The sequence below is a fragment of the Anguilla anguilla genome, chromosome 17, assembly GCF_013347855.1.
Source record: "Anguilla anguilla isolate fAngAng1 chromosome 17, fAngAng1.pri, whole genome shotgun sequence".
NCBI lineage: Eukaryota > Metazoa > Chordata > Actinopteri > Anguilliformes > Anguillidae > Anguilla > Anguilla anguilla.
Window position 1 is genome coordinate 14,981,170 of NC_049217.1, and position 121,896 is coordinate 15,103,065.

The 121,896-nt window shown below is 44.5% G+C and overlaps 9 protein-coding genes and 1 pseudogene across 20 annotated transcripts; 1 reads left to right on the plus strand and 9 right to left on the minus strand.

Annotated features, from left to right (window-relative positions):
* Window positions 1–820: 820 nt before the first annotated feature.
* On the minus strand, window positions 821–4,554 carry cdk21 (cyclin-dependent kinase 21). Of its 4 annotated transcripts, XM_035398857.1 has the most exons (9): window positions 4,388–4,554; window positions 3,831–3,947; window positions 3,396–3,638; window positions 3,060–3,192; window positions 2,619–2,786; window positions 2,204–2,313; window positions 1,684–1,734; window positions 1,466–1,598; window positions 821–1,264 (listed from the first exon to the last, which is right to left on the minus strand). In XM_035398857.1, the coding sequence occupies exons 3-9, from the start codon at window positions 3,626–3,628 to the stop codon at window positions 1,187–1,189; spliced, it is 906 nt and encodes a 301-aa protein (XP_035254748.1). In that variant the 5' UTR covers window positions 3,629–3,638; window positions 3,831–3,947; window positions 4,388–4,554; the 3' UTR covers window positions 821–1,186. The 4 variants fall into 4 exon arrangements, with proteins under 4 accessions (XP_035254748.1, XP_035254749.1, XP_035254751.1 ...); XM_035398858.1 differs by lacking the exon at window positions 4,388–4,554 and having other exon boundaries at window positions 821–1,261; window positions 3,831–4,334; XM_035398860.1 differs by lacking the exons at window positions 1,466–1,598; window positions 4,388–4,554 and having other exon boundaries at window positions 821–1,261; window positions 3,831–4,333.
* A 2,031-nt stretch (window positions 4,555–6,585) lies between these two features.
* LOC118217066 (all-trans-retinol 13,14-reductase-like) lies at window positions 6,586–17,174 on the minus strand. Its single transcript, XM_035398855.1, has 11 exons — window positions 16,872–17,174; window positions 16,028–16,210; window positions 15,190–15,431; window positions 12,970–13,171; window positions 12,302–12,499; window positions 11,578–11,697; window positions 10,992–11,130; window positions 8,192–8,301; window positions 7,661–7,827; window positions 7,128–7,287; window positions 6,586–6,859 (listed from the first exon to the last, which is right to left on the minus strand). The coding sequence occupies exons 1-11, from the start codon at window positions 17,029–17,031 to the stop codon at window positions 6,714–6,716; spliced, it is 1,827 nt and encodes a 608-aa protein (XP_035254746.1). The 5' UTR covers window positions 17,032–17,174; the 3' UTR covers window positions 6,586–6,713.
* Window positions 17,175–17,470: 296 nt separating this feature from the next.
* LOC118217071 (cyclin-dependent kinase 4-like) lies at window positions 17,471–21,209 on the minus strand. 2 transcript variants are annotated; one of them, XM_035398864.1, is made up of 8 exons: window positions 21,042–21,209; window positions 20,485–20,601; window positions 20,050–20,292; window positions 19,714–19,846; window positions 19,273–19,440; window positions 18,862–18,971; window positions 18,345–18,395; window positions 17,471–18,244 (listed from the first exon to the last, which is right to left on the minus strand). In XM_035398864.1, exons 3-8 carry the CDS (start codon window positions 20,280–20,282, stop codon window positions 18,178–18,180), a joined length of 762 nt encoding a protein of 253 aa, XP_035254755.1. In that variant the 5' UTR covers window positions 20,283–20,292; window positions 20,485–20,601; window positions 21,042–21,209; the 3' UTR covers window positions 17,471–18,177. The 2 variants fall into 2 exon arrangements, with proteins under 2 accessions (XP_035254755.1, XP_035254756.1); XM_035398865.1 differs by lacking the exon at window positions 21,042–21,209 and having other exon boundaries at window positions 17,471–18,241; window positions 20,485–20,987.
* Window positions 21,210–21,875: 666 nt separating this feature from the next.
* Window positions 21,876–33,829, minus strand: LOC118217067 (annotated as a pseudogene).
* Window positions 33,830–34,122: 293 nt separating this feature from the next.
* LOC118217070 (cyclin-dependent kinase 4-like) lies at window positions 34,123–38,547 on the minus strand. 2 transcript variants are annotated; one of them, XM_035398863.1, is made up of 7 exons: window positions 37,138–38,547; window positions 36,703–36,945; window positions 36,367–36,499; window positions 35,926–36,093; window positions 35,515–35,624; window positions 34,997–35,047; window positions 34,123–34,893 (listed from the first exon to the last, which is right to left on the minus strand). In XM_035398863.1, exons 2-7 carry the CDS (start codon window positions 36,933–36,935, stop codon window positions 34,830–34,832), a joined length of 759 nt encoding a protein of 252 aa, XP_035254754.1. In that variant the 5' UTR covers window positions 36,936–36,945; window positions 37,138–38,547; the 3' UTR covers window positions 34,123–34,829. The 2 variants fall into 2 exon arrangements, with proteins under 2 accessions (XP_035254754.1, XP_035254753.1); XM_035398862.1 differs by having other exon boundaries at window positions 34,123–34,896.
* A 967-nt stretch (window positions 38,548–39,514) lies between these two features.
* LOC118217068 (all-trans-retinol 13,14-reductase-like) lies at window positions 39,515–48,379 on the minus strand. Its single transcript, XM_035398856.1, has 11 exons — window positions 48,073–48,379; window positions 47,253–47,435; window positions 46,417–46,658; window positions 45,348–45,549; window positions 44,566–44,763; window positions 43,799–43,918; window positions 42,982–43,120; window positions 41,057–41,166; window positions 40,526–40,692; window positions 39,993–40,152; window positions 39,515–39,719 (listed from the first exon to the last, which is right to left on the minus strand). Exons 1-11 carry the CDS (start codon window positions 48,230–48,232, stop codon window positions 39,574–39,576), a joined length of 1,827 nt encoding a protein of 608 aa, XP_035254747.1. The 5' UTR covers window positions 48,233–48,379; the 3' UTR covers window positions 39,515–39,573.
* Window positions 48,380–48,879: 500 nt separating this feature from the next.
* On the minus strand, window positions 48,880–58,653 carry LOC118217065. 3 transcript variants are annotated; one of them, XM_035398854.1, is made up of 9 exons: window positions 58,525–58,653; window positions 56,983–57,629; window positions 56,229–56,428; window positions 54,956–55,155; window positions 54,278–54,377; window positions 53,179–53,532; window positions 51,942–52,098; window positions 50,983–51,110; window positions 48,880–50,586 (listed from the first exon to the last, which is right to left on the minus strand). In XM_035398854.1, exons 2-9 carry the CDS (start codon window positions 57,533–57,535, stop codon window positions 50,227–50,229), a joined length of 2,052 nt encoding a protein of 683 aa, XP_035254745.1. In that variant the 5' UTR covers window positions 57,536–57,629; window positions 58,525–58,653; the 3' UTR covers window positions 48,880–50,226. The 3 variants fall into 3 exon arrangements, with proteins under 3 accessions (XP_035254745.1, XP_035254742.1, XP_035254743.1); XM_035398851.1 differs by having other exon boundaries at window positions 58,513–58,653; XM_035398852.1 differs by lacking the exon at window positions 58,525–58,653 and adding an exon at window positions 58,179–58,421.
* Window positions 58,654–59,312: 659 nt separating this feature from the next.
* On the minus strand, window positions 59,313–79,884 carry LOC118216395 (glycylpeptide N-tetradecanoyltransferase 1-like). Its single transcript, XM_035397496.1, has 12 exons — window positions 79,696–79,884; window positions 76,245–76,353; window positions 75,849–75,993; window positions 75,308–75,426; window positions 75,121–75,212; window positions 68,857–68,973; window positions 67,748–67,918; window positions 67,083–67,191; window positions 65,538–65,708; window positions 64,795–64,962; window positions 62,245–62,382; window positions 59,313–61,393 (listed from the first exon to the last, which is right to left on the minus strand). Exons 1-12 carry the CDS (start codon window positions 79,845–79,847, stop codon window positions 61,373–61,375), a joined length of 1,512 nt encoding a protein of 503 aa, XP_035253387.1. The 5' UTR covers window positions 79,848–79,884; the 3' UTR covers window positions 59,313–61,372.
* A 639-nt stretch (window positions 79,885–80,523) lies between these two features.
* On the minus strand, window positions 80,524–100,121 carry LOC118216394 (band 3 anion exchange protein-like). Of its 5 annotated transcripts, XM_035397492.1 has the most exons (23): window positions 100,008–100,072; window positions 98,959–98,987; window positions 97,849–97,942; window positions 97,466–97,524; window positions 96,784–96,843; window positions 96,543–96,655; window positions 94,801–94,847; window positions 94,062–94,242; window positions 92,434–92,569; window positions 91,874–91,946; window positions 91,334–91,376; window positions 91,013–91,197; window positions 90,242–90,449; window positions 89,398–89,592; window positions 88,557–88,705; window positions 87,375–87,569; window positions 85,886–86,131; window positions 85,367–85,456; window positions 84,898–85,064; window positions 83,475–83,716; window positions 82,653–82,822; window positions 81,957–82,130; window positions 80,524–81,549 (listed from the first exon to the last, which is right to left on the minus strand). In XM_035397492.1, exons 3-23 carry the CDS (start codon window positions 97,873–97,875, stop codon window positions 81,472–81,474), a joined length of 2,838 nt encoding a protein of 945 aa, XP_035253383.1. In that variant the 5' UTR covers window positions 97,876–97,942; window positions 98,959–98,987; window positions 100,008–100,072; the 3' UTR covers window positions 80,524–81,471. The 5 variants fall into 5 exon arrangements, with proteins under 5 accessions (XP_035253383.1, XP_035253384.1, XP_035253382.1 ...); XM_035397493.1 differs by lacking the exon at window positions 98,959–98,987 and having other exon boundaries at window positions 96,555–96,655; window positions 100,008–100,121; XM_035397491.1 differs by lacking the exon at window positions 98,959–98,987 and having other exon boundaries at window positions 100,008–100,121.
* Window positions 100,122–110,045: 9,924 nt separating this feature from the next.
* Window positions 110,046–121,645, plus strand: LOC118217407 (kelch-like protein 10). Its single transcript, XM_035399376.1, has 6 exons — window positions 110,046–110,156; window positions 116,491–116,652; window positions 118,119–118,608; window positions 119,356–119,973; window positions 120,404–120,553; window positions 121,299–121,645. The coding sequence occupies exons 2-6, from the start codon at window positions 116,528–116,530 to the stop codon at window positions 121,611–121,613; spliced, it is 1,698 nt and encodes a 565-aa protein (XP_035255267.1). The 5' UTR covers window positions 110,046–110,156; window positions 116,491–116,527; the 3' UTR covers window positions 121,614–121,645.
* The last annotated feature ends 251 nt before the right edge of the window (window positions 121,646–121,896 follow it).

Sequence of the window (121,896 nt, forward strand, 5' to 3'; positions counted from 1 at the left end):
GCGTTTCCTTCGGTTCACTGAGGCCGACCTTAATAACGTGCCAAACGCTCTGAGTTTTTGTTTTGATTTGCAAATATGTTTAGTTCACGGGACGTCTGTGTACTTCCTTTTCGGTATCCTACCTCATGCGAAAACCAAGAGAATCGTAACAGATGGAAATCCAACACTCCAATGGCTTGCTCTGTGCATCCTTGCGTGAACTGCATAGGTCACGGTGCAAGCCAATCAAACCATCCAGGTACACAAACAGAACACGAAGCGATACGTGAACAAACATGCAAAACGCATCCTTTATTTTATTCAAAAACACTGTTGAGTGCCCCGTGCAACAGCCTTTAAAACCAACTCTCCAACAAACCAGAGCTGCTCGCGCAATTGTGTAAAATGTAAATAAAATAAGGTATTTCAAAATATTTTCATACATACGCGTTTACATAACCGTATATGAAAATAGGTATAAAGACGATTTATATTAGTAGCCGAATTACACAACAAAAAGTGCTTCATTGTAAAAACGCATTTTTTGTTTTGTTTCTTTTATTAAAAGCCCATCCAACAACAATACAAGACAGATATGAACAGTACAAACCCCTTAGCAGTCACCACAAACACACACCATGCACTCAAAACACAATGTGCTGGTGAATAAAAAACATTAATTTCATGAATATTTTGTAATGGTCACAACCTGCAGCAGCGTGGAATTTGACGTCATTATTACAATGTCCGTCCGTCTGGTTAATAATACCTGAGGTGATATCTTAAAGCAGCGCATCGTTACTGTATGAATATCTGCAAGTGGGGGTGGGGGGACGGGGGGGGGGGGGGGTTGGTGCAATTTGAATAATTTTCTTTCAGATGTCAAGAACTACAAATTCTACAAATGAGAAGGAAATGGACACTGAGCATTTGTTATGCATGATGGCTCAGACTCAGTCAGCTGTTCCTCTCCCAGGATACCGCTATTTTCGCCGTGCGGTTTCGGGCTCTCTCATTTCACATTATAAGATGCACCTTACGACACAAGGAATCCAAAGGAACTGGGAAAATCAGCACCCGCTCAATAATGGGTATTCAGTCAGCTGGGAAATCAAAGTTCAATTTCAGCAGAAAAACGTATTCTGTAGAGCTTGGCCCAGACCGGGGCACCGAACCCCCAGACTTCCGCCTCAGGCTCCGCCCCCCTTCAGGGTCCAGTCAGGAAAGAGTGGGCCAGCGCCCTGGAGGCTGAGATCCGCTTGGCGGGGTTGAACGCCAGACACTGCTGCGGGAAACACAAAAGGAGAACGTCAACTCGCCCTTCCTCCCAGACCGGTCAAACCGGTCAAAACGCAAGCCAGACGTTCCGACAAGAAAAAGCGAAATTTACAAAAGTACACTTCGCTGCAAACCGCGATATATATGGATCATACATACGTACATGCGGCGAGTCAGAAATGTTTAAAGTGTAACTATCTCAGCCTACGGTCAGTAGGTCGTTCTCCTGCAGGCTCAGGTTTGGGAGCAGCTGGGTGGACCGCGCGCCTGTTCCCCAGGATGAGGAGTACGGCAGGGGGCTCTCTGCTGGCCAGTCCTCCTCCTCGGGCAGGCCGATGACCCTGAAAGACACGAGATAAGAAGATTACGGGGACCTGCAGCGGCCGAGCGTCGCGGGGTGGGGGGCGGGCACGGGCCGATACTCACTCAAAGATATTCTGCAGCAGCCGCGCCTCGGAGAACTCGCGGAACAAGGGCCTGCGTGGGAGCGGGAGAAAACGCTATCTCACAAAAACACAGCTATTATCTCTCATGTTAGTCTTTAACAAGGGCATGTTGGACTCATGCCGCTTACAGGTGCTACTGTATAATCAACAGATGTGTCCATGTATGTTATCATTATTTTACCATGCGAGCCAGTCTCATGACACTTTCTATTTCATGTAAATTTAATTCACAACAAAGTTTTTCCATTTCTATTCTATTCTATTCAGCTACTAAACACATGGCAGGGGCCAGTTCAGGTACCACAATGTCCTGATACTGTTCCTGTATTGTTGTGAACCACACAAGGCCATGGTAAGGAATGCTAGTCTGCTAAAGAGCTTTTAACAGTTGCCTGGCTGCAGTTCCGGGTGCTTTCACTAGATGGCGCCCTTTGCCCTACAGTGATCATGGGCCAGCGTGCCTCAGCAGTGCTGGTGTGTGTGCGGTGGCCCGTACCTACCTGAGGAGGAAGAGCTCAGCGAAGATGCAGCCTGCGCTCCACATGTCCACAGAGGGCATGTACACAGAGTGCAGGAGCACCTCTGGGGCCCTGTACCACAGCGTCGCCACCTGCGTGCACGCACACACACACACACACGCACGCATGCACACATGCACACGCACACACATACAGCATTTAGACCCACCTGGGTATACATGCAATGCACACACAAACACCCACTAAACTTAAGCTCCACTAATTTTTGTTGTAAGCAAGACCATACCAAACTAAAAACAAGCAAGCCCTTCCCTTAGCTTTGTAACTGTTAATAAAATAAGCACTTACATGGTGAAAGTGAACAGAATGCATGGGATTACTAATGACACGTGAAAGCTTGGTATAATACTACAGTTAGAAACAGTTGTGAACTTACACAGGGCGTGAGAGCTATCTGATGGCTGTAGATTCGGGCCAGCCCAAAATCGGCGATCTTCACCTCCCCTCGGCTGCTGACCAGCACGTTGTCCGGCTTCAGGTCGCGGTGCACCAGCATGTTGGTGTGGAGAAAATCCAGCCCGGTCAACAGCTGACGCATCATATCCTGCAGGAAGCAGCACACGGTCACTGATTGAATATCTATACAGGTAACATATAATTAGATGATACAAAGCAACATCCACTGGCCCACAAAGCATAGGAAACCCTGGTCAAGTTAAAATTTTGTCAAAATACAGGTTATATACTGTAATGTAGGGTGTAAAATGTTCTAAATGGGGACTGCCAGCTCATGAATTAGTAAGGTTCTATTCAGCGTTGAGTAGACAGCTGCAGTACATTCGAGCCAAGCTGGGTTTAGATTAGAGGGAAGACTCACTTTAATTTTTTCCAGACTCAATCCGCTCGGTGGGGCTGACGCAAGGAACGTTGTCAAGTCTTGATCGATGTACTCAAAAACCAACGTTAAGTCCAAGGTTCGATTCCGTAGTCCGGCCGATACGTTTAGTAACCTACCGAAAGCGAACAACAGAGTTCTTGCATGATATATTTGCATGGCCTGTTAGCACAGTTAGCGTTTGCATATAAATAGCGTTACACCTCACTGAATACTTCATGGGGTCATGAAAGCATAATCAATTAACTTAGTAGTGAGTATCAGATCAGCAGATGCTGTAGTCTACACAGGACTAGACAGGGGTAGACAGCGGCTTACTTCACAATATTTGGGTGGTTGAAGCACTCAGTTTTTCGCAACAGCGCCACCTCCCGGATCATGAACGCAGGTATGCCGCTCTCCGGGTCGTTTGGTATATTCAGCTTCTTCAGTGCGACGAGGCGTTGCTTGTCCTTCGTCTCTCTGGCTTTGTACACTTTGCCATAGGCGCCCTCTCCGATTTCAACCAATATTTCATAATCACCGATACCAGTGCAGCTGTGGACGTCCATATTTTCCCAACTGCATCGAAAAATGACGCAAGGCATGGAACAGGTCTCAGTGCTTGGCTAGGTACCCGCCAAAGCGATTTTCCGTTTCAACCACCATTTGCACAGGACACTTTAACAATGTATGGCAACTAGGAAGCTGGCAGCTGTTAAACAGCACCGATCTATCAAAATACGGCATTTCGGTCTCAAACTTAAAACTTACATTTCTTGCTTGCTTCAGAAAAACTGTTTCAGGACGGAGAAGTTAACGTTATAATGGGTAGCTGGCCAACGCCTAGTCTCTATGCAGTCATCAAGCTCATTTTTGGTAGGCCAACTACTGAATGGAACACAAGATAGGCTTTTGTTAGCTGAACAAGCTAGATAATATTTCCAGGCAGTATGCTACTAGCTAGTTAATGCCGTACTAAAATTGTGTGGTAAACAAGTCTATATTTTGACTGAACAATTTTTAGGTTTAACATTGTCAGTAATGTAAAGTACATTATCTGAAACATGTTACAGTTACTATTGTTCTCATTGCAGACCAAGATCCACTTAGACTAGATAACTTCGCCTATCCATACATTTCCAAATCATAATTAGCTATATTTCAGCAACAGTAGCTAAACTGGCCTGCATTGACCAGATTTGCTACTGTAGGCAAAACCTATTGTAACAAGGCACTTATTTATAGCCTACTAATATGCGGAATTGTGTAACGTGATCATATTGTGTATATTCACATTGCCAATAATTGAAATGAAATGAAAATAATACCTGGGTAGAAAGCGCTGTCATTAATCTCAAGCTGGGTTTTGCTCGCCATTTACATGTGAAATGTGAAGCTCAAACTTCTTATTTTAAGCAAGATGAGAGTTCCTCAAGATGGTCATTGAGGATGCGCATGTACCGTTGCCATACCGTTGCAAAGGGCTCAGCTAATCAAATTTATCTCAATTTCCATCCTATCTGACAGGGGGGTTGCATGAGTCAGGACGTCACTTTCACGTGCTATATGCGTGCAAACCGTTCTGTTCCCACGCTCTTTTTTTCTTTTTCTTGAGTCACCTCATTAAAAATGTGACACTTCAATTGCTTGATATTGTTTTGATACCTATCTAACTGTAGGCTCAAGCTGGGAAAATATAATGCAATGGTAAATTTAAAATTGAGAATCCATTTTAGCCATCACTGTATTTAACAGTCTCTGTATTTAACACCCAACTATGCACGGGAAAACCATTCTCTAAACAGAAGTCTGATTTAAATGGGGATGAGACGGTGGAGTAGCTATGGTATTGCACACTTACAGAAAACATTCTTATCTAGCCAATAACAATAAAGAAAATAATTTTTAAAATAGAAAGTTATATAGGTCTACACCACACCACATTACTATCCCAAATTACACATAATGCAGCCATTTACACAAACCTCTTTCTTGCGATTCATGAAACACACCATTTTGACCACATGAATGAATAAAAACAGAATGCTAGTGGCACATTTACCAGGAAATCTAAGGAAGAGGAGAGGCATTGAAAGGACTATCCAGTGTTGCACCAAAACCTCCACTAAAGTTTTTACACTGATTAAAAAACCCACAGCAATGTTTTATGTAGTGTTTAATAGTAATGAGGAAGTTACTTGAAAGGTATTTAAAGAAAATAAGGTCAAGCACCACAGATATCCATTCAAACTAAAAGCCTTTAACCCTATTACAATGTACATCAACTTTGGTTCCCACAAAGACAAAGCAATGAATGAGGTTTGCAATCATCCATGACTGAATTCACAAATTATCAATGCAAACAAGTATCAAAAGCAAGGTTTGATAGAAATTTTGTTTGTTCAGGTTCTCCTTTGGTATATCCAAAAAACAATTCAGGTCTAAAATAAAATGTTCTATGTTACATTCCTCCAAGACTCACAGTAAAGCTTACACAAATTACAGAAGCCAAAATCAGGTACAGTATATGGGCACACAGGATTGGGCACATAGATCACGGCATGATGATCTGACCACATGACACATTCGGGTACAAATCTACAGATTTACCAAACTGCCACTCATTGGCTCCTCCCTTCCCATCAACCAATAAGCCGTCAGCTGATGAGTAACACATTGACTGTATTAAAGCTCTGCAAGGCCCCTTCTAGAAATGTGCATAGGTAGGGCTGGGCGATATCGATTGCCATCAGATTTGCTACAATAACAATTTTTTGGGTTATTTTTGATGCAGTAGGCCTACTTTTTATTTGTCCGGTTGTATCTGTTCTAATAGCTTGCATGTTGTTGGAATATATACAGCAATGCTCAGAATGACTCTGCCCATTGAAGAGGAAATGAGGTGGTCCGAGGTAAAATACTTTTATATTTAAGCTACAAGTGAACCATCTAATTTGTCTAATTTGTAATGCCTTTATCCATTATAGACTGGACATCCTCCTGACTTTAATAGAGCATTGTTTGATGTATATAGTGACCATTACCACACAGAATTTATAAAAATTGCAAAAACAATTTTAGGCTGTATTTCCAGGCCCTATGCATAAGGGAAACACAAAAAGTACATGCATTACCTGTGCCATTACCTACAAATAACATTTATGGTTCTTATTAAAAAATGTATACAAAATATATAGATATAAATTTGAATCCAATTTATAACTTGTTTGCTCTCTTGTTATAGATTAAAAAATAAGTGCTGAATGTAACTGCCATTAGTGCAGACCTCCCAACCTTAGGAAAATATTTTGAGTACCACAATAGTCAGTGTAACGCTTAGTTCACATGCTTTCGCAGCACTTCGCTTTGCACGCACACACAAGCCTTTCTTCATAATTCTAGTTTTGACTGTTAAAGTGATCTGGCAAAATTGTATAATTTGAGCTGATTCTAAAATATCACTTGCACTGCACTGGGCTATATTATGAAATACTTTCAAGTCAAAAGTTTGAGCACACCTGCTTAAAACAATTTTTTTTCATGATTAATATTTCATTATATGGTATGTGTGCTTATCCAAACCGATAACTATAAGTGAATTGCATTCACTTATTTAATAAAAATGGAAATAATTAATTTTTAAATTATTTCAGACTACAGCTTCTTCTTGTCATTGATGCTGTGGAGGCTCTTGGCCAGGGCGATGGCGTCGAGGTGCAGGTTCCGATGGAGGAGAACTGAGCCGCAGGTGAGGGCTCCAGCCAGCGCCCCCGCGAAACCGCACGCGAAGACGTCCTGACCTGCGCCAGGCACACGCACATGTGCACACACACACCCAGGAACACGCACAACACACACACACAAGGATGGGAGAATGTGTGACTAATTGCTCACGCGAAGGTGAGCTTTCAAACAATTCAAACGCACATCGGAAGGGACAACCTGGTATTTTCAATAACTGTCTTCCGAAATTAACCTTGCTGCTAAGAAGCTCACTGTTAGTTCTAGTGATCACTAGCTAGGAGACACACCTCACACTCACCTGACAGTTAGAGAACGCACACTCACCTGTAAGGTAGAGGTTCTTCAGCGGAGTCTGGGGCCGGATGGTGGCGCTGACAGCGGGGCTGAAGCGAACCGTGCTGTGGTCGCAGCCGTAGATTTCCCCGCGCGGAGCGCCGATGTAGTGCTGGTTCGTTATGGGAGTCCCGGCGTCGATGTACTCAATCTGGAAAAGAGCAGGAGGGGCATGGCATCGAGACTGGCTGGATTCATAGTGTCATTGATTTACATTCAGTCTGGTCAGATTCATAGTGCTATAAGGTTATATACAGTCCAGTCATATTCATAGTGCCATAAGGTTATATTCAGCCTGGTCAGATTCATAGTGCCATTAGGTTATATTCAGCCTGGTCAGATTCAGTGTCATATGGTTAGATTCAGTCTGGTCATATTCATAGTGCCATGAAGTTATATTCAGTCTGGTAGGATTCATAGTGTCATTAGGTTATATTCAGTCTGGTCAGTTTCATTTATAGTGGCATTAGGTTACATTCAGTCTGGTCAGACTCAGTACTGTAAGGTATTGGGGAATTTCTAACCCTGTCCTTTATGCAGGGGAAGATCTGGACCACCATGTCGACGACAGTGTTGATGAAGGCCTCCTTCAGCTGTTTGTAGTCCATGCCCCGGTTGGTCACCTTCCCGTCCTTCCACTCCTCAAACCACTCATAACTGGCGAAGGTGACCAGGCTCAGAGTGGACTTCCCTAGAGAAGAGAACAGAGTGTCACACCGTGGCTCATTCTACCCACCGTATCTCCGGTCTCGAACCGAAGAGTGAAAACACTGGCAGGGTCTGCAGCTTGCTTCTAAAATACTATTGGCACAGCTCAGGAAACACAAGAGAAACAAATTGGGCCAAGTCTTGCAGGGCTACAGGGTCTGCTGGTTTCAGCCCATCTGTTCTGTTTAGGTGTCTGATTGGGTAAAGGACACGCCTTGTATCCAAGACCTAATTGCTTTTCGAATTGAAAGTCTATTGCAGAGAACCGGCACACTGACCGTCCAGGACTTGTGTTTCACAGCCCTGTATTGGATGTAGTGATGGAGACATGGGTCTCATAGGTTCACCTGGCTGTCTTTCCTCCCACGTCGGGTCTTTGGCTGAGGGCGAAGCGACGAATAGCAAGGGTACCTTCTTGGCCGACTCCTCCCTGTTTCCATTCATATAGGCCTCTACCCTGTAATGGAGGAAGGCCTTAATGCTCTCAGCTCTGTGGGCGGGGCAGCCTTGCCGCTCAGGCCTGAAAACGCTTTTTTATACGAGCGCTCTGACATTATAGGGTTAAACAGCCTGCCAATCTGCAGGCCTGACTCCGCCCGCCGGCTAGGCTGCCCGCTTGCTTTCCGATTACAATACTCTAATATTATACCGCCAGTCAGAAACCAAGGGCTGGTTGGCAGGTAGCAGGATTGGCATTACAATGAATGTAAAAAAAGAAGCATAAATATTAATGGTGCACAAGTTATAAAAATAAAACTTAGCTCATAAAACTGCAGTGCATCATACTGTATCTTAACAATATACTATAATAGTCCTACCTATATATTTTTCTAACGAATGTGTCTATACAATTTTACAGCTCAACTAAACAGTAAAATGTACTTCCTGCCAGTTCACAAGCCTTTTGAAGGTAAGCAACTGAAACTTTTCTTTGGCGAACAGCATACAACCACATAATCAATACTTTCTCCAGGTTGGACTGCTTTGGGAGATATTTATTATCTTAAGAACCATAAAAATTAAGCCACTCTGTCATATATAGAATCACTAGGAAACCATGTTAGATATTGTTAGACGCAACAACGCATATTTGTTTTCTGCAGGTGATGGGTTGTGCATGTTTGCGATTCGCCACTTTCCCTAGATTTATTTTGGTGGCAGACTGAGGAGGTTTTAAATCAGGGGTGGGCAATTCCGGTGTGCATGCAGGTTTTTGTTTCCGCCAATTGCCCTTGGTAAATGAGCTGATTGACTGTGTAGACCAACACTGGTTCACTTGTAAATTAGATCACAGAAAAATGTTCCAGATAGGGACACAAGAACAGTCTTCGGCTGTCATTCACGTGCTTATCGAGGAATGAAGCAAAAATTTCAGATGGCATAAATGTTAGGGCATAATTGCATAATTAAGGCCAGAAGCTGGCATTGTAGGTTATTCAAGATATTACCAAAAACAGGTAAAATGACCGTTATCCCAGGAAGAAGCAGATCAGAAGTTCGTAGTAAAAACAGGAAGATTTATTACGCAGCCAGCTACGGGAACAACTCAGCGAGAAAGTTCAAAAAGGTATTGGTGGGTAATTCGTTTTTTACAGTTTTCAGTACATTGATATTTGCATATAGTGGAATTCTATTGTTGAAAGGGAGCACTGCCTCTGATTGGTGATAAGGGGCCGTGCTTCCTTCTGATTGGACCATTCAAATCCATAATGGTCATGGGGGTGGCCCTTCGTCCGGGACTTAGAATACACAAAACTGGGACTTAGAATACACAAAACTGTCTGTTTCCCAGCAGCATGAAAACCAGAAACAGGTACGGCCCTTGTTGCCCACCTCTGTTTTAAATGATGCGTTTGTGTACGTTACAGAAAGCTGGCTGATGGCCGACCTCGGGGGCTGACTCTAAGGGTGCGCACCATACGTAACAGCAGGCATTACGAGGTGAATGGCATATTATCACTGACGGTAACGATAGGATGGGTACACTGCTTACGTCATGCAGCTGATAAAACAGTTTGACACAGCATGCGATTCGGTACTGAGTAACCCTTCACGTGTATTCTTTTTCCACGTGGAACATTACTCAATACCAGGGAACTGGAACTGGAATGGATACGTGCTGTCTGTGCAGCACTAACGCTGCATAAGGCTCTAGTAGGCCTGCACACCTTCCAGACTGCGGTTTCAGCAAGGTTTCGGACAACGATTGGACCCATCTCCTTATATCTGAATTGCTTTAATAAAATGCAACATGGTAAATGGCTTTCAGAATATACACTCACCGGCCACTTTTTTAGGTATACGTATGCTCTTTGAGGTACCGTTGCCTTTCTATCAGCTCGAACCAGTCTGGCCATTCTCCTCTGACCTCTGCCATCAACAAGGCATTTTTGCCCAGAGAACTGCCGCTCACTGGATATTTTCTCTTTTTCTTTGTAAACCCTAGATATGTTTGTGCGTGAAAATCCCAGTAGATGAGCAGTTTCTGAAATACTCAAACCAGCCCGTCTGGCACCAACAACCATGCCACATTCAAAGTCACTTAAATCACCTTTCTTCCCCTCTCTGATGCTTGGTTTGAACTTCAGCAGATTGTCCTGACCATTTCTACATGCCCAAATGCATTGAGTTGCTACCACGTGATTGGCTGATTAGAAATTTGCGTTAACAAGCAGTTGAACCAGTGTACCTAATACAAGCATTGTAAGTTGCGTTCTCCCATGCCTTCATTTTGTTTGTCTAATAGAAGGGAAGGCATTACTAATCCTGGAGTGTCAGAGATGTTTTTGTTCCATCTGAGCTTGATTTCAGAGAACGATGGATCATTAAGGGTGTGATTCTTGATATTCAGAGCCTGAATGGTGTGAGTTCCTCCAGAACATGGTCATCTGCATTCATTAAGCCTGATAATGAACAGTTATGTGGTTATAGTTTTGGATGGAGCACAAATAAAGAATCTCTCTTCAGCTCCAAAACCAGGGTTGCCTACCCCTGTTTTAATTAATGAGTGTAAGGACAGGATTAATTCAAACAGACAAGGTAAATCACAAGATTTATGGGCTTTTCCAGATCAGGCCTGCAGTATTAAAGAGCTGTGATGTAATGAGGGTGTGTTTCTGCTTTGGAGAGCTGAGAGGGTGTGCTTACTGTTCGTCCAGGTTGTTCTCGGGGAAGATCCAGTGGTTGTCAGCTTTCAGGTCCAGCTCCTCCTTGGTGCCGTTTAGCCCGAGGAATATGCTTAGTCCCCCCAGTCCATTCTTCATCATACTCAACTGCGTCTGCACAGCTGCAAGGCCACAACAAGGCATAGCGTTACGCAGTGCAGCTTTACACAGCACAGCATTACACAGCACAGCGTTACACAGCTTAGTGTTACACACCACAGTGTTACACATTGCAGTGTTACACACCATAGGCTTACACAGCACAGCATTACACATGGCAACATTACATACCTTAGTGTTACACACCATAGCATTACACACCGCAACATTACACAGCACAGTGTTACACACTACAGCGCTACACACGGCAGTGTTACACACCATAACATTACACACCACAGCGTTACACACTGCAGTGTTACTCATTGCAGCATTACACACCGCAGCATTATTCACTGCAGTGTTACACACCATAGCGTTACACACCCCATAGACATGGCAAGGCCATAACTGCTGCCCGTGGCCGTGGTGCTAGCTGCTGCCAGTTAGAATGCCGGGGGCGCACTTACCAGGAAGAGCCTGTAGTTCCTTAGGTAGCAGCTGCTGGTACGTGTTGAAGAACCCAGCGTTGGAGATGACCTTGGGGGCATGTACGTGCACTTCCTCCTGACCCTTCATCACACTTACGCCTGAAACCCAAGAGGAAAAAACAAAGTAAAACGTCATCTCCACAGCTACTTCCCCCATTTTAAGGGCTGAAGTCGCACCCTTTGTCCCATTTTTAAGGGAAAGTGCTCGCATATTGCATTATGGTATACACAACACTTACCCAAAGAACACAAAAAGTGTGTGTGTTTATACGCACGGTGTATGTGTGTGTGTGAGAGAGAGACGGAGAGAGAGTGAGCCTGATATGTGGCATGGCAGACAGGTAGAACTATCTCACCAGGCACTGAGGCTACAAGGCTAATTAATATATCCTCTCTGTCCCTCTGTGTGTGTGTGAGTGAGTGAGTGAAAGAGAAAGAGAGAGAAATTAGACTGCTCTAACCGTCACAGAGGGTAGAGCAGTCTCAGCATCTATTGTGCTGAGAAATGTCAAAATAAATCATCCCACATAATTACTCTGTAATGTTTTTAACAGAAAACAGCAAGACGCTGTCCTCTGGTATGACATACAGTAGCAAACGTTACTACGCCTGCGTAGGGAGTTTACGACCCCGGGACACTGTGGGGGACGGAGTGTCACGTCGTGGACAAACGAGCCCGTCGTGAACGATGCCGTCGCTTTACCGTACGCTTCTCCGGCCTCGTTGAACAGGATGCGGTTCACCGGAGCGCGGACCAGCACCGCCCCCCCAGCCTTCTCGATGGTGGGGATCATGTGGTAGGCGATCTCGCTGGCGCCCCCCTTGGGGTACCAGGCACCGTTCAGGTAGTGGCACACCAGGAGACTGTGCATGGAGAAGCTGGCATACTTCGGGATGTTTCCTGGAAAACACGCAACAATCGTCAGCATGAGACTGGAAACGGCAAATACTGTTACACACAGAGGGAGGCACAGAGGAGGACATGAGATATGGTGACTGGTATGGCTATTGCTATTTTTCTGAACTATTACTACTACCACTATTACTATTAATATCATTATTACTATTACTACTAATATAATTACTATGCGTTTGCCAAGGAGATGGCTTTATCCAAAGTGACTTTTTTATTGCTAAAACTGGATTTCATTTTAGTTTTAGGCCTTGATCAAGACCATAATGACAGCTGCACACCTGGGAATAGAACCAGCAACCTCTGTGTCAGTCCAATTCCCTAACCATCATAATACATGAGATTTAAATTTCTCATGACTTGCTTCTCAGCGTAATAACAAAACTTTAACATTACATTCTATTAGTGTCGCGTAGAGCAACACATAATGAGTGTGACTGAAACATGTGACATCATACCATAAGTGCCGAACATGTAACAGAAGACTGCCCTCAGGTCCTGGTTGTCCGTCAGCTCGTTCACCACTTCAGTCAGACTGCGCGAGGCGTATCTGAAGAATGGAGAGAGCCGACTGGCCAGGCCAGTGTATACCAGGAAATTGGCCAGGGGAAGTGGGAGGAGCTTCAGCAGTACCAGGAACCAAACACCACGGCCGGCTTTCTGCAAAACACGCCCACCACAGACCCACCTGAGTCAGAGCTGCCATCACTACTAACCATGCCATGCTGGCAATTAATATTAATTATGAATAAAAAGGAAGCAGGAGTTTTAGCAACAGCAATTTTCATTCAGATGTCACTTGTATCCTCACACTATGCAAGGAATGACACTCGAGCTTGTGATCTTGATAATTCACCAGGCACCTCTTTACTGGCTTAAAGGAGTACCATGGTGATTTTCACACTTTCTCGGTTTTATGTGCTATTTGCACAAGAGGCATTGAAGAAACACAATGAGTAAAGTATTAAATATGTCCGTTCTGTATTTTTGGAGAAATATGCGTTTTAAATTTATCGTCCTATTTTCAACCGGTTGAGAAAGTTGTCAATTTGGTGCGTAACGAACACAGTAATCACTCCTTTTCACGCCCCGTAAACCCATGGATAACTCGAGACCCATAGTTTGCGCCGCTGGCTTACAGGCAAGACAATGCAAATATTTGACTAACGTTAGGTTCACTTAAATTAGAGTGCCTTTTAAGGACTATTAGATTATTTCTGGTTATATTCATTTAGCTAGCTAACGTTAGGTAGTTTGCTTTCATAAGGAAATGTTATTGATAACGTTAGCTAGCTAGTTTGCTTTTGTGAGGGCGTTATAGTTGTGCTTTTATCTTAACTTGGCTAGCTAGATAGCAAAAATTATAATTGGATATAAGTCAACATCCTTACCTTAGCTATCTATGGATACTTGATATACTACTAAGCTAGCTAGCTTGTGAAAAGTCTCCCAAAAATAGCACGTATCATGGGGGTGGCTATGGTAACGGGGCACGGTCTGTCAATCATAGCTAACTGACAGTTCTCATTACCACGCCCAGACAGTTCGGGTGAACTTTTGTAGTGGGAAATTTAGGCTTAGAAAAATACGTTTTAAAGTACATTGAAATGACTGAATAATAAAAAAAATATGCACATTTGTTTTGTTGTTGCCTAAAGACAACTGGGAAGTGTCACGTTCAACCACCATGTTACTCCTTTAAAAAAAACGTGATCTGTGAAAACAAACATTTTTATTGTAGCAATTAAATGTGAAATCAATCTTTATTAACAAACAACATCCATAACCAAATCACATCAAACATTTGTAAGAAACTGTGTTTGTATAGGCTGTATAACGTAAAAGCTGATGGCATTTGTTTTCATCTGTGCAATTTCGATAAATGAGCCACCAAGTAACCAAACAATCAAAGCAATAAATTTGCACAACTTGATAAGAAATGAATACGACTCTGCCCAATAGCCTCTTGTGTTGATGACATCACAGTGTCAGCCCACACACACGACTGAAGCAAAGGCCAACAGTCCAGTGCACATGACTCAGTGAAAACGGTGTTCTCTGGCACTACGGTAAGGGGAGCGAACTGCGACCCACAGTCTGACTGTTGCACAGACTGACCGAGCCAGCACACGAGCCGGAGCTGAACATGGCTGGCCCGGCTCCAGCATGAATGTTTTTCTACCGTATCACCCGAAAACCAGGTCTGTTGCCAACGATGTCCACAGGCAGCGCTGGCGGATCAAAATGGCCGGCGACACATTCCCTGTAAATTTAATGTGGTCCAATAAAAACGCTGCACAGATTGCGTTACCATCCTGGTCAGATGTGATCACTACTGAGTGATGGTAGCGTGTGTATCTGCATTTGCCTTCTCAGTCTTCACGACCAGCACAGACAGACGTCAGTTCCTTCCACTGTTCTTTTTAGTAGGGCAGAAGCAGACTACAATCGGTTGCATTGTGTTGGGGGCACAACATGAGCGAAAAGCTAATGGAAAACAACCCGGAACATAGGCTTCCATTGTGGCAGTATAGCAACTGCCAGGGGCACATCACTGCCTCACACACCGGTCCTCTGCCTTCAAGCCATTCAGACTCCCTCAGTAATGCAACACAGTCACCCACTCGGCAGTGTTTAGAGGACAGCTGATCTGATCTGTGGCGTTTTGCAAGCAGTACCATGATGAGCTCCATGTACTTGTCGATGGCCTTCTCCTCCCCGGGAAAGCACCTCTTCAGCTCCTTCAGGAAGCGGTCCTGGCCGCTGTAGATGGGGTATACCCGTCTGTTCTCGGGGGGGCCCAGCACCACCTTGTCGAAGGGGTTTTCCAGGGGCACCCACTGCAGCTGCCCGTTGGTCAGCTGGTCAATCATGCAGCGAAAAGGCTTGTGATTAAGCAAGTCCCCGATGTAGTGGATACCTGTAGACCAACAGGGGCCTCTGTCAGCACAGTGCACATACGAGTAAAGCGGAATCATAAAACAAGTGGGGGTTCCAATGTAGTGGGAAAGTTCAAAAAGATTATTATTGGTCAGACAGGTGCAAAAAGAGTCCTAAAAATAAAGGGTCTTCAGTTTGCAAAGTGACTGCATCAACCGCTCCCCCTGTAGGTCTAGCCCTTTGTTCTAAGGTATATGATTGCGTTAGTAATTAAATGCAATCCTTGGCTGTCAGTGTGATGAGAGTTTTATCAACATATAACACAGGTTCTGGTGCCAAGGCGATTCATTTTCGCCATAATTTTTCATAGCACATTCAAATCGAACTTAGTATTCAAGAATCCTGTCTGTAAGTTATATGTGTATGCATGAAATAAACAATTCTAATAATAATGTTAAAATTAATTGAAATACAAGTTAAATCCCTGCAGGCCACATGGTGGAGACAAACTGGTGGCCCTAGCTATAGGCTACTGATTTTTTAAAAAGTAGGCAGATGAATTGAAGATGTTAAAACAAGGGAAAGGGGATGGGAGGTGTTAAGTCAGTGTGGAAAGCACGGCCACAGCGGGCTCACCAACGTCAAACTCGAAGCCTTTCTCCGTGAAGGTGTGGCAGCAGCCACCGGCGCGGTCATGTTGCTCCAGGACCAGAACTCGTTTCCCAACCTTGGCGAGAAGCACCGCAAGCCCCAACCCACCGATCCCACTACCGATCACAATGGCATCCAGGTTCTCCGGCACCTTGCTGGCTAGAAATCCTGGAAGTTAAGAGCGAGACTTCTTATTAGAGACCAGGGTGTGCCGATTTTGCAACAGTGAGCATGGTGACAGTAAGCAAACAAACAGCAAACAAATAACAAACATCCGCGACCGCACACGCGCATGCATCCGTGTGTGTGCATCCACACGCACACATCCTGACCTCTTCTTTTGGTTACTCACCTCTACCTTCGGTCATGACCTACGTCCATGCCAAATTTCAGCCTCTTGGGGCAAAAACTATGGCAGCTAGGGGGTGGGACACTTTTTGTGGACCAACCGAGCGACAGACAGAGCTAGAGCCGCGGTCGTAGCAAAAAACGCAACCTGAAATCGTTCGCTTCACCCAGTAGGAGCATACGCAGTTTCCTATCTCAGTTTGGTATTTGACATGATAGCTGCTGCACTTGAAAAAACCATAAATTGTAGTCGGCTGGGGAATATGCTGCAGAAAATCGGGTGCTAATTAACGTAGCTATAGAACCATCGATTCACAACAGTGCCCTTTAAAATAGACCCTGTGTTAGAGCATAACTTCAACATCAAAATCTAAGATTAGATATTTTCTGCAATATATTCACTCTGCAGTAATGCTGTAAAATATTTTGCAAGCTACACTCGGGGCAACCGCGTTGATAGGCACTAGATTCAGAAACTCACCTTGCTTGAGAACTTTATTTTTTTCTTTCTTATCCGTGACCAGCGGTTTCACCGGCTCTCGAGTATCAACACCAAACGGATTAGGTCCTTTCTTTCTTGTTACATATTTTAACAGAAAAACAACTAAAGCCACAGAAATGATCACCACGGAGATCCACATTGTTGCAGCAGTAGCTGACAGCGCGTAGTGCTGATAGAAATCACTTCCGCGGTCTGCCGTAAACCCCACGTACACCACCCTCCAGATGCAAGCTTCAGCCTTTGTGCCTGTACACTAGCTCGATGGTTATGTAATGGTTATGTAGTCAGACCACCTTGCACCCACAACTGCCCTGAGATGTCTGCACTCAGTCCAGTGGCAAGCAGACAAGGTCAAAGGTCAAAGGTCTTGAACCAACCACATCTCCACCGAACGAGAAAATGTGCCTTTAAAACCAACTCTTCAACAAACCAGAGCTGCTCGCGCAATTGTGTAAAATGTAAATAAAATAAGGTATTTTAAAATATTTTCATACATACGCGTTTACATAACCGTATATGAAAATAGGTATAAAGACGATTTATATTAGTAGCCGAATTACACAACAAAAAGTGCTTCATTGTAAAAACTTATTTTTTGTTTTATTTCTCCTTTTATTAAAAGCCCATCCAACAACAATACAAGACAGATATGAACAGTACAAACCCCTTAGCAGTCACCACAAACACACACCATGCACTCAAAACACAATGTGCTGGTGAATAAAAAACATTAATTTCATGAATATTTTGTAATGGTCACAACCTGCAGCAGCGTGGAATTTGACGTCATTATTACAATGTCCATCCGTCTGGTATCATTCGTTAATAATACCTGAGGTGATATCTTAAAGCAGCGCATCGTTACTGTATGAATATCTGCAAGTGGGGGTGGGGGGACGGGGGGAGCTTGGTGCAATTTGAATAATTTTCTTTCAGATGTCAAGAACTACAAAGAACTACAAATTCTACAAATGAGAAGGAAATGAACACTGAGCATTTGTTATGCATGATGGCTCAGACTCAGTCAGCTGTTCCTCTCCCAGGATACCGCTATTTTCGCCGTGCGGTTCCGGGCTCTCTCATTTCACATTATAAGATGCACCTTACGACACAAGGAATCCAAAGGAACTGGGAAAATCAGCACCTGCTCAATAATGGGTATTCAGTCAGCTGGGAAATCAAAGTTCAATTTCAGCAGAAAAACTTATTCTGTAGAGCTTGGCCCAGACCGGGGCACCGCACCCCCAGATTTCCGCCTCAGGCTCCGCCCCCCTTCAGGGTCCAGTCAGGAAAGAGTGGGCCAGCGCCCTGGAGGCCGAGATCCGCTTGGCGGGGTTGAACGCCAGACACTGCTGCGGGAAACACAAAAGGAGAACGTCAACTCGCCCTTGAACGGGGACCTGCAGCGGCCGAGCGTCGCGGGGTGGGGGGCGGGCACGGGCCGATACTCACTCAAAGATATTCTGCAGCAGCCGCGCCTCGGAGAACTCGCGGAACAAGGGCCTGCGTGGGAGCGGGAGAAAACGCTATCTCACAAAAACACAGCTATTATCTCTCATGTTAGTCTTTAACAAGGGCATGTTGGACTCATGTCGCTTACAGGTGCTACTGTATAATCAACAGATGTGTCCATGTATGTTATTATTTTACCATGCAAGCCAGTCTCATGACACTTTCCATTTCATGTAAATTTAATTCACAACAAAGTTTTTCTATTTCTATTCTATTCTATTCAGCTACTAAACACATGGCAGGGGCCAGTTCAGGTACCACAATGTCCTGATACTGTTCCTGTATTGTTGTGAACCACACAAGGCCATGGTAAGGAATGCTAGTCTGCTAAAGAGCTTTTAACAGTTGCCTGACTGCAGTTCCTGGTGCTTTCACTAGATGGCGCCCTTTGCCCTACAGTGATCATGGGCCAGCGTGCCTCAGCAGTGCTGGTGTGTGTGCAGTGGCCCGTCCCTACCTGAGGAGGAAGAGCTCAGCGAAGATGCAGCCTGCGCTCCACATGTCCACAGAGGGCATGTACACAGAGTGCAGGAGCACCTCTGGGGCCCTGTACCACAGCGTCGCCACCTGCGTGCACGCACACACACACACGCACGCATGCACACATGCACACGCACACACATACAGCATTTAGACCCACCTGGGTATACATGCAATGCACACACAAACACCCACTAAACTTAAGCTCCACTAATTTTTGTTGTAAGCAAGACCATACCAAACTAAAAACAAGCAAGCCCTTCCCTTAGCTTTGTAACTGTTAATAAAATAAGCACTTACATGGTGAAAGTGAACAGAATGCATGGGATTACTAATGACACGTGAAAGCTTGGTATAATACTACAGTTAGAAACAGTTGTGAACTTACACAGGGCGTGAGAGCTATCTGATGGCTGTAGATTCGGGCCAGCCCAAAATCGGCGATCTTCACCTCCCCTCGGCTGCTGACCAGCACGTTGTCCGGCTTCAGGTCGCGGTGCACCAGCATGTTGGTGTGGAGAAAATCCAGCCCGGTCAACAGCTGACGCATCATATCCTGCAGGAAGCAGCACACGGTCACTGATTGAATATCTATACAGGTAACATATAATTAGATGATACAAAGCAACATCCACTGGCCCACAAAGCATAGGAAACCCTGGTCAAGTTAAAATTTTGTCAAAATACAGGTTATATACTGTAATGTAGGGTGTAAAATGTTCTAAATGGGGACTGCCAGCTCATGAATTAGTAAGGTTCTATTCAGCGTTGAGTAGACAGCTGCAGTACATTCGAGCCAAGCTGGGTTTAGATTAGAGGGAAGACTCACTTTAATTTTTTCCAGACTCAATCCGCTCGGTGGGGCTGACGCAAGGAACGTTGTCAAGTCTTGATCGATGTACTCAAAAACCAACGTTAAGTCCAAGGTTCGATTCCGTAGTCCGGCCGATACGTTTAGTAACCTACCGAAAGCGAACAACAGAGTTCTTGCATGATATATTTGCATGGCCTGTTAGCACAGTTAGCGTTTGCATATAAATAGCGTTACACCTCACTGAATACTTCATGGGGTCATGAAAGCATAATCAATTAACTTAGTAGTGAGTATCAGATCAGCAGATGCTGTAGTCTACACAGGACTAGACAGGGGTAGACAGCGGCTTACTTCACAATATTTGGGTGGTTGAAGCACTCAGTTTTTCGCAACAGCGCCACCTCCCGGATCATGAACGCAGGTATGCCGCTCTCCGGGTCGTTTGGTATATTCAGCTTCTTCAGTGCGACGAGGCGTTGCTTGTCCTTCGTCTCTCTGGCTTTGTACACTTTGCCATAGGCGCCCTCTCCGATTTCAACCAATATTTCATAATCACCGATACCAGTGCAGCTGTGGACGTCCATATTTTCCCAACTGCATCGAAAAATGACGCAAGGCATGGAACAGGTCTCAGTGCTTGGCTAGGTACCCGCCAAAGCGATTTTCCGTTTCAACCACCATTTGCACAGGACACTTTAACAATGTATGGCAACTAGGAAGCTGGCAGCTGTTAAACAGCACCGATCTATCAAAATACGGCATTTCGGTCTCAAACTTAAAACTTACATTTCTTGCTTGCTTCAGAAAAACTGTTTCAGGACGGAGAAGTTAACGTTATAATGGGTAGCTGGCCAACGCCTAGTCTCTATGCAGTCATCAAGCTCATTTTTGGTAGGCCAACTACTGAATGGAACACAAGATAGGCTTTTGTTAGCTGAACAAGCTAGATAATATTTCCAGGCAGTATGCTACTAGCTAGTTAATGCCGTACTAAAATTGTGTGGTAAACAAGTCTATATTTTGACTGAACAATTTTTAGGTTTAACATTGTCAGTAATGTAAAGTACATTATCTGAAACATGTTACAGTTACTATTGTTCTCATTGCAGACCAAGATCCACTTAGACTAGATAACTTCGCCTATCCATACATTTCCAAATCATAATTAGCTATATTTCAGCAACAGTAGCTAAACTGGCCTGCATTGACCAGATTTGCTACTGTAGGCAAAACCTATTGTAACAAGGCACTTATTTATAGCCTACTAATATGCGGAATTGTGTAACGTGATCATATTGTGTATATTCACATTGCCAATAATTGAAATGAAATGAAAATAATACCTGGGTAGAAAGCGCTGTCATTAATCTCAAGCTGGGTTTTGCTCGCCATTTACATGTGAAATGTGAAGCTCAAACTTCTTATTTTAAGCAAGATGAGAGTTCCTCAAGATGGTCATTGAGGATGCGCATGTACCGTTGCCATACCGTTGCAAAGGGCTCAGCTAATCAAATTTATCTCAATTTCCATCCTATCTGACAGGGGGGTTGCATGAGTCAGGACGTCACTTTCACGTGCTATATGCGTGCAAACCGTTCTGTTCCCACGCTCTTTTTTTCTTTTTCTTGAGTCACCTCATTAAAAATGTGACACTTCAATTGCTTGATATTGTTTTGATACCTATCTAACTGTAGGCTCAAGCTGGGAAAATATAATGCAATGGTAAATTTAAAATTGAGAATCCATTTTAGCCATCACTGTATTTAACAGTCTCTGTATTTAACACCCAACTATGCACGGGAAAACCATTCTCTAAACAGAAGTCTGATTTAAATGGGGATGAGACGGTGGAGTAGCTATGGTATTGCACACTTACAGAAAACATTCTTATCTAGCCAATAACAATAAAGAAAATAATTTTTAAAAATAGAAAGTTATATAGGTCTACACCACACCACATTACTATCCCAAATTACACATAATGCAGCCATTTACACAAACCTCTTTCTTGCGATTCATGAAACACACCATTTTGACCACATGAATGAATAAAAACAGAATGCTAGTGGCACATTTACCAGGAAATCTAAGGAAGAGGAGAGGCATTGAAAGGACTATCCAGTGTTGCACCAAAACCTCCACTAAAGTTTTTACACTGATTAAAAAACCCACAGCAATGTTTTATGTAGTGTTTAATAGTAATGAGGAAGTTACTTGAAAGGTATTTAAAGAAAATAAGGTCAAGCACCACAGATATCCATTCAAACTAAAAGCCTTTAACCCTATTACAATGTACATCAACTTTGGTTCCCACAAAGACAAAGCAATGAATGAGGTTTGCAATCATCCATGACTGAATTCACAAATTATCAATGCAAACAAGTATCAAAAGCAAGGTTTGATAGAAATTTTGTTTGTTCAGGTTCTCCTTTGGTATATCCAAAAAACAATTCAGGTCTAAAATAAAATGTTCTATGTTACATTCCTCCAAGACTCACAGTAAAGCTTACACAAATTACAGAAGCCAAAATCAGGTACAGTATATGGGCACACAGGATTGGGCACATAGATCACGGCATGATGATCTGACCACATGACACATTCGGGTACAAATCTACAGATTTACCAAACTGCCACTCATTGGCTCCTCCCTTCCCATCAACCAATAAGCCGTCAGCTGATGAGTAACACATTGACTGTATTAAAGCTCTGCAAGGCCCCTTCTAGAAATGTGCATAGGTAGGGCTGGGCGATATCGATTGCCATCAGATTTGCTACAATAACAATTTTTTGGGTTATTTTTGATGCAGTAGGCCTACTTTTTATTTGTCCGGTTGTATCTGTTCTAATAGCTTGCATGTTGTTGGAATATATACAGCAATGCTCAGAATGACTCTGCCCATTGAAGAGGAAATGAGGTGGTCCGAGGTAAAATACTTTTATATTTAAGCTACAAGTGAACCATCTAATTTGTCTAATTTGTAATGCCTTTATCCATTATAGACTGGACATCCTCCTGACTTTAATAGAGCATTGTTTGATGTATATAGTGACCATTACCACACAGAATTTATAAAAATTGCAAAAACAATTTTAGGCTGTATTTCCAGGCCCTATGCATAAGGGAAACACAAAAAGTACATGCATTACCTGTGCCATTACCTACAAATAACATTTATGGTTCTTATTAAAAAATGTATACAAAATATATAGATATAAATTTGAATCCAATTTATAACTTGTTTGCTCTCTTGTTATAGATTAAAAAATAAGTGCTGAATGTAACTGCCATTAGTGCAGACCTCCCAACCTTAGGAAAATATTTTGAGTACCACAATAGTCAGTGTAACGCTTAGTTCACATGCTTTCGCAGCACTTCGCTTTGCACGCACACACAAGCCTTTCTTCATAATTCTAGTTTTGACTGTTAAAGTGATCTGGCAAAATTGTATAATTTGAGCTGATTCTAAAATATCACTTGCACTGCACTGGGCTATATTATGAAATACTTTCAAGTCAAAAGTTTGAGCACACCTGCTTAAAACAATTTTTTTCATGATTAATATTTCATTATATGGTATGTGTGCTTATCCAAACCGATAACTATAAGTGAATTGCATTCACTTATTTAATAAAAATGGAAATAATTAATTTTTAAATTATTTCAGACTACAGCTTCTTCTTGTCATTGATGCTGTGGAGGCTCTTGGCCAGGGCGATGGCGTCGAGGTGCAGGTTCCGATGGAGGAGAACTGAGCCGCAGGTGAGGGCTCCAGCCAGCGCCCCCGCGAAACCGCACGCGAAGACGTCCTGACCTGCGCCAGGCACACGCACATGTGCACACACACACCCAGGAACACGCACAACACACACACACAAGGATGGGAGAATGTGTGACTAATTGCTCACGCGAAGGTGAGCTTTCAAACAATTCAAACGCACATCGGAAGGGACAACCTGGTATTTTCAATAACTGTCTTCCGAAATTAACCTTGCTGCTAAGAAGCTCACTGTTAGTTCTAGTGATCACTAGCTAGGAGACACACCTCACACTCACCTGACAGTTAGAGAACGCACACTCACCTGTAAGGTAGAGGTTCTTCAGCGGAGTCTGGGGCCGGATGGTGGCGCTGACAGCGGGGCTGAAGCGAACCGTGCTGTGGTCGCAGCCGTAGATTTCCCCGCGCGGAGCGCCGATGTAGTGCTGGTTCGTTATGGGAGTCCCGGCGTCGATGTACTCAATCTGGAAAAGAGCAGGAGGGGCATGGCATCGAGACTGGCTGGATTCATAGTGTCATTGATTTACATTCAGTCTGGTCAGATTCATAGTGCTATAAGGTTATATACAGTCCAGTCATATTCATAGTGCCATAAGGTTATATTCAGCCTGGTCAGATTCATAGTGCCATTAGGTTATATTCAGCCTGGTCAGATTCAGTGTCATATGGTTAGATTCAGTCTGGTCATATTCATAGTGCCATGAAGTTATATTCAGTCTGGTAGGATTCATAGTGTCATTAGGTTATATTCAGTCTGGTCAGTTTCATTTATAGTGGCATTAGGTTACATTCAGTCTGGTCAGACTCAGTACTGTAAGGTATTGGGGAATTTCTAACCCTGTCCTTTATGCAGGGGAAGATCTGGACCACCATGTCGACGACAGTGTTGATGAAGGCCTCCTTCAGCTGTTTGTAGTCCATGCCCCGGTTGGTCACCTTCCCGTCCTTCCACTCCTCAAACCACTCATAACTGGCGAAGGTGACCAGGCTCAGAGTGGACTTCCCTAGAGAAGAGAACAGAGTGTCACACCGTGGCTCATTCTACCCACCGTATCTCCGGTCTCGAACCGAAGAGTGAAAACACTGGCAGGGTCTGCAGCTTGCTTCTAAAATACTATTGGCACAGCTCAGGAAACACAAGAGAAACAAATTGGGCCAAGTCTTGCAGGGCTACAGGGTCTGCTGGTTTCAGCCCATCTGTTCTGTTTAGGTGTCTGATTGGGTAAAGGACACGCCTTGTATCCAAGACCTAATTGCTTTTCGAATTGAAAGTCTATTGCAGAGAACCGGCACACTGACCGTCCAGGACTTGTGTTTCACAGCCCTGTATTGGATGTAGTGATGGAGACATGGGTCTCATAGGTTCACCTGGCTGTCTTTCCTCCCACGTCGGGTCTTTGGCTGAGGGCGAAGCGACGAATAGCAAGGGTACCTTCTTGGCCGACTCCTCCCTGTTTCCATTCATATAGGCCTCTACCCTGTAATGGAGGAAGGCCTTAATGCTCTCAGCTCTGTGGGCGGGGCAGCCTTGCCGCTCAGGCCTGAAAACGCTTTTTTATACGAGCGCTCTGACATTATAGGGTTAAACAGCCTGCCAATCTGCAGGCCTGACTCCGCCCGCCGGCTAGGCTGCCCGCTTGCTTTCCGATTACAATACTCTAATATTATACCGCCAGTCAGAAACCAAGGGCTGGTTGGCAGGTAGCAGGATTGGCATTACAATGAATGTAAAAAAAGAAGCATAAATATTAATGGTGCACAAGTTATAAAAATAAAACTTAGCTCATAAAACTGCAGTGCATCATACTGTATCTTAACAATATACTATAATAGTCCTACCTATATATTTTTCTAACGAATGTGTCTATACAATTTTACAGCTCAACTAAACAGTAAAATGTACTTCCTGCCAGTTCACAAGCCTTTTGAAGGTAAGCAACTGAAACTTTTCTTTGGCGAACAGCATACAACCACATAATCAATACTTTCTCCAGGTTGGACTGCTTTGGGAGATATTTATTATCTTAAGAACCATAAAAATTAAGCCACTCTGTCATATATAGAATCACTAGGAAACCATGTTAGATATTGTTAGACGCAACAACGCATATTTGTTTTCTGCAGGTGATGGGTTGTGCATGTTTGCGATTCGCCACTTTCCCTAGATTTATTTTGGTGGCAGACTGAGGAGGTTTTAAATCAGGGGTGGGCAATTCCGGTGTGCATGCAGGTTTTTGTTTCCGCCAATTGCCCTTGGTAAATGAGCTGATTGACTGTGTAGACCAACACTGGTTCACTTGTAAATTAGATCACAGAAAAATGTTCCAGATAGGGACACAAGAACAGTCTTCGGCTGTCATTCACGTGCTTATCGAGGAATGAAGCAAAAATTTCAGATGGCATAAATGTTAGGGCATAATTGCATAATTAAGGCCAGAAGCTGGCATTGTAGGTTATTCAAGATATTACCAAAAACAGGTAAAATGACCGTTATCCCAGGAAGAAGCAGATCAGAAGTTCGTAGTAAAAACAGGAAGATTTATTACGCAGCCAGCTACGGGAACAACTCAGCGAGAAAGTTCAAAAAGGTATTGGTGGGTAATTCGTTTTTTACAGTTTTCAGTACATTGATATTTGCATATAGTGGAATTCTATTGTTGAAAGGGAGCACTGCCTCTGATTGGTGATAAGGGGCCGTGCTTCCTTCTGATTGGACCATTCAAATCCATAATGGTCATGGGGGTGGCCCTTCGTCCGGGACTTAGAATACACAAAACTGGGACTTAGAATACACAAAACTGTCTGTTTCCCAGCAGCATGAAAACCAGAAACAGGTACGGCCCTTGTTGCCCACCTCTGTTTTAAATGATGCGTTTGTGTACGTTACAGAAAGCTGGCTGATGGCCGACCTCGGGGGCTGACTCTAAGGGTGCGCACCATACGTAACAGCAGGCATTACGAGGTGAATGGCATATTATCACTGACGGTAACGATAGGATGGGTACACTGCTTACGTCATGCAGCTGATAAAACAGTTTGACACAGCATGCGATTCGGTACTGAGTAACCCTTCACGTGTATTCTTTTTCCACGTGGAACATTACTCAATACCAGGGAACTGGAACTGGAATGGATACGTGCTGTCTGTGCAGCACTAACGCTGCATAAGGCTCTAGTAGGCCTGCACACCTTCCAGACTGCGGTTTCAGCAAGGTTTCGGACAACGATTGGACCCATCTCCTTATATCTGAATTGCTTTAATAAAATGCAACATGGTAAATGGCTTTCAGAATATACACTCACCGGCCACTTTTTTAGGTATACGTATGCTCTTTGAGGTACCGTTGCCTTTCTATCAGCTCGAACCAGTCTGGCCATTCTCCTCTGACCTCTGCCATCAACAAGGCATTTTTGCCCAGAGAACTGCCGCTCACTGGATATTTTCTCTTTTTCTTTGTAAACCCTAGATATGTTTGTGCGTGAAAATCCCAGTAGATGAGCAGTTTCTGAAATACTCAAACCAGCCCGTCTGGCACCAACAACCATGCCACATTCAAAGTCACTTAAATCACCTTTCTTCCCCTCTCTGATGCTTGGTTTGAACTTCAGCAGATTGTCCTGACCATTTCTACATGCCCAAATGCATTGAGTTGCTACCACGTGATTGGCTGATTAGAAATTTGCGTTAACAAGCAGTTGAACCAGTGTACCTAATACAAGCATTGTAAGTTGCGTTCTCCCATGCCTTCATTTTGTTTGTCTAATAGAAGGGAAGGCATTACTAATCCTGGAGTGTCAGAGATGTTTTTGTTCCATCTGAGCTTGATTTCAGAGAACGATGGATCATTAAGGGTGTGATTCTTGATATTCAGAGCCTGAATGGTGTGAGTTCCTCCAGAACATGGTCATCTGCATTCATTAAGCCTGATAATGAACAGTTATGTGGTTATAGTTTTGGATGGAGCACAAATAAAGAATCTCTCTTCAGCTCCAAAACCAGGGTTGCCTACCCCTGTTTTAATTAATGAGTGTAAGGACAGGATTAATTCAAACAGACAAGGTAAATCACAAGATTTATGGGCTTTTCCAGATCAGGCCTGCAGTATTAAAGAGCTGTGATGTAATGAGGGTGTGTTTCTGCTTTGGAGAGCTGAGAGGGTGTGCTTACTGTTCGTCCAGGTTGTTCTCGGGGAAGATCCAGTGGTTGTCAGCTTTCAGGTCCAGCTCCTCCTTGGTGCCGTTTAGCCCGAGGAATATGCTTAGTCCCCCCAGTCCATTCTTCATCATACTCAACTGCGTCTGCACAGCTGCAAGGCCACAACAAGGCATAGCGTTACGCAGTGCAGCTTTACACAGCACAGCATTACACAGCACAGCGTTACACAGCTTAGTGTTACACACCACAGTGTTACACATTGCAGTGTTACACACCATAGGCTTACACAGCACAGCATTACACATGGCAACATTACATACCTTAGTGTTACACACCATAGCATTACACACCGCAACATTACACAGCACAGTGTTACACACTACAGCGCTACACACGGCAGTGTTACACACCATAACATTACACACCACAGCGTTACACACTGCAGTGTTACTCATTGCAGCATTACACACCGCAGCATTATTCACTGCAGTGTTACACACCATAGCGTTACACACCCCATAGACATGGCAAGGCCATAACTGCTGCCCGTGGCCGTGGTGCTAGCTGCTGCCAGTTAGAATGCCGGGGGCGCACTTACCAGGAAGAGCCTGTAGTTCCTTAGGTAGCAGCTGCTGGTACGTGTTGAAGAACCCAGCGTTGGAGATGACCTTGGGGGCATGTACGTGCACTTCCTCCTGACCCTTCATCACACTTACGCCTGAAACCCAAGAGGAAAAAACAAAGTAAAACGTCATCTCCACAGCTACTTCCCCCATTTTAAGGGCTGAAGTCGCACCCTTTGTCCCATTTTTAAGGGAAAGTGCTCGCATATTGCATTATGGTATACACAACACTTACCCAAAGAACACAAAAAGTGTGTGTGTTTATACGCACGGTGTATGTGTGTGTGTGAGAGAGAGACGGAGAGAGAGTGAGCCTGATATGTGGCATGGCAGACAGGTAGAACTATCTCACCAGGCACTGAGGCTACAAGGCTAATTAATATATCCTCTCTGTCCCTCTGTGTGTGTGTGAGTGAGTGAGTGAAAGAGAAAGAGAGAGAAATTAGACTGCTCTAACCGTCACAGAGGGTAGAGCAGTCTCAGCATCTATTGTGCTGAGAAATGTCAAAATAAATCATCCCACATAATTACTCTGTAATGTTTTTAACAGAAAACAGCAAGACGCTGTCCTCTGGTATGACATACAGTAGCAAACGTTACTACGCCTGCGTAGGGAGTTTACGACCCCGGGACACTGTGGGGGACGGAGTGTCACGTCGTGGACAAACGAGCCCGTCGTGAACGATGCCGTCGCTTTACCGTACGCTTCTCCGGCCTCGTTGAACAGGATGCGGTTCACCGGAGCGCGGACCAGCACCGCCCCCCCAGCCTTCTCGATGGTGGGGATCATGTGGTAGGCGATCTCGCTGGCGCCCCCCTTGGGGTACCAGGCACCGTTCAGGTAGTGGCACACCAGGAGACTGTGCATGGAGAAGCTGGCATACTTCGGGATGTTTCCTGGAAAACACGCAACAATCGTCAGCATGAGACTGGAAACGGCAAATACTGTTACACACAGAGGGAGGCACAGAGGAGGACATGAGATATGGTGACTGGTATGGCTATTGCTATTTTTCTGAACTATTACTACTACCACTATTACTATTAATATCATTATTACTATTACTACTAATATAATTACTATGCGTTTGCCAAGGAGATGGCTTTATCCAAAGTGACTTTTTTATTGCTAAAACTGGATTTCATTTTAGTTTTAGGCCTTGATCAAGACCATAATGACAGCTGCACACCTGGGAATAGAACCAGCAACCTCTGTGTCAGTCCAATTCCCTAACCATCATAATACATGAGATTTAAATTTCTCATGACTTGCTTCTCAGCGTAATAACAAAACTTTAACATTACATTCTATTAGTGTCGCGTAGAGCAACACATAATGAGTGTGACTGAAACATGTGACATCATACCATAAGTGCCGAACATGTAACAGAAGACTGCCCTCAGGTCCTGGTTGTCCGTCAGCTCGTTCACCACTTCAGTCAGACTGCGCGAGGCGTATCTGAAGAATGGAGAGAGCCGACTGGCCAGGCCAGTGTATACCAGGAAATTGGCCAGGGGAAGTGGGAGGAGCTTCAGCAGTACCAGGAACCAAACACCACGGCCGGCTTTCTGCAAAACACGCCCACCACAGACCCACCTGAGTCAGAGCTGCCATCACTACTAACCATGCCATGCTGGCAATTAATATTAATTATGAATAAAAAGGAAGCAGGAGTTTTAGCAACAGCAATTTTCATTCAGATGTCACTTGTATCCTCACACTATGCAAGGAATGACACTCGAGCTTGTGATCTTGATAATTCACCAGGCACCTCTTTACTGGCTTAAAGGAGTACCATGGTGATTTTCACACTTTCTCGGTTTTATGTGCTATTTGCACAAGAGGCATTGAAGAAACACAATGAGTAAAGTATTAAATATGTCCGTTCTGTATTTTTGGAGAAATATGCGTTTTAAATTTATCGTCCTATTTTCAACCGGTTGAGAAAGTTGTCAATTTGGTGCGTAACGAACACAGTAATCACTCCTTTTCACGCCCCGTAAACCCATGGATAACTCGAGACCCATAGTTTGCGCCGCTGGCTTACAGGCAAGACAATGCAAATATTTGACTAACGTTAGGTTCACTTAAATTAGAGTGCCTTTTAAGGACTATTAGATTATTTCTGGTTATATTCATTTAGCTAGCTAACGTTAGGTAGTTTGCTTTCATAAGGAAATGTTATTGATAACGTTAGCTAGCTAGTTTGCTTTTGTGAGGGCGTTATAGTTGTGCTTTTATCTTAACTTGGCTAGCTAGATAGCAAAAATTATAATTGGATATAAGTCAACATCCTTACCTTAGCTATCTATGGATACTTGATATACTACTAAGCTAGCTAGCTTGTGAAAAGTCTCCCAAAAATAGCACGTATCATGGGGGTGGCTATGGTAACGGGGCACGGTCTGTCAATCATAGCTAACTGACAGTTCTCATTACCACGCCCAGACAGTTCGGGTGAACTTTTGTAGTGGGAAATTTAGGCTTAGAAAAATACGTTTTAAAGTACATTGAAATGACTGAATAATAAAAAAAATATGCACATTTGTTTTGTTGTTGCCTAAAGACAACTGGGAAGTGTCACGTTCAACCACCATGTTACTCCTTTAAAAAAACGTGATCTGTGAAAACAAACATTTTTATTGTAGCAATTAAATGTGAAATCAATCTTTATTAACAAACAACATCCATAACCAAATCACATCAAACATTTGTAAGAAACTGTGTTTGTATAGGCTGTATAACGTAAAAGCTGATGGCATTTGTTTTCATCTGTGCAATTTCGATAAATGAGCCACCAAGTAACCAAACAATCAAAGCAATAAATTTGCACAACTTGATAAGAAATGAATACGACTCTGCCCAATAGCCTCTTGTGTTGATGACATCACAGTGTCAGCCCACACACACGACTGAAGCAAAGGCCAACAGTCCAGTGCACATGACTCAGTGAAAACGGTGTTCTCTGGCACTACGGTAAGGGGAGCGAACTGCGACCCACAGTCTGACTGTTGCACAGACTGACCGAGCCAGCACACGAGCCGGAGCTGAACATGGCTGGCCCGGCTCCAGCATGAATGTTTTTCTACCGTATCACCCGAAAACCAGGTCTGTTGCCAACGATGTCCACAGGCAGCGCTGGCGGATCAAAATGGCCGGCGACACATTCCCTGTAAATTTAATGTGGTCCAATAAAAACGCTGCACAGATTGCGTTACCATCCTGGTCAGATGTGATCACTACTGAGTGATGGTAGCGTGTGTATCTGCATTTGCCTTCTCAGTCTTCACGACCAGCACAGACAGACGTCAGTTCCTTCCACTGTTCTTTTTAGTAGGGCAGAAGCAGACTACAATCGGTTGCATTGTGTTGGGGGCACAACATGAGCGAAAAGCTAATGGAAAACAACCCGGAACATAGGCTTCCATTGTGGCAGTATAGCAACTGCCAGGGGCACATCACTGCCTCACACACCGGTCCTCTGCCTTCAAGCCATTCAGACTCCCTCAGTAATGCAACACAGTCACCCACTCGGCAGTGTTTAGAGGACAGCTGATCTGATCTGTGGCGTTTTGCAAGCAGTACCATGATGAGCTCCATGTACTTGTCGATGGCCTTCTCCTCCCCGGGAAAGCACCTCTTCAGCTCCTTCAGGAAGCGGTCCTGGCCGCTGTAGATGGGGTATACCCGTCTGTTCTCGGGGGGGCCCAGCACCACCTTGTCGAAGGGGTTTTCCAGGGGCACCCACTGCAGCTGCCCGTTGGTCAGCTGGTCAATCATGCAGCGAAAAGGCTTGTGATTAAGCAAGTCCCCGATGTAGTGGATACCTGTAGACCAACAGGGGCCTCTGTCAGCACAGTGCACATACGAGTAAAGCGGAATCATAAAACAAGTGGGGGTTCCAATGTAGTGGGAAAGTTCAAAAAGATTATTATTGGTCAGACAGGTGCAAAAAGAGTCCTAAAAATAAAGGGTCTTCAGTTTGCAAAGTGACTGCATCAACCGCTCCCCCTGTAGGTCTAGCCCTTTGTTCTAAGGTATATGATTGCGTTAGTAATTAAATGCAATCCTTGGCTGTCAGTGTGATGAGAGTTTTATCAACATATAACACAGGTTCTGGTGCCAAGGCGATTCATTTTCGCCATAATTTTTCATAGCACATTCAAATCGAACTTAGTATTCAAGAATCCTGTCTGTAAGTTATATGTGTATGCATGAAATAAACAATTCTAATAATAATGTTAAAATTAATTGAAATACAAGTTAAATCCCTGCAGGCCACATGGTGGAGACAAACTGGTGGCCCTAGCTATAGGCTACTGATTTTTTAAAAAGTAGGCAGATGAATTGAAGATGTTAAAACAAGGGAAAGGGGATGGGAGGTGTTAAGTCAGTGTGGAAAGCACGGCCACAGCGGGCTCACCAACGTCAAACTCGAAGCCTTTCTCCGTGAAGGTGTGGCAGCAGCCACCGGCGCGGTCATGTTGCTCCAGGACCAGAACTCGTTTCCCAACCTTGGCGAGAAGCACCGCAAGCCCAACCCACCGATCCCACTACCGATCACAATGGCATCCAGGTTCTCCGGCACCTTGCTGGCTAGAAATCCTGGAAGTTAAGAGCGAGACTTCTTATTAGAGACCAGGGTGTGCCGATTTTGCAACAGTGAGCATGGTGACAGTAAGCAAACAAACAGCAAACAAATAACAAACATCCGCGACCGCACACGCGCATGCATCCGTGTGTGTGCATCCACACGCACACATCCTGACCTCTTCTTTTGGTTACTCACCTCTACCTTCGGTCATGACCTACGTCCATGCCAAATTTCAGCCTCTTGGGGCAAAAACTATGGCAGCTAGGGGGTGGGACACTTTTTGTGGACCAACCGAGCGACAGACAGAGCTAGAGCCGCGGTCGTAGCAAAAAACGCAACCTGAAATCGTTCGCTTCACCCAGTAGGAGCATACGCAGTTTCCTATCTCAGTTTGGTATTTGACATGATAGCTGCTGCACTTGAAAAAACCATAAATTGTAGTCGGCTGGGGAATATGCTGCAGAAAATCGGGTGCTAATTAACGTAGCTATAGAACCATCGATTCACAACAGTGCCCTTTAAAATAGACCCTGTGTTAGAGCATAACTTCAACATCAAAATCTAAGATTAGATATTTTCTGCAATATATTCACTCTGCAGTAATGCTGTAAAATATTTTGCAAGCTACACTCGGGGCAACCGCGTTGATAGGCACTAGATTCAGAAACTCACCTTGCTTGAGAACTTTATTTTTTTCTTTCTTATCCGTGACCAGCGGTTTCACCGGCTCTCGAGTATCAACACCAAACGGATTAGGTCCTTTCTTTCTTGTTACATATTTTAACAGAAAAACAACTAAAGCCACAGAAATGATCACCACGGAGATCCACATTGTTGCAGCAGTAGCTGACAGCGCGTAGTGCTGATAGAAATCACTTCCGCGGTCTGCCGTAAACCCCACGTACACCACCCTCCAGATGCAAGCTTCAGCCTTTGTGCCTGTACACTAGCTCGATGGTTATGTAATGGTTATGTAGTCAGACCACCTTGCACCCACAACTGCCCTGAGATGTCTGCACTCAGTCCAGTGGCAAGCAGACAAGGTCAAAGGTCAAAGGTCTTGAACCAACCACATCTCCACCGAACGAGAAAATGTGCCTTTAAAACCAACTCTTCAACAAACCAGAGCTGCTCGCGCAATTGTGTAAAATGTAAATAAAATAAGGTATTTTAAAATATTTTCATACATACGCGTTTACATAACCGTATATGAAAATAGGTATAAAGACGATTTATATTAGTAGCCGAATTACACAACAAAAAGTGCTTCATTGTAAAAACTTATTTTTTGTTTTATTTCTCCTTTTATTAAAAGCCCATCCAACAACAATACAAGACAGATATGAACAGTACAAACCCCTTAGCAGTCACCACAAACACACACCATGCACTCAAAACACAATGTGCTGGTGAATAAAAAACATTAATTTCATGAATATTTTGTAATGGTCACAACCTGCAGCAGCGTGGAATTTGACGTCATTATTACAATGTCCATCCGTCTGGTATCATTCGTTAATAATACCTGAGGTGATATCTTAAAGCAGCGCATCGTTACTGTATGAATATCTGCAAGTGGGGGTGGGGGGACGGGGGGAGCTTGGTGCAATTTGAATAATTTTCTTTCAGATGTCAAGAACTACAAAGAACTACAAATTCTACAAATGAGAAGGAAATGAACACTGAGCATTTGTTATGCATGATGGCTCAGACTCAGTCAGCTGTTCCTCTCCCAGGATACCGCTATTTTCGCCGTGCGGTTCCGGGCTCTCTCATTTCACATTATAAGATGCACCTTACGACACAAGGAATCCAAAGGAACTGGGAAAATCAGCACCTGCTCAATAATGGGTATTCAGTCAGCTGGGAAATCAAAGTTCAATTTCAGCAGAAAAACTTATTCTGTAGAGCTTGGCCCAGACCGGGGCACCGCACCCCCAGATTTCCGCCTCAGGCTCCGCCCCCCTTCAGGGTCCAGTCAGGAAAGAGTGGGCCAGCGCCCTGGAGGCCGAGATCCGCTTGGCGGGGTTGAACGCCAGACACTGCTGCGGGAAACACAAAAGGAGAACGTCAACTCGCCCTTGAACGGGGACCTGCAGCGGCCGAGCGTCGCGGGGTGGGGGGCGGGCACGGGCCGATACTCACTCAAAGATATTCTGCAGCAGCCGCGCCTCGGAGAACTCGCGGAACAAGGGCCTGCGTGGGAGCGGGAGGAAAACGCTATCTCACAAAAACACAGCTATTATCTCTCATGTTAGTCTTTAACAAGGGCATGTTGGACTCATGTCGCTTACAGGTGCTACTGTATAATCAACAGATGTGTCCATGTATGTTATTATTTTACCATGCAAGCCAGTCTCATGACACTTTCCATTTCATGTAAATTTAATTCACAACAAAGTTTTTCTATTTCTATTCTATTCTATTCAGCTACTAAACACATGGCAGGGGCCAGTTCAGGTACCACAATGTCCTGATACTGTTCCTGTATTGTTGTGAACCACACAAGGCCATGGTAAGGAATGCTAGTCTGCTAAAGAGCTTTTAACAGTTGCCTGACTGCAGTTCCTGGTGCTTTCACTAGATGGCGCCCTTTGCCCTACAGTGATCATGGGCCAGCGTGCCTCAGCAGTGCTGGTGTGTGTGCAGTGGCCCGTCCCTACCTGAGGAGGAAGAGCTCAGCGAAGATGCAGCCTGCGCTCCACATGTCCACAGAGGGCATGTACACAGAGTGCAGGAGCACCTCTGGGGCCCTGTACCACAGCGTCGCCACCTGCGTGCACGCACACACACACACGCACGCATGCACACATGCACACGCACACACATACAGCATTTAGACCCACCTGGGTATACATGCAATGCACACACAAACACCCACTAAACTTAAGCTCCACTAATTTTTGTTGTAAGCAAGACCATACCAAACTAAAAACAAGCAAGCCCTTCCCTTAGCTTTGTAACTGTTAATAAAATAAGCACTTACATGGTGAAAGTGAACAGAATGCATGGGATTACTAATGACACGTGAAAGCTTGGTATAATACTACAGTTAGAAACAGTTGTGAACTTACACAGGGCGTGAGAGCTATCTGATGGCTGTAGATTCGGGCCAGCCCAAAATCGGCGATCTTCACCTCCCCTCGGCTGCTGACCAGCACGTTGTCCGGCTTCAGGTCGCGGTGCACCAGCATGTTGGTGTGGAGAAAATCCAGCCCGGTCAACAGCTGACGCATCATATCCTGCAGGAAGCAGCACACGGTCACTGATTGAATATCTATACAGGTAACATATAATTAGATGATACAAAGCAACATCCACTGGCCCACAAAGCATAGGAAACCCTGGTCAAGTTAAAATTTTGTCAAAATACAGGTTATATACTGTAATGTAGGGTGTAAAATGTTCTAAATGGGGACTGCCAGCTCATGAATTAGTAAGGTTCTATTCAGCGTTGAGTAGACAGCTGCAGTACATTCGAGCCAAACTGGGTTTAGATTAGAGGGAAGACTCACTTTAATTTTTTCCAGACTCAATCCGCTCGGTGGGGCTGACGCAAGGAACGTTGTCAAGTCTTGATCGATGTACTCAAAAACCAACGTTAAGTCCAAGGTTCGATTCCGTAGTCCGGCCGATACGTTTAGTAACCTACCGAAAGCGAACAACAGAGTTCTTGCATGATATATTTGCATGGCCTGTTAGCACAGTTAGCGTTTGCATATAAATAGCGTTACACCTCACTGAATACTTCATGGGGTCATGAAAGCATAATCAATTAACTTAGTAGTGAGTATCAGATCAGCAGATGCTGTAGTCTACACAGGACTAGACAGGGGTAGACAGCGGCTTACTTCACAATATTTGGGTGGTTGAAGCACTCAGTTTTTCGCAACAGCGCCACCTCCCGGATCATGAACGCAGGTATGCCGCTCTCCGGGTCGTTTGGTATATTCAGCTTCTTCAGTGCGACGAGGCGTTGCTTGTCCTTCGTCTCTCTGGCTTTGTACACTTTGCCATAGGCGCCCTCTCCGATTTCAACCAATATTTCATAATCACCGATACCAGTGCAGCTGTGGACGTCCATATTTTCCCAACTGCATCGAAAAATGACGCAAGGCATGGAACAGGTCTCAGTGCTTGGCTAGGTACCCGCCAAAGCGATTTTCCGTTTCAACCACCATTTGCACAGGACACTTTAACAATGTATGGCAACTAGGAAGCTGGCAGCTGTTAAACAGCACCGATCTATCAAAATACGGCATTTCGGTCTCAAACTTAAAACTTACATTTCTTGCTTGCTTCAGAAAAACTGTTTCAGGACGGAGAAGTTAACGTTATAATGGGTAGCTGGCCAACGCCTAGTCTCTATGCAGTCATCAAGCTCATTTTTGGTAGGCCAACTACTGAATGGAACACAAGATAGGCTTTTGTTAGCTGAACAAGCTAGATAATATTTCCAGGCAGTATGCTACTAGCTAGTTAATGCCGTACTAAAATTGTGTGGTAAACAAGTCTATATTTTGACTGAACAATTTTTAGGTTTAACATTGTCAGTAATGTAAAGTACATTATCTGAAACATGTTACAGTTACTATTGTTCTCATTGCAGACCAAGATCCACTTAGACTAGATAACTTCGCCTATCCATACATTTCCAAATCATAATTAGCTATATTTCAGCAACAGTAGCTAAACTGGCCTGCATTGACCAGATTTGCTACTGTAGGCAAAACCTATTGTAACAAGGCACTTATTTATAGCCTACTAATATGCGGAATTGTGTAACAAGATCATATTGTGTATATTCACATTGCCAATAATTGAAATGAAATGAAAATTAATCCCTGGGTAGAAAGCGCTGTCATTAATCTCAAGCTGGGTCTTGCTCGCCATTTACATGTGAAATGTGAAGCTCAAACTTCTTATTTTAAGCAAGATGAGAGTTCCTCAAGATGGTTGTACCGTTGCCATACCGTTGCAAAGGGCTCAGCTAATCAAATTTATCTGACAGGGGGGTTGCATGAGTCAGGACGTCACTTTCACGTGCTGTATGCGTGCAAACCGTTCTGTTCCCACGCTCTTTTTTTTCTTTCTTGAGTCACCTCATTAAAAATGTGACGCTTCATCATCAATTGCTTGATATTGTTTTAATGCAACGGTAAATTTAAAATTGAGAATCCATTTAGCAATCACTGTATTGAACAGTCTCTGTATTTAACACCCAATTATGCACGGGAAACCATTCTCTAAACAGAAGTCTGATTTAAATGGGGATGAGACGGTGGAGTAGCTATGGTATTGCACACTTACAGAAAACATTCTTATCTAGCCAATAACAATAAAGAAAATAATTTTTTAAAATAGAAAGTTATATAGGTCTACACCACACCGCATTACTATCCCAAATTACACATAATGCAGCCATTTACACAAACCTCTTTCTTGCGATTCATGAAACACACCATTTTGACCACATGAATGAATAAAAACAGAATGCTAGTGGCACATTTACCAGGAAATCTAAGGAAGAGGAGAGGCATTGAAAGGACTATCCAGTGTTGCACCAGTGTAAAATGGACTGCATTTATATAGCGCTTTTATCCAAAGCGCTTTACAATTGATGCCTCTCATTCACCCATTCACACACACACACACTCACACACCAACAGTGGAAGGCTGCCATGCAAGGTACCAATCAGCTGGTTTGGAGCAGTTAGGGGTTAGGTGTCTTGCTCAGGGACACTTCGACATGCCCAGGCGGGGGATCGAAACAGCAACCCTCCGACTGCCAGACAAACGCTCTTACCTCCTGAGCTATGTCGCCCCACCAAAACCTCCACTAAAGTTTTTACATTGATTGAAAAACCCACAGCCTACTTTTTATTTTTCCAGTTGTATCTGTTCTAATAGCTTGCATGTTGTTGGAATATATACAGCAATGCTCAGAATGACTCTGCCCATTGAACAGGAAATGAGGTGGTCCGAGGTAAAATATTTATATTTAAGATACAAATGAACCATCTAATTTGTCTAATTTGTAATGCCTTTATCCATTATAGACTGGACATCCTCCTGACTTTAATAGAGCGTTGTTTGATGTATATAGTGACCATTACCAAACAGAATTTATAAAAATTGCAAAAACAATTTTAGGCTGTATTTCCAGGCCCTATGCATAAGGGAAACACAAAAAGTATCCACATGCATTACCTGTGCATTACCTACAAATAAAATTTATGGTTCTTATTAAAAAATGTATACAAAATATAAATATATATATAAATTTGAATCCAATTTATAACTTGTTTGCTCTCTTGTTATAGATTAAAGAAGGGCTGAATGTAATTAGTGCAGACCTGCCAACCTTAGGAAAATATTTTGAGTACCACAATAGTCAGTGTAACGCTTAGTTTGCATGCTTTCGCACCACTTCGCTTTGCACGCACACACAAGCCTTTCTTCATAATTCTAGTTTTGACTGTTAAAGTGATCAGGCAAAATTGTATAATTTGACCTGATTCTAAAATATCACTTGCACTGCACTGGGCTATATTATGAAATACTTTCAAGTCAAAAGTTTGAGCACACCTGCTTAAAACAATTGTTTCATGATTAATATTTCATTATATGGTATGTGTGCTTATACAAACCGATAACCATAAGTAAATTGCATTTACTTATTTAATAAAAATGGAAATAATTTATTTTTTAATTATTTCCAACTACAGGTTCTTCTTGTCATTGATGCTGTGGAGGCTCTTGGCCAGGGCGATGGTGTCGAGGTGCAAGTTCCGATGGAGGAGAGCCGAGCCGCAGATGAGGGCTCCAGCCAGCGCCCCCGCGAAACCGCACGTGAAGACGTCCTGACCTGCGCCAGGCACACGCACATGTGCACACACACACGCAGGAACACGCACAACACACACACACAAGGATGGGAGCATGTGTGACTAATTGCTCACGCGAAGGTGAGCTTTCAAACAATTCAAACGCACATTGGAAGGGACAACCTGGTATTTTCAGAAACTGTCTTCCGAAATTACATTAACCTTGCTGCTAAGAAGCTGACTGTTAGTTCTAGTGATCACTAGCTAGGAGACACACCTCACACTCACCTGACAGTTAGAGAACGCACACTCACCTGTAAGGTAGAGGTTCTTCAGCGGAGTCTGGGGCCGGATGGTGGCACTGGCAGCGGGGCTGAAGCGAACCGTGCTGTGGTCGCAGCCGTAGATTTCCCCGCGCGGAGCGCCGATGTAGTGCTGGTTCGTTATGGGAGTCCCGGCGTCGATGTACTCAATCTGGAAAAGAGCAGGAGGGGCATGGCATCGAGACTGGCTGGATTCATAGTGTCATTGAGTTACATTCAGTCTGGTCATATTCATAGTGCCATAAGGTTATATTCAGTCTGGTCAGATTCATAGTGCCATTAGGTTATATTCAGCCTGGTCAGATTCAGTGTCATATGGTTAGATTCAGTCTGGTCAGATTCATAGTGCCATTAGGTTATATTCAGTCTGGTCATATTCATAGTGCCATAAAGTTATATTCAGTCTGGTAGGATTCATAGTGTCATTAGGTTATATTCAGTCTGGTCAGTTTCATTTATAGTGGCATTAGGTTACATTCAGCCTGGTCAGACTCAGTACTGTAAGGTATTGGGGAATTTCTAACCCTGTCCTTTATGCAGGGGAAGATTTGGACCACCATGTCGACGACAGTGTTGATGAAGGCCTCCTTCAGCTGTTTGTAGTCCATGCCCCGGTTGGTCACCTTCCCGTCCTTCCACTCCTCAAACCACTCATAATTGGCGAAGGTGACCAGGCTCAGAGTGGACTTCCCTAGAGAAGAGAACAGCTTGTCACACTGTGGCTCATTCTACCCATCGTATCTCCGGTTTCGAACCGAAGGGTGAAAACACTGGCAGGGTCCGCAGCTTGCTTCTAAAATACTATTGGCACAGCTCAGGAAACACAAGAGAAACAAATTGGGCCAAGTCTTGCAGGGCCACAGGGTCTGCTGGTTTCAGCCCATCTGTTCTGTTTAGGTGTCTGATTGGGTAAAGGACACGCCTTGTATCCAAGACCTAATTGCTTTTCGAATTGAAAGTCTATTGCAGAGAACCGGCACACTGACCGTCCAGGACTTGTGTTTCACAGCCCTGTATTGGATGTAGTGATGGAGACATGGGTCTCATAGGTTCACCTGGCTGTCTTTCCTCCCACGTCGGGTCTTTGGCTGAGGGCGAAGCGACGAATAGCAAGGGTACCTTCTTGGCTGACTCCTCCCTGTTTCCATTCATATAGGTCTCTACCCTGTAATGGAGGAAGGCCTTAATGCTCTCAGCTCTGTGGGCGGGGCAGCCTTGCCGCTCAGGCCTGAAAACGCTTTTTTATATGAGCGCTCTGACATTATAGGGTTAAACAGCTTGCCAATCTGCAGGCCTGACTCCGCCCACAAAGCATATTTGTTAGACGCAACAAAGCATATTTGTTTTCTGCAGGTGTTGGGTTGTGCATGTTTGCGATTCGCCACTTTCCCTACATTTATTTTGGTGGCAGACTGAGGAGATTTTAAATCAGGGGTGGGCAATTCTGGTGTGCATGCAGGTTTTTGTTTCCGCCAGTTGCCCTTGGTAAATGAGCTGATTGACTGTGTAGACCAACACTGGTTCACGGGGGGCCCAGTGGAAATTCCCAGGAGGGGAAACCTCGAAACCGACAGGAATGGAGGCCCATATGGTCATGGGGGTGGCCCTTCCTCCGGGACTTAGAATACACAAAACTGTCTGTTTCCCAACAGCATGAAAACCAGAAACAGGTACGGCCCTTGTTGCCCACCTCTGTTTTAAATGATGCGTTTGTGTACGTTACAGAAAGCTGGCTGATGGCCGACACGCTTCACGTGTATTCTTTTTCCACGTGGAACATTACTCAATACCAGGGAACTGGAACTGGAATGGATACGTGCTGTCTGTGCAGCACTAACGCTGCATAAGGCTCTAGTAGGCCTGCACACCTTCCAGACTGCTGTTTCAGCAAGGTTTCGGACAACTGAGGGGTGTCCAGGGGGTCGTAGGTGCAAACAATCGATTGGACCCATCTCCTTATATCTGAATTGCTTTAATAAAATGCAACATGGTAAATGGCTTTCGGAATATACACTCACCGGCCACTTTTTTAGGTATACGTATGCTCTTCTGCATCTTATTTCTCAGTTATTTGAGGTACTGTTGCCTTTCTATCAGCTCGAACCAGTCTGGCCATTCTCCTCTGACCTCTGCCATCAACAAGGCATTTTTGCCCAGAGAACTGCCGCCCACTGGATATTTCCTCTTTTTCGGACCATTCTTTGTAAACCCTAGAGATGTTTGTGCATGAAAATCCCAGTAGATGAGCAGTTTCTGAAATACTCAAACCAGCCCGTCTGGCACCAACAACCATGCCACGTTCAAAGTCACTTAAATCACCTTTCTTCCCCTCTCTGATGCTTGGTTTGAACTTCAGCAGATCGTCTTGACCATTTCTACATGCCTAAATGCATTGAGTTGCTACCACGTGATTGGCTGATTAGAAATTTGCGTTAACGAACAGTTGAACCAGTGTACCTAATAAAATGGCCGATGAGTGTATATCAAGCACTGGGTGTGAACTGTGGAAGATTCTAGACTGTAGCAAACAAGCATTGTAAGTTGTGTTCTCCCATGCCTTCATTTTGTTTGTCTAATAGAAGGGAAGGCATTACTAATCCTGGAGTGTCAGAGATGTTTTTGTTCCATCTGAGCTTGATTTCAGAGAACGATGGATCATTAAGGGTGTGAGTCTTGATATTCAGAGCCTGAATGGTGTGAGTTCCTCCAGAACATGGTCATCTGCATTCATTAAGCCTAATAATGAACAGTTATGTGGTTATAGTTTTGCATGGAGCACAAATAAAGAATCTCTCTTCAGCTCCAAAACCAGGGTTGCCTACCCCTGTTTGAATGAATGAGTGTAAGGACAGGATTAATTCAAATAGACAAGGTAAATCACAAGATTTATGGGCTTTTCCAGATCAGGCCTGTAGTATTACAGAGCTGTGATGTAATGAGGGTGCGTTTCTGCTTTGGAGAGCTGAGAGGGTGTGCTTACGGTTCGTCCAGGTTGTTCTCGGAGAAGATCCAGTAGTTGTCAGCTTTCAGGTCCAGCTCCTCCTTGGTGCCATTCAGCCCGAGGAACATGCTCAGTCCCCCCAGTCCATTCTTCATCATACTCAACTGCGTCTGCACGGCTGCAAGGCCACAACAAGGCATAGCGTTACGCAGTGCAGCTTTACACAGCACAGCATTACACAGCACAGCGTTACACAGCTTAGTGTTACACATCACAGTGTTACACATTGCAGTTTTACACACCATAGGCTTACACAGCACAGCATTACACATGGCAACATTACATACCTTAGTGTTACACACCATAGCATTACACATCGCAGTGTTCCACACCATAGGCTTACACACCACAGTCTAACACACTGCAGCGTTACACACGGCAGTGTTACACACCACAGCGTTACACACCGTGCCGTTACACCTCAAAATGTTACATAGAGTGCGTAGACTTACCCAGGGTTAAAAACTACACCTCACAATGTTACACACATAGCATTAAATTGATTATAGCAGTTTCCAAATGTACTCTTTAGATGGAACTATAATCGAGAGACACAATAAATATCTAGCATAGATGACAAACACAACTTCAATGTTCATACAGATAATCTTGCTTGGAAATTTACAGGCATCCTTCCATTACTACCCTTACACCTCTAGATGCCATTTACCACTCTGCTATAAGACTCATTAATGGTGATAGACCTGACACACCCCATAGACATGGCAAGGCCATAACTGCTGCCCGTGGGCGTGGCGCTAGCTGCTGCCAGTTAGAATGCCGGGGGAGCACTTACCAGGAAGAGCCTGTAGTTCCTTAGGTAGCAGCTGCTGGTACGTGTTGAAGAACCCAGCGTTGGAGATGACCTTGGGGGCATGTACGTGCACTTCCTCCTGACCCTTCATCACACTTACGCCTGAAACCCAAGAGGAAAAAACAATTGTTTTTAAAAACTGCTGCCACTGAGTAAAACGTTATCTCCACAGCTACTTCCCCCATTTTAAGGGCTGAGGTCGCACCCTTTGTCCCATTTTTAAGGGAAAGTGCTCGCATATTGCATTATGATATACACAACACTTACCCAAAGAACACAAAAAGTGTGTGTGTTTATACGCACGGTGTATGTGTGTGTGTGTGTGTGTGCGAGAGAGAGGGAGAGAGAGTGAGCCTGATATGTGGCACGGCAGACAGCTAGAACTACCTCACCAGGCATCGAGGCTACAAGGCTAATTAATATATCCTCTCTGTCTCTGTCCCTCTGTGTGTGTGTGAGTGAGTGAGTGAGTGAAAGAGAAAGAGAGAGAAATTAGACTGCTCTAACCGTCACAGAGGGTAGAGCAGTCTCAGCATCTATTGTGCTGGGAAATGTCAAAATAAATCATCCCACATAATTACTCTGTAATGTTTTTAACAGAAAACAGCAAGACGCTGTCCTCTGGTATGACATACAGTAGCAAACGTTACTACGCCTGCGTAGGGAGTTTACGACCCCGGGACACCGTGGGGGACGGAGTGTCACGTCGCGGACAAACGAGCCCGTCGTGAACGATGCCGTCGCTTTACCGTACGCTTCTCCGGCCTCGTTGAACAGGATGCGGTTCACCGGAGCGCGGACCAGCACCGCCCCCCCAGCCTTCTCTATGGTGGGGATCATGTGGTAGGCGATCTCGCTGGCGCCCCCCTTGGGGTACCAGGCACCGTTCAGGTAGTGGCACACCAGGAGACTGTGCATGGAGAAGCTGGCATACTTCGGGATGGTTCCTGGAAAACACGCAACAATCGTCAGCATGAGACTGGAAACAGGGCAAATACCGTTACACACAGAGGGAGGCACAGAGGAGGACATGAGATATGGTGACTGGTATGGCTATTGCTATTTTTCTGAACTATTACTACTACTACTATTCCTATTTCAATTACTACCACTATTACTATTAATATTATGGTGACTGGTATGGCTATTGCTATTTTTCTGAACTATTACTACTACTACTATTCCCATTTCAATTACTACCACTATTACTATTAATATTATTATTACTATTACTACTAATATAATTACTATGCGTTTGCCAAGGAGATGGCTTTATCCATAGTGACTTTTTATTGCTAAAACTGGATTTCATTTTAGTTTTAGGCCTTGCTCAAGACCATAATGACAGCTGCACACCTGGGAATAGAACCAGCAACCTCTGTGTCAGTCCAATTCCCTAACCATCATAATACATGAGATTTAAATTTCTCATGACTTGCTTCTCAGCGTAATAACAAAACTTTAACATTACATTCCATTAGTGTCGCGTAGAGCAACACATAATGAGTGTGACTGAAACGTGACATCATACCATAAGTGTAACAGATGTAACAGAAGACTGCCCTCAGGTCCTGGTTGTCCGTCAGCTCGTTCACCACTTCAGTCAGACTGCGCGAGGCGTATCTGAAGAATGGAGAGAGCCGACTGGCCAGGCCAGTGTACACCAGGAAATTGGCCAGGGGAAATGGGAGGAGCTTCAGCAGTACCAGGAACCAAACACCACAGCTGATTTTCTGCAAAACACGCCCACCACAGACCCACCTGAGTCAGAGCTGCCATCACTGCTAACCATGCCATGCTGGCAATTAATATTAATTATGAATAAAAAGGAAGCAGGAGTTTTAGCAGTAGCAATTTCCATTCAGATGTCACTTGTACCCTCACACCATGCAAGGAATGACACTCGAGCTTGTGATCTTGATAATTCACCAGGCACCTCTTTACTGGCTTAAAAAAATGTGATCTGTGTAAACAAACATATTTTTATTGTAGCAATTAAATGTGAAATCAATCTTTATTAACAAACAACATCCATAACCAAATCACATCAAACATTTGTAAGAAACTGTGTTTGTATAGGCTGTATAACGTAAAAGCTGATGGCATTTGTTTTCATCTGTGCAATTGCAAGATGAGAAAATGTACATAGTTCTTGTAATGTTAAAAAATGCTTCTTAAAACCAATTTAACAGGTTTTCTGTCTGACAAAGTAGTCTTTTTTTAGAGCAGCTGTTCTGATCAGTGCTATCATTAAGCACAGCAGCTCTGGTCAGTATGATTTTGAGAGTAGATGTTCTGGTCAGTGAGGTTTTTAGAAGCGGCTGGTCTGGTCAATGGTATTTAATAGAGCCGCTGTTCTGGTCAATGGTATTTCTGAGATCAGCTGTACCGGTCAGCGGTATTTAATACAGCAGCTGTTCTGGACAGTGGTATTTCTGAGAGCAGCTGTACCGTTCAGCGGTATTTAAAAGAGCCGCTGTTCTGGTCAGTGGTATTTCTGACAGCAGCTGTGATGACAAGGAGTGCTTAAAGAGCGGCTGTTTTGATCGGCAGTGTTTAGAGGACAGCTGATCTGATCTGTGGCGTTTTGCAAGCAGTACCATGATGAGCTCCATGTACTTGTCGATGGCCTTCTCCTCCCCGGGAAAGCACCTCTTCAGCTCCTTCAGGAAGCGGTCCTGGCCGCTGCAGATGGGGTATACCCGTCTGTTCTCGGGGGGGCCCAGCACCACCTTGTCGAAGGGGTTTTCCAGGGGCACCCACTGCAGCTGCCCGTTGGTCAGCTGGTCAAGCATGCAGCGAAAAGGCGAGTGATCCAGCAAGTTCCCGACGTAGTGGATACCTGTAGACCAACAGGGGCCTCTGTCAGCACAGTGCACATACGAGTAAAGCGGAATCATAAAACAAATGGGGGTTCCAATGTAGTGGGAAAGTTCAAAAAGATTATTATTGGTCAGACAGGTGCAAAAAGAGTCCTAAAAATAAAGGGTCTTCAGTTTGCAAAGTGACTGCATCAACCGCTCCCCCTGTAGGTCTAGCCCTCTGTTCTAAGGTATATGATTGCGTTAGTAATTAAATGCAATCCTTGGCTGTCAGTGTGATGAGAGTTTTATCAACATATAACACAGGTTCTGGTGCCAAGGCTATTCATTTTCGCCGTAATTTTTCATAGCACATTCAATCGAACTTAGTATTCAAGAATCCTGTCTGTAAGTTATATGTGTATGCATGCAATAAACAATTCTAATAATAATGTTAAAATTAATTGAAATACAAGTTAAATCCCTGCAGGCCACATGGCGGAGACAAACTGGTGGCCCTAGCTATAGGCTACTGATTTAAAAAAAGTAGGCAGATGAATTGAAGATGTTAAAACAAGGGAAAGGGGATGGGAGGTGTTAAGTCAGTGTGGAAAGCACGGCCACAGCGGGCTCACCAACGTCAAACTCGAAGCCTTTCTCCGTGAAGGTGTGGCAGCAGCCACCGGCGCGGTCATGTTGCTCCAGGACCAGAACTCGTTTCCCAACCTTGGCGAGAAGCACCGCAAGCCCCAACCCACCGATCCCACTACCGATCACAATGGCATCCAGGTTCTCCGGCACCTTGCTGGCTAGAAATCCTGGAAATTAAGAGCGAGACTTCTTACTCATAGAGACCAGGGTATGCCGATTTTAAAACAGTGAGCATGGTGACGGTAAGCAAACAAACAGCGACCGCACACGCGCATGCATCCATGTGTGTGTGCATCCACACGCACACACCCTGACCTCTTCTTTGGTTACTCACATCTACCTTCGGTCATGACCTACGTCCATGCCAAATTTCAGCCTCTTGGGGCAAAAACTATGGCAGCTACGGGGTGGGACACTTTTTGTGGACCAACCGACCGACAGACAGAGCTAGAGCCGCGGTCGTAGCAAAAAACGCAACCTGAAATCGTTCGCTTCACCCAGTAGGAGCATACGCAGTTTCCTATCTCAGTTTGGTATTTGACATGATAGCTGCTGCACTTGAAAAAACCATAAATTGTAGTCGGCTGGGGAATATGCTGCAGAAAATCGGGTGCTAATTAACGTAGCTATAGAACCATCAACAGTGCCCTTTAAAATAGACCCTGTGTTAGAGCATAACTTCAACATCAAAATCTAAGATTAGATATTTTCTGCAATATATTCACTCTGCAGTAATGCTGTAAAATATTTTGCAAGCTACACTCGGGGCAACCGCGTTGATAGCCACTAGATTCAGAAACTCACCTTGCTTGAGAACTTTATTTTTTTCTTTCTTATCCGTGACCAGCGGTTTCACCGGCTCTCGAGTATCAACACCAAACGGATTAGGTCCTTTCTTTCTTGTGACATATTTGAACAGAAAAACAACTAAAGCCACAGAAATGATCGCCACGGAGATCCACATTGTTGCAGCAGTAGCTGACAGATGGTAGTGCTGATAGAAATAACTTCCGCCGTCTGCCGTAAACCCCACGTACCCCACCCCCTAGATGCAAGCTTCAGCCTTTGTGCCTGGACGCTAGCTGGGTGGTCATTTAATGGTTGTGTAAAGTCAGACCACACCCACAACTGCCGTGAGATGTCTACACTCCAGTGGCAAGCAGGCAGACCTTTCAACCAACCACATCTCCACCGAACGAGAAAATGTATTAAAAGAAGAATGTAACTCACAGAGGAAAGCAGACGATTATATTCCCAAGGTTACCAGAAGCAGGGAAGCTCAAAAGACTTAAGCTTGCTTAAACCGAAAAATATCAGGCTTTTATGAAATGAAGTTTAGCAGCAACATCTGTTAATTTGCTAGACGTCATTAAGCCCTCCACCCTACTAAATAGCCTTTATCTACAGCCTTAAGAAGGTATTCAGTTTTTCAACAATTTTTTATACAAACAAATTGTCCACGAAACTGCATTTGACACAGCATTTTCACTGAATCGTTTGAAATTATTCTCAAACCACATACAATATGCAAGGGATTAACACATTAAAATATGGCAACACAGATAGGGGGAAAACTATGTTCTTGAAAGTCAATTACTAAAGTTACTAGTCTCGGCTGAACAGTATGTCCCCATTTTATTGAGTTTTTTCCATTTATAAAAACAAAACCATCCATAGATAAATACAATGGGATTCATATCTAGAAATCCAAATCCACAAAAGGTTCCTCTAGACAATAGTTAAACTCTAGTACCTGTTCATACACAGAACTTTATAAATGTGTATTCATGGGTTCCCATCAGAATTTAGTCACTTATGACCAAAAATGAAAACTAAATATGACTAATATAATTTGAACAAACAGTAATTTATCATAGCTACACAACTAAATGCGCATTTAGCAGTTTTTTTCATTTATGTTTAACATATTGACAGCAACAGTATTATACTTTGCCAATGATTAATAAACAAATAAAATATTGCATTATAAAACTGCAGGTAGAACAACTGGAGTAGACATTCACAAAACCGACTAACAATGCTAGTTCAATAAATATGTAACTGTACCAAAAACAGTAAACCAAAATGTAATGGCTACAGTTGCAAGTAATATTTAACTACTGATTGTTATATTTAAAAAGAATAATAATTTAATGTACTTAAACAGTAACACTTTAGTTTTCATGGCTACGTTGCCAAATTAATAAATACATGTGGCAGTATATTTTGCTTGATGTCGTCAGTAATGTCGTTAGTAAGAAAACGTTGTAAGTTTAAGTCAAATAAAACCAAAATAAAATAAAATGTCCATTCAAGTTCAATGTAATTGGCACATTTTGATTCTTTAAAAAAACAACAAAATAAACCGCACATTGTTTGTATATGGATTCCATATAGTGCTATTGTTTGGTTTTGCTATTTTGTGCATAGTGTCCCTGCTGTTCCACAGAAGTTCAATAAATAAATGCCTCTGAGACATTACATGAAGTATCTGTAATACCACTGCTCAGTGACATCTTACTTTAACATACAGGATCAAATAATGAACCAAGGCGAGGCCTAACACTCCAGAGCATCACAGAACTGACTTTCAGTTACTAAATGACCAAACCCAATCATTTCTGTACCAGTTAAAATTACCAGGCTTATTTAAAAAACAAAAAACAAAAAGAAAAACAAACAAACCAGGGTTTCACTTCAAGGTATCCTAAAGGCCTATCTAGACTAGCAAACAGTGGAAAACTCTGCAGCTTACTGCATTACACTGACAGAAAACCTTGCAGAATATATTAAGTCATTATTCTCAAGTGCCTACAATACACTCAATGTTACAAAACATCCTCCAGCAACATGATTCGGAAGGAAGAGGCAAAGAAAGGCGACAAGAGGTGGGGTTGGGGGGTGGGGGGGACTGGTAAGTCACGAGGGGCGGGGTCAAGTCGCGCTGGCGGCTTTCTGTCAGGAAAGAGCGTGCAGCCTAGACACCAGTTCCAGCACTTTGGACCTCTTGCCACCGGGGGCACTGTGGGGCTTCTCCAGACCGTACAGGTGCTCCAGGAAGCCGTAGAGCGAGCCGAGCTGCATGGGGTAGCCCAGGCCGAAGACCCGCAGGAACTTGAAGAGCTTGTCCACGGCGGCGACCAGGCTGCCCTCCAGCAGGGGCAGGGCCACGCGCTCGGCGGGGGCCAGGATGTACAGCTGCCGGCCGGGCGTGTCCAGGGGCCCCATGCTCAGGATGTAGGGCTTGGCCTGGTCCCTCGGGGCGGGGCCCGCCGGGGGCCCCGGGTCGCAGAACAGCGACGACACCTTGGTGTCCATCTTTTTGGGGTGAAGTGACAGATCAACGAGGAGAGCAAAGGCAAACTTCCATTTTAACATTCCTGCTGATGATCCTGTATGTTTCTTACTCAGTTTACTAGCAGACAGCAATCATTTACCATACATCAGCAAGAGTGTGAACTTTAACTTATTCATCTGGAAATACTGTTTTTCCACACATTTGATACTCTGGAGCCACTAGTATTTTGATTCATTGCTGAATATTCCCTATTCCCAACTATCAGCTAATAAAAAGTTGAAAAGCTCTTGATGCACATGCTTAAATCCAGTCTCTGGTTCAGCTCTATGTAGTGGTTCGATACTGGAAACAGTGAATACTTTAAAATCCCATCCCAGCAGATGATAAAATGATTAGCGGGAGCCATGCGAACTTACTGGGACGATATCCACCAGGTAGCGGATAGCGTGTTTGATGCTGCACTTGGTGGGAAGGGACGCCCGGCCAGTGTTGGTGGGAGGCAGTAAGTGGATCAGCACCTTCAGCATGGTCAGGGTACACGCGTCTGCGGAGGCAGCACAGACATGCTAATGCTAACACTATCAGACTACAGAGAGTCCACACAGTCATGCTAATGCTAACACAATCAGGCCACAGAGAGTCCACACAGTCATGCTTATGCTAACACAATCAGGCCACAGAGAGTCCACACAGACATGCTAATGCTAACACTATCAGACTACATAGAGACAACACTGACATGCTTATGCTAACACAATCAGACTACATAGAGACAACACTGACATGCTTATGCTAACACAATCAGGCCACAGAGAGTCCACACAGTCATGCTTATGCTAACACAATCAGGCCACAGAGAGTCCACACAGTCATGCTAATGCTAACACAATCAGGCCACAGAGAGTCCACACAGTCATGCTAATGCTAACACAATCAGGCCACAGAGAGTCCACACAGTCATGCTAATGCTAACACAATCAGGCCACAGAGAGTCCACACAGTCATGCTAATGCTAACACAATCAGGCCACAGAGAGTCCACACAGTCATGCTAATGCTAACACAATCAGGCCACAGAGAGTCCACACAGTCATGCTAATGCTAACACAATCAGGCCACAGAGAGTCCACACAGTCATGCTAATGCTAACACAATCAGGCCACAGAGAGTCCACACAGTCATGCTAATGCTAACACAATCAGGCCACAGAGAGTCCACACAGTCATGCTAATGTTATCGGGCTCCACCCACCACCTGTAAGCATGAGATGACGTAATGGCATGCGGAAAAAAAAAAAAAACGGCAATCATTTCCTCCCGAGGTTTTTTTTTTTTTTGATCAGCGATCTCATTCTCCCCCAAACGTTTCGCCCTCACCTTCCTGCTGAGAGGCGGCCTGCTGCAGCAGAGCCGCGATCTCCGGGTGCTTCTCCCGCTCGGCGATCTGGCGCACCTTGGGGAGCACGCACGCCGACCACTGCGTCAGGAAGGTGTCCCCCTTCCCCGGGAACATCTTCTCGAACTCCAGGTCGATCTGGACGCAGAAACAGAATGCCACTTCTCCAAACATGCGCTGAAGCAAACACAGCCGTCAGGATTTCACCCCTCAAAACCGTTTTCCCCATATATGAGAGATAAGCCTCAGGGGCTCCAGGTTTAAAAATAGCGGGGTGGAGACGTGAGGAATTCAACAAATACATTCAGAAATATCCGCGCTCAAAGTTTTCTTTGTTAAAACAATGCTGAAAGATCCAAGCATTTTGGCACATCGTCTTCTTCAGTGCAATGCTGTTGTACACTGCCAGCAGTCTTAGATACTCAACTCTACAGGTACACCACAGGTGTACAAAAAAATGAGACGGAAACTACCAATCAAAGCCTCGGTCAAAAAATCGAAAAAAAAACGTGCATTTTAAATAGAGTGGATAGGGCAACATGCCTAAATATTTCTTTCAGCCTCATCTTAACTAAAAATTTTGAGTGTGGATCTTTCATTAATGTATTTACTAAATACTTTCAACTTAAATATGCAATTAAATACTATTTCCTTAAAAAGGTAAACATTCAAATGAATTTGAAAATATTCTATTTCCATACAATTACATCAACACCTCAATCAGTATGCAGACATTTAGCAAGATGTCTACAAGAGGGCCACCACTGACGGTAAATAAGTCAAGTATCATTAACACAAGCGCTTTCCAAACATTACTTGGTTGACACTCAGGAGAGATAGATCTCCAGACTGATGGCTGGTACAGCGGTATTGGCCAGGATGTTGCAGTTTTAGCATTGGTTGGCTGTTTGTAAACAATCAGCTACTACAGAGGATGAGGAAAAAACATTTTGGAAGGTGAGGGATGTGTTCAGCAAGAAAAACGTTTGAAAGAGCACAACCTTCAGTATTGTGCCTTTTTATACTTTCAATCCCTAATTATTCCATCTGAATGAAAACTGGTTTGTGGTTAAATTGTAAAATGTGTCCCTAATCTTGACCAACGGAATATAGGAATACAGTTTTTTTGCAAAACTTTCAGTAAATATCCCTTTTTTTTTTTTTTTTAATTAATTTTTGCACACCCCTGGCCCCGGTGTCCATGGAGACGGCTCTCACCGTGGAGGGCACGTCCAGGAAGCGCGGGTACTCGGCGAGCACGGCGTTGACGCTGGGCCGCTTGCTGCTCATCCACTTCCTGCGGGCGGCGAAGGTGCGCTCCATGCCGCTGCGGATGGTGGGCAGGTTCTTGCTGAGGGGGCGCGTCTTCTTCAGGAGCGACACCCACTTGCGCGTCTCCTCCGCCCCTTGCCCCTCCCCCGGCCCCGCCCGGGCCTTGGGCTCGGCCAGGCCCAGCTCCGCCCGCCTCCGCTTCAGCACGTACTTCTTCTTGTCGGCCTCCAGCGTCCGCCGGAAGTTCCGCAGCCGCGTCTCGATGTAGCCCGTCCGCGACATGGGGTCATACAGGTGCTCCTGCAGAGGGTCAAGGGTCAAAGGTCAAAGGCTGCAGCGCCCGAGAGCTCAGGACTCGGAGGACTCTGTCGGATCAGCGGATAACCCCTTTGCTGTGTTCTGCTGGGTCTCAAGTGCTCGTCGGGTCTGTAACTAAGACGAAAAGACTGCATCATCTGTGGCCACATCAATGTCTGCCCTCTCATTGCACTTCTTGAATCAGCCAGGACCGCTGGTTTGAATTACCGGTTGAAACCTGGGACACAGTACCTCGCAACTAGGATTGGCCGCAGCTTGCGTATGCTTTTTTGTTTTGACTAAAGTAATGGAAACGACATCGCGTATGACCCGCCTTCGGAAAGCAGTGTCCGTTCGGTTTGGTAAGGGGCACTCCCGATCTGGGATCATTTTTATCACTTAAATCCCCCTCTTTCATGCCAAACATGTATATCTTGTGCCACTTTCATGTTACATGTACCTCCTGTGCCACTTACATGTTACATGCTCCTCCATCCAGCATTTATATTGTACTTTGTATCTTGATGTTTTAGCTTGTCATGACTCCTAGTTTGGTCAGAGAGTAATGTTTACTGTGTGAACTGGACTTAATGTGTTCATGGCTATGGATAACTGTTACACACTGAGTATATTATCTTATCGGACCTGTTCTTTATAGTTGCTCCAATGACCTTCGGTGTGCACTTATCAGGCAGACTTGATAAAAGCGTCCGCCTGATAAATGTGACGTAACGTAAGGGTCACTCACGATGCCGTCGATCCCAGCCGAAGGCACGCACAGCCGGAGGGCGGGGAACAGCTTGACGATGTGCTCGGCCAGCATGGTCTTCTGGGCAGACGTGGGATAGCTGGCGGGACGGGGAGAGTTTCGTCTGACCAAACCGTTTTACCGCAAGGCCGTTTTGCAGGGCCGAGAAGCCCGCCCCGTGGCTTCTGGATCCAGCGATTCTTTTTTCATTTACAGATAGTCCACGAGTGTTTTTACGTTAAGACTGCATTTTTACCAAGCAAAGCGAGGCCAGCACTGGCAAAACAGCCTCTTGAAAGAGGTCCAATATTTTTGAATCGCAAAATGGTCAACTGCGCTGTGCGCAATGAAATTTTGTCTGCAATTACCATAAATGGATTCGACTGACAACAAGGTACCGGGTGACCATTTTAAAATGGCGGCTTCACCTGAGATTTGAGCTTTAAGCTTTCAATACTTGTGCGTGGAATATGGAGATTGGTTCCTCCGGTAAACAAGAATCAATCTCCTCACTGGCTCTTCCTTAAAAAGCACAAACGTTTTAAAAAGAACGAAACGTTTCGCGAATGTTGGCCTTTCTGTATTCGCTTTGGGGACGCGCAGTTGACAGGCATGGCGTATGGGGTGTGACATGCGGACGGACGGGTGGGGTGTCTGGGGAAGGGGGCGGGCTCTTACAATCCGAACTCCTCCATGATGAAGGACACGGCGAACTTGATGAGCTTGCGGCGGGAGAGCTCGCAGAGGCAGCCGTCGCGCTCGTATTCGCGGATCACCTCGGGGCACAGGCGCTCCAGCCACAGCCTCAGCTCCTCCACGTAGTCCTTGGGCCCGAACTCCACCTGGGGGCCCGCCTCGCCCGAGTCCCCGCCCGGGGGCTGCAGAGAGGAGGGGGGGGGGAGAGGGACACCGTCAGGATCGCCATGCCCCTCGCTCATGCTCACGCTTCCGCGGCTAATGGCTAGGGCCGAACGCAATACCGATCATTCGCTACCTTGTGGCGCACTGCCTCTTCTCGCCTTTAATTATACGGTGGCACGGTAGTGAACATCCAGACTTCGGAGGCCAAACTTCAGAGGATACGTGAAATGCATCTGGGAAGATTACCATCCATCCAACCATTATCTATACCCGCTTATTCCTGGCAAGAGGCAGGAACACACCCTGGGAAGGTCGCCAGTCTATCGCAGGGCACAAAATTACTGCTGATATCTATTGTTGGGGTGTTGATAAGACAGTCAATCAGCAGCAAGTCCTTGCGGCTTGTGTGTGATTGGCAAAAAACAGCACATGATCACACAGAAGTTGTACGACTTTGCTGCTGATTGGCTGCCTTATCAAATCCCAATAGATATCAGTGGTGGCGTTTTTTTTCCCCAGAAGCATTTCATATGACTTGTGAAGTCTGGATGCTTACTACTGCATCAGGTATAATTAAATAGAAAAACAAGATGAAAAAAAAAAACAATACACCACATGCTGGTGATGATCATTATTGAATTTGATAATTATTGTTGAGGTATTTCACGCAGCCTTACTAATTACACTGAGCAACTCTATCCACCTCACACCTCATTTCTGTTTCCATGACTACCCGCACTGTATGACTCCATCCAAACCTCTCTAAGCACATCCTGCAAAAACAGAGATGAAACAGGGGTGGGTCTGTTTCAGGTTTCAAACCACGCCCCTGGCGGACTCCTCCAAACAACAGGACATGCGATTGGCCCATTCAGCTAAAGACCAAGGTCTCCAGCCAATAGAACTGATGCTACCGCTTCACAAGAAGTGACTTCACAGCTTCCCCCAGGCGTTTGCGCGCCAACTCGTGATCTCCTCTTCAGAGGCACTAGGTCTGGTGGAGGCATTTGCATGACCACAACTACAAAAAAAAACTACAAACATGGTAGCCCCTACGTGATGTCACCTCCAGCCGCCGCGCCCGACCAACCTCGTAGGAGAGGGGGACGGCCGAGGCGTCCTCGGCCGCGGAGGAGGCCTGCGCCTCGGGCAGCTCCTTCTTCACCTCGGCGGGGCTGAAGCGGGGCAGCTGGTCCTCGGGCTCGGCGGCGTCCAGCTCGGACATCTCCTCCTCCAGCGGCACGGTGATGATGCGCAGGTCCCGCCCGTGCAGCAGGTACTCGTCCGCATCTGCCCGCGGGGAGAGAGACCAGAGGTTGCAGGTTCCATTCCCGTGTAGGACACTGCCCTCGTACCCCCCAGCTAGGTACATAACCCGCATTGCTTCAGTATGTATCCAGCTGTATAGACGGATGCTATGTAAAAAATGCTAAAAAGTAGCGCAAGCAGGATGAGAGTGTCTGCTAAATGCCTGTTATGTAATGTAACACACTGAGACACGTGGCGTATAATGTGTTAGCAAATGACTGCGCTTACGCACTATAAATACTCCTATCAGGGATGTCACCGTCCTGATTTTCCCTGAATAATCAGGGGAAAATTGATTTCTGATGATAATTTTTCAGGCCTTGATCATCTCAACCCAAGTCAAAGGACTTGGGTATGTTAGAAGCACACATATCAAGAGCCTCTGCATTCTTTGACAGCTGATAGTAGGACTGGATCTATAGCGATAAATCCAAGCAGGACAAATCGTATCGCTGCCTGTATTATAACTCCCCCATTATACAGTATCACTGCTCCTCCCATTCACAAACACGGAACCCAAAAGGGGCGGGGCTTACAGTGCGCGGTCCCACCCTCGTCTATGAGGGATATGCCCTCGCTGTGCTCCGCTTTGTACACCCTGTTCATCAGCTCCCAGTCCGTGGGCAGCCCCATGTCGTGGCCCTCCTCAAAGTCCTCCACGCCAGGCCCCCCGGAGACCATGTCGAAGGGGTCGGGAAAGCCCGCGCAGTCGCCCTGCTCCACCAGCACGGGGGGCTCGGGCACGTCGCCGTTGTTCAGGAGCTTCTGAGAGCCGCCGCCATTCCGGCTCAGCGGGCCCTTGACGGTCCTCTTGCTGAGCCCCGCGTCCATCTCGCCAATCCCGGCCCCGGCCCCGGCCCCACCCCCGCCCGGCTGCACCCTCCAGTCGCCCCCGCTGGCCTCCAGACGCAGCTTCAGGCTCGGGACGTCCTGGGCCTTCTCGGGCCCGGCCCCCTGGAGCTCGCCGAGCTGACCCCCCAGCAGGCGGACCGTCTCGCACAGGACCGTCTCCACGGCGGTGCGTACGGCCTCCTCGATGGCCCCGCCCAGCTGCGCCCGCAGGAAGCTCACGGACAGGTGGATGTCCATCTCAAGCTCGCCTGATCCTCCGCTTGCCAGCGTGACCCCTGGTCCTGCTCTTGTTGTGACCCCCAACCCCACAGACTCAAGACAGTGGAGAGTCCTGTAACACAACACAGCACAGAACAACACTACTTATTCCTTTAGCACCCTTCAAACAATGACCTTTTCACACAGCATACATCAGTCACAGGAGTTTCTGAAGAGTATTCCCAAACGATCTAATTTTACATGCTTGCATCAAAATGCAAGTTTGCAATACAGTTGCAATTAATTAATTTCCATGACACGGGATTAACTGTGCAAATATGATTTCCAATGATGCAGTAATACTTTTCAATGGTCACGCCAATAACCAAACTGACAGAGCAGCATCTGAGATTCGAATACAAAGAAACAGTACATTCGACTTAGATCAAACAACATGGGCCATCTGCCAACACAATTAAGCGGAAATGAAACCGCTAGTGATCTAGTTAGCTGAACAGACATTTTAATACCTGGCTAAAATTTCATTTAAAAAATGTAACATCTGGCTAACGTTATCAATGAAGTATCAAAGAATTTGGCAATTAGCACGACAAAGCCACACTTAACGTTAATGAACGCAAGTCAACGTTAGCTAGCCAACCAAATCTAGCAAGCCCCTTACTTCTCAAACAGAACCGTTTTACGTCTGTGGTTTGTTTGTTGACAAATGAAGTTAGCTCAGACTGGACAAATTTTTTTCAAGAATGGCAGTGCTTGGTTCTGAAAGACTCCAACAGTCAACAAAAGCCTGAGTGGGTTGTTTAGCTGGCTATGTAAGCTAACGCTAGAGAAACGACTGACAACTACTAGACAGGCAGCTAGCAGGCTGGCAAACAGCCGACAAGACGCCAGGCTTAGCTAAGTTAACAAGCAATATCAGCTAGGCGGCAGTATGCTAGCCACAAGCTACTTTGTTTACATATGAACACACAATAAATTTAGTACATTTTCCGTACCTGGTAATCTACCTTGAAACGGAGCAACGCCGAATGTCCAGAATAATGTTAGCATTAATAGATTTATGGAAAATAACGGAGGGGTTTCAATGTATAAAATCGCTGTTTCTTTACACAAACGTCCCATGAATATGGCGTCACATTGAGTCATCACCAAACGCGGAAAGAAGCTCCAACCGCAAAAATAAAAAATAAAAAACCAACTTTAGAAGTTTCGACAATATAGAACGAACAAGTTAGAATTTTTTGGAGAAAACGAACATGAACGTCTGAATCGCATTGGTATCCTTCCCAATAAATACTGTGTGGACTAAAATGAAGCAAATTACCCCCATAATTTAACCAATTTAGAACCATTACAGAACCAAATTAGGTGCATAACGTCATTTGTATGCAAATGTATTTTAAAGCATGTTTGTTCTTCTTTATCTTTAGTTTTTCTTGATATTGACAAGTTTAACAGATCCTGTGAATTGGGCACAAGCTATTATTATTATTATTATTATTATTATTATTATTATTAATATTAATAATAAATTATATTCTATCATATTCACACACCTATCATATCCAGTCATAATAGTATTTTCATTTCTGAGTCTCAAATAGGCTTACATACCTGCATATATACGTTGGCGACCTCCACTGCAGACAATTAATTTTTCTTTTATAAAACTTTGTATAATTTACAATTTATTGAGTACCTTTTAACCTTTTACAGTATACAAATGACATTTTACATCTGCTGAATCATTGAAGTCTAGGCTGACATATGGGTACAACACAACTTTGAAACTAGGGAAGGTAGGGTATCTCCAGACCCAGGTATACTCAGAATTTCCATGTGGTGTCACCTCAAAAACAATGGATCAAATAAAGACACCTGCTCTGCCAATGCTCAGTGCAATCCTTGGCTTCTTATTCTGTCCAGCGTGCTTTTGCTTTGGAGCTTGTATCTCGTTGAAACAGTGTTCATTAAATTTAATACATTTCATTCATTAAGTTAGTTAATTTATTCCCAGCGTCACAGTCTCTTCTAGTGGTCCGCATCCAATAGAACAAGCGGGATCACAATTTTTATGTGTAACAATACTACATTTTTTTCTTCTCAATGATCAAAGGGTCAAAAGTTTAACTTCAAAGGGCAGTAGGGGCATGCAGAACAATATTTGCATATAAACACTGTTTGTAACCAACATTACACATCTGACAAATTGCTGAGCAGGGAACAACTATTCGTCATTCACTACTATTTAACAAATGAATGTGCCAAAGTGTCAAGAAACTGATTTAACATCTCAGAAAATTTGGGAGTGAAATTCCCTGGTGAAGCTGAACACAATTGCAGGAGACTTGAAAAACAAGTCCCTTTACAAACGATCGTGAAGAAATGATCATTCACAGATACCAATCCCAACCTCAAACCACTTCTAAATTTTTATTTAGCATAAAAACAAAAAACCCACACATCACATCTCCCCCTTCCCTGTAAACCCACACTAGCACTTTTCCACATTAGCATTTGTCCTCAGTGTTTCCGAGGATACACAAAGACATATTCAGAGCAGCGACTCGTACTTCTGCCAAATGCCAACCACCAATACATAAACGTTTTCCCCATACTCAATTTAATAAGTAGTATTAAATCTCATCAACCATCTCTCCACACAAACCATCCCCTCCAAACCCACGACAACCCCCCTCGCCCCCCCCCCCCTTCCCACCCCCGCACTCCTCTCTCCAGGCTATTAGCTAGCCCGCTCAGCTCCAGGGCCCTTCACTGGACAAACGACCCTCAAAAGGAGGTCTTTGTCAGCTTGATTATCTGCGAGATTACAGACGCCATGACTGTGACAAAATCAGTGAAGACGGCGTGGAAAACAAAAAAAAAAAAGAAAAAATAAAGAAGCTCAAACATTTCATAGTTCAGTGAAGAGAGCTTGGCTCCTCTGACATTCACTAGCGTTGGCGCTACAGGAAGAGGACTGGCGAACGCGGAGAGAGAGAGAGAATAGTTTAAATCCGTTTAGGACAAGAAAGCAATACAATTAAATAAATTAAAAAACAAACATCTTACAGAAGCCCTTGTATTGTGTCCACTTTGGGTGTTTATTTAATTTCTCTTTTACTTGTTTAGATTTTTTTTTTCTTCTAAAACTTTCGCTGAAGAGGACAGTAAGACTGTTGTTGCAAAAGCGATCCAAACTCTGCAGGAAAAAAGCGATTTGCATGTGTGTGTATGCATGTGGACGTGCGTGCGTGCGTGTGTGGTGGATTACTGAATATGGTGTGTGTGGTTCAGTAGTTATAATCTTCAGTTTCTGATGTTATGACACGGTGTATGTGTGTATCACAGTAGTGACAAGGTCCATTTGTTGATGTCCAGGATGGAACATATAATACCTTCATTTGATGCTTGTGTGTGTGTGTGTGTGTGGAACAGTAATGAATGGGTTCACATGCTGATGTACAGTATAGAAGATATAATGGCATCATTGTGTGTGTGTGTGTGTGTGTGTGGGTATTTGGTGTGTGTGGTACAGTAGTAATAGCGTTCAGTTGCTAATATATGGCATGATGAATGTCAGTACGGTGTGTGTATAATACAAGAGTGACTCGGTTCACTTGCTGATGTACAGGATGGAAGATACAATGGCTTTAGCTCCATGCGAGGAAGGGGAAGGGGCAGCCCTCCCCCCACCCTGCCAACAGCAGCAGTGCAGGTCAAAGGTCAAAGTCAAAGGTCAAAATTAAAAATGGGCGGTGGGGTTCTCTTCCCTGAAGAGGAAAGTCCATCATTCCATTATCCAGGTGCTAAGTGCACGGCGTGGCCTCCCGATTTGGCTGTGGCAAGAGGACATCACTGCAGCACCAGGCCGACCTGAGGGCGACATCAGCAGCAAGCAGGCGCTCGGTTAGCCTCGCTCAACACTTCCATTAATTTCCATGCAAACGCGTCAGTCACCCTTCTGCAAGGGGCTCGATGTTCAGCACAGAAACAGGTCTTTACTGCCCAGCAGAGAGTTGGCCATACATTTACCATGCAATTTTCCTGAAATAATGTATTTATTACACACTACGTAACACAATGCTTAAACTAAGTGTGTTCTATATATTCAGTTTTCTGTCACTAAAGTGAGGTGTGTTGACAGTGCAGATTCAGGCTTGGATACATTGAAATGCATCAATTACTAGTACATTTTTTTCATTTCGAACCATCAAAGGGTTTTGTGATTAAGGCTGCGCTGGCTGCATTTGCCCCTCAGGGCACCAGTTGATCGGCGCTGGTTTAAAGTATCTCCCCAAATGAATGTTTTAACTGAAAGCTAGAACACTAAGTTCTAGACCACAGCTGCCGACCACAACAAGTGTACATTTTCCAGAGGGTGTTGAGACTATATATGTGATCCTTGCCAGGCCTTACGTATAAAGGAGGGGATTTTTGTGTACATGGTAGTATTCAAAACTACAATTTCTGCATGGTGAAACCAAAATGTATGAAAAAACCCTAATTAAAGCTGATAATCTGCATTTGAACCACAGGTAAATTGCTTGATTACAAATCTAAAATTGTGGAGTACAGAGATAATTCAAGGAAAAATATGACCGCATATCCAAACAATATGTTAGGCACTGAATATTTCTGCACATATTCACAAAAATTTTTTGGGGATGTGATGGTGGGGGGGGGGTGGGGGGTGGGGGGGGGGCAAAGGCCCTCATATACTGCACCTTCTCCGGGTTCATGCTGGGGCACTTCCAATTGTACAGGTAATACTGCAGATTCCCGTCCCCAATGCCAAACTTCAGCTTCTCCAGGAACGTCTTGTTCTCCATCAGGTCTAGTGCATTGAAGACGTCAAACCCTTTCTGAACGCAGAAAACAAGAGAGAAAGAGAGAAAGGGGTGAGGAGAAGCAAGCCTAACTGACTTCTTGCCAAAACCGTGGACCTGCTCTGGACAACATACCCAACGAGCCACAGAAAACGTGTTCACCAAAACCAACTCAAGCCCCTTTTTCCACTGCACAAAACCATCCGGAACCATCCGCACCCAGGATCTGAAACCTCAGTAGTTCCTGGAACGCGTTCCAGTTTCTTTTTCCACTGAACTTAGTGAACCGTGATTAGTATTGGGGAAGAAATGATGAAAAAAAGAAAACCCTTGTTTTACACGGTTTAACCATCCCTTGCATGGTATTTTGAGAAATTCTCTCTGGACTGTAAATCACTTCGTATATCACGCTCCGCTACTGTTTTCGAACACGAGGGTGAAACGGAGAGTGCAGGGAGCCTCACAGGCAGGTTCGGCAACATTCCACACACGAAGCGCGGATAACGAGCTTAGCAGCGTTTTCGGAATAATTACGCAGCAACCTTGAATCGGAAGCACCAATATCGCAGATTTTACATAAGCTAACACCCATGGGTTTACTTCTTATTTCTTACAGTTCTACAGCTGTTGTTATTACTGACATATCTAATGCAGCACAGTATGTGTCAAATGTGTTAAACGTTATGCTAGCTATGAATAAGTCCCTGCGCACCGCATTCATTCGTGTACTAGCCTACCTGCCAAAACACCGTCCGATTTACAGAATGATTACAAATAATAGCCGAGTTTTCTCTCTCCACTATCGTTTCGTGATTTAGTGGCCATTGGAACAAAATGTAACAAAAATGCTGGTATGCCCATGTTATACAATCATGTTTTACCTTCGCTGGAATAATATTTTAAGCAGCCATAGCATGTCTAAATAAATTATTTCAGTGTATTCTGTGTATAGCTTGTTGTCACGAGTCCTAGTTTGACCTAACATCACTCTGTGACCCAGCCTATGCTTACCGAGTGAACTGGACGTAATGAGTTCATGGCTATGAACAACTGTCACATAATGTGTATTGTACCTTCTCGGACCTGTGTTTTGTAGTTGTTCCAATGAACTTCCGTACGCACTTATCGTACGTCGCTTCAGATAAAAGCGCCCGCCAAATGAATGCAATGTAATGCAATACACGTGCAAACGCACTGTATCCGCTACGAACGAGCCTGTCGTTTTCCCATCAAAGCTCCTTTCGCCTTTAGCACCACGTAGCGCATGCTAATTCTGCAGAGGTTTAGTCATTCACGGCGTGCCGACAGCCAGCTCTCGAGCACAAGACAGCTCTTTGTCTCAATTACTGGACTCGGCTCACGACCTTGCCACTGGTCGCATTTATTTTCTTGTCCGTAAAAGCGACAGATGACTCAGTTTATTGTGTCAAACGTTTAGTATAAGGCGGATGACTGCTGGGAAACAGAAACTGTCGCTGCTTTCGTTTTCCATAAAATGGAAGAAAATGAGCAAAGCAAAGCAGCCTACAGATACCCTGATAAATACAAAAGCAAAGAACGGATGGTCCCTGCAACCATGCAAATTATGCTTCACAGCAAATAGCCTTTTGATATTTTTTTTCGCTGGATGACAGTTAGCTTGCGCAGAAGGACATAGTAGGATAGCATGTGTGAATTCTACAGCTGTCAGCTATTTAGTCGTTACATCCATTTTATGCTCCCTTACCAATCTGTGAAACAGAACATCTGGTAGACATAAACTTTTTTCTTTCTTCCCACCAAAAATGGAACCCATTTCTACATATTTGCTAAAATACTATGAGTATATCCAAAACATAAGGGCTGTAGATGTCCTAACATGAAAAGATTATTCTACGGGCAATTTTGAGTAAGTGTAGCTGACAGTCCGGAGATAATCTACTCGATCAATTTCTTGTCAGTCCACTTAGAGCTAATTCTCGTCAGTGCCTTGTTACAATGTAAGATTAGCCTGATCTAATTTATACCATCTCCTGTGATTAGCTTATTATCGATTGTTCAGTCTTGTTACATTGAGGATGTTCTGCTTAACAATGGCCTACTGGTTTGGTTTAATATTAGCCTGTCAGCTAAATGAGTACAGGCAACGTAATTTTCCTCTGCACCAACAAAGATCAAATGCAATGACAGAACCTGCTCAACGTGCAAATCAAAGAGAAAAATCATTTGCATCGCTGTTCATTTGAGTGTAACCTAACCTCCCTCAAACTGCAAATTCACCCCCCCCCCTCCCCACCCCCACCCCCATTTTCCCCCAGGACACACGGTGTTGTGGGTAACGGTTAATATTTGGGTGACGCGACGTGGCGGCTTTTTGTTCTTTGGCATACGCCCCGTGTCGCGTTTGGTCCGGGAGCTTGAAACGTCCGGGTGTTATCGCTTTGGGATTCCGGAACGTTCCGGTCTCACCGATTTGGCCAGGATGAGGGCGTCGCCCATCAGGTCCAGCAGGGGCGTGGTCGTGTGCACGTTGTAGAAGGAGTACGCCGCCTTCAGGCTGTGGTGCACCGGGTGGTTCATGATGGTGGAGGGCAGGGTGTAGAAGCTCAGGACGTCCGTCACCACGCCCTCCTGGTTCTGTAGCAGAAACAACACGGTTACTGTGATAAGCATGATAACAGCACACTGGATAACCAGCACAGTTACTCTGATTGACACACTATGATATCAGCACACTAGATAACCAGTACAGTTACTCTGATTAACACACTATGATATCAGCACACTAGATAACCAGTACAGTTACTATGATTAACACACTATGATATCAGCACACTGGATAACCAGTACAGTTACTCTGATTAACACACTATGATATCAGCACACTGGATAACCAGCACAGTTACTCTGATTGACACACTATGACATCAGAACTCTGGGTATCAAATAACAAAACTTATCAGTATCGGATTGGTATCAGCAGATACTGAATGTACAGTACTCGGATCGGATCGGGAGACAAAAAAATTGGATCGAGCACCCCTAATCAACACAACATGACATCAGCACTCTGTCTACCATCACAGTTGCACTGATGAACACACTAATCCATGCATGAGCCTCCACTGGCGTAGACATCAAAAGACAGCCCAGTTGTGTGAGACTGTGGTGCAGTGTTGCTAGGCACCGCCGTTGACGGACAGCTGACCCACCTCCACCAGGAAGGTGTCGATGATGTTTTCCCTGGGCAGCAGCCAGTGCTCCACCTCCTCCGGACTCAGCACGGGCGTCAGGTGGAACAGCCGCAGGTACTCCCCCAGGAGCCTGTGCACCGCCCCCACGTCCTTCTGGGTCATCGGCCGCAGGCCTGCCGTTTTGGGGGCCTGGGTGGGGGGGGGCGGACACCGTCAGAGTGGCAGAAAGAGAGAAATTATTAGAACAGAAATCTGGCACAGCACAAAAACACAGCCAGAGCACAGCTATGGCCCTTCGCAGCTTCCTGCGTGTATGAGCGCAGTGGCACAATGACACAACACAGGTTACAACACAAGCTACAACACAGGCTATAACACAGTCCTGCTGACCGACTGAACACTGTGGTCCAAGACGTATACATGCAGGATGGTTTACAGATTACAGCAAACCATCTACTGCTCAAACCCACAAAACAATGCAAATGGCACCCACAGCTCCAGCAGGGTGAAATTAACAAACAGTGCTAGCACCCCAATTACCATACAGTCCCCACACCCACCGTCACCACAACAGGCTTGATTTCCGCAGGCTCCGGTCCTGTTATTCACCACGGTTGGGTAATTATAATAAAGGAAAATTAGAGCGGTTTGGGGAGATCTGTCGGTATGTAAGAAGCTCTTTGCTATATTTCGCTAAATCAGTTCGTCATTCCGTGTGTTGATGCAGTACCGTATTTGCAATTCAGAACAGAACCGTGCCACTTTCGGTCCTGTTCATCAAAAAAAACAATGCTTCCCAATATTATTTTATTAATTCAGAATAAAAGTTTTCGTCTGAACTCGGTCGCACGCTGCGGATTAGAGATCACTGTTGACCGCGTACGCGTGCTGATTTTTTAAATAGACGCACTCGGTAGTCGCGTGCGTATACGTGCGACCAGGACAAAACGCGCAATCAAACTCTCTGTAAATCAAGCACAGCCAAAATAACGGTCATGTCTCCCAGACCGACCGTGACTCCTACAGAGTAACAGCACAGAAAAAAATAAGAGGCTACGGATCCTGCTTCGCACGCGAAGAAATCTATGCTTAACCGATAACAGAGAAGAGTCCAAACAGTTCATGTTAACTGGATTAATATAGACTGAAGTTAGATAATATTTGCTTAGTCCCGTTTGTGAGTCACAGAGGTAAGGCTACGTGCCATCTGTCACTGCTAGGACACTCCTGCCTTTCGTTGCGTTAAAGCAAAGTCCATGCGTAAAAAAAGTTTCATTTTTTTGTGTAAATACTGCAAATTTTCAAGTAAATACTCTCATCAGCGTATTTGAAAACATTTGAAGGCAGAACACACGTGGCACGCCCTTAAGTCATTTTTCTTTTTTTATGGGGTTTTTGTCCATGTGGTCTAACCGAGCAGAAGGATTTCACAAGTTAACGCAGGTGTCTCATAACTCTAAAGACAGCTTTAGTAGGTTCCATGGTGTTCGAAAGGGCACTCACTAAAACACAAGACAGCAGACTACAGTGTTACACGCCACCAGGGGGCGCCAGTGCACTGACCTCGGGCAGCCGGTACAGTTTCATGGTCCGTTGCATAGTCATGTTCCTGCTTAGGTGCGAAAACTTCACCTCGATTAACTTGCGCGGGTTCAGAGATCGGTGCCAGTACCTGTCGACACAGACAATGCCAGTTTCCACTCAGCGAAATCAAAGTGTGCCAGTCCAAACTTGTGTGTGCGCGTGGGCGCAATGCGCTTACAGGTGAAGTGTGTGTCATCGCACAACTGCGTGTGTAAGGAGGATCAGTGTGCGTGAGGGTCTGTGTGAGTGACTAACAACACACCTGCAGGTGCAGCTGTGTGTGTGTGTGAGCTTGGGTGCGTGTGAGAATGCCTGTGTGAGAATGTGTAGTGTAGCATAGTGGGCAAGGAACAGGGATTGTAACCCGAAAGGTCACAGGTTTGATTCCTGGGTAGGATGCTGTCATTGTACTCTTGAGCAGGGTACTTAACCTGCATTGCTTCAATGTAAATATATATATATATAAATACATATATATCCAGCTGTATAAGTGGATGCAATGTAAATGCTATGTAAAAAGTTGTGTAAGTCGCTCTGGATAAGAGCATCTGCCTAATGCCTGTAATGTAATGCGTAAGAATTAGAAAGAGAGACAGAGAGAGATTACACACTGCTGTGTACCTGAGGGGCAGCGTGACACGCACCTGCAAGTGCCGACGGGTTTGGGCAGGACCACGCCCGCGGTGTAAACCGCCTGGAAGATGCCCTCCAGGTTGACCCGCCGAGTGATTTCCCGGATCAGGACTGGGGCCACGCGCTTGGAGCGCAGCTTCTTGTGCACGCACAGGAAGTTTATCTCCACCATCTTCTTCTCTCTGTACGGGAGAGCAGGGCAACCGCGTTAGACACGACTGACTCTGTATGGGAGAGCAGGGGCACAGCGTTAGATACGACTGACTCTGTATGGGAGAGCAGGGCAACAAATTTAGATACGACTGACTCTGTATGGGAGAGCAGGGCAACAGCGTTAGATACGACTGACTCTGTATGGGAGAGCAGGGCAACAGCGTTAGATACGACTGACTCTGTATGGGAGAGCAGGGCAACAGCGTTGGATACGACTGACTCTGTATGGGAGAGCAGGGCAACAGCGTTAGATACGACTGACTCTGTATGGGAGAGTGTTAGATACGGGGACATTAAATAGTGTTTGGCATCTAGAATAAAACTCTGAATTATCCTTTTGCTGAAATTGAACATAAATTTTGTGTTTATTCTCATGTTCATCACAGTCAACAGTCCATTTTTACAGCAAGTCGTCCTTGAACTGCGCAGACAGGCTCAAGAGTTTATCGCCAAACTGTAAACCCGAAGCTGAAAAAATGAATTACTCTCCCGTGAGACAACACACACAAGCTGGCCGCTAAAACGCTATCACTCAGTTTTAGTACTGGCACGCAACACAAACCAACAAAGGGCTCCAGCAGCAGACAGACAAGGCATTCCCCAAGTGTAAGAGTATGTAAGACACGCAGAGCCATACTGACATGTCATACATGCAAGAGTGTGTAAGAGAGGTAAGGAAGTGTCATAGATGTAAGTGTGTGTAAGAGCGGTACTGACGTGTCATAAATGTAAGAGTGTGTAAGAGAGGTAAAGACGTGTCATAAATGTAAGAGTGTGTAAGAGAGGTAAGGACGTGTCATAGATGTAAGAGTGTGTAAGAGAGGTAAGGACGTGTCATAGATGTAAGAGCGTGTAAGGGCGGTACTGACGTGTCATAGGTGTAAGAGTGTGTAAGAGCGGTACTGACGTGTCATAGATGCGGATGTTGGCAGGGATGGCGCTGATGAAGCCCACCAGTTTCTTGTTGGAGTTCACACGCACACCACAGTGCCACTGCGGCAGCCAGCCTGGGGGGCGCAGAGCCCTGGGGGGGGGGGGGGGGGGAGAGGGGACATACATATCACATATACTAATAATAATAATAATAATAATGTATAGCACTTATTGTACACAGAGTACATTCAAAGGACCATAAGAATACCACATTACAGTAGTCTAGTCTGCTTGTAATAAATACATGTGCAACCTTTTCTGCTTTGGGAGCAGATAATAGTAGTCGCACTTTCTTGCTGTTTCTCAGAAGGTAAGAGACACCCTTAAAAAAAGTGTTATAACAATTACCCATGTGCAAATCTTTTTGAGATTTGCTTTTCAGATTTAACACGGTCAACTTATTCTCCATGTCCAGTCTGGGCTTTGGAGCCAATAATAAGGATCCCAGTCTTATCCTCATTTAATGTTAAAAGGATGTAGGATTTAACACCTAACAGATAGTTCACAAGAGTGTTCAGACCGGGGTCCTCATTACTGTTCACGGAGAGGCAGAGTTGCATGTCATCACTATATAAGTGGAAGGACAGGTTTTGCTTGCGGCAGTCTTGAAGTTGGAATGTAAATTGAGGACAGGTGAGGGCACAAGATGGAGCCTTGGGGAACACCACAGCAAATAGGAACATGACTGGATGAGGACTCCCCAAAAGACACATAAAACTGCCTGTCGGGTAAGTTCGACTCTAACCAGGGTAAAATAGCATGCACAACCCCAACCCAGTCTCTTAGGTCAATTAGAATATCATGATTAACTGTATCAAAGGCTGAACTTCAGTCAAATAATACCAAGATAGAGCACTTTCCAGCATCTGCATTCATTAAGAGGTCGTTGGTCACTTTACGTTCAGCCGTTTTAGTGCTTCTAAAACCTGATTCTTGGGAGCTCATAAAAGTAAAAGTAAATATAGGTTTATATAATCCAAGCACAGCACTGATTGAAGGAGTGATCACTACACCTAGTGTTGAGGATGAGATCCGAGTTCCAACGTTAGCAAATTTGTAATTAAAAATAAGAGAAACTTTGTTCCGGAGAGGAGTGCAAATTCACATTGGAGGGAGGATTAACAACCCGGTAAATTGTTTTGAACCTGATCAATTGTTTGGAACCAAGACATTCTAAAAATAGTACAACTTTAGAGTCAAAGGCTTTTCATGTTTTTGTTTTATCTGAGCTTTCACTAGGAAGCCAACTTTTATTAAAAGGCTCTTTGAAGATGCACTCAGAATACGCTGAGAATATGTAGATCATCAGGAACACTTTTCAAGATGGCAGACATATTCTTGAGAAAGATCGGTCCAGTGAGAACGCCAATTCATATACAATGCCTTGCAAACACATACGGTATAGACCTTGATCAATTCTCACATTTTAGCAAATTACAAATGATACATTGAAGTTCTGTTCTGTGTGATATTTTATTTAAAAACAATAAAACTCAAAAGTCATTATTTTAAATTGACATTGGTTTTAAAAAGTATTTTAAAAGGAAATATGCCGTTTGCATAAAACAAGTTCTCAGGAAGCTCACATAGAAGTGGAACATGGAAGTTTACATAGATGAAAATTAGCCCTAATGAGGGTACAATTGCCTTACCACTGGCCTCTGCCTGTGAACAAAGTAACTGTCATTTTCAAGATTTGTTTAAGGACCATTGGTCGGGCTGAGAATCGGAAGGACAAGTGAGAAAAAGAAGACTAAACAGCATTCTATGGAAATTAGAGATAAAAAAAATAATACAAACACATAAAATTGGAAAACTGGAAAAAGCAGTTTCCAGAGTCCATCCACAAGAAGACTTGTGAGGGATGGCATGGAGAGGCCAACAATCACTTTGAGGGTGTAGAGGGGAGTCAAACTGGGACCCAGAAAAGGCTGGCATTTGAATGAGCCTGGGGGCTGGGACTCATCCTGTACTTCAAAAAACCCGAGAGCCTTGTGATAAAACAATAGGTTACTCGGACTCCCTCTGGATGAGCAGGCCGTTGGCTCTCTGGAATGTTAAGCCGCGTTTCCACCAAAAGTACCCGGAACTTTTAGTCCCAGGAACTACTTTTCAAGGAACTAAAAGGTTCCTTCAGCCCATGGTTGTCTGCGTTTCCACCGCGGTCTAAAGTCCCGCGAAGATTAGGCAAATTAGCCCACTGACGTATGAAAAAGCGACGTTGTCGTCGGTCCATCTGTCCTATGATTTCTTCTGTAACCCCATACTACCACTGAAGTGGCCTACATTATTTTCTAATAACCGGGACAGCCCGGAGGGGTTTATTCCACTTATATACAACGGGTTACCAACAATGATTATATATGGTTACTTTTGTATTTATTGATTTTTATCGATTTAATCACCTGGAATTGAAATATTTTTCTGCAGCCGTTTGGGCATATTTTACCGTTGTCAAGCAAAACTGTCGTTGGTAGTTGAACTTGGACCGTTGTTATGCAACAAATAGGATATAACAGGCCAATAGTCAGAGTGTAACTGTTTTATATATCCTCTCAAACACATTCATTATGTTTTTATACGAATATTCGCTTTCATGTCTTGACATCCGAAGCGACAGTGCATTCACATTTCCAATATAACTGGCAACAACAGCAGAAAACATGCACACGTTGTAAACAATTTGCTGTTTGATTACTTTCTCATCGTCAATCGCAAAATTACAAGAATAGAACGAAAACTCGGACTCGCGTGAAAATTTAAATTAGTAGTGGTACAGCCACCGTTTGCTTTCCTTCCAAGTTACTGCTAGCCGAGCAGCGAAGTGTGCCCTCCAGATGCGAACTATGCACCATAAATTAGTCCACAGTCTTCCTGTTCTTTTTGTGGAATTGAAGAATGGCAGAGTAAAATTACGGCAGTCTGAAAAAGATAAAGGGACGATTACCAGAATTAACCTGTTATTTTACCCTGACAAAAAGTGCAGAAGGTGATTTCCAGTTTGCTTTTACTGTATCACCAATGTGAATTACGCAGAACTACCGCATACCTCACATAACTGTATCAAACGTTTTGAGTCAATTACAACGGGCTAACAAAGAAAATCCGGAAGAAAATATTCAGCAACCGAATTAATCCGTTTGAATGTTTTGGTACGTAATATACTGTCTCAGCACGAATGCTTAGCATTTTATAAAACGAATACTAAAGCAAGAAAAGAATAGAAGAGCGCACGTTATAATTCCAAGACGTTGGCAGGCTATAACCAAAACTAGGCTACTGCGCCGCATAACATACAAGTTTGATCTGAAGTTATTATGGAAATAAATATTTTTGCGGCTGCATATTTTTAAACATGGCGGCTGAAAATAAACACAAAAAAATGCTGCGGAGTACTCGATCAATCAGAAATGTTCAGCGCTGCAAGCTCCACCCAAAAGGTTCCTGTACTTTCGGAAAGTACTACCCCCCGAGCAGGAACGTTTTTGGGGGTAAAATAAAGCCCCCGGAACTAAATTTAGACCCTAGTTCCTGCGGTGGAAACGCGACTTTTCCCTCTGGACAAGACTGAGATAAGGGGAACTGGACTATTTGTCTATGGTTGTGTGAGCAGGCCGTTGGCTCTCTGGAATGTTGCCATCTGGACAAGACTAAGATAAGGGGAACTAGTCTCTTTGTCTATGGTTGTGGGTGTGTGTGTTTTGGGGCCATTAAGGGTGAAAAGATCATCAGGCCTCTGGCAAAATGGTGGGGCAACTACTCTTGACATTACCACAGTGCCATTATGTGGGCCCCTCTATCATTACACTTTTTATTTCTTTTCTGGATCAGGACTCTAAACCGTCTGTTTATAATATTGACAAACCCCGTAAAACCTTACAAACCATGCACATGTTTTCATTATATTGCTGTATTATGCCTTATGTAGTAATAACATGGATTGCATGTAAAATGGTTCAACAAAAGGGTATTTTCATGACAACTGCACCATAATATTACATCCCCTTGACATGTTTGGAATGGACGTATTCAGGGAAATTCAAGAAATTAAATGAAATATGTTTCATACCAAATAAAATTTAATAAAACATAGTTTCAGAAACTCAGGGAAAAACTATCACAATGGAATGTCCTCTCTGGTAATCATTTCCTTTTCCCAATCTCCCCACTAATTGTTTTGACAACAGCCTCCAAACGGTGGGGGCCTAAATTCCAGATTTTATCATTCGTCCAGGTTAATTTATGGCAATGCCGCCTAGATCAAACGCGGGATTTGGCTTAAAAGGAAGGGAGACAATCCTGTCGAGGAAGATCGTAATCGACTTCCCACACTGCGCATACTCTGTGTTCCGTGTGTAGCTGAACAGGCTGGGTAAGAACTTTTTACTCTGTATATATGTTCAAGAAGTTTCGTATTTTAGAATTGATTGTGAATTCTAAGCTGCCTGTTAATAAATTCTTCTTATTTTTAACTTGCGTGGTCTTCATGACTCTAATCCATTTTATACTCTTTTCAGCCGAAATTCTGATTAAATACTCAGGGGGACAATTCTGACTAAGACCTACTGATCAGGGGTCTAGTACAGCGAAAGTCTTTAGTGAGGTCCTCAAGTTAGATAGGCGACCACGATCTGCCCGCTAACGGGATTTGTGTTGTATTGGTTCTGGAGTTTTTGGCCCTTGGGCGTTATACGTCGGTTCTTGTCAAATTTGCCTTAAGGAGCCCGATAAATGCGCACTGTCCTGGGCTCATAACTGTCTATGCAAAAATGAATGCATGTATTATGGTGATATGGTGAGTCAGATAATTACGAGAGTAAACCCTAGTAACCGTTACGCTTACTTGCTGTGGTCATGGATATATTTGATGTGTTGTTCCGCTCATTTGTGAGTATTCTGATGCTCCCAGTCCGGCGACAAGTCAGATATATCTCTGATGACAACATAGCCCCGTTTGTGAACGGAGAGTAATAAGAATGTTACTGGTCCGTTTCAGGCCAGTCTTAAGCGGGATATGAAGCGGCGCATTCATATCTGACCCGTGGCGACGGATCCAGTGCATTCTTAAGTATAATTGTGCCCTGTTCTTACGAACAGAGGAAAAATAAATAACATCTCTGGTTTTGACTCACACCAGCCAAGGGAAAATACGCGGTGCCTTCCCCTCCAGCTACAAACCCTCATTGGTCTAGCTGTGAGGTGTTTACAAGGGAGGTCCAGTTCAGTGGCAGAGAGTGGAGTAAACCAGTCAACAATACTAAGGCCTTAGCATTAAACTGGCCTGCAGGTGACAAGAAAGAAACCATCACTGATAAAGAGCCATTACTGATAGTGATCCCAGCTAAGACGTGGGAAAAGGTTTTGTGGTAAAATGAGACCAGGACAGAGCTTTTTGGCCAAAGTTCAAAACGCTACGAGTGGCTCAAACCTGATCACTGCTCAGGAAACCCTACCCTATCAGAAAAGCGTGACAGCGTGATGCTTTTCATCAGCAGGGACTGGGCATCGAGTGAAAACTGAAAGGGAGACTGAATGAAGCAAAACACAGGGCGGCACTGCAGGAGAACCTGCTTCAGCTTGCGAAAGAACTGGAGCTTTGGGAGAAAGCTCAACTCTCAGCAGGACAGTGATCCCAAATACAAGGCCAAAGCAACACTGGAGCAGTTCAAGAACGAAAAGGCGAATATATTCTACAGCTGCCCAGTCCTCAATCCAATTGAGAACCCGCGGCTCGTTTTGATAAGTGTGGTCCACAAGTGTGAACCAACCAGACTCAACAACTTGGAGAAAATCTGCCAAGAAGAAGGGCAAAATCACTCCCAAACAATGTGCAACTCTGGTAGATACCGATCCTGAAAATGTTAGTGGTTCTTGCAGCAAAGGGGGGCTACCAAATATTAATTACTAATGCAAACAGCATATTTCACTTTTTTATTTCCCTTAAAATATCTGTTGACAAATAACTAATTTCGATTTGGAACATTTCCTGTTAGAGCACAAGAGTTTCCTGTAAAAATACTAATAGAAAAGTATGTGTAGCGCATCATTTATAATTCAACAAAAATGTGCATAAAACCAGACAAAGCTAATCTCAGGAAATGAGTTCACGTTTATCAGGTATTCAAAATGTGCATACATTCATGAGGTTTCACCGGTGTACTGTATGAGCCAATCAAATTCCACTGGCTGACAGGCCACACACTGGCCACGCCCCGACTGCAGCCGGGGCGGCACTCACCACAACAGGAACTCGGGGGAGTAGTCAAAGCGGAACATGTTGTCGTCGTCCTCCACATAGTTTTCATTTAGAAGGGTGTACAGCTCTTTCAACTGCGAGGAAGAGATGGAGAACGTTTAAACGCTCAAGTCCACCTTAAACAATGAGACGGGGGGTGTTTTGAGTGACGGACGGGCGGAGGGCTCACCACGGCAGCGTCGCCCAAATCTAGGGCGTCCCAGGAGAAGCCATGGGGGAGGCTGTAGGGCTCCTCGCGAATGTTGGCTTTGTCCGGCTCTATGCAGCCATGCGACGTCACCATCTCCCCTGGAAAACAAAACCAGCCCAATCAGAGAGCAAAAGAACACGGGTAGGCCCAATCACAGAGCAAGAGAGCACAGATGGGCCAATCACAGAACGAGAGAACACAGTTAGTCCAATCGAAGAGCACAGTCCCTTTCTCATTAAAACTGATAGATTCAAATGTTACACAGAGCAGGTGTCCTCAACCTTACCCAGAAAGGGCCGGTGTGGGTGCCGTCTTTCATTCCAACCAGTTACACACCTGATTCTACTAATCAATTACTAGAGTCTTGGCTAAGGACCTTGATTAGTAGAATCAGGTGTGTTTAGGACTTCATTGGGACGAAAGACTGCACCCAGAACGACCGTTTCTGGGAAAGATTGAGGACCCCTGCACAGAGCATTGTTCACTGTGTTCTTTGCTTGACCCATGGTGCGTTCCATACCTAGCTTGGGGACGGGCTGCGTGTCCCAGAACTGGTAGCTACGGCGAGTGGCCTCCTCGATGGTCTTGGCAGGGCCCTGGCCCACGGAGAAGAGCTCGATGGCCTTCTGGATCTCGTGCAGCTTGTCGGCCGGCAGAGAGTTCACCTGCGGAACGAGGACCGCGAGGCAGCCGGTCAGCGAATGACAGCAGACCCCAAACGCACGCGAGGAGACGGGCAAACGCACGCGGTGCGGGCGCGATGACACGCTCACACACGCGTGCGCTCCGACGTGCATGGACAGACAGAGAGCACTCGCCGGCGGCCACACACTTTAGCGTGCACGCACACACACACACACACACACTCCCTCCTGCGTACACCGCTATAGTACGGGAGCCCACAAGCGAAGCAGACCTTGGCCACTGAGTTCTGGGAAGAATCTGTGCCTCCGCTTTTATCCTTTTTCTTCTTCTGTCTCTTCTTTTTCTTCTTGGCACCGGAGTCATCGCCTGGGCTCTTGTCCCTTCAGAAAGAGGGCGAGAGACATTCTCAGCAGAGATATAGAAATTGGGGGGGTCAGTATCCATAACTGATATTTCTCCAGCCATACCGGCCAATAACAAAGCCTCCCAGTTTACACTACAGCACAAAAGTGTTCACCACTTGCCACTGGCTGGGGATAATCAAACTGCACTGACAACACAATGGGGTGGGGGGGGGGGGTGTTTCAGGGTGTGCCCCAAGTATTAATAGTGGAGGGGCTAAATTCACGAGCACCTCAACAAAATTATGAGAAAATACAATAAAATCTCAGACTCGGATCCTTTTTCAAGTTGCCGTAACAGCGCAGTTACGCAGCCTATACCGAGCGCACACCGGCTCCGTGCGTTTCCCTTAACTGCCAATCAAATATAGAAGGAAGAGAGAGAGAGAGAGAGAGAGAGAGAGAGCCAATCACGCCTGGTTCCCGTGGCTACAAAGTGCAGACCCCACCCACCCCGGTGGTGTCCGGGGTGAAAGAGGCCGTGTCCTTACAGAGGGACGCGGGCTAATCCCATTAGCGTCCGCGGATGGAGCGTGGCCACACTGAGCTGCGTTTGTATTGTAAGGTCAGACCAGATGGAGCATCATGTGACCCGCCCTCCTCCCCCCCCCAAAAAGGCAGGGGCACGGGGAAGTCAGCTTCCAGCACAGTGAAGAAGAACAGTAAACAAGGAAGTCATAACACTTCGACTGCTGTTCCGCATCCTTCCAAGCCATGTTCCTCTCTGGTCCCGCCCCATTTGACACCATGAGTGTGTTCCAGAGCACATTAGCACCCCTGTGTACACAGGCATCCATAACACATGGTGCAGGCCATCACAACTGTTGAGTGGACTGTATTTACATTTAGGCATTTAGTCTCTAATCACACCTCGCTCTTTTTTTTTTTTCTTTTACAGACAAGCCATTTATACGGCTCAGTATTTCCTGAAGTAATTCAAGATAAAAATTCAAGATCAAAGGTACAGTGGCTCTGGCCAACATGGGAGTTGAACTTGCAACCCTTAAGATACAAGCCAAGATCCACAACAGCAATGGTAACCTGCTGTCCACTCTGCAGTGACTGGCTGCAAGAAGAGCTCCAGGGTTGGGCCGAGACTTTCAATGAGTCAGGACTCTAGAAGTACAGCCAGCGTGTTGCATCCTGTCATTCACACAAGTCACACTAGGCTAGTAGGCTAGTTTGAACCAGCTTCGCTTAAATATGGGATAGCTGACAGTGTTATGCAGTGGGAGTGTGAATACCATCCCTGAAAACTGAATTGCGAAATGCCCCTGGTAGTGTGACAGCCACCACTGACTTTTATGTGACACTTATAAAAGGTGACAATAAAAGAACACAATACTGTAGGAAGTATTTAATATACTTCCTTGCATTTAATTTGTTGTGCTTTTTGCGCAAGTGTAGACTTGCTGACTTGCGCTTGGTTGAGAAGGTTACGATCAAATTGAAGAAAACTAGTTAGGCCTAATCTTCTGAGAAGACCACACATGCCCTTAAACTGGACCCGGGGCAGATTTTACATGAATTCAATTTTTGTTGCCAGTTTTAAAATTACAATCCTGTAAAAAAAAAAAAAAATCTAAACAAAGACAAAACTACACTGACAAATTCAGAAAGAAATGGTAGCCCCACGTAAACACTATATTAGACCCACACGTGAAAATGTCATGCTTGTAACTGCACATAAATTGTGGTTAGCTAAAGTTAGAGATGAATACTTTCACGATAAAATGCTAAATCATAAAATTAGGTTAGTGTTGAAAGGAAAAGTTAATAACAGCCCATATATTTATGCTATCAAAGCCAATGTGTTATGGTAAGAACTAAACATGCTAACTTCTGCGAATACACTCTAACTCGTTCTATTTAAGCAGTTTAGCTACTTAGACCAAATTGTCCCCTCGGGTAGTCCCTGTATGACCTTGAGTCGTTGACAGAACGCACTGACGAATAATGATGCTGTCTGAGCAAGGCCTTAGCCGCCCTAGTACATCTTTCTCTCGTCTTGAACACAAAGTCAAACAGCATTACCTGTTGTATGCTGCCGATAATAAAATTGCATGGCATACATTTCACAAACCGTTCAGATGAAAGACGAACCTTTCATGGCACTTATGTCGTTTAATGTTACCTTACAGTATAGGCTAACTATTCAGTATAACGTTAGCTAATGGAACACCAACCTAGTGGTGATAATTATGGTCTTAATTGTGGTCTTTTTATTTAAGACCATAATTTAAGTTAATTAGAGCTAACTTTAACTGCGCTTCGGCTAGTAAGTTAACGTCGTATCTAGCAGTACAAATGTGCAAAGCAACTTAGTCTACTGCAATGGCTAACATTTGAAATTAAACGGTTAGCCAGCAAATAACGGGTTCAACTACACTTCGTCTACATCAACCATCTAGCACTAGCTATAACTGTATGTGACCGCGTAAATAAATAACGGTGCATTGTTGTCTGGTCTCATTAGTTAGCGACATCAGTGAGTCATAGCATAGACCGGTTTTAGTCGTATGATTCATAGCTAACTGAAAGCCTCAGGCCACAGAATGTTATCGATAGCATAGCCTCGAAATCATCAGTGACATATAACGTGTTTGATAACGTAGGTAACATGAGCAGTGCAGATCGCTAGTTAGCTGAACTAGCTAACTTCTGGGGTTGGCCTGAAATAGGGGTTTCTCTGTTGTATTCTGTTGACAAGCTAATGACAAACTCTGTTTTGAAGCGCTCAAAATGAGAGAAATGTATTAATTATGCAACCACAGCTAACGTTAGCTGTGACGTTCCATACAAAGGATTTCGGCATTTAACAGAAGCTAGCGTTGCTATATTTTTCCTAGTTCCATCACCATATGGAAGCTAGCTAGGTTGGCTAACCCAGCCAGCCAGCTGTCATAGATTTTTGTCCTCTCCAAATCATTGTGCAGGATTCAACTCATGCATTAAAACGTTCAATAGCTATGCTACTCATGTCATGTCGCCAACAAGACAGTGCCATTGTACTCTATTTTTTCAGAAGCGTAAATTCCAAATTACACGCCTCGCGCATTTAATTACTTAAATCATGTTAGCCGATATTGAATCATTGAGGCTACAAAGCACCAAGACACACCCATATGAGGAACTGATAATACGATGGCCCAATCAGAAGCAAAAACAGGCTATCTATCAAGGCAACTCCCCAATGCAGTAACGCTAGGGGCGGGATTCCTTGGCATTAGGTTCCCTCAGCCCAGTTGTGCTTAAAAAAATTCCCAGTCAGTCGCGCCTGCGAAGATGAGAAATTTTCTTGAAAGGCGCCTCCGTCTTTACCCATCATCGAAGTGATGCTCCTCGTTTTCACAGTCGCTACAGTGAGCATGGTCCTCGTCTAGCTCTTCTTCTTTCTCCAGCTTCGGTGCTGTCTCATTCTCATCCGCCATCTTTAACCAGGAAGCCAAAAACGTAGAACGTGCTTGAACCATAGAGTTCAGTAGCCTGAACTAGTTCTGATTCTGAACTCTCCTTGCCTTGAAGTGTTTCGCACTGCATGCTAGACCATGTAGTCGTTTATGCGACACGTGGTTCATATCTCATTGGTTCCTTAGACTAATTATTTTCATGAAGCGGTCTTAAATAAGCCTTTTAAGCTAGTTCCCACAGCTTGTTTCATTTTATGAAATTCTGTTTCAATGTTATTTCATTCAACAAAACTTTATATAATATGGTGAAGTTGTCTGAAATGAACATACTCTCTGGGGGAAAATAGTTTGAAAGAAAGAACTAATATTTTTTAAATATTATGTATTTAAAAAAATATTAGTTTATTTAATATATATATATATATATCCCAGGCCAGCAGAAAGGCTATAGCCAGACGTTACAGCTATTCCGTTTCCCTTCTGATTGCTGCTGCGGAATATTCTGGAACAAAGCCTGTCAGGATGGCATGGCTCAGCATTTTATCACTTCTGGACATGAAACCAGCAACAAGAACTGCTGCAAGACTACTAAAGATTTATAATGCTGAAGGGGGTCAATCTCTTATGCCAAGCTGGTATCAGTCAAAAATGTTGAATTGTTGTTTTTTTCTTTTTCAGAGTGGATTAGTTAGTGACACCTGGAAACATTTGAATATATACTGAAGCTGTAACCATGAAATCAAAGAAAAATCCACTTTTAATAGATGCACAATTAAGAAGCACAGGCAACTGGTCACAAAAAAACAATGGAAAAAAACATCAGCCAAATATACACCCCCTTCCTCACACATACCTTTCCCTTTACTCTCCCTTCCTTTGAAAATGCCTGGACATTTATGTATATCACCATGATTTCAGCTTTGACATATTTACAGATCATAATTATGACATCCCATTCACACACAAACTAAAGCACTCAATATAATGCACAAAACTCAATTGGCAGAGAGGAGATGGAATGATTTGTTGTCGTAATATCATTATATACTATAGATTCTTTAGTGCAGATAATGCCCATACTCAAGCATTACTAGTGCAAGTTATAAACTTTTAATGCTCTAACATATAAAACTAGAGTGGATTTTAGCTATTAAAATAAATTCTACTGTCAACTCACAACTCCACAAGTGCTATGGCCCCTGGATAAAAGCTAACAACAAAAAGTAAAATACTTTGTGGTAAGCAAACACCATAAAAAGCCAACAAAATAATTAATTAAATTAATAATGATATGTTATGATGATATGATGAATGTTATGATAAAAAAATTGCTAACATAAAAATCCTAAAATTACGATTACATTTGTAACATATTTAAAAATCAGTGTGATGAGCATATAGATTTTATGTCCTAATCTAATGGAATTTGTAATGTTTAACAAAAAATTGGGGGCAAGTCTCTTTTCATGTCTGAATGCTAAAGACACCCATTTCAGCATTTACCAGCCACACAAAAAGCACACCCCTTACAACAAAGCAATGCGTCGTCAGTCAGTTTACTATAGGGTGAGGATGTGAGGATTCTGTTGGGTTTTCAGATACTTTTGAAGGACACATTTGCCATAGAGTAAAAACTAAAAGAAAACTCTAGTTGTTTAGGTTGGGGGGGGGGGGGGGCCCAGAGTGTCTAAGGTAGTGGAGATTCCATGTACACGTCCACGCCTATCTCTTCCTCCAGGTCCACCGCGGCATCTTCAGCATCCAACTGTGACACACCACAGTAGAACACAAGGTTACAGCAGAACACCAACCGTAACACAGCAACTGACTATGACGCACACACTGAGTAAAGCTCAGTGGAGTTTTTTCGAACTGGACAAAAAATGGTTTTACATGCAATACTGAAAAAAACCGATTCAATAAATATCATTTTTGGAAGTTTTGTTCTTGCGCACCATGTAGTAGAGAGGGAGTAAAGAATGCCTCAAGTTAGGATTGGACCCTTACTTTGTGCGTGGGTTGCTACTACTAATAGCAGCACAATATTTCCTCATATTTCCTGTATGTACAGTAGAAAGATTTCTCTTACACGAGTAGAGTAGAGGAGTCTCATATAATCTGAAAGTCAGTATTACGGGCGCAGTCGTGCGAATGGGGGCTGTCGATACTCACGCATTTCATTTCCATGGCTGTGAAGAGGCGACCGGTCATGAGGATGCGGAGTGGGATGGTGAGGATGATGATGAAGGGCAGGGCCAGGGATGCGGGGCTGGACTTCACAGCCCACAGGACCCCCAGGCATATAACCTGGATCACAGTGAACAGGTGCATTCGCAGGGGCTTCACCTGAAACGGAGGAAGAAGAATGAGGGGACATGGTAAATTTCGTACAGACATTAGGAAGAATTTTTTCACGCAGAGCGTAGTCAATGTGTGGAATAGCCTGCCAGGTTACGTCGTTGAGGCAGAAACTCTGGGGATTTTCATGACTAGGCTCGATACGGTGTTAGATACTATCTAGTCTGTAGGCAATCAGAGGACTAATTTAGTCAGGAAAATGGCGAGCATTGTCTGGCTGAATGGCCTCTTTTCATAATTATGCTATGTTATGCTATGTTATGTAAGAGAAAGCGAGAATCGAATCTGCGTGGGACATAGGCACATGTTTTACAAAGGGAGAAAAGAGGGAGGGGGGAAAAAGACTTTTGTTTAACCCTTTCATTGCAGCTGGTGGAAACAGAATGTGGTGAATGCAGTTTTGTTTTGCGCACATTATCCCTGGCGTTTTCTGTGTAATGTTTTCAATGTTTTGTGTGCGAGCTTGCGTTTTAGCGGCAGGGGGGGCGGGAGCTAAACGGCGAGCTGTACCATGGTGGCGTACGCGTCCGCAGGGTAGTACTTCTTGGGGGTGAACAGGAGGAGGATGCGGTCCCACAGCTGGATCCCGTTGAGAGAGGTGATGCCCATGTACAGGAAGATCCCAAAGAGAGCCGTCATCGGAATCATCTTCAGGACGGGCTCCATCAGGATGGAAATGCCTGCAAGCACAAGGCGTGGGTACGGCCCCCAGTTACAGAGAATGGTCCGAAAAAGAGAAAATATCCAGTGAGCGGGAGTTCTCTGGGCGAAAATGCCTTGTTGGTGTCAGGGGAGAATGGCCAGACTGGTTCGAACTGATAGAAAGGCAAAAGTAACTCAAATAACCACTCGTTACAACCGAGGTATGCAGAAGAACATCTCTGAATGCACAACATGTCGAACCTTGAAGCAGATGGGCTACAGCAGCAGAAGACCACATCTGGTACTAGCGAGTACCTAATGAAGTGGCCGGTGAGGGTATATAGATAATATATTTATTTTTCAGTATATTTAACAATATATTCCAGTTCCCTAATGTTTGTCTTGCCAAGATGCAGCTTAAAGAATTAAATCCTTTTAATCCTTTTCACACTCGTAAGATGAGAGCAGGTAAATGTAACCAAGAAACATATGCTATTTCAAGTCCGATGTTTTGTTTAAACACGTGCAAATTGTAGTTCACTTGAACTTGGAATTTCAGGTGATTTCGTTTCCGCGTGTGGAAATATCCATTCACGTGTGGGAAAAAAAAAGTCAATCACGTGAAAATCTCCAATTTCACACGTGAAAAGACACATTTAACATGTGATGTTTTCCTGAGGGGGGACTCACCAACCAGCGCTGCCACCAGGATCCCGCTGACCCTCTGCTCCAGCACCTTCTGGATCTCGGGCTTGGGCCCCTTGCTCATGACGGTCAGGGCGTTGGCGTGCGTGACAGAGCGCACCGTGGCGGCGCTCAGCCAGGGCACCCCGAAAATGGAGCCGATGCCCCCCATGCTCACCAGGATCAGCAGGTCGAGGTGAAACCCCGACCCCTTCACCATCTTTCTCTCCGGCTTGCTCACGATCAGCCTGCCAGGAACAGCGTACAGACAGGGAGCAGCGTCACCATTCGGGCTGCTCTTCGCACACCCTTATTGGTCAGCCTTTCGCTTCTACAACTCAGCAACAGTCTGTAAGTGGCTCTGGATAAGTTTGTCTGGTAAATGCCTGTATTGTAATGTACTTCTACAGTTCAAACCATACATTCAAAAACCATCAGGACTGAACTTTTGGTGCAAAAGTTTTAAAACTTGTTTTTTTTTTTTTTTTCATTTTTCCAAGAGTTATCCAATCTTATCCGAAACAGGTCAATGTGGGTGCAGGTTTTTGTCTTAGCCCAGCACTACCACACCTGATTTAACCAATTCACAAATCATGGTCTTCAATCAGGACCTTGATAAGTAGAATCAGGAGTCTTATTACTCAGCTGTAACTAAAACCTGCACACACACTTCCCCTTTTAACAGAAGTTTGGATACCTCTTGTTCACATGTTTCCTTTTGTAATCACTTCATTCATCAATCTTGGTAGCTCACCAGTCCTAAAAAAAAGGAATCCTAGCTAAAAACGAATCAGTAAGATGTGAGGAGCAACTGAAATGCGAAAGGTTCAATTTGCCTTGGCCCAAAACCACCCCACATTTGTAAGTAATATCAGCATCATACATTGCAACAGTGGCTGTGGTCTTAAATGATAGAATTAGTCCACGTGTTTCAATTACTGTATGTATTTGCATTTATGCTTTTCATAACTAAAACAGGTTGCTCTCCTCCATTTTTGAATGTTTTATAGCTCTGTACTGCTTGCAAAGCAACCTATAAGTCCACCATTTTGGTTTTAGTTTATAGATACATTTCTGGTTGGTATTTAGAAAAATATTTCGATATATTTTGTGCCCATTTTTGTGTCACATACTTTTGCTCCTCAATAGGGTGTAGTGCTGAAGATCTGAGGTTTTATGGCTTTGAAAGACAGCTTTCAGTGTTTAATCATTGGTGATGAATTAATGAATTAGGTCAACGTGTATTACTGGTAAAAAAAGATAGCAAATTTCACAGAAAATTCTCCAAGGATTTGAAAACATGTTATACTGTGGTTCCTTAGTAGTTTGTCGAACAGAACACACGGTAAGCTGGTTGTGTTCACAGAAATGTGTCCACCGAGGACGTGATCACATTATGTGGCTCCAAGAAGACGAGGATATGACTTACGTGGTGATCTGCGACTCGAGGAAGATGAGGATGAAGACCAACAGGGCTGGGACGAAGCAGGCGAACATCATCCAGATGGGGAAGTCTTTCTTCTCTCCCAGGGGGTTGATCAGCCAGCCCCTAGCTGTTTCGTTGGATACCTTTAGGCCTTTGGGCACGACCAGTTTCTGCCCAGGAAATGCGGGAGAGACAAACCTTTACTCTCCTCACTATTTATCAGTTCGGACTGGCTGTGTATGTCTGGAGGGCAGCCTCCCTTATACTACCTCCTTATACTACTGCTGCTAAAAATATTCTATACATACTATGCTGTTGTTTTTTTGCCATTTGCTTTAAGTCGGGTTTAATATTCTTCTGTGGAAAGGGGGAAGTCAGTGACCGGGCCTCCAGGCTGTCCCACAAAAATGCTGACGTGAACACTGGAACTAGTCGTCTTACCATAGCACGGAATGAATAAAGCACCACAAACCTGTGTGTAGGCGTCCTCAATGATGATATCTATGAAGACCATGATGAAAATGGCGATGGGGACCCCGAAATCTCCAATCATTCGACGTATCTGAAGAGGGCGAAGTCACATGAGGCTTGTTACTCAGATACTGGTACCGGCAGATTAGCCAGTCATCTTCTCCAGGCTATGCTTCAATAGAACTCAGTGGTGATCGTTAAAACACGTGAGCACACGCTGGTAATTATCTTGCTCGTCCATGTCCTGCTGACAGTGATCGAGAATGCAATTTGTTGTGATTTTTTGGTTTTTTTTCTGATTTATCAGGGAAAACGGATCTTTCAGGCCCTAACCGTCTCAAGCACAACACTTTTACATTCTCAGACGGTTGATGGCACGATAAAATGTTCAGCAATAAAACGGAACACTAGTGACCCCAATGGCATTCAGGGTATGGACATAAGGATCGCTGAAACAAATCAGTGAGAAATCTGCAAGAGGGATCATTTCTGGAGTGATTCAAAAGGATCAGTGACCTACCGGACCGGGCAGGAAACGGCTGTTCTTGAAATGGCGGAGGAAGAAGGCGATGAAGAAACAGCCGAACATGAGGCACATGGAGAGCAGGGCAGTGTTGGGGTAAGACCTCTCTCGAAAGTAGTGGTGGGTAGTCGTGTTGCCATGACTGTCATTACTGACGTGCCTTACTATGATGGGGTGGAAGGGGTCATCCCAGGTATCGTTCAGATGCTCATAGTTCAGGATCAGGGGATGTTTTTGGAAGATCTGGACGCAAGAGGGGAAAACAGTGGAAAAACAAAGAGAAAGTGTCACTGACTTGAGTACTGTGAGGACTGTAGGACGTAAAATAAAAATGTTTGTACAATTAATAACTTTATCTGTGAGGCAATTTTCTTAAAATTGTTCAAATTACTTTAAGCAAAATCCATACAAAACAAAAAATGTGAAATAAGGATAAAAAATAACTGCATTGATATTATAAAAGGGCACCTGTAAGATAAAAGAAATACAACGATAAATCAGCAAACTAGAATCAACAAAGTAAAGCATTAACTGAAAGCAAATGGGGTTTTAAAAGAGATGTACAGGAGGACACAGACTTTGTCAACCTCAGATCTTTGGGCAAGCAATTCCAGATCCTAGACACTCAAACAGAAAAGGCCCTGCCCCATTCCTTTTAACCTAGAATTATCATAATCAGAACAACGTTGTTCTAAAACGATGTTGTTTTAACAGAGTTGACATGGTGCCTCAGAATACTGACATGCTTTGGTTGAGACTTTACATAGATATACGCAGCTAGCGTACTAAGGTAGAAAGTAGTTCTCAATGAAACATGCACAACAAAGTCTGTGAATGTAGATTTTTGGCACATTGAGGTCCGTTATATCTGAACAAGCTGCAGCATGTAGATATCTGGAAAACTTGTCAAATGTCTGCCAAACTATCTGGATGGATAGATAGCACTCTGGGTGAGAGGAAACATAGCCTTATTTCATTTTTAGGTGAACTGCCATTTTAAAGTAAGCAATAACATCTAAACATCCATTCTAAAATTGGCTAGAAACCAGTGCAGGGATGCCAAAACTCCTATGCTTTTTTTCGTAGTTGTAGCTAATAGCCTGGCTATAGTAGTCTGTGTGAATTTTAGGTACTATCTAGCCTTTTGACCTATAATAAAGTGAATTGAAGTCGTTCAGTCAAAAAAAAAAAAAAAAAAAGGAAACTACGACGCTATGAGCTCTGCTGTAGTACTGTGTGGCCTGTAGGATGTAAAGTAATCATTGGCTTTCTTATTGTACTGCATGGCTTGTCTGGGGTAAAATAGTCACTGGCTTTTGGGCATGTCCAGTGAAGCATACTTCAGCTGCAGTGCTCTTCAGTGACTCAAGAAAGATAGCTAGAATGTTGGAAAGTAGATGAAAGAATCTGCCACGGACATAGAGAAGCGATGGAGGAGAGATGAACGGAGAGAGTGATGGAGCGTGGGATGGGGGAGGAAATCTACCCTGAAGAGCTTGGCAAAGGTCTCGTAGATGAAGATGAGGGAGATGAGGATGGAGAAGATCTCTTGCGTGAAGCGGGAGATGAACCTGACCAGGAAACTCCCCTCTGCGGCCACCACCACAAACACGATGACCACCAGCCAGACCCCCACCCACACCCGGCCCACGATGTACTCAATGTCCCGGGACTTGCAGAACTGCCAGAGCAAGTGAGAGGGAAAAAAATCAATACGAGGGGTTTACATGATTAGCATAAACATGCACATTCTCAACCTACATATCACAACAGTGGAACCCATTCAGTCTTAAAGTACTTATAGGAATAAAAAACTGGCAGTGCATTATCATAATGGGTAGGGAACTGTGCTTGTAACCTAAAGGCTTCAGGTTCAATTCCTGGATAGGGCACTGCCACTGTACCCCTGAGCAAGGTTCTTAACCTGAGTATATATACTGAGTATCTTCAGTATATATCAAGCAGTATAAATGAATACTATGTAAAAATTCTGAAGTTGTTTAAGTCGCTTTGGATAAGAACATCAGCAAATACCAGCAAGGTAATGTTAAAGGTGATGGAGGTCAAAGAAGAGATTGAGTTCTTTCATGTCCAAGGGACAGATGTTCCTATACTGTACCTGCTAATGTATAGCTGGTCATCAAGAACTTCTGTAATTATCTAAAATGTCCTTCATCGCCTCATATAAACACTGTCTAACCAAATCAAAAGCATCCACTAAAATGAACTATATAATAAAACATTTCATAATTCTCTTTCACATGCGATGACTAACTATTTAACTTCGAGCCCTCTGAGCCCTGTTAAAAACTAAAGAAATGAATGATGTAGAATGAGCCTTCCACAGGTACGTGATGTTAACAGAACACAAGGAGACAGACTGTCCTGTTCGCTTTTAATGGAAAAACAGCTGTATGGAAACACTAAAATAGGTTAGTGCGGAACGGAATCACGCAGACCTGATCTAGAGGCCTGCTATTTCTTTTTTTGTTCCTATTGGGGAGTGTTGATATTGATATTTTTGGGGGTTGAGACCCCGTCTTTCCAAATTTTCCAATTTTGTTACGTTTTACTACTTTCCTGTAAAGCGCCTTTGTCATGGCGGTTCTGTTAAAAGCGCTACGGAAATTAGCCGAATCAAATTGACTGGAACAGGAGAGACACGTACTAGGAAGAAGGCGTCCTCAAAGACCAGCAGGGGCCCGGAGAAGCCGATGACCAGGACCGGCTGTGCGGCGAGGAAGCAGAAGACGATTCCCTGGATGCAGGTGGAGATCATCAGCTCGGAGACGCCCATCATTCCGTCCGTCTTATCAGCTGTTTTGGGGGGGGGGGGGGGGGGGGGTCACAGAGCGTCAGCAGTCAGGAGAAATGGCTCTACCGTCTCTAAACTAGCCGCCAATCAGACGCGCACACGGTTCTGCCTTTGGCGGGTTCCTCTTTCGACCAGCAGCCAAGCCTCGGAATACTTCAGCCAATCGGTGGCTTAATTTCATCAAATAAAGGCTGAAACACATCAAACACCAGCAAACGTTGCACCCTTCCAGAAGTGGTCTTTTTTCCTTCCATTGGTCTTTTTTGCTGCTGAAATCTTTGCCTACAAAAATGAGCAAGGCCCTAGATGAGCTGAGCTTAGCTATGGAAAGCCCTTCATCAGAGGTGCCCCATTCTTGGAGGCCCATACCCTTTCTGGATTTCATACAAACGCCTGATCCCAGATATAATCGACCCCATCCTTTACAGTTTGCGACCCGACATTTTATCAGCATGTGCCGACGAGCGCACGAATGGCAGCTAAACGCTGTTCACGCGTCCCTGGCGTGAATGTTCTCCCGCGGTCTAACCTGTAAGCCAATCGCCGCTGGCGTATACAGCTCATTGACTAATCGAGACAAGGTGACTGGTGGAAAGGGGAGCCAGCGCATACTCTAGCTCCCCCCCCTACTATAGCGGTAGCCCTGGCCTGTGCAAATACCCCCCCCCCCCCCAGGGGCGACGCCTGCGCTTACCCAGGAGTCCTCCGAAAGTGATGGCCGGCGACAGGGCGGCGAAGTAAATGAAGATGACGGCGGACAGGACCTGGATGTTGAGGCCGTCGACGAAGTCGCTGAGGTAGTGCGGGTAGCGCCTCTTGATGTCTTTGACCATCCCGCCGAACGGCCGCCCCGTCCGGGCCAGGGGGTCCTCCCTGGGCTCCTCCGCGCCTTCGAACGAAGAGAAGAGCGCCGCGGTCGGTTTCTTTTTCCCAAAAACGCACTCGAAGCCGCTCCCAACGCGTGATTTATTTCCCCCACTGTTTGCCCGATGGGGAGAAAATGTGCCCTAAAAATCTCAAAAGTTGTTTTGCTTTGATTTCTGGGTGAGGCATTGACATGAGTTAAACAAAGTGAAAACGTATACATAAATACGTTTTTACTTTTATGGTGTTAATGTATTCCAGACGTTGTAATATCCTCCTATGACCCGCCAATTAATTTTTGTCCCCTGTAGGGGACATGGGTCTGTGGTCTTTATATTCAAGAACCATAGATTCTACTATGCTGAAAACCACAGAGCAAGGGAATTTCGATAAAACAAATTAAAACAAAAAAAAATAAAACAATATTTTTAAAAATACTGTATTTTTACTGCAAATTTTTTAGTTTTTGTCATCCATGACATTTGTATTATCTCCAAAAAATAATCAAACTACTTAAACTTTTTTCTGCTGGGTATCAGAAAAAAATCATGTAGGGAACTCAAGTGCAACATTATCTCATGAACCACCCCAAGTTGTCTCTTGTTGACTTGCCAACGGGCACGATTCGGGAAGGTGCTGGTTCGGCGGGGGGGGGCGGGGGGGGGGGGCCTCACCTTTGGCCTTTTCGTCGAAAAAGAGGCGGGTGTCGGTCGGGCGCAGGCGGTCTCTGAGCAGCTTCTTCTGGAAGCTGATCATTGACTGGAGCATGGCCTCGTTCTGGATCTCCGTGGGCGGGACCACGATGCTGCAGTCCATGAAGTCCGCCACGGCCTCCGTCAGCTCCCTATCGCTGTCCGCCAGGAACGCTGCCGTGTTGAACACCTGAGGGTGGGGGCGGTGGGGTGGGGTGCGGGTGGAGGGGAATCAGCATTCTGACCAGGGCTGCCAAAAAATACTGGTGCTAGAAATAACACACAGTGTGTGAAACAAACCCCTTTGATGTGTCTCTGTGTGGCTGCATCCCCTTTGTGGAACGCTCTTCCGAAAAAAAAAAAACAGGCAAGCAAAGTGTCGCAGTTTTTAAAGACCGACCTTTTCATAATAACTTAGCCTGAGCTTCTTTTTTAAAACTTCCTAACTTTTGGCTCTGCAAAGGTTCTATATAAATATATATAAATATTTAATTAATTAATAAATAAATAAATAAATAAATAAATTAATTAATTGTATTATTATTATTATTCCCGGACCAGGGAAACTGGGCATTAAGTTTATGGCCTATAGTCAAGCCATAAATCTCAGATTCTGGCTTCTCTTTCCTCTCTCATTCTTCATTCCCTCCGTCTTCTCTTCCCTCTCCTGTCTTTCCTGGACCAGGATCCCCCTCTCCTCCTCCGCTTCCCATGCCCTCTCTCCTCGCCTCAGCTCACCCCCCCCTCTCTCACCCTGTCGGTCATCAGCGCCCCCATGGACCGGCCCGACTCGTGGTAGTCCATGCTGTCCTGGCTCGGCCCCACCATCGCGAAGACGAAGCGGACCGCCACCGGGGCCTCCAGGGCCGTCTCCATGACGACGGCCTCGCTCAGGCGCACGAAGGCCACCACGGGCTTCTGCAGGAAGTCCAGAGCCCCTGCGACACAGCCGTGGCGCATAATCAGTTATAAGGTGCTTTGTTAGTGTCGATGTTTGTCGTTCCTAAGCCTTGTGTCAGTGGAGAGCAGGAAGGGGTGTCTATTTCTTGACCATTTTTTTTATCGCACACTCACCTGAGAGGACCAATGAGGCCTCCAGACTGCCTGCCGCATCTCTCTGTCAGAGGGGGTTAGGGGTCAGAGGTGAAAGGTCAAACAACTGTAGAATTCCTGAGCACAACAGATAGCTTGGGAGGGTACAGAAATGAATTCTGGGAACTACTTGTAATACCTAGTCTAAGATAGGTCACACTTGAGGATACGCAACAATCCACGAATATTTACCCCTGAATAATTACAAACTACTACAGACTCATCTCTCTGTCCATTTATAAAGCCTTTAACACAGTATTAGCATTAATTATTAATTCAACTTTACAAGAGCCTTATATGAGTCCAGATTGGATCAAATGCTTTCTATCAGTGTAAATATGATTGTGAGAGTAGATTTAAAACTGAGCGTTTTCCCGAACTGAATATTGCATATCATTAAAATTCAGTGATTTCTGAGCTAGTTAATTGTTCTAACATCACTGTGTGTTTGTTCTTTTTTGGCCACTCTAGTTGAGCTGCCTTGGCGATAGGCAGGTTGACAGGGTTGTTAGAGCTGGTTACCTTCTTGGTGACAGAGAAGGTTTGCATTTCTATACCGGATGACTGCTCGGTGGCCTCTTCCTGGTCAGACTGACTGCAGAGAGGGAGATGCATTGGACCACAAGCCAAGAAAAAACAAGCATCAGTATGTCACAGCCTGATTCCTCAGGGCTGACAAAGCTGGTTTTCTGTAAGCAGCAGATGTGATGGACAACTATGGATTTTACCATCCACAGGAAACAGTATGAGGGCTTCTGTGGCATTTGTTTAGCAGTGATTGATTATAACATTGAGAAGCTTCCGGATAAACAGAGACACAGTAATGGAGAATGCTGGAAGAGTCCAGCAGTCCAACAGATGAACATGTGAGTACAAGTGTGTGTGTGTGTGTGTGTGTGTGTGTAACTGCAGCACATGTGAACATGTGTGCGCAGGTGTGTGTGTGTGTGTGTGTGTGTGTGTAACTGCAGCACATGTGAACATGTGTGTGTGTGTGTGTGTGTGTGTGCGTGTGTGTAACTGCAGCACATGTGAACATGTATGTGCAGGTGTGTGTGTGTGTGCGCAGGTGCGTGTGTTACCTGCGCTTCTGCAGCAGAGACCTCAGCAGGGCCTCACGGTCGCCCTGCCGGATCTCCTTCTTGGACACCAGCTCCTCCACCACCCTCTCAGCCACGCCCGCCAGGCTGCGCTCGGCCAGGTCCAGCAGCACCACACCTGAGCCAAGTACCAACCCGAGCAAGGGAGGACACCAAGGTAGAGGGAGGGAGAGAGAGAGAGAGAGAGAGAAAGAGACAGAACGAGACAGAAAGAGAGAGAGAGAGAGAGAGAGAGAGAGAGAGAGAGAGTGTGTGAGGGAGCGGAGAGACATACAGACAAACAGACAAACAGGACCCTGTGTAGACTCTGCATTTACATGCACAAACCTTTGCCCTTGTTTCTGTACTGGATAATAAATAAATTTAATACATTTTTGTACGTCGCTTTGGATAAAAGCGTCTGCCAAATGAATGTAATGTAATGTAAAGCCAGTCTTGGCTTTAAAGGAATTTGCATATTGACCAACACTTTGGGGAACACAAATATATATCCCAGACACATTCTAACTCAGCAGTACGGTGTCGAACTAGCAGAGTCTGCATCCAGTGCAGTGTGTACTGAAAGCATTTTATACCCAGCACAGTCTATACCCAGCACAGTCTATACCCAGTGCAGTCCGTAGCCAGCATATTCTGTACCAAATGCAGTCTGGACCCAGTGCAGTCTATATCAATGACATCATGTACCTAGCACAGTCTATACTCAGTGTAGTCTGTACCCAAAACAGTCTGTATGTACTTAATTCCTGACGAAAGGGAAAAGTAGTTTGTGTTTCAAGAAAAGAGAAAACTTGACTATTATCACCACCTTGTGGCTAATTTATTAATAACATGTCTCCAGCCTGAAAAACTGATAAAAATATACACAGTAACTGGGCAGCTTCAGGTGAAAAGAAAAACCTTGGTATGAATTAATTTTATTTTCAAATTATTTATTTGCCTTAACACAGAATTAAATTTTATTTTGCAGTGACAACCTGGGGAATCAAATTAGGTAGGAAGGCAAGGGATGGTGTAGCCAATCAGATGTAGTGGAGGGATCTGGAGTCCGGATGTAGAAAATCAGTTTTGTGGGAACTTGGCCAGGACACTGGGGTTGACAATCCTACTATTTAGAAATTTTCGTGGGATATTTAAAGACCACACTGAGGCAGGACCTCAGTTAAATGTCTCACCCAGAGGATGTCACCCGTTGCCCCTAATGCTCTGCTAGGACCTCACCTGGGTCCTTTACATATATATCACCTGTGTCCATTACATATATTTCACCGCTGTCCTTTACATATATCTCACCTATGTCCTTTGCTTAAATCTCACCTGTGTCCTTTGCCTATATCTCACCTGTGTCCTTTGCCTATATCTCACCTGTGTCCTTTGCCTAAATCTCACCTGTGTCCTTTGCCTATATCTCACCTGTGTCCTTTGCCTATATCTCACCTGTGTCCTTTGCCTAAATCTCACCTGTGTCCTTTGCCTATATCTCACCAGGATCCTTTCCATATATCTCACCAGTATCCTTTCCATATATCTCACCTGTGTACTTTTCCAATGGCTCACCTGTGCCCCCCCCCCCATTCCATATCTTTCCCGTGTTGCTCCCCCCCTCTCACCTGAGGTCATGGCTCGGCGCAGCTGGAGGAGGCTCTTGAAGGTGAGGTAGGAGATGTGGGAGGGGCCCCAGGCGCCCCCCTCGGGGTCGTAGCTCTCTTCGTACCCCACCCATCGGCCCGTCTCCTGCCAGTACCCCTCCTGGTTCTGGTCCCTCATGTATTCATTCAGCTCCACATAAGCCTGGAGTATAAAGGAAAATTCAGTACCGTAGATATCCAGAATACGCATACCTGCAGCCACAATTGACTGTCAGCAGCAGAAAATCCAGGTTCAGAAAATAAAAGTCCTCCCCAGGATTTTGTTCCAATCACCAGGGTTTTCTAATTAGCACAATTCTTCATCCAGAAGGTAGAATTAAGTAAATTAGTGAAATGAGCTGGCTGAGCTTGTGGGTGGAAGAAACACACATCAGGACTTTTACTTTCTGACACCAGAACTTTCCACCTCTCTTCACTGTAGGGACTTGATGGCTTTTGAAAACAAACAGGTCTATGGCAGGTGTGCCGAATTGCCCTAAAACTGACAGTTTCTCATTGGCTTATCAAACAAAACACACAAGGACTGCGGTCGATTCATGCTTCATTCATTAATGTATACATTCTTTACTTCATGTGTATTGATGCTTCATTCATTAATGTATACATTCTTAACTTCATGTGTATTGATGCTACATTCATTCTTCATTTCATGTGTATTCATGCTTCAGAAACCCAAGGTGGCTCCGGCCCAGGTACTCACCAGGCAGTCTCCCCTGGAGTTGGCATTGGTGTTGAGGTTCAGAGGCGCTGAAACACACAGAGAACGTGTTGAGCTGAGGGCCGACCCGACCGTCTGCTCTCCGGCCCACCCGTTTAAAATCCTTAGGCTGTGTTCAGTCCTAACGCCGATTCACCGCCCAAGACAAATGTCTAAATTCCCTGAACAAGCCATGCTGTGTGTACTCATCCTTACTATCAGCGTCACATATCTGTGTCTTTAGCGAGGATAGCATACATGGCTAACAATTTACACATTCACCGATACGTAGGAAATATAGAAGCTCTGGAAATAGTTCAAGGAAGGGTAACTGAGTGTGTGTTCCGACTTATGAAATGTAAAAGTTATTAGGAAGGACTTAAGGTAGTTAATCTTTTCATTCGTAGTAAAAGAGGAGGATTTGAGTGAGGTTTCTAAATCCATAAAAGGGATTAACAAAGTAAACACAGATTGAGTCGAGTTGACAGTAGAGCTTAGGTGGAAATCTGCAAAAGATTAATTCTGTACGAAAATCAGGAAGTATTTCTTTCTTAACACAGGGAGTTGTCTGTGTGTGGAATAGCTTTCTAGGACATGTAGTGGAGCCAGGAGGAGCTGGGGCTGCAGGCTTCATGCAGCCTAAGACCCTCTCTAGTTTGGAGACACGTGTGTGTGTATATATATACTCTATCAAAGCAACCAAGGTTAGGTGTCTCATTCAAGGGTACAAGAGTAGCATTCTATCTGGGAACAGAATCGATATTTATAAGCTCACATTCCTAACCACTTCCCCTCTCTGCTCCCTGTCTGTTGTCATCTAAAATGTAACACATTCCAAACACATCTTACAATACAGTTGTGCACTGGACTGTACACAAAATCAATGTAACCAGTATCTCCTCCGAGATGCAAACTCACAATGAATGCAGGCTGTTCAGAACACTGAAAGGGTCAGTCCTTGGTGCCGAGGTTTTAAATACGCTTCTGACTGTGTACTACGCGATCCGTATTTTACATATTAAAATGAAAGACTGTTTTGCATTTTTCATTTTGGATTTTTAAATGAACTTTCCTCATTCGACTCACATCACTGACAGAAAAACGTGAAGCTGACGTTCATAACGAAAGAAGTGGTAGGACACCTCTGGTCCAAAAACAAACCTGCTCAGTGTTAAAATTGCATAATAAAATAGCAAAATTGCATAACTGTTTTGGTGCCAATCCCTTCTTTGAGCCAGTATAAATAATTTGGTCTCCGAAACAAGCACACTATTTAGGTCAAATGGATGATTGACAGCACCTTTGAATGACAATTCATCTGTTGTGGTTTACAAAGACTCATATCCCACCCTTTTTACTAGCACAAACACAGTTCTGAGAAGCAGGATGGCAGCAAGGGGACAAAAAAAGTTGTTTAATATCAGACCATAGTAAAACTTTTACACTAAGGTTATGTGTCCTGTCTGCCGCAGTAACTTGTGACTTCATCAAAAAATATCAGGTCAAATAAATGATCTAATGAAATAATTAAGAGCGGAAGTTGAAACAGAACCCAAAATAAACTGCCCTCACGGTGCACCCCTCCCATCAGGGGGTGAGCATCCACGGTCAACACCCCAGAAGTCGGCTGAGCAGCGGTTCCCGATTTCACTCATGAAATGAACAGCCAATAAGCTTCGCCCAATGTGCCCTTGTGACCTGCGTGGGCCAATGGGGTAAAGCCAAAGCAGAGAGGAGACACCCACCCCACCGCTCACCATCCGGGTCCGGGCGGAAGGTGAAGCTCTGGGGACGGAAGTCTCCCTCCTCCTGCCGCCGCTGGTCCAGGTCATAACTCCCGCTGCGGCTGGGCGAGGTCCTGGAAGAGAGAGAGAGAGAGAGAGAGAGAGATGGGGGTGGGGCAGTAAGGGGTTAATTGAAAAAGGGGGGCGGGGTCACAGGGTAGGGCCTACCACTCCACCCCTGTGTGCTACAAACCACTCTCACCAGATCTTAGGGAAAATGGGCCACGGCAAGGACAATCCCTTAGTGAGGCGACTCCAATCCCTGAAAAGGAATTCGGTCTCTTAAAAAAACACAAAGCCCCCCTACTGGGCAGACTTTTGTATTGCAATTTTACAGAAACAAATTAGCTTGAAGTGGAATTTTACGTGAAATTTTATTTTATTTCATGGATGAAAGCGTGTGCCAGTGGAGGCACCAGGTTTAATGGGCTGTGAGGAATTGTTTAAGGTGTGAGGAAATAAGTGCTTGATACAAGGGGAAACTACTGCCACCTGTGGTTTTGGAGGACCATATTCTTGGCGTAATTCTATTTTTAACCAGAAGAGGGCAATATAGGCCATGAAGGAAGTGATGACCCTAGTAATCTGAAATTGCATGTTTCTAAGCCATAGCCACCCTGGAATGGCTACCTCAGAAACATTTGTAGAGACTTAAATGTAAACTCTGTGCTATGAACAGGCGTTTGACGAGAGTGCAACAAGGGTGATGTGGTAGCTGTTCTGACACAAAATGGCTGCTGTACATCAAACATTAGATGCTACGCTTTGCTAGTGGCTGAGGTGAGTTTCAGCCATTCACAGTGATGCACTTTAAGATCATGGGATGAAAGGCGCTATACAAATTTAATCCAAAATCACTGTAGGTGAGAGAACGGGACACTCACATATTGAAGGGTGAGGAAAGAATTGGCGGGTCATTTTCTTCGTAGGACATGTCATTGTCCTGGAGAGAGAGAGAGAGAGAGAGAGAGAGAGAGGGAGAGAGAGAGAGAGAGAGAGAGAGAGAGAGAGAGAGAGAGAGAGAGAGAGAGAGGGGGAGAGAGAGAGAGAGTGAGGGAGAGAGAGTGAGGGAGAGAGAGAGAGAGAGAGAGAGAGAGAGAGATAAATTGAGTTACAATGTAGCTTGTGACATCAGGGGGTCTGAGAGTAAGGATGAAACCATATAAAGTGGGTCAGAACCATCTCTGGATTCTGTGGGTTGCTCTCATCAGTCATGATGGCTATTTTAAGGTTGTGTCAAACTCTTTTTGAAGAAGCTATAACGCACCCCTCCAAATGACAAATCTGTGTCCATCGGTGTGTCTTGCTGTGCTGGTTTTGGTCCTCGTGTCCTTGAACTCTCAGAAGTGTCTTCACATAACCTAAAAACACTCACATTTTCAGTAATTTAAATCACATCTTAAAATAAGCTCATGTGACCCATTCAAGGCCAGAATTTTGTTGAACTATGTTATGATCATTTTTATTCTGTTGAACAATTATGCCACTTCAGAGAAATCTGAACATGTTCCCTCAGACTCCTGAGAAAACATTGCCATCTAAAACGTACATTCATATAAAAAGATAGTTTTGCTATAAATATTGGCCGGTTTCTGTGGAAATTTCAGTAGTCTGCACATATTTGGCTTGTGTCAGAAGGATTCAATTATTTGGAGGTTGTACAAAGACACTCCATTAATGGTGAGTTTATCAGACAGTCTGGAGTAAAAGTATTTTACAATAAATAATAATAATAATAAGACTGTGTAAGGGCTTCTGAAGTTGACTTCCACCATCTTTTACACCGTTGCTGACAGACAAACCTAATTTTTTTATCTCTGTGCCACACCCTAATTGCAGGCACTCAGCTCTCTTCAGCAATAGTCTGACTTCACTCTACAGTATCCCACCGCTAATAGTCTATTGAAGACACTGGTCAAATCTCGCTCCTGATTAATTAGCTCACAGTCTGACTTCATTATGATAACACACTTATTAGCACACACTGCTAACCTCTCATTATTAGTTCTTCTATTATGTACATTTACTGTATCTCCCACTAAGTAATTAATTACAACTAATGGTATTCTGTGTGTAGTTATGTGGTAATGTGCAAGTATATTCACTGTTGGGGAAAATACACTGCAAGCATCGCTGTACAAATTTCCAGGTAATTTACATTGAAAGCAGGTGAACTAAAGCTACCCTAAAGAGAAATGTAGCTCGCAAAGCTAACATCTACTTTTACAACTACTTTGTAAAAAAAATGATCAAAAAATGATCATTATTATGTTCCCGAGACATGATGCACGTGTGAGCAATGCCTTTTCGCTCATGAGGAGAACCACTATACAGCTCAGTGGGATTAACCAGCAATGTGTGGCAGTTGGTAGTTTACCGTCAGCAACTGTAGTGGAGTGTTTCTCACTTATCAGGATCAGAGAGAAAAGAGAGAGGAGGCCGTATTTGATGAAAGGGGTTCGGAAAAAAATATTTTCGGGCAAAAGCAGTTGGCAGTACTTGTAGTTGACTACACCTCAAAATAAGAAAAAAAGTAATTAACTGCTAGAACTGCCGCACAAATCTGAATGTAGTTCAACTACCAGCAATCTGCCGCAAAATGTAATTAAACTACTATTTTAGCTACATGTAGTAAAACTACTCCCCAGCATTGAGTATATTACTACTTTACTTAATTATTGCAGCCAAACTAATGACAGTGAGGTCACTGTTCTTCTATAATAAATTCTAATATATTTTGTGCTGAATATTTCCTTTTTTTGGTACTGGCAGAAGTTGCAAAAAAACTTTTTTGCAACTATTTTATGTTGAAATGTATTTCAAATTGGTTGTCTATCAATGCATAACACTTAAAATTTGGAAAACCTTGTAAAGGCATTGTAAAAATGTCCTCCACCTCAAGTTGACTGCTTTCATGTGACAATATAAGAAAGCATGATGTTTCCTCTTAAAATGAACTGCAGAACACATAGAGCACATGATGTCAGATATTAACATTACATTACAAGATGAACACAGCAAAGGAGTGGTCCCTTACAGACGACCACTGATGCAACATCACTGCCCATTACATAAACAAGAACTTCAACAACTGACAAGAACTTTCCTTCAAAAATTTGTTCCTCCCATTTTGGCAAATGGAGGACAACCAAGGGCTAAGACCAGTCGATTTGACAGATTTCAATATTATTTTAGAAATGCTCCTAAAACTCATTAGCTTAATGCCATTTATTTGGGCTATCAAAGGACACCAAAATTGCAAAATTCGCTACAGCAATATTCCTCATGACAGTCCCTCAATAAGTTATTGAGGGCCACAGCTTTCTAGATGGCCGTCCTCCCCCCCCCCCTTTCCTGTCCATTGTGAGCTGACCTCCCTCTCATCTGCAGTGTTGACCCCTGACCTGATGGGCGGTAGTCCCTTACCTGTGGGGAACGTTTCCAGGTGAGTGTGTCCCTCCGGTGCGTGTGTGGACAGACGTCGGGGCAAAAAGTGGTGCGCGGGGGAAGGTAGACAGACGTGCACAGAGTTGGGAACACCCAGCGACCCCCCCACCCTCCACCCCCCTGCCACCGTGAGCTGCCCCGTGCGGGACAGGGGAGATAAGGCACGCTTCAGGGGCTATCGGGCTGGGACATCTTGCGGCAGGGCTATCCCAGCCCAGCTCCCCCACCCCCCCCCACCCTCCCGCCCTGTCAGTGTGGGGCCAGCTGAGATCTCCGCCTGCCTGGGTGGGACAGGGTAGGACAGCCCCCCCCCCCCCGAGTCTGTGCAGCCAGGACAGGCTTAACTGTGCAACTGCATATTTAGCTGCATATTTAGTTATGAGCCTTCCTTCAGTACAGGGCAACTGCGTCTGTGCATTCAGGGCAGTACGGTCCCGTGGCTGCGCATACGGGACAGGGCAACTACGTCTGCACATCCTGACGCCACGGATTCCCGCCAGGTTCGTGGTGCGCACGTCGATCAGCCGACAGGGCGAGCTTATCAGGAGAGCAGCATCTTGAGCGCTAACGTCATCTTGTTTACGCATTTGGGATTCCCTTCAATGTGGGGGGGGGGGGGGGTGTCCCCCTTTGAGGTCCCCCTGTTCGATATTTTGACTCACCAAAGTTCTTTTTTTCCTTTTTTTTCCCCGAGCGACCTCAGTGGCTTTTCGCTGCAGAGAGAACAGAAAAGTGTAGTAGAATTAACACAATCTTTATTTATACAGCACTTAGCCTAACAAAAGTTACCTCAAAAGTGCTTCAGAGAAAAAAACAGCAATAATATAAAAATTTTAATAAAAATAAAATGAAGATAGTGAAATCATAAACCTGTCAATCATATGAATCACATACAATGAAGAAGACCATACCGTAGACTAGAAAACTACAAAAACCCTGCATGTAGAGCGTAAATCTAGTTTCCTGATTCTTTGAATTTTTCTCCAAGCGCAGGTACTCAGTTCCAACTCATCTCTGGTCCTGGAAGACCAAGTCCGGATGGCGACCTTTCGCTAAAAATGCAAGAACTAGGGAGAGGACTTCAGATAATTTGATGAGCGCTGTGATTCACTCAATCGGGCAGCTACATACCAGGTTTATCCGCTTCATCACCAGGTTCAACCGCTTCACCTCCAGGTTCAATCGCTTCATCACCAGGTTCCATTGCTTCACCTCCAGGTTCCATTGCTTCACCTCCAAACACACTAACACTCTGAAAACAGATGTGTTACAAACAACACATAACATGTCATTTTGTAACACACCCTCATGTGTAGTTAAGGGACCCTTCAATGGCCTTGAATATGTTTTAAGTTGGAGGAGTTTGGGAAGTCCAAAATTATTGTACGTAAATTTTGTAAGTATCACTCTGCCAAATACTGAAACCAGTTCTACTGCTGCTTCTGTTACGGATCATAAAAAATCTCCAATCTGTGACGGCACTATATTTAAACCTCAGGTTACATCACCCTAGTTATAAAACCACATCCATAAAATCCTGTAAGTTCTCTTTATTTTTACTTTTTTTTTAAACTGTTAAACCTTTGTGCATCCCTATATCTCAGACTACTTTTATTACACTCCTGATTTATTTGAGGATTATTTTAGGCATTTATTCTATATAAAGTATTTATCTAAATTATCTGATAACAGTATGTTCAATCTTTTAGTTTACTACCATTCAGTCAGAACATTACCTTTTTTGCAGTTATGGTCGAGTTTACCCTCTTTGTTTAAGTTTCATGCACTTTTGTATTTATGCTAACTATTTCTCAATGGAGAGTTTATTGTATTCTGTCATGAAACACTTTGGGCTATATGTTTCTTTGATTACAAAATATTCTTCAAACAACAACAATAATAATATAATAATAATAATAATAATAATAATAATAATAATAATAATAATAATAATAATAGCACAGTGAGCTTGAATGAAGATCATTGTGGTCTGAAAGTCAAGGATGTACAGAGATAGTGGACCTCCATTACACTGAAGAAAACAATGTCAAATAGTGCAAATCTTCTAAACAAACGCCAGTTTTGGGCCTAAAGCCCTGGCAGGCCATTGAGAAGTGATGTGGAGAGGAAGGGCCGTTGAGGTCAAACAGAACTCCATGTTCCTCTTTACCTCCTCAGTGCCCTCAAGCTTCTCCAGCTCTTCTGCCACTGTCTCCGTTCACACGAGAATTTCACTTCCTTTAATTTCAGAGACGCACAGCCCTGAGGTGGTACAGGTGCCTTTCTTACTAGAAGACGCTTGACACCTGGAGAAAGCAATGACCTAAAACAGAAAAGTGATTCAGGGCTTTCTTCCAGGCCGATGGCTACAGTCCAATAATAATCAAGACATGGGCTGGAACACAACTATAAAACAGTCCTTTTCCCCAAGATTGGATTTTTTTTTCTTTTCTCCCCAGGAACAGTCGTTTATATTGTTCATATGACAGTAAAAGAGAAGCATTCAGCAATATAAACTGAGATCCATGTTTGGGACGAAGACATATTTTAGTTTTCAGTATCTAGTCATGATTCTAGGCTTCTGATTGCCTTTGAAGTCTTTGGAGATAGTTATTGGCGTTTTGGATCACAGTTGTGCCAATGACAGTCAAGGAACTCTTTATGAAGCTGAGAAATAAGAAGAAAAAAAGTCAGATACATAGGCTAAATGTTAGGCCTACCGAAATCTGTTTGGAACCTAATTTTTAAAAAGAGCTAGCATTGGTGGGCTCAGTAATCGCAAAAGGCCTGGTAAAGGAAGACCTCTACAATTGATGACTGAAGAATTCTCACCATCTTGAAGAAAAACCCACAAACACCTATCCGACAGATGAGAAACATTCTTCAGGAGACAAGCACGGATACTTCAGTGACTACTGTCTGCAGAACACTTCACAAACAAAATAACAGAGGATACACTGCAAGATGGAAATCACTAGTTAGCCACAGAAAACAGGATGGCCAGGTTACAGTTTGCTAAGAAGTACCGAAAATAGCCTGCAGAATTCTGGAAAAATGGCAAGAACGTGTAGAGCGATGGCAAAAACAATGTGTGGAGGCCAAAATGAACTTCCCAAGATCCAAAGCACCCCCACTAGTAGGGTAGTTATGGTTTGAGCATGTTTGAGCTACCACAGGTACTGGCTCTCTTGTCTTCACTGATGATGTAACTGTGGACAGCAGCAGCAGAATGAATTCTGAAGTGTAGAGAAGCATCCTATCTGCTCAACTTCAAATGCTTGTAAACTGACAGGATGGACTGCATCCTGCAGGACGGCAGGACAGTGCTTCATCCTACAGCAGCATAATGATTGCAAACATACTGCTAAAGCAAGAAAGGAGTTTTTAAAGGGCAAAAACTTGAAAATCCTTGACTGGTTTGCGATGTATAAAAATATCCTTAAATAAAGATGAGAATGTGCACTTTAACCACATATGAATTGTTTAATTACAAAGTACAGAGGCAAATTAAGAAAAAATATGACTTTGTCCCAAACGTCCACCTAGAGTATATACAGACAGACACTGGTAAGGGGTCACAGGGAGGAGTAGTGTTTGTTTGAGGAGCATTGTAGTGAAAGTCTGCGTTACCCTCAGAACTGTTCAGAGTGAGCCAGCTATCTATAGCTTCCATATGCCTCTCTATCTGGACATTATCTCATATAAAGCTCCACCCTACATGTTCTTTTACTCTCTCTCTCTCTCTCTCTCTCTCTCATTGTCTCTCGCTCCCCTCCTTGTTTTACGCACTAAATATTTCCCTTTTATAAAAAAGGTGGGTGGTGCAGGCTGCTTGAAAAGCACGTTTTGTATGAATGATACAGATTTCCAGTTTACATTCAAAACAAACCACAAAGAACAAGTAGTACAAATTTTTTCACCGCATTCAGAACGGGGGAACAAGCAAGCTTTCTATATGCAGTCAGGACATGGGTTTCTCACCAATTTTCTATAGAGTAAGCTGCAACAGAACAAATTGTTTATTGCACCCCTGGAGAGGTCAGGAAGTAGAATATACTGGTTCTTGTTGACAAATAATACCCGAGCATGTCCTTTTCAAAAGTGAACAACAGCCTTTTCCCTCCCTGATAGAAGGCTTACAGTAAGCTGGCTTTAGTTCAAGCTAAACGTGTGAGAACATTTTTCAGTCCGGCGCTTTCACAAACAGACTCACGAACCCTGCCAACGGAGCTCCAGCTCGCTCCCAGAATCCCTCAGAATGAGGGCTTGAGCGCTAACACATCACGCCGTTTCAACACGATAGCCGCGTTCAGCATTTGCTCATTTATTTATTTATGTTAAAATCAATGATTCAATTAGCATCGTAAGATTGCCAAGTGCGCCCACTTCCAATGCTTTCACACTGGGGTGGATTGTGATTGGCTTGTAATGCTGTGGAACAGGTTTGGATGTTCAATTAAAATATTTCACTCTAGACGAGGCCTCACATTTGCCAATTAAAAAAGTGTTAGTTCATTTCTGGAACATGGGGAATCCAAACATCCAGAAAATACATTTCTTCTATATTTCTGAAATGGTTCTCTCTGCAATTAGGAAAAAGGCTGTTGAAAACAATAACAATAATAAATTGTATTTGATCAGCAATATTTACAGATTTAATGCACTGCACAGAATGAAAGATGGAATTACACAATTGCAATCAATACTAATAGAATTAGACTTCCTAAACAAGAAATCTTAATACCCCAATACACAGAACACAATTAGCAATTATTGTGGTAGTACACAGTGAATACAGGGTATATCCAGGTATATTGTACAGACATGTCGGAATACTATGTGACAGGTGGTCATTTCGCTATAATGGCCATTTTAAAAGCCACATTCAGTATAGCGACACAGGTCAAATATATAAAAGATATAGCAATATACCAACTGTCTATTCACAATACCCTAAAAATAAAATAAGTAAAGCAGACGGTACATGCTGGAACAGTACACAGAAATGATGTAAAAACATGACTAAACTGTATACCGCTGCAGAGGGGTAAAGAAAATAGTTAATGAGATAAAGATATATAACGAACGCAGCTTGTTTCCACGTAGCAGGGGTGACACAGCAAATTTTACCCCCATTTGTGGAAGGCACGTTTGCACAGATAGTCACAAGGCTCACTTCACAGTTCAGGTGAGTCTCCACCAATGAGCAGCTCGCACAACCTGCGTAGCCACGGAAACCATGGCCACCCAACAATAAATAGAGGCCTCCTGCATTTTGAATAATGCCCTATTTGAGAAAAGGAGCTGTTGGTTGAGCGGGTGGGTTGGACCGCGAGAGTCGTGGGGGAGCCGCGTAGCACGGTCCCCAGCGATTAGCTCTATCTGCAGGGTACCGAGCGGGCTGGGGTGGTTATCGCGCAGGGCCTGCTAGGGGACCCACCTCGCTGGGTACTGCACTGCACTGCACTGCACTGGCATCCAGTCAAGCCCTGCGTCTGTGAGGTCAATGGGTACAAGCTGAAAAGAAAAATATGAGGAGGGTTGACACACAGTCAGTTCAAATGCTTCCGATTACACAGTTAAACACTATCAAACAGTATCAATGTTAAACTGCATTCAGGCTATTTTTAATAGCAGTAAGGTAGTGGATAGAGTACATGGTGGTTAGTGGAGCAGTTCGCATACAGTGTGGTGCCCTCTACTGGCCAGTGCTGAGTTCTGCAGTAAGGCCAAAGGTGCTCTAGGTCCCAGCCATTTTGTGTGGTTGCCAGTTACCACGAAGCATCTGAAAGGCTAGAGCATAACTGTAACCGAAAAGGAAATCTACTTTAAAACTTTGGCCAGCGTTTGGATCCGAGAGCACAAAAACAAGCGAGCGGGGACCTCTCCTGGCTCCTGGGCTTGGCAACTCAGGGGACACTCCTCTCCCTCCAACCCCCCTTCCAAAATCTCCTGGTATCCTGCCAGCTCTGCACCTGAATCACAAAGCAGAAAGGAAATAAGGGCTTGTGTAGCTGGCTCCTCACCCACAGCATTTCGCGGTGGATCATTAAAGGCTTAATGTTCTAAATCAGAGGGCTGCCTGGTGTACGGCAGAGCCAGTCTTACAGTCAGACAGCCGGCGTTCATTTCCTGTGCTTCTTTTTTTTATATGTGTGAACTTGCCACCCAACATGGGGCTGAGCACGTCTAGTTCCCACCCTAATTTATAACAGCCAACTGTCCGTAACCGCAGTCGCGTTCATGCACAAACTTCACAGCCGATTTAGGAGGGTGCAGACAACCGCAGTTCTCTGAAACGTGTGGTGTCGTTTGTTTCTTTTCACTCCTCAGACTAAAACTAAGCTTGCATAGAGTGGAGTCGGAGGAGGACCTTTCGTATGCTGCTATAAGATGCGGTCCAGGGACGCCCAATTGACCAGCGGGGGTCGCTAGATGGAGATAAAATGCAGACCACTAACCGACCTGTCGAACCCTGGGTGATGCAATCACCAATTGTGCGTCCTCCAATAGAGCTGGCTACCGGCTGGGCAGTGCTGGCGTAAAAAGCGGGCATCGTCATTAAAGATCAGTATCTACCAACCTGGGGGATTGGAAGATACGGGCATCGTCTGGAACGGAGGGGATTTATGCGAGCGGTTCGGAGACTGATCTCACTCACATTGGAGCTAATTACAGGGCATGCATACTGTTTAGCCCCTGAGTGGCTGTCACGGGCAGTGCTGTGGAGGTGGTTCTTCTCAGGAACAGAAAACCACTAAATGCCAAAACCTTCCAGGCACCAGTATAAACCGAGCCCTCCACATCGTAGTGCAAGGTTATGCAACCTCGTGGAATTATGACAATGGTACAGATGTGCTAAACTCTAACTTATCTGCGCATGTAAGAGAGAGAGATAATTCTTTTTATTTCATACAAAACACAAGCATTAGTGCACTCATTTCCATATTAAAATATAAACCAGATTTTATATGTTACATTATATTCATCCATCCATTATCTATACCCACTTATCCTGGGTAGGGTCATGGGGGGGGGGGGGGGGGGGGGGTGGTGGTATGGGTTCTGGAGCCTATCCCAGCGTGCATTTGGCGAGAGGCAGGAATACGCCCTGGACAGGCGGCCAATCTATCACACCATCCACTCACACACTCATACCTATGGGCAATTTCGAGTCTCCGATTAATCTGCCTGCATGTCTTTGGACTGTGGGAGGAAACTGGAGTGTCTGGAGGGAACCCACACAGACCCAGGTAGAAAATGCAAACTTCACACAGAAAAGCCCAGGCCGGATTCGAACCCAGAACCTATACAGGATCTTGCTTCCCATTGCACCACCGTGCCGCCAAAAACAGGACCCTGTTCAGTGACCCTGTATGAGCACATTTACTGGAGTCAGTTTATCCACGCTTGGTGATCTGAGAATAAAGAATGAGCAAACTCATTGCAAAGACTGAATGAAAGCCAAATAGCTAGGATTATATCTTCACACAAAAAATGTCTCCTTCAGACAGCACAGGGGTTAAGGTCAAACAGAAAAGAAACAAAGCATAAACAACATCAACAAACAGGCTAATGTTCCAGAGGGCTTCTTTGGCGAGCCTGCTAGCAATGCACGTTTAGCCCAAGGCTAGGACTGTACCTTCATTAACAGGCCGGAAGAAGTGAGCAAGCAACACTTGGGCTAATAAATTAAAATCACCCTCAGCTGTGCCACAACTCTCCAGAAGCTGGAACTTCTGTGTGTGCGTGTGTGTGTGCGTGTGTCTGTGTGTGTAAAAAACTGGACCGAACAAATCAACCAATTTTATATTGCCGGATTCTCAATAGCGAAAGCCACTGGCTCAGCTGCCTTCACGCCAAGGATCATGGGATATAGGATGGCTCTCAATCCATCAAACGAAACGCTGACAGCTATGATCAATGTACCGGGCCCACTGGCAACATCACTCTCAACAATGAGACTCTCAGTGGTCTCCTGACAACCGTGGGTCTTTTCCGCAAAGAAAGCCTGACGGATACAGATGGGTTTTCCTCCCCCCCTGCCAGTCTGACCTTGATAATGGGATTGGGAGGAGAGTCTGAAGGGGGGCGGGGGCCGGCTGAGTGGGGGACTCCTCTGTAATCTCCCGATCATAAAGCCCTGTACCTGAAGACTGCATCTGGGCTGGGATGGTACCGCTTCAGCAGATTCTATCACGAATGCCCTTCGGGGTGCGTTTGAATTACATCTAAGCACAGATAATATGACCCAGGAGCCTTATAGATCATCATAAATACTTTTCCTCCCGCCCTCTCCGCCCCCCCCATATTTTTAGTGAGCGACAAGTTGAAGTTATGCTTCTTTTGGTAGTTGAAAAGTATTTCACAGTGTTCATCCAGGGAATGAACATGCAGTTATTCACTACTAGGTTAACTGATCTTGAAGGGATAAGGAACACAGTGACTGTGTTAGATTGCATATCCAGGATTACAATTTAATAATGACTATGTGTGAAATAATTCCTAATTCTTGATTGGGACAATTGTGCCAGTAAATTACAATAGCCTTCAGCTGTGCCATGACCCTCCAGGATCTGGATTTTGTGTGTGTCTGTGTGTGTGTGTGTGTGTGTGTGCATGTGCTTGTGTATGCATGTCTAAGCTCTGCGATGACCTGAAATCCTGTCAGGCAGGTAACCCTCCCACAGTGACCCATGTGACTGATTCATAATGAAATGAGGAGAGCAGGAACACAGTGGCTCGTGGGAACAGAGCTGTGCCCGCCTGCCGGTCGGTGGAATAGGGAGGACCTCAGGAGCCTGCGAGCCGGAAGCAGCAGGTCACACACTTAACACGTGTCACAAGCTCCTGGGGACTTCTATGTAGATGGCTGTGTATAACCTCAATTATACTGAAGGAAGGGAGAGGGGAAAAAAAACAGTGACAGTGTCCAGGCTACTGTCTGTGTTCACTGCTCCTCCTTCTGCTCAGCGACATTACACTGCTGGGAAAAGCATGTTTTATTCTTGAGTGTGTTTGAAATACAGCCTCTAGAGGGCAGCAGCTACCACTCAAAAACAGCAGAAGCTAATTTCTCGATGCCTCACAGCCAATCTTCTTACATCACCATATGAACGAAGAGACTTCTTCCAGCCTAAGGAACAGTAATAGTGCACGTTATTTTACACCGAATGTAAAATGGAAAAATACTTATGCAGAGTCTTGATTTTTAAGTTAATCACTTCCTCGTGTGCTCTAAATGAAGGTATATTCTTCATACGAAACAGAACACAAACAAACACACAAACAGGCAGACAGACAGCTTGTGACAAAGTAAGCTTGTGATTCTGTGTTACAATATGATTGGATTAGCTGAAAACTTCCTGCTTTGGCCTCTTTCCCTGGAGAACAAGGAGAACGCCCTGATCTACTAGACACTCTACCTTAAAACATAAACTGATATACAGTGAGAGAGACTGTGAGTAAATGTACTGAAGGGCTACCTGCTTAGTTGCTCCTTTAGTTTATCAAACTATGTCTGCAAGAGAGGTAATGCCCTGGATTCAACCAACACTCTCAGACTTTGACTCACAATGACTGTCTTTTCAATGCAAACACAGCTAATTGACTTATTTTTGGCGATCACTCAGCACACCAAAATGTGAGAAGAAAAACATAAGAATGGGCATTTAAATGTGCCAAAGTTGAAGACAAGGCAAAAGCAAAAATCTAGATCTGAATTCAATCAAAATTTACACTTACCTTTTGCTTGCAATTAAAATACAAGTGTTAATTTTTTTTCTTGGGAAACATAGTTTGGAGAGTTCAGCAGCGGCTGAAATTAATTCAACAAACTGTGTTTATGGTGAATAAAACAAACACCGGCATTTATTAGTGAAAGAATGTGAAATGCCTCTTGAATGAATCTCAGTGTGTTGCGTGGAAAACACCCACAACGAGCTATGAGGCGCAGTATTAATAATGGGAATAAATAATAAATAAGCCTGGAAACGAACCCAGGCTGCACATCAGAAACGAGAAACGGCTGGGCTCGCTCGCGCTTTTGTGAGTCACACTCTCTGCGGCGTGAAAAGGAGACAGTGAAGGACGAAGAAAGGAGGGAAGATGAACGGTAATGCTGTGAAGGTGTGTGAGCGAGTGTGTGAGTCGGGGTGGTGGGGGGGTGGGGCGCAGCGCTTTGTGGGGAGACCGGTAGCCGATTCGGGCTCCCGCCTCCTGTGACTCATCCAGCTGCAGCTCCATAAAAACCGGCGTGAAATATACCCCCAAACGACGGCGGCTTTTGTTCGCCGCAATAATGCGTCACGACGGCTTTCTGATCGGCGCGAGGCAGACTGCGGGTCTGCACTCCGTCTCTGGAGCGCTGATGCTGTTAGCGCACGGCTTTTTCACACTGTTAACCCCCTGCCACCATACGGACACACGTGCACACGTGTGTACATACAGCAGTGCACACCGTCTATGGACCGCTAATTAGAGGTGATGCTGTTTGCGCACACATTTTCGCTCTCTTAACCCCCTGTAACCACACACATACGTACACGTGCGTGCATACATGCACGTGACTGCATATATCATATGTCTGTATGTCTGTTCTGTTTTTTTGTTGTTGTATGTTTGTAATATGAAACTTTTATTTTTCTGCTGCCATCTTGACCAGGACTCCCTGGCAGAATAGATATTGTATCTCAATTGGACCTTCCTGGTTAAATAAAGGATAATAATAATAATAATATACACACGTGCATACAAACACATGAACATTTCACATTACAGCAGGGTGACAAATAGTGATCTGCAAAATCTTTATGTAAGTCAGTGGTTAGCTATAAACGCTAATACAGGGGTGTCCAATCTTATACAAAAAGGGCTGGTGTGGGTGCAGGTTTTTGTTTTCACCCAGCACTAAGACACCTGACTCTACTTATCGCTGCCTTGATTGAAGAACATCATGATTCCTCCATCCATCCATTATGTATACCCACTTATTCCTGGTCCGGTTCGCAGGAGTTGCTGGAACCTATCCCAGCATGCATTGGGCGAGAGGCAGGAATACACCCTGGACAGTACACTTGTCAATCCCAGGGCACACATACCATTCACTCACACTCTCATACCTAGGGGCAATTTAGACTCACCAATTCGCCTACCTGCATGTCTTTGGCCTGTGGAAGGAAACCGGAGTCCCTGGAGGAAACGCACACGGATATGGGGAGAAGAGGCAAACTCCACACAGAAAGGCCCCGGCTGGGATTCAAACTCAGGACCTGAGATGACCCCCTGCTAAGAGTTTTTGCACATGCTAAAGGTCTTAGTAAGTCAGGCCAATCATGTGCAGACAAGCTTTAATGGCACTTGTTTGGTGTGAGGGGGAGAGAGGAAGCGAGTGCAGGAAGGAGAGAGATGGAGAGAAAGAGAATGGTAGAGAGTACAAAGGTGTAGCACATGCCCTTTAGTGTAAATCTGTCAACAACGCTAGAGCCTCAGGAAGTCACACCAGACCGTTGACATGGTCTTTTGAAGGCAGAGAACATGTTCAGATCCGGTGCTCATGAGGTCGTGACCGTATGCACACCAGAGCCACGGAAACAACATTTCCCAGAGTTCCCCAGGGGGAGGCAAAAGTGTGCGCTCTCATCTATCTGCAAGATCCATGCTCTATTAGGCCCCAGTACCAGACATGCATTTCTCAGTGAACAGAGGGAATGGAGCACACTTCCCGTAGTGCAGTTTACATTGCTGCACTAGATATGCCTGTTAAAAACCTCACAGGATTGCCTCAAAAGTCCAAACAGTTAGAAAAGAGCCTTTTAGGTGACACACACACACACACACACACAGACATGCAAAAAAAAAAAAGAATTTTTTTGCATTTTTTTCTTCACTAGGAAAAATCCTGACCCAGATTTTCTTTAGTTTCCAGTGTTTTGAAGCTGTTCAGTATGTGTGTACACCCACCCACCCACCCACATATATATGAAAAGTCTGAAGACAATACCAATACTGATTGTTTTCATTATTTTTTTTAAAAAAGTGTGTAGATATATCATGTAAGAGCACTAGCGTTAGCCACATTAATGGGTGGAATGGTAGATTCATTCAATTAATAGATGGCTTAATTTGTTAGCTGCCCAGATATTTGCAGATTGAGCTTTAGGAATACACAAATATATGAATAGTTGAAGCAATAAAGGGCGTGTTACCATATGATGGACAAACCACATGTTAACATAGCTTTCCATTTCATAAGAGTGTTTTAGAAATGTGCAAAAATGTAAAGTATTGTTCAATAAGAAGTGTAATTGAAGCATCTTAATGCCATTATTCTTTGATAAGTACTAAATACATAATAGAATGTACTCAGACGTTTGCTCCCCACTATATATATATATATATATATTCACAAAACACACATTCATCATGTTTCATCATATGATATGTTAGAAATCAAAGCATGTTTTTCCCTCCTGTTTTAATGTAAACCGTAGATGTACGGGAGCGCAGCAGGATGCAGGGTGTAATCAGTGTGCCAGCCTGCGCTGCTGTTTTCTGTGGGTGTAATTGCTTTGAGTCACAGTGACAGACAGGATGCCTGTTTCCTCCACTGCACTGCTCTAATTGAAAGGGAGCAAAGGGAGGTCCAAACCCTGACAGCTGCAGGGGGGGGTGTCTCTTATGATGGAGGAGGGAGGGAGGGAGGGAGAGAGAGAGAGGGAGAGAGAGAGAGAGAGAGAGAGAGAGAGAGACTGACAAGAGCGACAAAGATAAAGAACAAGGTGGGTCTCATGATGGAGGAGAGACAGAGAGAGAAAGAGAAAGAGAGAGAGAGAGAGACTGATGAGGGTGACAAAGAGAAAGAAGAAGAGAGGCTGAGAGACGAGTGAAAAGATGGTGATGCAATGGAGTAATTCAGAGTAATGCGTAACAGGACTGCATCATCACATGGAAATAATACCAAGCAGCTCCCATTTTTCATGCATCCTAGGATTTATTTTCTCGCAATGACATTTCTCGGGGGGAAAAAAAAAGGAAATGATGTAATTTCTCCTCTTTTATGAAAAAGAAAATCTTAAGGTAATTAATGTAAAGAAGGTACACAAGGTAAAGAATCCCCAGCAGTGTAGTTCCTGCTTCCTTAGATAGATCTGAAAGAGGAAATGAGAGATTAATGGATCTCTTTTATTGCTGCTTTTTAAAGACCAATTACACTGGTACATCTATCTCCATTAGCGGGACTGCAGAGAAACCAGTCTGACCTCTGAGGATCGAGTTTCTCACCGACTTATTTTTCCAGGTGGCCGAGGAGGTGGGGAGTGGGGGGTGGGGGGGGGGGGGGGGGGGGGGGAGAAGGCGGAGAAGAGAAGGCAATCTGGGCTCGGCCAGAGTCAGTCAGGCTTTCGCTTCCTGTCAAAGGTCAGAGGTCGGGACCCGGTAGTGAGCGGAGGCGTTTCGGCTTGGCTCTGAGGCAGCAGCGGACATTCTGGCTCGAGAGCCGCTGCGGCCTCCTCTGTTCTGTGTGCGGGGGTTTCGCAAATGCTACACAGAGGCGTTTATATTTACACAGCCCAGAATAAAAAGTGATCAAATGTCGGGGCTGTTCATCAAACTGTTTTCTTTTCTGGAATTTTTATTTAGCTTCAGGATGAATTCCAGCCCTAAACTCTAAGGGATGTAATAGATGTAATTATGGTAGAAATGGATTATGAGGTTTTAGAAAACAATTAATTGATTTGGGCCTCTGTCATTTTTACATTGAGTCACAAAGAGACGCAGTCACAGTTTTATGATTGACAGTAGAATTATTGAAACGAGAGATAATATTAATACTGCATACTGTTTTGTGTAATGGAATCATAATGGATATTTACAGACGTTGGATAGAAAAAAGTAATACCATGCTCACCGGCAGTCCTGCTCTATTTGTGCATCCCCGCAGATAAATTTGCACTCTGGGACCAATCATAAAGAGAGCATGGAGAGCCAATAGCAGAGTCATATGCAAATTAGGAATCAAAAACAATGTTAAAGCCATACATTCTTAAAGCAGCATGATGATAAAGGTTTGTGTGGACCTAACAAGTGCTGTATATTTTCAGGTGCAGGTTGTTTTCTTTTTCGTTCTGCCCTGTGTTTTTTTTTTTTTTTTTACCGGGTTACGGTTATCCAGGTGTACAATATCTTAGAGTTTTTTTCTGAAAGATTTGTGCACTTTCAGCCACCACATTTTATATTAATTTCCATAATTACACCATTAAATAATATTTTGATATCTGCATAGACCAAATAAATAAAAACGGTCAAATCGTCCAGGGTAAATTTGTGTCCTATTTGGCAAACAGTCTTGTCGCAATGATCTGAACAGGTCCGGGTGGCAGTGTAGTACAATGGTTTATGAAACTTCACTCGCAACTGAGATAGCAGGTTCCAGATATATCACTGCCACCCTTGAGCAGGTCATGTTACCCAAGATGCTTCACTAAATATCCAGATGTATGCAAAAAAAAAAGAAAAGAAAAAAAGAAGCTGTATATGTCTCTGTGGATTAGAGCGTCTGCTAAATGCTTCAGTGCAGTGTAATGTAATGCCAGGGCAACGGCACACCATGGGTCCACTGCCGCAGGACCGAATTGACTTTGTCCTGCCAGGGGTTAAGCCAGTCGTGCAGTATCAATTGACCCCACCCCAGTACATTATCTCCAGGCAACGACATGCCAAGCGCCCACTGGCTTTAAAAGAAAAGACAGCAGTTTAAAGCAGTCATCCGCATTAGGCCCTGACCTTGGAGCGAGCATGCGGAAAACTGTGCGACAGGAGGCTCGTATGCATATGTATTTATATATTCCTTATGCAGAGCTAAATTTCCACAGTACCTGTACAGCTGCACCGGTGGATCTACTGTTTAATGAGAAACTGGTGCCATCAGATAGAGAGCAGGTGGAGACTGAGGCTCGGAGAGCCAGTGGAATTCATTCATCCGTATCTCTGTTTTTGTTCAGCAGGAAATCAGGAATGGGGGGGGGGGGTCTCTTCTAACTTACTGTACGCATATGGCCGCCCCACACATAATAGTCAATATGATCTTTCACACCAGAAAACTTTCCGAGACATTTATTTAAAAGATTCCCCAATCATCACGAACTGCACAGACTGCGAAACACGTTGACGGCATTGAAATTGACTCCCAATGTTATTTTTCGTAAATAGGTCTCCATTTCCTCATTTCATTCCGAGCCTTGCCAAGTCGCAGCTTTCTCGGGATGTCGGAAATGTGAACGCCGTGCTTTTCAAACGACGTCTGAAATAATTGGCCGTGGAGACTGGCCCTGACACAGCACCACACAAAAATAATGGGAAAGTACAGTTGAAGTGCACAACGGAGCCGTCCATTTTCGATATCTACATTTCGTCGAGAATGCATCGTAAATTATTTAGGATAGACATTCCACCTTTGAAGAAGGTCTGTGGGGGTCGTGCCAGAATAGATCTGGTTTCACGTGGAAGAGTCCGAATGTGGAAAGCAAAGCTCTGAAGTAGATCACTTGTAATGCAATCAAGGTTTCTACTGGCACTACTTCACATGCACATGTCAAAAGCTTGAGTGAGTCAGTCAACCACGCAATTTAAAACATGCTGTAGATGTGCAAACCCTATAATGTTTTTTCTGTAATAATGTGGTCTATATAACCACTTGGAATTGCTGTTCAATTATGAGTGAATTACTATAGCATTATTGTAAATTAAATTTTGGAATGCACTGATAATGGCCTGAACTAAGGGAAACAAACGCATCCTTTTGCTTCGGCACTTACAGCACATTTCCAGCATGACTATGCAAAACTAACGCATCTATTTTTTATTTGCTTTGCTAACAGAAGTTTTGCATTTTATGGGACACTGTTTGCTGTTTTATTTCATTTTCATTGCTGAAGTTTCTCCATGTATGTATGGGCATACCATGTTAATTTTGAAGGGACATTTTAAGGGAGACTTTTTTTTCTTTCTTTTATATGCAGCAATAAATTTATTATTGTAAAGTTTACTGGAGAAATCATAGCACATCCCCTGTGTAAAACAGTGCATTTGCACATCTTTTTTCAGACCTGAGGCTGTACACATAAAACATTACTGACCCAAAAAAAAAAGGTCCTACTTCTGTATTTCACTGCTGGTGAATGGTGACACAGTTGGTGGTACCATGGTAGGATACCATATTTAACAGCACTTGTTGCTCTGTTATGTAATAATTAGAACATTCTAGAACATTGTACAAGTGGAAAGATACTGTTGCTATAGTTTGAATGTAGCTGTACCACAAACAAGAGGTACAGTTTCCCTTTGTCACTGGTAAAGGAATGGAAACTGGACATATGGCATAATTATCTATGTTTTCATTTAAAGAAAGTGTTACTAGACTGCCTTATATGAAATTAGAAGGTGCCAGTTCTTCACAGAACTTCAGGGAAGTTTCAAAGTGGTGGGAGTGAGAATCTGCCCGTATGGACTACACCATCTTAAACAAGCTGCGTCTGGAGGGGAAGCTGTGCGACGTGGTGATCGAGGTCGACGGCACCAAGTTCAGCGCTCACAAGGCCGTCCTGTCCGCCAGCAGCTCTTACTTCTGGTGAGTGACAGACAGTAAAGGCCTCGCACGATAGATCACGCTCAGCATGTTTGCGTCTTTCATGGGAAAGCAATGAGTGACGGGCATCCATCGTCATCATTATGATCAGGCGCTAATGCTGGAGGGGAATGCATGCCAAATCCCATGTTAGATCACCCACTTTTATTAAATGCATTTTGATAAATATGTACATAATAAGTACGTAATAGTAAATAGATATTTACGCATGTTTTTGTGTTCCATGTGTGTTTTAAAAAGCTGAATATTCAGAGAAATCCTGGATGAGAATAGCTATTCATCTCTCTCAGGTCGGACTTGTTATTCTCAATGGAAGTTAATGGTGTCCAATTTAGAAGCTTTTTATAAGCACAGTGAAAGTGCTACATATTTCCATAAATGCGCATGAATCCTAAATTGTGGCTTGCTGATGGTTGATGTGATTTACTGCAGTAAATGTCTTGTCTGGAAAGTATTCACATAGCCTGCATGTAACCTAAATGTGTTCTTCACAAAGCCTAAAATTGTGTTGACCTGAATGGAAAAAAGTACATTTAGCTTCTACATCAAACAAAAATGTAAAAAAAGGGCCTATTGTGAAAAAGCAGGTTTTGAATGAGAGCAAAATTGCCACAATGATCTCTATACGGAGGCAAAATCCATGGGCCTCAGGGTTTCCACAGCAACAGCAAAGTTTTCTGATGATGAAATACGGAGTTGGGAGCCAGAGGTTAAATGGAGGGCAGGAACAGGCTGCTCGGTGGCTCACCCTGTATAAGGCACTGTTCTAGTGCACGGATGGGCCCCATGGTCTGGTATAGAATGTGCCAGTGCTGGCTGTGACCAGCAGGGATGGGAGAGTTTCATCGGCTGGGATGACAATACCTCGTCACTGCGTACCAGTGACCCCTACTGGTGAGCCGGGTAATTGAAAGCCTGCCTGTTGAGCTGCACATGAAGTATCTCTGACTGTCTGTCCTGGCTTGAATTGTGAACTGCAGAGTGATATGAAGTGGTGGGAGACATCACACGTTTCGAAAGAGAGCACAAACTCTTCTGCGCTCTCCTGAATCCATAGCAAAGGTTATTACACATAAAAAAGTGGACGTTACAATTTGGGGAGAAAAAGGGTAAAAAAAAAAAAAAAAAACATTTCAAAAAGAGATGTGGGAAGGCTCAGGAAATCTGCACGACAGCGAAAAGGGAAGTTTGAGTGAATAACTTGCTAAATTAGACATAATAAATGTTGGGACTGGACTGGATTTGTGAAACGGTTAAATTTGAGCATGGTTTAATTGCTCAAAACTGTCTTCTGCCTCACCTCGGCCCAGTTGGCCAATTGTCTGCAACTGTTGCGAGCGAGGTGGCTGTAGAGACGTTTTATTGGTGTTCTTCAGAGAACACGAGGAGTGCCATTGGTCCCGTGGCTCATCGAAGCCACTGTTTTCGTGCGGCCCCCTCTCTCGCAGCGCGCTGTTCACCAGCAGCAGCGACGAATCGGAGCCGCAGGAGTTCAGCGTCTCGGGGCTGTCGGCAGACACCATGCGGCTCCTCATCGAGCACGTCTACGCCCACTACCCGACGGTCACCGAGGCGACCGTGGAGCCCCTCGTGCAGGCCGCCGTGGGCCTGGGCTTCGCGGGCGTGGCGCGCGTGTGCTTCGGCTTCCTGGAGGCCCGCATGTGCCCCCGGAACTGCGTGGGGATCTGGGGCATGGCCGCGTCCTACCCGCAGCCCGACCTGGAGCTCCGCGCGTACCGCTTCATCCTGCGCCACTTCGAGGAGGTGGGCCGCACCTCCCGGGAGTTCCTGGGGCTGCCCCTGCCCCGTGTCTGCGACATCGTCGGGGACGACGGGCTCAACGTCAAGGAGGAGGGCGTGGTGTTCGACGTGATCCTCCGGTGGATCGGACACCGTCTCTCAGAGCGCAAACCCTACATCTCTGTGCTGTTGCCCAAGGTAACCGAGATGGTCTTAAAGGCATACAACGCAGGATTTTTAGCCTTGCTGCGGTGCTGTTTACAATCAAGGAAACCTTCTCTTCTGTACCCAACCCCACACAATCACCTCCATTTTTATATTTTATATGGCTTTTATTTTCATATCTCTATTTTTTTGACAGTTGCCACCATTGAGAAAAAGCAATTCTAAGGTCGACTCTGGTTTTTGAACGAGACCTGTTGGTCATTTTGCTTCCTTGTGCTTCTTTGCCATTGCAGTAGCTAGCTAGCTACAAATGCTCAGCTGAAACCTGATCCCACCCCACAGGCTCTGTAGCCACACCCACCCCTCCTCACAAAGAAAAGAGCACCATGCCCAGAAACATCCCAAACACATTTTAGAAGAAGAAATACAAGCAGAGGAGCATGGATTTAGAAAATGTTTGCCAAGACAGAGATTGCCAGTGCATCAAAAATATGACTTATATGGCAAAAATCCTGCATAGTATGCCTTTAACATTTCTCACCACATCACTCAAAGGGACACATAAAATAACTCTTTCATACCTCGGATACTCATTTTAATGGTCTGGATTTTATGTGTTTTGTTTATGAAATATGGGTCTCAGTAAAAGTGCATACAGGAAGAAGAGGGAAACATAAATATGGATTCATTTGAAGAACAACGTGATTTAATATTTAAATATATGCATAGCGCTGCCAGTGCTTGCAGTCTGTTGCTCTGTCCGTCTGCCTGTCTGTCAAGGTGCGGATGTCCTTCCTGGATCCCAACTACTTCCTGCACAACGTGATGGAGAACTCGGTGGTGAAGGAGAGCCGGGAGTGCAGGGACCTGCTCACAAAGACCAAAAGGTTCCTGCAGAACCGCCTGGTCACCAGGCTCTTCAGTTCCTTAATCAGCGCTCAGCCCTGCCCGCCGCGGCTACCCCACGCCGTCCTGCTGGCCGTCGGGGGCTGGAGCGAACGCAGCCCCTCCAGCGCCCTGGAGTCGTACGACGTGCGGGCCAACCAGTGGGTCTCCGTGGCGCAGGACCAGGAGAGGCCCCGGGCCTACCACGGGGCGGCCTGCCTGGGCGGCTCCGTGTACTGCGTGGGGGGCCGCGACGAGGAGGAGTTCTTCAGCAGCGTGCGCAGGTTCGACACGGCGACGCTCACCTGGCACGAGGCGGCGCCCATGCACCTGCGCCGCTGCTACGTGAGCGTGGCGGTGCTGGGTGGGCGGGTCTACGCCATGGGCGGCTTCGACGGGCACGTCGGGCACAGCTCGGCCGAGCGCTACCAGCCCGAGGCCAACCAGTGGAGCTACATCCAGCCCATGCACGAGCAGAGGAGCGACGCTAGCGCCGCCGCGCTGCACGGCAAGGTGGGGCCGGCGGCCATATTGCAACAGGAAAGCTCCACTTCAGTTTTAAAAAGAAACAAACCTCATGCAAATCTGTTCCTTTGCGTCAGGAGCTGGATGTCACAATAAAATTATGAAAAAATGCAGGAGCCCGCAACACTATTAACGGCTTTTAGCAAACCACACGCATACTCAACAGAATGGAATCAGACCTTATTACATTAACGGCTTCATTTAACTTATAACCAAACATTTTAAAAGGACATAAAAAGATTTTACCAACACAATTGCCGATAACTTCTTCAGATTTGCTCCTTGAGAGAGATTCAAAACAAGACTGAGTATTCTTAGCCTGAGCATTCTTCACGACTTAAGAGAACAACCATCTGCCCTGCCAAACTAGCCCCAGCCTAATTACTTTTCACCTGGAGCTCATGTCACTGTCGTCCAGGTGTACATCTGTGGGGGCTTCAATGGACAGGAGTGTGTCTTCACTGCAGAGTACTACACCCCCGAGACCGACCAGTGGACCATGATCGCCCCCATGGGCAGCCGCCGCAGCGGGCTGGGCGTCGCCGCCTACGGAGAGGAGATCTACGCGGTGAGCTCACTCCCCGAGCCCGCCTCTCATGACATCACAATGGTGCAGAGGCGCTGTACTGTCCCTGGTCCGCCAATCTTAACCCTGTACGAATGTATGTGTGTAAGTATGCGTGATGGAACAGTGTCTGAGACTCAAGCCCACCACTCATGACATCACACTGGTACAAAAGCTCTCATGGTTCATGTCCGCTACTCATTACTATGACATCACATTACTATGGAAGTTTTTCTGGGGAAATGTGTTTTACATGTAGTCTGTCTGACAGTGTTCTGTTATGTATACTTGTACTACAATTGTACTCATTCATACAGGACTTGAAAAAAAGCCAGTTCTCCATTTTATTATATCATACTTGGAAGATGGAAACTTTCTGCATCATTTTTCATTTCATAAGTTCAATGTTTCAGCCAGCTCTATTTACCGTCAATGTATCATAACTGATAAAATTGATTCAATACCCCCACATGACTATAAAACTTTGTCAGGAAAATGGGGGGAAGAAACATTTTTTACTGTTCCGGAGATTTCCATTTTTACAAGGTTTTTCAAATTTTGCACAACACCGGCAATATGCGTCAATAAAGGCTCCACTTCATAAAACTTAAAGACAGCATTTCTCTGAACGAATTTGAAAACACAGTCTGAAACAATTGTTATTTTTGTCTGTCTGAAACTAACTGCATCGGAAAGTAAAATGTGAAACCAGTCGAAAATATGAAATGGAACGTCTGACCTCCGGCAGGTGGGCGGGTTTGACGGGGCCGTCCGTCTCCGGACCGCGGAGGCCTACTCCCCGCTGGCCGACCGGTGGCGCCCGGTCCGCGGCACGGCGAGGCCGTGCAGCAACTTCGGCCTGGCGGTGCTGGACGGGCGGCTGCTCACCGCCGGCGGCCTGGAGGCCTTCGCCACCACCGACTGCGTGCGCAGCTACGACGACGCGACCGGCAGGTGGACCAAAGTCAAGAGAATGAAGCACTCACGAGGGGCCCTCAGCTGCTGTGTGGTGTCTGACCTGCCTAACATAACCCAGTATACTGTACCCCGAAACTCCCTATAACCCCACCCCAACAACCCTGCCTAACATAACCCAGCATACTGTACCCCGAAACTCCCTATAAAACCCCACCACAACAACCCTGCCTAACATAACACAGTATACTGTACCCCGAAACTCCCAATAAAACCCCACCACAACAACCCTGCCTAACATAACCCAGCATACTGTACCCCGAAACTCTCTATAGGCCCACCCCAACCACCCTGCCTAACATAACCCAGTATACTGTACCCTGAAACTCCCTATAACCCCACCCAACCACCCTGCCTAACATAACCCAGCA

What these genes read in the sequence shown, in the direction of transcription:
- LOC118217066 (XM_035398855.1), bottom strand. Translation starts at nt 17,031, where the DNA reads ATGTGGATCTCCGTGGTGATCATTTCTGTGGCTTTAGTTGTTTTTCTG. An exon ending in AAATAAAGTTCTCAAGCAAG is followed by an intron (nt 16,211 to 16,871) that starts GTGAGTTTCTGA and finishes CTTAACTTCCAG; the next exon opens with GATTTCTAGCCAGCAAGGTG. An exon ending in GAGAACAACCTGGACGAACA is followed by an intron (nt 8,302 to 10,991) that starts GTAAGCACACCC and finishes CCTCCATTACAG; the next exon opens with GGTAGAGGCCTATATGAATG.
- LOC118216395 (XM_035397496.1), bottom strand. Translation starts at nt 79,847, where the DNA reads ATGGTTCAAGCACGTTCTACGTTTTTGGCTTCCTGGTTAAAGATGGCG. An exon ending in AACATCCGCATCTATGACAC is followed by an intron (nt 67,919 to 68,856) that starts GTCAGTACCGCT and finishes TCTCCCGTACAG; the next exon opens with AGAGAAGAAGATGGTGGAGA. An exon ending in CCAGCATGAACCCGGAGAAG is followed by an intron (nt 61,394 to 62,244) that starts GTGCAGTATATG and finishes TGTCGCCCTCAG; the next exon opens with GTCGGCCTGGTGCTGCAGTG.
- LOC118217407 (XM_035399376.1), top strand. Translation starts at nt 116,528, where the DNA reads ATGGACTACACCATCTTAAACAAGCTGCGTCTGGAGGGGAAGCTGTGC. An exon ending in GCCAGCAGCTCTTACTTCTG is followed by an intron (nt 116,653 to 118,118) that starts GTGAGTGACAGA and finishes CCTCTCTCGCAG; the next exon opens with CGCGCTGTTCACCAGCAGCA. An exon ending in ACGGAGAGGAGATCTACGCG is followed by an intron (nt 120,554 to 121,298) that starts GTGAGCTCACTC and finishes GACCTCCGGCAG; the next exon opens with GTGGGCGGGTTTGACGGGGC.
- cdk21 (XM_035398857.1), bottom strand. Translation starts at nt 3,628, where the DNA reads ATGGACGTCCACAGCTGCACTGGTATCGGTGATTATGAAATATTGGTT. An exon ending in AACCACCCAAATATTGTGAA is followed by an intron (nt 3,193 to 3,395) that starts GTAAGCCGCTGT and finishes CGCTTTCGGTAG; the next exon opens with GTTACTAAACGTATCGGCCG. An exon ending in AGGAGAACGACCTACTGACC is followed by an intron (nt 1,265 to 1,465) that starts GTAGGCTGAGAT and finishes TGTTTCCCGCAG; the next exon opens with CAGTGTCTGGCGTTCAACCC.
- LOC118217068 (XM_035398856.1), bottom strand. Translation starts at nt 48,232, where the DNA reads ATGTGGATCTCCGTGGCGATCATTTCTGTGGCTTTAGTTGTTTTTCTG. An exon ending in TTACATCTGTTACACTTATG is followed by an intron (nt 44,764 to 45,347) that starts GTATGATGTCAC and finishes CGTGTTTTCCAG; the next exon opens with GAACCATCCCGAAGTATGCC. An exon ending in GGAACTACAGGCTCTTCCTG is followed by an intron (nt 43,121 to 43,798) that starts GTAAGTGCTCCC and finishes GTGGCCTTGCAG; the next exon opens with CCGTGCAGACGCAGTTGAGT.
- LOC118217065 (XM_035398854.1), bottom strand. Translation starts at nt 57,535, where the DNA reads ATGGACATCCACCTGTCCGTGAGCTTCCTGCGGGCGCAGCTGGGCGGG. An exon ending in ATCATGGAGGAGTTCGGATT is followed by an intron (nt 54,378 to 54,955) that starts GTAAGAGCCCGC and finishes CCGTCCCGCCAG; the next exon opens with CTATCCCACGTCTGCCCAGA. An exon ending in CGGCTGGGATCGACGGCATC is followed by an intron (nt 53,533 to 54,277) that starts GTGAGTGACCCT and finishes GACCCTCTGCAG; the next exon opens with GAGCACCTGTATGACCCCAT.
- LOC118217071 (XM_035398864.1), bottom strand. Translation starts at nt 20,282, where the DNA reads ATGGACGTCCACAGCTGCACTGGTATCGGTGATTATGAAATATTGGTT. An exon ending in AACCACCCAAATATTGTGAA is followed by an intron (nt 19,847 to 20,049) that starts GTAAGCCGCTGT and finishes CGCTTTCGGTAG; the next exon opens with GTTACTAAACGTATCGGCCG. An exon ending in GCTGAGCTCTTCCTCCTCAG is followed by an intron (nt 18,396 to 18,861) that starts GTAGGGACGGGC and finishes GCTCCCACGCAG; the next exon opens with GCCCTTGTTCCGCGAGTTCT.
- LOC118216394 (XM_035397491.1), bottom strand. Translation starts at nt 97,875, where the DNA reads ATGGACACAGATTTGTCATTTGGAGGG. An exon ending in CACTTTCGGAGGACTCCTGG is followed by an intron (nt 88,706 to 89,397) that starts GTAAGCGCAGGC and finishes CCCCCAAAACAG; the next exon opens with CTGATAAGACGGACGGAATG. An exon ending in TTGAGGACGCCTTCTTCCTA is followed by an intron (nt 87,570 to 88,556) that starts GTACGTGTCTCT and finishes TTGCTCTGGCAG; the next exon opens with TTCTGCAAGTCCCGGGACAT.
- LOC118217070 (XM_035398862.1), bottom strand. Translation starts at nt 36,935, where the DNA reads ATGGACGTCCACAGCTGCACTGGTATCGGTGATTATGAAATATTGGTT. An exon ending in AACCACCCAAATATTGTGAA is followed by an intron (nt 36,500 to 36,702) that starts GTAAGCCGCTGT and finishes CGCTTTCGGTAG; the next exon opens with GTTACTAAACGTATCGGCCG. An exon ending in AGATAGCTCTCACGCCCTGT is followed by an intron (nt 35,625 to 35,925) that starts GTAAGTTCACAA and finishes GCGTGCACGCAG; the next exon opens with GTGGCGACGCTGTGGTACAG.